Source organism: Chelon labrosus, assembly GCF_963514085.1.
Source record: "Chelon labrosus genome assembly, chromosome: 7".
In the NCBI taxonomy this organism is placed as follows: Eukaryota; Metazoa; Chordata; class Actinopteri; order Mugiliformes; family Mugilidae; genus Chelon; species Chelon labrosus.
In genome coordinates this window covers 19,617,904-19,762,082 of record NC_140343.1, presented here as the reverse complement: position 1 = coordinate 19,762,082, position 144,179 = coordinate 19,617,904, and the positions used below count along the sequence as shown (strand labels likewise).

General features: G+C 42.2%; 4 protein-coding genes across 7 annotated transcripts; 3 read left to right on the top strand and 1 right to left on the bottom strand.

Moving 5' to 3' along the window:
* The first annotated feature begins 39,066 nt into the window (after positions 1-39,066).
* Positions 39,067-40,410, top strand: gsx2 (GS homeobox 2). The gene is made up of 2 exons (XM_084548871.1): positions 39,067-39,443; positions 39,674-40,410. Exons 1-2 carry the CDS (start codon positions 39,071-39,073, stop codon positions 40,012-40,014), a joined length of 714 nt encoding a protein of 237 aa, XP_084404997.1. The 5' UTR covers positions 39,067-39,070; the 3' UTR covers positions 40,015-40,410.
* Positions 40,411-44,934: 4,524 nt separating this feature from the next.
* pdgfra (platelet-derived growth factor receptor, alpha polypeptide) lies at positions 44,935-61,915 on the top strand. Its single transcript, XM_084548685.1, has 29 exons — positions 44,935-45,084; positions 47,197-47,272; positions 47,350-47,640; positions 48,048-48,308; positions 48,668-48,807; positions 49,733-49,895; positions 50,326-50,518; positions 50,901-51,016; positions 51,104-51,397; positions 51,490-51,756; positions 51,883-52,013; positions 52,112-52,280; positions 52,368-52,557; positions 52,706-52,821; positions 53,104-53,230; positions 53,349-53,545; positions 54,099-54,193; positions 54,632-54,764; positions 55,062-55,166; positions 55,673-55,783; positions 56,172-56,325; positions 56,992-57,152; positions 57,465-57,580; positions 58,092-58,214; positions 58,311-58,422; positions 58,513-58,612; positions 58,837-58,942; positions 59,643-59,878; positions 59,966-61,915. Exons 2-29 carry the CDS (start codon positions 47,215-47,217, stop codon positions 60,111-60,113), a joined length of 4,413 nt encoding a protein of 1,470 aa, XP_084404811.1. The 5' UTR covers positions 44,935-45,084; positions 47,197-47,214; the 3' UTR covers positions 60,114-61,915.
* Positions 61,916-83,967: 22,052 nt separating this feature from the next.
* Positions 83,968-104,051, top strand: kita (KIT proto-oncogene, receptor tyrosine kinase a). Of its 2 annotated transcripts, none has more exons than XM_084548125.1 (21): positions 83,968-84,253; positions 86,858-87,112; positions 88,706-88,990; positions 89,103-89,242; positions 89,745-89,916; positions 90,725-90,911; positions 91,625-91,740; positions 92,001-92,115; positions 93,957-94,141; positions 95,226-95,332; positions 95,491-95,617; positions 96,209-96,313; positions 96,663-96,773; positions 96,941-97,082; positions 97,231-97,325; positions 97,428-97,558; positions 97,905-98,027; positions 99,346-99,457; positions 99,552-99,651; positions 99,966-100,071; positions 101,472-104,051. In XM_084548125.1, exons 1-21 carry the CDS (start codon positions 84,199-84,201, stop codon positions 101,652-101,654), a joined length of 2,952 nt encoding a protein of 983 aa, XP_084404251.1. In that variant the 5' UTR covers positions 83,968-84,198; the 3' UTR covers positions 101,655-104,051. The 2 variants fall into 2 exon arrangements, with proteins under 2 accessions (XP_084404251.1, XP_084404250.1); XM_084548124.1 differs by having other exon boundaries at positions 89,724-89,916.
* A 19,790-nt stretch (positions 104,052-123,841) lies between these two features.
* On the bottom strand, positions 123,842-140,226 carry kdr (kinase insert domain receptor (a type III receptor tyrosine kinase)). Of its 3 annotated transcripts, none has more exons than XM_084548278.1 (30): positions 139,679-140,226; positions 138,575-138,668; positions 138,281-138,483; positions 137,963-138,084; positions 137,345-137,513; positions 136,963-137,102; positions 136,417-136,600; positions 135,772-135,892; positions 135,462-135,628; positions 135,215-135,371; positions 134,263-134,383; positions 134,025-134,136; positions 133,589-133,933; positions 132,342-132,488; positions 132,131-132,262; positions 129,860-129,966; positions 129,306-129,441; positions 128,059-128,163; positions 127,857-127,970; positions 127,589-127,677; positions 127,132-127,324; positions 126,959-127,050; positions 126,740-126,862; positions 126,542-126,653; positions 126,357-126,456; positions 126,159-126,264; positions 125,549-125,691; positions 125,358-125,445; positions 124,753-124,838; positions 123,842-124,610 (listed from the first exon to the last, which is right to left on the bottom strand). In XM_084548278.1, the coding sequence occupies exons 1-30, from the start codon at positions 139,743-139,745 to the stop codon at positions 124,394-124,396; spliced, it is 4,092 nt and encodes a 1,363-aa protein (XP_084404404.1). In that variant the 5' UTR covers positions 139,746-140,226; the 3' UTR covers positions 123,842-124,393. The 3 variants fall into 3 exon arrangements, with proteins under 3 accessions (XP_084404404.1, XP_084404405.1, XP_084404406.1); XM_084548279.1 differs by having other exon boundaries at positions 127,162-127,324; XM_084548280.1 differs by lacking the exons at positions 123,842-124,610; positions 124,753-124,838; positions 125,358-125,445; ... (2 more) ...; positions 126,357-126,456; positions 126,542-126,653 and having other exon boundaries at positions 126,674-126,862.
* Between the last annotated feature and the right edge of the window lie 3,953 nt (positions 140,227-144,179).

The window sequence follows — 144,179 nt, the reverse complement described above, 5'->3', positions numbered from 1 at the left end:
GTGAATACATTGAAGCGATTAGTGATAATATGGGGTTGTGCTCCGCATCACTCGGCTGTCCGATAATGGGAGGCCTGCATTCAGAGCATCTCATCCCTAAAAGGATCAAGACCGCCTCTGATCTGTTGCCGCCTCAGGCAACGGTTGTTTAATGCCCGCTCATATGCTCATTACGCTGTGTAAGGTGATGCAGGTGGAGGCTATTTGTGCATGCAGGTGCACGAGCCTGTGAAAAAGTTATTAATAATAAACTTCCACAGCTAGTAGCCATCAAATTACTGCCACCCATAGACCTATATAAACAGTGACTAGATCCTTGAATAAAACTTCATACATGCCACATCAATTTGATACTGAAGTATGAAATGATTTCTCTTCTGACTTCACTGAAAGCCAAGAGTTTGTAAGTGTGACAACTTTCCCACGGCACAAACTTGTAGCAAACAAGTTATATAGAGAGAAAGGAGTGCTTGACATTTAAGTTGAAACTCTGTCCTAGTTTCTCACCTCTGTCCACTGGGCAGTGGTTTTGACAAATAGGAAAGAGAGTTGGATCAGTTATGGAAAGTTACAGATGTTGTTGGATTCAGCCACGCCAATTCACACTACCTAAAGTCGGCTGATTAAAAAGAAATTTCCTTAGAGCCCTCCTTAGTTGTGTCTGATAAAGACCCCATTGGTGAGTCTTCTCACCAATGGACACCTTCCATCTAAGTTTGGTCCTGTCTTTCAATAAAAACAGAAGTATAGATAATTCTTGAGATACAATTTAACTTTCTTTTCTGACACTGATACTGTGTTGTCCGTACACTTGTGTTTCTATTCATAGAATAATGATCCGAGGGAAAACCAGGGTGAGCCTTGATGAACCGACTGAGAGCTATGTCATAGAGGTGTGTCCTACTAAATAGACTACTAGTTATTAGTTAGAACCAAAGAAACATCTTCCAGTAATTGATTTTTTAACATGTGCATATCTAATTTTCACAATTTTCCAACCTAACAGCAGGAAACCCCTGAAATAGTGACAAGAAAAAATGTTAAATCTGTTCACTTAATTATAATACACCCACAGTGGAAGCAGACATGGCTGTTCTATGCATGTTCAGGGTGTTCACTGTACATGTTACAGGTTTATATTTATATGAGAGTCAACTCTTTTACCATCACTGCCTAATACCAAGGTTTAAAACTTTCTAAAAATAAGGTCAGAAAATGTGACTGTCCAATGACCCAACACACATGTGTACACTCGTGCACATTCTGTGTGCTCATGTTGATAACAGTGTGTGCAGCACACTCCTCTGTGTCAGGGTAAGCAGACTAGTCCTGCCTGTAGTGGTGGTGGGCTTTAGATAAGAATGTCTGTAATCTCAGCTCTTCTTATCATGCTGGTACAATAACATGACCCTAATCCTACACTGCAGTAAATACATTCTTTAAAAGCAATATATGTACTGCACGGAACCATGAAGTTCTCTTACGTCACATCTGCCCCATGAGGACCTCAGTTTCTTGTCTTTACTTTGACAAGAACTTGTAGAAACTGTAGTCACCATTTCACCCTCTGCCTCGAGGCGATGCTATAGGCACGGCAGACTTATTTAATGTTTCAGCTCGTCATCTTGTTCCTGCTACCTTTACCTGCTTTTTAAGAAAGGATGTTCAGTTCAGAACACTTGACATCAGAAAACAGTCGGAAAGCCGTGCACTGCAGGTCAGCCCCTCAGCTCCCTCCATTCAAAGTGTGTGTGTGTGTGTGTGTGTGTCTCTACACGTCTGCTGATGTGGGTAATGCTGGCAGCAAGTTGAATTCTCACAGCTGAGCTGCTCTGCATTTGAAAGGTGGCTTGCTGTCTGGTCAGTCTTAGATTCTGCTCTTTAAGGACTTAAAACTCCCTCCTACTCAGGCTGTGTCCCTCCACTTGCTCTTTCCCCCTCTGCTTCCTCTTTCGTCTCAGATGTGCGCTTCAAAGTGCGTCACAGATCCGGCTGTTTATTCCCAGCCTTCCTCCAGGCGTCTCTCCTCTTGAGCATCACTTTCATTTGCCACAGCGGCTCTGATGGCCTGTCAACTCTGCCACACATGTGCTGACACATACTGTAAGAGCACATACGCACATGAAAAAACAGGGAATAATTAAGGAGGTAGGAGTGAACAAGTGCATATACTCACCTTCTGCACTTAGCAATGCAAACACATGCGGAGTGGACAAAGCAGGGGAGGAGGGAGAGGTGTGACAGAGAAAAACTGCACACACAATAAAATGTGCTCACATCTGCAGCTGTACTTATCCCAGCTTTAAAGCAGCCTTTGCACTTTGCTTGTTCTGTTCGGCAGAGCGCCTTGGGCACAGCCGAATGCATTAATTACATATGCAGCTGTATAGATCCGCTGTCTAACGCTACTGATTGCCTTCACCCACCACGTGTCAAACCTAATTGCGATTGTTAACCTTAAAGTTGCTCTCATAAACGAAATTGACAATCCGTCAGCTTCGGTTAACGTAGGTAACAGAATGGATTGTGTAATTTCCTTTTAAACCTTAGCTCACCTTCCACATTTCACATGGCCAGCATGCTTCCACTGTACAGGCAATCCATTTAATGCTCAGTAATTTGGACTTTTTTCAAGTTGAGCCGGGGAAAGAAGCTGAGGCAGCAGAGTATAATAGTCCTCTACTTAAACATACTGTATGTCAAATATTCATGACTTTTCGTTCACTTTTTTTACCCCGTGGTGACCTGAATAAAGCACCAGTGATCTCAGGATACCGCGTTACATAATAAGGTCCAGAGAGTAATCGCTTTAATAATTTATGAACAACTGTTACACAACATGCAAAATGCCTTGTGATAAATATTCATAGTTATTTCATTCTACAGTGGCACACGTGTTGAGGTGCAATGGTTTGAATGGCGCACAAGGGTTCTCACGCATAGTCCTTCAGCTAATGAGGAGAAAGATATGTAATGAAATTCAGTATGAAATTCAGCTGGTACAGGAAACCGGCGCTGTTGCTCCCACAAGCGCAGTCAGCGTGTGAGAGAAAAGCTGAGTTGATGGAGATCCACGTTCGGACGTTTGCTCAGGGCAACATATGAATAATGTAAGAAACTGTTCAACAACACCGTTCAATATGCAGATCAATTGCAGCATAAAGGGCAAAGCATATAGGGAAAGTCTTTCAATCAATGGAGGAAAAAGAGGACATAACTAATAACTTGTCACAAAATATGGTCTCTCTCCTGCTCACTTTTTATCTGAGCCTCTATTTCACTCCGTCTGGGCGCGGATTAAAAAGGCTCAGATATGAAAAATCAAAAGGAACCAAAGGAACCCTTTAGGGTGCTGGATGTGGATACAGATTGCCATCTCACTCATGTAAGATGTCCAGAATTGACAGAATAGTGGGACACGTGATATGATGTACAGCACATGACAAAGAGACAAAAAGACTCGCTGGCGACATGAGATATGGGAGTCTGGATGGCGTGCCAAAAGTTACTGCTGCAGTTCCATATGGGCAAATGATGGTATGTGTTTGATGAAGTTCCTCACGAACAAAAGCTCTTGTTTTATAGTCGCAGTAAAGATATTAATAATGGAGCTCATCATCCTTCAAGATGGCAGCAGAGAATATCAGCACTGTTTGAAGTTGCTGTCCTCTGTCTACAGCTCAGCTCTGCAATTCTGCTCTGCTATTATAATGTGTTCCAAAAGTAATTAGATTTGTGGACATTAACTTATTTTTTTGTGATTTTAAAGCCACAAATATTCATGGTGGCAAACCAAGCTTGAAATTAACTACTGTTCTGCTTGCAGAAAGCTTCTAGATAAGAAGACATGATAGTGATAATAAAGTTTGCAAGGGGACATATTTTTCTTGGAGGGATTATTTCCTGGCAGAAATTTCATTTCTTCTTGTGGGTGTCAGAAAACTGACAGTAACCAGGATGTGATATAATGAGCAGATAGAGGTGAAAATGTTCAACCCAGAGAAAAATAACAATGGCCAAAGAGACAAGCTTTAACACAACAATTTACAACTACATACTCATTGATGGGTTGTCAAGCTCTGGCAATTTACAAAGCTGGGAATTTAGATTTTCATAATGTGTCGCGTGTAATGACAGAAGAGGCTTCTTCTTTGGGAAGGAAAAGGAATCTTCTGTATATTTGTGTCCTGCCTGCTTACAGACACAGTCAGGAATAACGGAGTGGAGTGTTTTTAAGTCTTAAGAAGGTCACTGAGTGCTAAACATTACACTGAAATGAAATGGCCTTTGAACATTTCCTTGAAACCAACTCTTCCATAGGTGCAGTAACTGAAATACAATGTGTGTCGCTCAGTTTTTGGCATATTACTTTACAACTGCAGTCAATTACTCATTACAGTTTAGTCACTGAGGTAAAGTTATGATATTACATTAAGTCCAAAATCCTCTACATCTGCATACATTATAGAAACAAAACCATGAATTAATTCCCAGTCCTCACAAACCCTCTGCATCAACATTAAGCTGAAATAAATTATATATATTAAAACCATATTGGGCTAGACATATGCAAATTAAAAGCATATTGATTACCAATTGCCTTGCACATAATAGGCGTACTTCTACTCTTGCATGCATGTTTAGAGGATAAAAAATAACTGTACTAAAACTGAACAAATTCTTGCAGATTATCAGGGCAACTGGGTCATCTTGTTACTCTCATATACTTCCGCTGTGCATTGTGTAACGCCCTCAGTGATGGTGCATCATTCATTGTAATGATCCCCTTAAAACTGGTGTAAATGCAGGCTCGTTTGCAAGATGGTGGACACAGTTCAGGAAGTAGAACCAGTTCGTTGGAAAATGTGGGCGTTTAGGGATTCGCACACTTTACACAGATGGCAAATGGTAGCAACCCAGCGAGGAACACACAGCGTATAAAAGCAAAAGCGTCTTTTCTTGGATGCTTAACACCTCCACACGTCTCCGGCACCTGTGCCTTGCAAAAACATCCCAGATCGGTTTGATCAGCTGAAGACAGAGACAAAAAAACTGTGGTTAACCCTCCATCACGCTCCTGCTAAGAGCCAACAGCCAAATTGCCAAAGTAATTGAGAACTGCTGACTCTAATAACGGCTGTGTAATCATTACAGAATTGCGACTGTAAAGTGTCACTTCCTGCCTTGATGAATCTGTGAGTGCTGCGTCTGCTGAAAAGGTAGGCTCCCCTCTAATCAGACCAGCGTCTGTTTTGGAGACAAAAAAGGAGCACGCTCACTACACTGTGGCCTGAAAACAGTCTCTGAGGTTGTGGCGATGCTGAGAGTATTACATTTTAATGACGAAGAAGCAACCCCTGAGGTTTCCTTCTGTCTCACTCTTTTCATCTGTGGAAGCAGGAACACACAGACAGCACAGATTTAACACACAAAAACAGAGACGAAAAAGAAAGATATCAGATTTAAGTTTAATGCTCACACAGGCTTACTGTATTAGTCAGATGAGTGCACAAATCCACTGAGATCGTGTTAACCACTGGATTAATGATTCGTCAGTTTTTCCTGTTATTGTGAGAACACTGATATTAATGAGCAGCCATCCCAGTTAGCTCCTAATGCATATCACATGGACCATACCGCAGCACACTTCCAGCGCTAATGGCTCACAGGGCTCTTTTATCTCAGCTGTGGCCCTGATCCAGATGATGTAACAGCTCAATTGAAATAGCATCACAGGAGAAAGCCAAGCATCCAAAAATAAAAAAGAAAGAAACAAGGAGCACCATCCCCAAAACAAACCTTAAATATTAATTCAGTGATGCCACTTACGTAAGCACTGGCACCAGTGGGAAGGAGGCAGACACGTGTGCGTGAGGACAGGGGGAGACATTTGATTTTACGGGTGCTGTTATATATTCTCCGCTGGCTTGAAAAGTCTGACTCATAATGACGTCTCCCACGCATCCTTCTGTCTTACTTTAATACTCTTTTTGACATGCTTATTATTTGTAATTTAAAGGCAACACTATTTAAGAGATTAATGCGTTTTTATTATGGTGCAAGCAGATACACAGCACAGATAGCAGACTGCTAACAAATGAGACTCTATTTATTGTAAAGGTAAGGCAGGGTACATATCTCAGGAAGCATTTAATCTCTCAAGACAGAAAAGGTTACCCAGAATCTGCAGATGTCCCAAATATTTACATAAGGTGTGCGCAGACATTCAATCTCCTTTTTCTCCTCGCTTCCTCTCTTTTTCGCGAGCTGTGAAATGGTTTACGTCCTTCCTCTGAGGTGAAACACTGGAGAAACCTTCTAAACAGTTTTATTACATGTATCAGGGGAACCCAAATATTAGTTTAAGGGGTTGGGCGAGAGGCTGATGTATCCTTCTAGGAGGAAGCCTGCAGAGGGCACAAAAATTAATCTGACTACACCAACATTTTGGCTTTTACGCTTTCCTTTCTGATGTCTCATGCTACATTTGAAACACTTGTAATAACAGTATTTTTAGCCCTGCTAGCAGCATGGGACCAGTGATGGCAGTGTCGGTCTTTTCGTCTGTCAGTTTGCCGCTTTGGTCCAGACTGAAATATCTCACCAGCTACTGGGCAGATTGACATGAAAATGTGTGAAAACATTAATTTTCATTTTCTATCAATCCGTTATTTAGACAGATCGCTATAAGATGTAACATCTCTTCTATTGAAAAGAAATAAAGAGTTTCATGGTCTCCAGAGGATGAATCCCAGTGACCTTGCTGATATTTGTAGAACTGAGTGAAATATGGATAAACTATCATTAGATCTGGTAGAGATACACCAATCAGGCATAACATTATGTCCTAATATTGTGTAGGTCTCCCATGTGCCTCCAAAACAGTTGCGTCTCATCAGAGAATGGACATGGGCCTTCTGAGGGTGTCCTGTGATGTCTGGGCCCTATGGGTTGAGGGGAGGAGCCTCTGTGGATCATCCCACAGATACTAAATCAGTTTGGGATCTAGTGATTTTGGAGGCCAGGTCAACACCTTGTGCGGTTTTTCATGTTATGAATGCTGCATCCTGCTGGGGATGGCTGCTGCCATCAAGGAGTGTCATTGCTATGGGGTGGGGGTGCCTGGTCTAGTCTAGGTGGGTGGTACATGTCTAAGTAACATCTACACTAATGCCAGGTCAAAAATGTTCCCAGCAGAACATTGTATTGTCACAAGATGGTCAATGTTATTTACTTCTCCTGTTAGTGGTCATAATGTTGTGACTGATCAGTATATTCTTGCTTTCCTGGAAAATAAATTGCAGTGACTTTGGTGACCATTTGATTTTCCAACCAGTGTCACCAGTATCATGTAAAAATATTTATTTGCCCAGTCTCAAACTTAACAGTTTTGTTCTTATTAGAAAATGTAAATTAGAATGATCATTAATAATAAACATCAATATAACATTGAAATAAGCATTTTAGCAGACATTATCACTTAGCTTAAAGCACCCCTGCAGCTAAGTATGGCCTTCCTGTCATGCCAGCTTAGATGGAGACTCTTTCGTTACTCTAATTTCTGACAACACAAAGCAGAAAATCTGTGACAGATATTGGACAACAGCTGTGTCTCAGGTGACAGAGAGGGTTGTCCACTGATTGCAGGATTGACAGTTCGATCCCCAGCCCTTTCCCTTCACGTGCCAAAGTGTTTCTAGCACGACACTGAGCCCGACGTTGCTCTAATGCCATCTGTCTGTGTGTGCATGGATGAGAAATAGTGCAAAATGAACACTAAGGTAGAAGAGCACAATATGAGTTCAGACCGTTCACAACTTCCCACCTTCCTTCCCTGTCTTAAATGCCTCTGTAGTAGCTAATCCTGTTTAATCAGTCAGTAATTATTTTGTCCTCATTGTGTAAAATGCTCCCTCTGCACAAAGCCACAACTGGATACACTGTCATTTAATTTGATACAGATGCTCCTGCTGTCTCTGGTTTCCCTCCAGTGTCAGTGTCATCCAGTGGTTTTTGATCAATACATAAAAAGCTCATGACATCTCTCTGACCTCATCTGAATCTTGTTCATAAGTTGGTGCACTAAAATAATGTTGTGAACATAATATCTGCTTAAAATGAACATGTTAGCTATGTCATTGGCGTGCAGTTAACATTAGCTTACCAACCACTTTGAGGTCTTGTTTCAGTTGTGCCTGTCCTCACCTTGTCTTGTGGACATGTCTGGCCAAATGACTCCAGTCTGTAACTTCCCGAAACATCTCCGCCTCCTGCGAACACAAAACAATGCATAAAACCTCTGGCATGCCTTCCTTCGGTGTCTTAAATACCTCGCTAGTAATCTTGTTTAATCAGCCAGTGATTATTTTATAATCACTACTTACCACACTCCCTCCTACACAAAGCAAAGAGAAGGAAATTGGGAGGCTAAAGATAACGGCAGTCTGCGTTTACCAGTTCAGCTGTGGTAATGGATACACTGCCATCTGCACCTCAGGGATAATTTGATTTGCCCTGACATGGTAAATTACCCTCCTACAAGCCTGTCCATTTTATTTGCTAATTAAATTCAATGTCACTTAACACCTAGAGCCCTGCCTTCGATGGGGCCCTAAAGGCACAGAGACGCTGGTTGGTTTTCTCCACTCTTGCTGTGTTGCTGAGCAGAGACGACTACATGTGTGTTGAGGCGGTCGCCCCCGGAACCTCACCAACAATTTCACCAGCATGACCTTGACATGGTGGAAAAATCTGACCATACAGCAGAAATTCATGCTGACTTTAGCTGTGGTGTCAAGGGCAGTTGAACTGGGCTGGCCGCACCTCTTAACCTTGTACATGACCACATAAATTCATGCAGATGAACGCAGATGCACATTCACAATTACTCCTATAATGCTGCTTGTGATGCTTACTGCGTTAAGAGATAAAGGCACTGCCCCAGCGTCCCTCCGAAACATTTGATGTATCCATGCACAAGAGTGCAAGGCCTCTATCTATCTATCTATATATACTGTATATACACCGTCAGATCTCAATAATTTTCCCTTGGGACACAGACATCCTCAGGGAAATGATCTAAGATAAATCTCCATTTATATTTTTCATATGCTTGATTAAAATAAAGCAGTCACAGGCTGCTGACCTTGTTTTCCCCATCGCAAATTACACTTTATGAACAGTCCATGCCATTTTATCCGCTTTGCATGAATACATTAAGAGGCAGCTTTGCTAAGAAACAAATTTCTCTCCATTTAAAGATCCGTGTTGTTTTTACAGCTTATATATTTGAACAAAGAATCTCTACGAGCTGACTAAGACGCTCCAGTGACCGTACAGCTTTCTCCTCAAGTGTTCGGTTTCACTGGCTTTTTGTGTTCTGTCTTTTATTGTTGATGTTTTTCAAACCCAAAGCCCTCTCCCTCTGAGCCTTCCAGCAGACTAATATTTGTCTTTCCACCTCCTCCCTCTCTGTGAACATCTGGACTGGAGCTCTGCAGCAACACAAACTTCCTTGGCGTGCCTGCGTATCTTTTGATGATTGCATACATAACCGTCGATAGTTTACGCTGACCATAAATATTCCCGTCCGACCAAGTCCAACACAGCACACAGCTGACTGGAGATTTTTGTCAGTAAGAATATTTGTCAAAGGGAGATGCAGCTCTCTGTAAGTCATCCTGAACACAAGAATTTATAGTGGAAATTTTACGGACAGAAAAAAAAAAAATACATAAACAATGTGTTGCAATCTGTGGGCAATTTTAACAACAGCATTGCGGGAGAGGTTTGATTGCAGACAAATGCACATTATCAGGTGAATCAATAAATCCTCTGAATACTTCAGGGGGAAAGCCAACTTTAAGATGTTTTTTTCTTTAGTGTTGGAAGCTTTATCCGCTGATTTTGATTGGATGGTCGGCAGGGGGTTGATGTAACTGTTACCCTCGGGGATAATTGTATTGGTCTAAGCAACGGAGGAAATAGAAAACAAACTCAAGCCTATAGTGCGTAGCATCTTTTTCTTCTCTATCTGGAATATTAGATAAGAGAAATGAGCAATCTGTATGTGTGGATGTATGTGTGAGTGCCTCTGCATACCTGGCTGACTGTGTGTTTCTACATGCCACAAAGTCAAACAGCCTGAAGTTTGGTCCAATTTCTTCGGTGTGATGGAAGTCATTACATCTCTGGCTCACTGCTCTGATTGAAGTCTCTTAGGCACAATGGATCAGAGTGACTTCGTCTGAGGCAGGTCAGTGGAAGCCAGCTCAGTAATCAGGTGGGATTGAGGTGGGAAGATGTGTTCAATCAAGCACCTTCCAGCTACACTCTGCAGGTCATAAGAATGTGAATTTTTCTGAGCGGCTCATGTATGAATGCTGTCAATCAAAGGCACACATGCAGCAGGTATTGTGTGCACGCACGAATGAGTGAGTGTGCATACACTAGAATACTTGAGACACAAATTTTGTGGAATCTGTTTTTGATAGCTAAACTTAAATATGGATTGAATTGAATTCGACTAAAAAAAAGAGCAGTTTTCCAAACTATTTTGTCTTGAAATGATGTACTGCTTCCTGGGGCTATTTTTTAAAATTTCCACTAGGAAAAAAAAAAGAATAATTCAATATGTAACAGCTGCAAAACTGCAAGGCCAAACTGAACAACTGTAGGCTCTGTATAAGAGACACTTGCAGCAATGAATCAAAATCATTAATCTGTCTAATCACAACTGAAAATTAGAGAGTAAATAACAGCCTTAAAACAGTGAGTCCATGAACACTTGTGTTATTGAACTTGTTCTAAAAGCTGCAACTCATGCAACATAACAAACATTACATGCATTTCAGTCACCATAGTGGTGACCTTTTATTTGAATGTACAACAGTTGCAGCCTTTACAAGAAAAAAAAAAAAAAAAACAAGGTGGAAAGCATTAAGGCATCAAATTAAGTTAAAGAATATATCGGCATATGGGTGGATTATTCTTACCAGTATATTAGCTGACTTCCTAGCATGCATTGTTTACATGTAAAAGAGCATTAACACATTGATATTATGTTTTGTTTTTTTTAGTTTTTTTTTATCACCATTAGGCAACAGCGGCTTTGATTTAGACTGATCATTGTACTTTTTCCTTCTGGGCAGTCTATTCTGGGCAGCCTGCAGCCTAATACACATGATATGTGTGAAAGTAGCATCTCCTGCATCTAAATTAAGAGTCCAGTGTGTCAGATCGAGAACACAAATAGAAAGCAAAACATACCGTACATCAATCCATTCAGCAACTGATTTGAAATCTCAAAATCATTGATCCTCTGGGAAGTTCTTTTACATTTTCTCATTACCTGCAAAACTAATTGGAATTAATTACCTACCTCTGGTAAGTCATCATTTAAATTCAGGAGGGAAACATATGTTTCTAAGCTGAATCAGTTTAAAATTTTTGCAGCATACACTGTCTGGAAAAATATTAATTCATAACAGAATATGAGACAGATGCTGTGCCTATGTGGCGCTGCAGGAAATAGCTCTGCCTCTGTAGATGGCAGTGCAGCACTGATTTCTGGCATTTCTCTCTCTATCTCTTTGTAAGTGTGTGTGCGTGTGTGTGTGTGCGACCCAATCCAAGCCCCTGATAACCAAGATAAATCCCTCTGACGGAAAAATTCCCTGTATTCCTGAAATAGCAGCACTCTATATTACGACGCATATTTAGCTCATGCACATAAATCACTTAACCTGATTTGATTTCTGTGCCTGCAAACAGAATTGCTCTATTACGTTAAGAGCTTTGATTTAAATGTAGTAGCAGTGCAGGAACATTTGTGCACGTGTGTGTTTTGGAGGACAACTAATGGAAACGGCAGATTCGTCCTCATCCGCTACATAGAGCTGTCAGGAAAACAAGCCAGCTCTTTGAGCAAGAATAAACCTAGTTCTGCATTCATTTGCATTCATGTTTCCAGTAAATAAATTCCTCTGTATTCCACAGACAGAGGGATCACTGTGAAGAAGCAGAGTATGCTCAAGACAGGCCACAGGCAGAGAGTAGGGTTCAGGAAAGGGATGAAACACAGAATAAAGGGGCAGATTAGAACAGAATTGGCAACGGAAATAGTAAATTTAGCAGATATGGTATTGATAAAGGGGAGGCTGGATGTGAGGAATGCTGCCAGGAAGGACTTTGACACATATCGTAGTGTTGTGAAAGGGAGAGGAGGAAAGAGAGGAATGACTCTATGTTGAAAGAGGGAGACGGATGTGACCCGGCAGTTAGTCACGTCCCCTGTGGGGTCCTGAGGGGCCAGCAGCGTCTCCTGCTTGCGTTCTCCCTCGCTTGTCGGGGCCTCTTGCACTGCTGTCCTCTGCTCTCCTTCAACATCTGGAGTCTGTTTAGCATCATGAACGCGCTGGAGCCCCTGCCATGACACCTCTGCTAAAAATGCCTGGTATCAGAACTTTTTTTTGGAGGATAAGAGGGGTAAACAACGTGGTTCTTCCACTTCCCTGTGGCTTCACACCACATACAGCTTCATTTGTCCTCACTGCATTTATTGTGATACTCACTAATGATCACATTCCTGTAAATTAGCAGACCCCTCCACTCTAACCTCAAGCCGTTAAATCACGTTTGACTAAATGCTTTGACATTTTCATAGGAAGAAATTATGTTGCTCTAATGGAAAACACTGCCATTAAGGTATTTATCATGTTGGATGCTTTGATGATCTCCGGTAAATTAACTACACAGTTCCAGTGTTTACAGATGCAGTGATACTGAAACTCAAACACTGTGTGCTGTTTCTGGTTGTTCCTGCTGGCTGACAACACAAATGAGTCATGTTTAATTTGTGCTTCTGAAATTCTAAATAAGCCTTAAACCGCAGCCTATTTGTAGGTATGCATGCGTATGTTTACACAGAGCTGTCACACTCTCCGCGTGGCCAAAGGATTAGAGGTTAGCAAACACCTCTGTGAAAGTGTTTAACATCGGGGCCGTGATGACAGATATTCACGCTGGTCAGTCAGCAGATGAGCACACCATTCGTTTTCTGCAGTCAGCGATGTGACCTCTGTGTCGGCGCCCGGGCCATCACCTCATGCCTGCTCATGGGAAACGTTCCTCCAACAGGCTGGACTGGGATGAGGGTCTAGGAGTCTGGTTGGGTCAAAGCAGAGATGCTGTAAAAACAGGGGCGTGGGGGTGGGGGAGGTGATACATGCTCAGATCACAGCTTCTAGGTTTTGGGGTGCTGACAACTGTAAAATGTGTTATTGACTTCATATGAGGCATACGTGTGCCATGTGTGTGTGCCAAAATGCCCGATGTGTTATGCTTCAGGTTGAGATGTGTTCTGTGTCAGCTTGTGCAGTGAAAAGAAAGGGTATGCAGCCCGCAAAATACCTCTTGGGTGTGCAATTTTTTTGCATGCAGCTGCACTTCGTGTACACGTATTCGTGTGTATGTGTGCGCTGGACGTGGGGGTCCCCACATGGGAGAGGGCGGGAGTTCCTGGGCACCGGGCCTTTAACAGTAAAACATTTTAGAGGCTGTCCGTCAACAAACTAATGACTTCAGCAGACATAGCCTGGATTTTGGCTTTTCCCCACCGCTGACACCGCCAGCCATAAAACACTGTGTGTTTGGAATGCAGAACATGGATCCTGTGGACGAGAGCAAAAACACAGAGTCACACACAAACCAGAAAACATTGTGGCTTACACAGAACGCCACTTAAAGCTATTTTAATACATGTGAGGGACTGTGAGTAGTGGAATGTGATATTTGTTTGCACACATTTAGAAGAAAGACATATTATCCGTGAAATCCCTTTACATTACTTTTGTCAGGATGCAGAGTGATGTGTGTGCAACGCCAGAAGGTCAGTATCCTGAATGATGAGTGGTGGAGGTGACAGTGTTTACAGGAGGTCATACCAACAGACCCGTCCTCCTGACCTTTAACCCCTAACCTGCAGAGGCTAAAGGAAGGCTTAGTTTACGAATTCAGGAGAGGACAAGTAACATCTCACCAAACTAAGACGGAAAGAGGTTGAGTGTTAAGAAATACAGACAGAAATACTGTAGTGAGGTGAATGGACAGAAGTCTGTAATGGACACAGTTATAAGACTTTGTAAAAACAGGAAGTTTCAAAAGGCTGAGTTTCTATGAATCAAGTCAACTTCAACAGAGGCAGAAAATGCAAAGTCCGGAAATCGCGTTAGGCCTCCAACAAACCATGTCAAATTGCCCAGCATGTTTCCTTACAGTCTCTTATCTTGGCCCACCTCCTTCACACAGGGCAGACGTGGAGTTAGGTTACTAAGCTGACCTCCCACATGGGAGACAGGGATGGCAGAGCTCTGACCAGCATGAAATGCCACATGCAAGCCTTACACAGCAACATAATTAACAGATGAATACTTGAAGGCTTTGAAACCTTTCTTTTATTTTTATCACCGTCATAAATAAACAATGCACATGCTCTCAGTCCCGTACATTAACAGATGAAAAGAAGCCGTTACCAGTTAAAGATGACTTTTTCTGTGAGCGAGGATGAGCAGAAATGAAAGAGATCACGGAGGTCATTGTCATTTGTAGCTGGTCCCTGTCCACCGCAATAGGTCGCCTCCTCAGGAGCCAACACAGGCACACAGCCACACCGTCACCATAGTAACCAGACGGCCACGGGGGGGATTAGTCATGATGACCTGTCAAGTTTAAAATGAATACAGTGGTTATAAGAAAGTGAACTGTCACTGATAGAATGGTTGTTTGGGGACCAGGTGAGAAGACAGGCTCATTAGAAATGAGTGTGCGTTTTGTTGTTTCGTTACAGCTCGGTGTGGGTCATATTATTAGAACTCAGGCCTTTGAGGCGCAGCACAAGTATAACTGTTTCAGTTTGCTCTGCCATAATTAAATGTTGATGTGTTATGGTTTAGAACGTAAAAAATGTCAGTCTTCTTAAGTTAGATTAAATTGGATAAAAATGTTGAACATGTTGTATAAAAGCAAACTTCTGTGTGTGTATATATATACACACACACACACATATATATATACATAATATATATATATATATATATATATATATATATATATATATATATATATATATATATAGTATTTAGATTGATTTGGGAACACGTAAAAGTGTCAGAATTCTACTAGAAGTTTAGTTTAAGTAAGTTAATATCTGAATATTATTATATCTTGCATATTTTACAGACAAGTCAGTGTTTAAGTTAAGTGGAACTAGGTTCAACTGCCTTATACACTAAAGTTCACTAGTTTAGACCAATGTTCATGGGCCCCTCCAGAGGCTCTCATGAGAAATCTCAGGGGTCATGCGATGATTAATGAGGTTGGAAAGAAGATAAAACAAAGTCCTGCTCAACGGTTCTAATCTTTGTTTTTTTGAAAGGGGTCACAGGCCAAATGCTTAATGCATTATATTTTATAACCTTGTCGTATATTTTAATCTGTAACGTAACTAATAATCATAGCTGATTGATAAATGTGTTGGAGTAAAACGCGTATAAATGTTCCTCTGATTCTCTCACGAAATATAGGCGCAAATGCTATGGTAAAGTAATAATGTTCAAGTAAAGGTGCTTTCCACTAACGTTAGAGACTATTCAGCAAACCTTTCATGCAAGTTACTGAGTGAGATTAGCTGCAACGGCACCCACACATTGTGTACTCACAGAAGGTCATTTCTGGATCACACCGCTTCCATTAAAAACAGTATCACCCTGAGAGCTACCAGATGCTCAGTGACACGGCGAAGCCTCTCAAGGCTTCTGCCTCAGTAACTCAGGGTATGTCTGTGGGGAACCATAAGGTGCTCTTTCATAAATCCCCCTTTTTGGACAGACGTCTTCACTTATTGGAAGGGTTGATATGTCGAAGTCCTAATCCACAGAACTAAATGTGGGCCAGTCCAATATGGATCAGTCATGAATGATCTGCCACTTGTCATTTGGTTCCATAGTCATTTATGCTGTCTGTGCTGTTTCTTATTCATTTTTAGGCTTCTTTTTTTTTTTCCGGAGTTTTAGAAACTAGACTAGACAATAACTGCTGTGGAACTAGTAATGAATAATGAATAAATCAAAATGTTTAGCTATGTTAAATGAGGATTTGGGCAGTTTTGTTTGGAGACGGAATGACTCCAAACAAAACAACTTGGCAAGTAAATACTGTTTCAGTGTCCATATGGGCTCCTGACTGTTGTTTTAGGATGGATAAGAGAGTGCATAGAGTTAATCTGAAGTTACTGCGAGGTCTCTGTGAGGTATTTTTGAATGGACTGATGTTTAGTCTGACACACAACTACACGAAGGTGATGAATAATCAATGCTGTTCAAGTTTACTGAAGCTTATCTGTAAATTACTGAAGCGACATTGCATGGTTATGCATAATTCATACTTCCATTCATCACTGCTTCTGGGACAAGAGGAAGGCTGTTATTTACTTCTACCTGTACCTGTCTACCTACTTTTTTTAACTTAAAACGACTTCCCCAGTTATATCCTGGATCTAATACCCTTCCCCTAGTTTGCCTTGTGGACCTTTCAAATGTTTTGTTTCCAAAGTACCCGACTGAAAAAGTTTGTTTCGCTTACAAAAACCACAATAATAAAATGGAGCATGTGAGAAAGCAAAACTGTGCTGACGTGCAGACTGGGCTGACAGGCTGACAATGGCTGTTTTTTTTTAGGGGGACTCGCTGAACGAAGGGCCTCCGAGGTACTCCCCCAGGTTTAAAAAGACATCACATTGTCAATGGGCTGGTAAATGAAACCCTTTTGGTTCCCTCTAAGAAACAATTTAACGTCTCACCGACCACACTCCTCACTGAGTCAACAAAAATCGCTGCAGCTCAAGTCTCTCCGCTATAAAGAAGTGAGGGAAAGGCCACGCAGAACTATTACAACCATAACGGAATATCATGCAAAGCCAAATACATTAAAGTAGTGGTCACTGCAGGCCTTGGGTCCACATAGCATTTCTAGATCCAACAAACCAGGGTGGCATGGTATTCTTGTGTTTCCACACAACAGAGGTAGAGGGCAGTGTTTGTCTTTTCCTGCAAAGCGCCTCTCATAAGAAGCACAGAAAAGAGGGAATCATCTAACAACACCAGCCTGGTAAAGTGCCATGCAGTTACAATAAACTCCATTACACCCTACGAGAACAAAACTGTACTATCAGCCTTTCCTTCCTCTTTTCTATCTTGTGCACACACAGCAGTTTCTAGCTCGTATCACGGTTTGCATCTCTGCGGTACTTTGTTGATCCTAAGAAGTATTACTTACCTTAATTGGTGCTCTTACACTTTTGTCTCCTTTGAAGAGACACACTGAGAGCGTCTTGAGAAAAGCCTCGAGTGCATCTGTCTGTTTTGAGGAGTTAGGAGTGGTGTGGTTTTTGTAAGCTGCCTCATTTACACGGAGAGACTAATGTCTGCGGCGGGCACTCTGCCTCGCACAGAGGACAGCGCTGGACTAACATGTAGAACTAACATGGAAATAACAGAGGTTTGTTTGACAAACGGAAACTGATTGTTCCACTTCAAATGTTGGCGAGGCAGTCGCAGCTGACGTGTCCTGCAGCGGAGCCGGATCAGATGTGGCTTTTTTTTGTAGATAAATCTGCTGTTTTATTTACTTACGCTGGCTCATTCTTCAAACATCGTCACTGATCAATGACATGATGTTTTGCTGAGGCGGGAACACTTTGAGATTTTTTTTTTTTGTGTGTGTGTCATTTAATCTTATTTACACAGATCGAATATAAGGGCTGTTTTTCGGTTTAAACCCAACTTCCATAAAGTGAAGGTAACTCAGTTCAGAACAGAGTCTGATGAATGACCTTAACTGACAACCAAATCCCCTTGCTGCATCCCAGGAAACAGATTAGCAACCAAATCCCCCTCTGTGTGCCACCTTGCCTCTTTCTCTGACAAGACAAACGGGTAACCGCGGCAGACGGTGACATAACGGGGTTTTGCAAGTGTGTAAAGTCACTGAGTGTGCGTGCCTGTTTTCCTGCTGCAAGACTGCTACTCACATCTAGATTGTCTTATAGTCTCATTGTGTCATTAGGACATCCAGAGGGACTCAAGTGAATGATTTATGAAGGTGCTGGAACACACACACACACACACACACACACACACACACACACACTGATGGCCTCCCCGCAGAGAGACTGAGAAGTAGACAGGACGCGGCCCAGCCCTGTGTTGTCGGATGGCGCAGACTAAACAGTAAACAGACACCTCACAGGGCAGAGTCACAGTTTACATGATAATCCAGCTGCCCAGGACTCGAAGGAAACAAACAAAATCTGAAATTTTCCACATGTGCCACAATCATAATCTGTTGTATTCAAAGAAAAACGTGCTCTTTGAAATGTATTCCCATTGTTATTTATAAACATGTGTATCTGGGCTGTGTCTGTAATTACTCCAAAATGTGTTACAAAATGGATACAAAATGAATGGCACACTGACAAGATCTATAAGATCCATGTGTAATTGTGTTCAGTGTATCAGTGTAATTCCTGTGTGTGAGATCTGTCAGTAGAGTCTTTGTGGTGGAGGATATAATAGGAGGATCTGGCTTTATAATGGGACTCCCTCTATGGGCCCTGGCCCTCTGCCAGAAACCCCAAATGCCTCTCACTGGCTGTTGGTTTAGCCGTTGATCCCTGGAAGTGGCGGTGGAGGATCATGGCCGCGTTGGTGCTCATTTAAATCACAGGATATGGCTGTTTTTACTGTGGTTGATTGTTTTCCATCGCTACAAACTCCTGACAAAGCTGAGATGCTTTTTACCCATGCTCAAAATAGGCCTCTGTCTTCAGATAAGTAAGCCAGAAGGCCACAACACAGATCCACATCGTCTGTGTTTCTTTACCCTCTTTAATGTGCCTTAGTCTCAGTCTCACAGTGCAGTAGCTATAAACAAAGTCCCCTCCAGTATCCCTCTTATCCATTCATGTTCTAACCTCCCACATACAGTCACAGACAGACAGGCGGCCACAGACGCAGAGGAGCTGTGATTAGCTGTTGCTCTCTAATCAGGAGCAGGAGAGAAGATATGAGTTGCATCCAAGGAAAGCTTATGTGACACCGGCTGATAAAGAGAACACGACAAAAGGGATTTTTGCTCACAGATTGCTGCATGGAGTAGACTGTGTGCTGTTTACGGGTTTGAGTTGTTTTCAAAGTTCAGACTACTTACTGCCACACGGAGGGGATAACACAGATTCCAAAGAGCTTGAGGTCATTTTGAAATGGTGCTGTCGTTGCACATTGTGTGCATGAACACTTGAAGAGACAATACAAGCATCAGGTTGGACCTCTTTTGAGTAATCAGATATCCTGCCAACACTACTGAGTTGTAATACGAAGACTAAAAAAACTCATGTGAAAAACTCAAATCTCCACGCAAGGCAAAGTGAATTGATATGTTTTTATGTGTGTATTTAGTCACGACTAAGAGACGGTAGCTATGACAACACCTCTGGGAGGTTGAACTTTGGCACACCAGTAATTAGAGCTAAATCCAACCATTAGCATGCCTACATTTTCACGGGCACAATGCATTTGCAGGTAACGTCTACCCTGTTCACCATCTTAAATTATTTACTAATTTGCACCAAATAAAAAGCCTAAGTTGATTTCTTTTGCACATATAATTTATCAAAGCATGAAACGTGTCATTCGTGGAGGCCATGGATGTCTGTGCACAGTCTGTCTGTGCACAGACTGTCTAATTGCTCTACATACAGTATATTTTAGTCTAGGTGAAAGTGGTGGGCATTGCTCTGCCTAACCGTATCGCAGACAAATAAAGAAAAAAACTGTGTCATCGCTTGCTCAATCAACTCAGACATGAACATGATTCATTGAGTTTGACCTCTGACCCCAGTGCCCCACTTCCAAATGTCTTTGCCAAAGTGAAGACTCACACACAAAATATTTTTTTCTTTATATTTTCCAAAAACTACCAAATCCACAGAGTACAGTCCAGAGCACATTTCTATTCATGGGAAGATGAAAAAACTCCAAACTTCAAAACTGAAAAGAAATCGAAGAAGAAAAAAGGGAGACATCATCCCATCTCCTCTCATCGGGCCCATGGGCTTATCCCTGTTGTAGAGCTGTTTTCGCTGTGTGAGGGCGGCAGATCCACCACCCACAGCCCCACCCTCGCTGTAATGAAAAGTGTTATGAATGTATGTGTCTTAATTCTCTCCTACTAATGTCTGTGGGTGGCAAAATTAGGGTGGGCTGTGCAGGGGCCACTTAAATAGAAAACCGTGTCCAGTTTAACCGAGCTGCTCTAAGCCGATTTTTTAAGGTCACATTGGCACCAATGGGGGATTAGTTTGGTTCAGATCAATGTCTGATTGGGATCTTTCTCTCTGCCATTGCCTCCCTCTGTCCGGGGAGAATGCAGCCAAAGTCTTGCGATTTGTACTTGGGGAGAAGAAAGGCTCTCCCCTCCCATGGAGGACAAAGACACACATTAGCTGAGTTTTGCTGTTTTTTCTCCTCCTGCAGTAAAGCCCCCAGTCAAAAGGATCAAACGTATGAAGACATGACCAGTGATGGCACCCCACCGCAGCTGCTGTAGCTACTGTTGCGCTGCACATCTCCGTGTGTCATACATGTGTGTGAATGCGAGTGCATGTTCTTGTGAGTGTGTGTTATGCAAAGAGGAAAAACAGGTGGCTTCACCGGCGAGTGCATACATAGTATGTCATGAATGTAAGACTGTAAACATTTTTGAGCCTGGGAATTTTGCCCGTGTGAGGAATCGCCTCTGTGGCAAACAAGTGGCGCCCACATTGGTGGAATGCTTGTCGGGTTTCCCACAGGACTTAACGATAACCTCGCCATTTAATTTAACCTCTACCAAAAATCAATACCGTCAACGTGAAAAGAAAACCTGAAAATCATTATAGATTTAAACCAATCCAGTGACCAGTATTTTGAGGTACTGTACTGTGCCCTCCTGTAAATTAAGTTTTTTGTTTTTTTTTAGAAAAGATTAGTACCTTATTTTAGTTTAATTAATTGCACATGACTCACTTTGAAATTTACAGCTTTTGCAGAGTATAATGAAGTTTTCATTTGAAACAAGCCTAATAAAAGGATTTTAGCTTGTGGTCCAACTACAGTCAAAACATTGAATTTTACATTTTAGAGAACCCATAATTGTTCCATACAGTTTTCAATTACAGTTCAGCATGCGTAAAGCACAGCAAGATGACTGTGTGCACGGAGTGAAACGTTTGTTTATTCATCTATATCTCTTTTTACAGCCTAGTGTATCATTATCCAATCAAAGAGAAGGCCAAGTGAACAACCAGAGCAGACCATAATTGACAATGAAGCTGCACAGCAATCTGTAATTCCATCTGTTCTCGCAACAAAACCAGCATCGTGACTGAAATAAAAGCACATCAGAAATATGTCAGGTCTTTTTCCTTCTTTCTCTGCACTCGTTATATGATTTATGGAGGCACAACAGGCCAGGGATAACTAAACTGGTTTCCATCAGGAGAAGTTCCCAGCGAAGACTAAAAAGGAAGCAAAAACGAACATCATAGCTGAATATATGATGGGAATGATTTGAAATGACTGAAATGTACTGTGCTGCTGCTGCTATTTAAACAGAAATAATTCAGATTTTAATGCATTTTTCATCATATTCTTTTGAAAGACACCGTTTAAGTGCGTTGTGCTTGCACTTTCAAATAATTGTATCTGCTGTCACAACAATCTCAAGTGACTTCCTACAAGTGTACTACAAGAGTCTTGAGCCTCCTTCTGCAGCTGCTACAGAATGGCCTCTCCTCCCCTTTCGTTAAAGGCTATTGAGATTCTCAGCAGCTGGGAGTGTTTGTCTCCTTGTAGTGCTCTGGTGATGGTTAGTTAAATTAGGGTCACAGGTCAGAGGTCAGCCCTGGCCCTGGTGTAGAATAGGTTTAATTGACTTAGAGCCAACAACCTCGGGCAGTCACCTGTAACATTAGTCTATCTAACGACAAGAATACAAGTCTGGCGACAAGACGGCCACTTTACATTTTCAAATGTTGACTGCTGCCAGATTTGAAGCCAACAGAGGATTTGGTGCACGCATAACAAAAGAAGTGGTTGGAAAATAAATGTTAAGAATCTAAATAATCATACCTCCCACCTAGTTTGGAGTCCGAGCATGTGTTAGTGGTAGAGATTTGTCAAGTTTTTATTTAGTGCAAAGCACTGGAAATGAATGTGTTTTGCACAGAACCAGGTCAGGAAACTCATTTTGTGTCATCTGTGTGTTTTTGGCTCTGATGAATGAACTGTGTGAAAGTTTGTCAGGTTTTATGATCAATCCTTGTTTGATTCAGTTTGACATGTGTGACTGGTGATAGAGGAGCAGACCGATGGCTCTGGGAGGAAAATGAATCACGTTGCCATGGTTGTGTTCATTATACAGGCTGTTAGCAGGCTGACAAATAATCAGTTTAAAATCATGTATTCAGTGTTTGATGCCATATTGAGTGACATGTTGTCTGTTTATAGTGGTATTGCACTAATGCAAAACAGCACCGTGGAGTAAGATCTCTTCACAACAAAATAACTCTGACTGGTTGTATGACTGTCAGCCAAATGCATGCAGAAGTAATTTTTTCTCAGTATCGGTTGAAACACAGTCCCTAATGAAATCCCAATGAATATTACCGGACGAGTCTAGCTACGTGAGGCTAGTAAGCTGCTTGATTTTTTAACAGCTAAAAATGTTAACTAGGCTGACACTGTGGCAATGTGTTTACCCTTTATGATACCATTTGTGATTCTAAATTGGCCGTAGGTGTGCATGTGAGTGTTGTCTGTCTCTCATCGAGTCATCATGACCACTTGGCTGAAAAGGTGGTGAAAAAACTGCGTTCATCATTGTGACGTTTTCATCACTTCACTTACAAGTCATATGAGTTATTTTATATATAGAGAAAGGCTGATTATTGTTGTTCCCACTTAGCTTATCACCTTCGGAAGACATCAGCCTGGTGTAAAGATTCTCTTTTTCATCAATCAACCTTGCATTTAATGTATTGTACATAAACTATACTGCAGGAAACTAGAGTTGAAAACTAGAAGTTTCAGCAACCTTTATGTTCGCATGTAATAGAGAAAGCCCTGGAGGACAGCTGGTATATGATTAGGGTTAAGTGTTTCAGTTTCCTCTGCTAACCCAGTGTTTGCTTCTGTAATGTTGCACTGAATCTCACCAGAGGCAAACCAAGTGATGCACGCACAGCAGCTGGATGTCAGAGCTCTCCTTGGAACAGCAGCCTCTGCTGGAGGCAAATCTCTGATTGTCCAATTATGGTAAGAACCGGTGTCGATGAAATGGTCTGAGGGGTCATTACGTGGGGATATTTCTCACAGAGCTTCTGGGCAAAAACAAATGTGCGTGTGGAAATTAGAGAGGAGGAGAGATGAGTATAAACACAAACAAATTATACAGGTTAGTGGACTGAAACAAAAGACGTTAAAATGAGATAAAATGACTGGAATTCATTCATCTTCTGTAACCGCTTATTCCTGTTAAGGGTCGCGGGGTCTGCTGGAGCCTGTCCCAGTTGTCATCGGGCAAGATGGTGGGGTACACCCTGGACAGGTTGCCAGTCTATCGCAGGGCTAACACAGAGAGACAGACAACCATTCACACACACGGCCAATTTAGAATAACCAGTTAACCTAATGAGCATGTCTTTGGACGGTGGGAGGAAACCGGAGTACCCGGAGAGAACCCACGCAGACACAGGGAGAACTTGCAAACTCCACACAGAAAGTCAGCCCATGGATTCGAACCCGGGACCTTCTCGCTGGGAGGCATCAGTGCTAACCACCTCTCCACTGTGCCACCCATGACTGGAATTACTTTTTGAAAAACCCAGAGACAAAAGACGATATATAATAATATATAGTAATTGCTGGTCCTGTGGTAATTATGTACAAAGCAGGATTCAGACAGAAGTATACTTATTTGTCTTTACTTGGAAAGGCATTTTATCATAGTAAGATATTGTAATACCTGTGATTGTATCAGCTTAAATTAATAAAAAATAATAATAATAATAATAATTTAAAAATAACATTCACAAAATGTTTAAGACATCCTGAGCCTGCTCACATAGAACCTTCAGCTCGGTGCACAAGTTGTTTCTGTCTGGTTCACCCGAATGAACGATTACAGTCTCATCAGACTCTTGGGTTCGACCAGAGCTGGGTACAAATGCAAAGACAGAGGTTGAAAGGAACAGCATTTTTAAATAAAGTAAAACATAACTTTATTACTGCTGCAGATGTGACCGCAATTCATCATAGAAAATATGATCCACAAAACAAGTCTTTTAAACAAGAACAAATCATTTGTTGCTGCCTCCAAAACAATCTGTATGAGTGTTTTTTGGCCTGAAAACTATTAGGTTAAGATCTGGTTATGACCGGTCTCAAAAACGACTTGGGAAGTGATTGTGGGTCATGGTTAAAAGAAACCAATATGCAGGAAACAGGATCCAAACAGTATTCTCTAATGGCAATGGCAGGACCTCTTTGTTTCCCAACCACCTGCCCTTCAGAGCTTTAACATTACTGGGTGCCAACCTGTCACTAGATGACAATGTCAATATTGGATAATGCTACAAAAAAGAGAAGGAAGGAATGTGGTTATGGTTAATAAAGAGGCAAAAGGCCTGCAGCGGGAGGCAAACTCTGGCTTACTGCGTGAAAGACTGGCTGCATGCCCATCCACCACCCCAACCTCCGCACCCTTGCTTTCTTCTTCATGAAGAACATGCTGAATGTTGACAGTGGACGTACATGATGAGCTGTTTAACCATCCACTAGAGACATTATTTCTGCAACTGGAATATGTTCCAGGAATACTTTTTTTTCTAATCTTCCGCTTGCTCACCGTCACAAAAATCTATTAAACCACATTCTGATTTATTGTGCACCTAACTGGTTGTGCAAGCTGGCCAACACATGTCTTCCTATTTTCTTACTCGGGGAAATAATACATTTGTTTTACTCATGGGCTAGTTTTTGGTTATGATAAGGAAAGACTGACAGTGCACCTGTGGGCTGCCAATGAAGGAGTGACCCTGAAAAAGAGAGGGGGGTAAAAGGAGGGGGAGCGGCTGCCGGAGACGTTCCTCAGCTCTGCAAACCACTTCAGTTCTCACTTGAGTGCCTCTCTTTGGGCCTTAACCCACACAGACCCCCACCTAACTGCTTCAGATTGAAATTCCTCCACTCCGCAAGACCCTGCGCTCCCCTCCTCCCCCCGCGCTCGGCACACACCAAGGGGCATTCAAAACGCATTAACACCAAATCAATGGGAAACAGTGAAAAAAAGCAAAAAAAAAAAAAAAGAAAGAGAAAAATCTCCTTAGCAACATAATCTAGATGGCCTGACGAGAGGAGGAGTGAAAAGAAAAGAAAAAGAGAGGGGTGGTGGTGCCGTTTAGGGAGGGAAGAAGAATCGGACACAAAGGCTGGGCACACAGACGGCAACAAAATTGAAAATTAACACAGAAGAAACTGTTCCTTTTTTCACGGGAGCACAATCAGCTACATTAAACCCGAGCCAGGCCCCTCCTCCTCGCCTGGCCTTCCAGCAGGATTTCGCCCTGCCTCAGAGATCTCAGGAAGGTAGTAACCCAAGAAGACTGTTCTCTGTAGTTTTAGATGCCAAATAAACACATTTTAATTCGCGCTGAATTTCTCATAAACAACCTACTTAACACGAGAGAACATTTTCATCGTGTTTGCGACCATCTGGTAATTCTGAGAAATCTATACCAATATAAGCAGCATTCATTTTGACATGTGGCTGTAGTTAAGCAGCTAAAACAGGAAAACGTTCTTATAAATGTTTGCAGACCTAATCTGCATGTCCACAAACACTTGTTGGGGATTTAAGTTGTCCCGTCTAGCCTTTAGACAAACACTTAGCCTGGCTTAATGAACTCAGGGTCCGAGTCTGTGGAAGGACAAAAGTCCCTGAGAGAGACCTCCAGTCTGTGTGCGCTCTGACAGCAGAAACAATGCGAGGTGGAGTCAATCTGACTGAACTGAAAAAAAAGAAAAAAAAAAGACAGCAAAAAATCACAGTAATATTAAACCTTCTCACCTGCTGATCCAGCAGAGCAGACATGCTGTTAATGGTTACCTGCCAGAACGATCATGTGTTAATTTGGGCATATTGGGGGCAATTAGCATGGAGCAGGAACCCTGGCCACCAGCAGCCCAGTAAATGACCCCTGACCTCCTCTACATGATCAGCCCATTGAGAGGAGGGCCTGCTTTAATTAGGAGGTCATTAAGAGCCAACCTTAACACACCACGGGACCACATAAAGCCAGCACCCACTCCCACCTGCAGTTGCAAAAATCTCCAGATCAGCTCTCATTATCCCTTAAAACTATACATTATATGACAAACTATAGCTTGTGTTTGAAATCAGGTGGTAGAACTGTGATCCTACTTCTTCTATTTCTTCATTAGTGAGAAAAAACTCGTTGCAGTAAAGGTAACGGGAAGGTTATAGTCCGAACATGATTCATAGTATGAAATATGGATGAAATGAGTTAAAAAAAAAAATTTGAAAGGCGGGTGAGCACGACTGAGCAGAGAGGAGTCTGAAGAGGTGAAACGACAAAGTCTGATAGAGTATAAGGTGGAGAAAATAGATGACAAGGGAAAGAGCGATTCCTGAGCCCTTTTATTCAGGCCTCTGATTTCACACTCACACAAAGAGCATTGGGGACGTTTCATCCTTTTCACATTTCTTCTGCGTTTATTCAGTGTTATTCTGCAGCGCGGTGTCTCCTATATGGGAGAGGGAGCGCTGCCCTGAGAGAAGTCAGCTCCATTCACAGCTTTATAAATCACCTCAGCATGCGCAGACCGTGGCCAATCGGCCAATTACGCCCCCCTGACACACCGGGGCTGATAAAGAAGGCCCGGGACAATGGGATCACAGGCCAGATAAACGACCCTTTAATGAAGTCGCCCACAAAACAGGCCAAAACCGCGCGCCCCACTTACGTATTCCATCATGCCGTTGCCCTCACATTTCCTCTTGCTCAGCCGCCACGGCAGGCACAGCTGGGGAGAGGGAGCCGCAGAGAAAGAGAGGCAGAGTGAGAGAAAAAGGAGAGAAAAATGACTCTGTGCTCTGACACTGCTAAGCCCCCCAACCCAAGGCCCCTTTCAGACTTTTGGCCGAACAAAAGCATCTGTTGCCATACTGTGCCGCTCAGACCCCCCTTCACACACGCATACTCCAGTCGGGTAAGGAGCCTCGCAGGAGCTAAAAAAGGCAGCACTGGGCCGTATGCAGCTGAGGCTGCTCACCTTGTGGCTCAACCTTTTGTGCGCCCCATTCCAGGAGCTTCTCCATCCATCTTTGTGTCTCAGGGACAAATAGAGAAAGAGAGAGAGAGAGAGAAACTTTGTATGACAGAGTGAGAGAGAGGGGCACAAGACTGCAGCTGCAGGATGAATAGAGAGGGAATGAAGGGATGAGGTGGGAGAGAGAGAGCTAGAGAGAGAGTGAGAGGGAGAGAGAGAGAGAGAGAGAAGGGGGCAGCTGCAGGGTGGTCCCACCCCTCCATCCCTCCACCTCCAGAGAGTTGTTTGGCCTCTCTTAGGATTCAGAACACAAACAACTTAGTCGTCATGCTACGTGCTTTAAGCTCAGACTGCTCCACCGAAAGGACTGAGAGAGAGGGTGGAGGGAAAGAGAAGAAGGGCCGAGGTGTATATGTTTACCTAGATGTTTCAGTCTCCCTCCCTTTTCCCTCTCGAGGACCGCAGTCTTTTTCTCCACTTTCTGGCAGAATCATAAACTGTTTACGAAGTCAACTTGTCGCACGTCTTCACTGAAGCTATATGATGTTTATAGTGAGTCAAATAGTGAAACCGTAGACTTCTGCTCCAGTGGAAATATTTTAGATCTCCTTCATCCTTTCACAAACACATATTTGTTATCTTTGGAAACGACACCAAAAGCTAAACGTCGTGTAGATGCACGGTGTGAATGTGTAACAAGGTATTATTGTGTAGACTTGTTTCAGTTGACCACTGAATAAAGGCAAGCTGTAGAAGTGAAAATGAACAAAAGCATTAAAAAAAGTTCCTTCTGGCTTCTAAAACTTAACAAGAAATTTGTGCTTGCATATTAATTGAGCTGAAGGTATGGCACCTGGAGAGTGGATGTTTATTTACAACTAAATATATAATTCATCAGTACTGTCCATTTACCCTTTACACCAGAGAGATTCCTGCACCAGGACCAGGTTATTTTTCTTATCAGCCTAACCCATGGCTATTTTTTTAAAATTTTTTATTTTTTTTTTACAAGGCTGTTACAGTGTATACTCTAATATACTGTTGTGATTATGTGGAAGAATTTTTATATTTCATTTTTTAATGTATTTTTTGCATCTGCTACAGACTACATTTGCATTTTTTTTTTTCTGGTGGGAAAAAAATAAATGCTGAGGGCTAGAGATTTATTAAATAAAACGATTGTAGCTGAATGTTGTGTTCTGAAGAAGAATCACAAGGACCAGACGTGCCTCATCAACATTTAGTAATATTTATTAATTAAATCCCTCACTGACAACTTTTTAGTGGGGAAGTTTTGTTCTGGAATCACTGGGTTTGGGATTTAATACATCTGGGCCACTCAGATTATTTAGGAGGTGCTTTATGCAGTGATGTGTAGAAACGTAACAGCGATGCAGTCGTTTAGCTTCTGCTATTGGGTCTGTTGGAAAGTATGTTGACAGAAAAAAAAAAATTAAATTCAAGGTTGAACAGTTAACAGAGATTAAGGCATTTGTCAAGAAGCATAAATCACACAATTAATTGCTCTGACAAGTTGTAGGAGTATCCAAGTGCATGCTGAGGTATTTATTTTCTCTACTTCCATTGAAATAAGCCCCATAATGAAAACTAAATGGCCATCTGATGCAGTAATACAACAGTCCCACAATAACTCCTCCATGAAGGCTGTCATGTTTTAAAGGCTGCCTTTGATCTCATTTTACTTGACCTTATTAATACAAATGGACTGAACAAAATAAAAGAAACAGTGTATTCACTGATATACCTGGACTTTACTGATATTCAGCTATCCAAATACTTGCCTGGCATCTTTTATCAGTTTAAATTTGACAAAACATTGCTTTCATTTATAATAACTCCAAATATGGTGATATAGATTTTTAGTGAAAATAAACAAGGGTTATGGAATTTTTCTTTTTAACTTCTTACACTAATAAAACATTTAAAACTGTTTGGAAACCACTGAATTATTTGTCACAGCACGGAAAAAGGGTTGTCTTTCTTACATCTAGAAAGGTGGACATTTTTAAAAAACAACAAACCTTGGGACAGCAATAAAAAGGGCCAAAAACCGAACATGCACTTCTGGTAAGCAGTAAACAGATCACTAAATATTTCAAATCAGGAACTTCAACAAATTAGTTCAGATGAACTGTTTGCTTAAGAAATACATAAGCCGACAAAATGAGAAAGTTATTGCATTTTTGTGGAAGAATAATCAGATGGTTTTCACAGCTGCAGGTGCAGAAAGGGTGTCACCAAGTTCAAAACCCTCCTCATCCACCTCCCCTCAACCTCTCCAGTCGCCTCCCTGGAGGGGAGCTGCGGTCGAGCGGGCACCTCGGCCCGACACCACCAGCCTTGTCACCTTAACCTACTTCTTTGTACTCTGTATTTGTAACCTCACTCCTGAAAAAAACCTATCACAGCCCATACAAAAAAACGCTTTGATTGAAAGGTAGCCCTTCCTGATAAAGTACCTTTGTGTAAAATCCTCTCCTTTGTCATCATGAGGCTTAAAGCCTTTTTAAGATCCTCCACTGTGGTCTGTGTGTTTTCCTGATTTTTATGTAGATCAGGTCTCTTCCAGAGATGCTCCTACAGTATTATCACTGTAGAGATATCTTTTCTCCATCCACACAAACATCTCTCACTCACACTTTAAACAAATTTACTCTCTTGGGTATTGTCATGCTTCAGAATGAGACTTTTAAGAGTGTGTTTAGCATTCAGGTTGAGTCATTCATTGCTCCTGTCTAAGCCAGGAAATCTTTGTTTGGTCGCTCCTCTTCAAACCTTGGAGTGTCAGGAGGGGCGGGGGGGATCGATTTGATTCTAATCGGACCATGAAAAGAACATGATCTAACTACTTTCAGACCGGAGTATATTTAGGCCCACTCCTCTTTACACTCTCCCTCTCTCCATTCCCCCCTACTTTAGTGCGGGCACAATGAAGCCGGCCAATTTAAAAAGCTTTGAATGTCTCGTCAATGACTTTGTGAATACGGGGGAGAGATTTGGGGAAGAGAAGAGGCAGAAAGAGAGTGGGGAAAATAGGGGTAAAAGGGAGAAATGGAGGAAAAAAAAGGCCAGAGAGCAGACATAAAAATTCCAAGAGTTGTTTAAGCGTGGGTGGGTTCATTTGCATGACAGCGCCATGTGAATAAGACTGACCTCTTGGACCGCCCCAGTGCTAGGCCGAGCTGCAGCCTGACGTGCAGGCTTTGACCCAGCTCATTGACTCTGAATGGATACTCTGTCAAAAGGAGGGACCTTGCAGCTCTCAGCCGGACAGGCATCTGCAGACCTCCTGTTTGACACCCAGCTACCTCTATTTCAATCCCTACTACTAACACAGAAAGCCATGCACATGCACATTTACCAAACCATTAGGCAGATATCCAAAACTCTCTTATCGCCAACCCTCAGGCCCGCAAGAAGAATCACAACCAAACAGAAGATGTGACTACAGAGAAGTAAACATCCATAGAAAAGCATAAAACATTTGAAAAGACCTTTCTTCACTTCTTTATTACACACATGCACGCACACGCGCAGACACGACAGGTGCAGCAAAGCTCTTGCACGTGCAGGCCCATCAACACGCTTCACTTGATGGCTCTATGATTTACTGCAGCAGGCAGGTGAGAGGACATAGAGTGGACCAGGGGGGTGGCTGAGCGATGTAGTCTGCATACAAATCTTAGTTAGCTGCCCTGAGCTCCCCCTCGACCCCATACAAAGTTGTGACTCTGTGCAAACACAAAAAGCTCAGACAGCTTAAAAACACTCTCTCCATTTATCTGGCTGGCACAGAGCTGGGACGATGCAGACAGGAGCTCTTGGCCCTGACCTCAGCCGTCTAGATGCGCTCAAAAGGAAGCCCACTGCAGTTGTTAATGCAAACAGAGTGGAGCAAACGCTTGTTAAAGTTCTATAAATGAATTGGCTTCCAGAGAAATGGATGGATGGGCCAGAGTGGTGCAATTTTCAAGTTATTTTAATCCAGGTTTCAACTGTTGGAGTGTCATTTTACAAAACTCTAAAAGGTTAGAATCTCCACCTCTGAACTACAGCCATCCCATTACCCCAGCAGCTTTTTTAACAAATCACAGTTTATTTCATGACAAGTAGAGGGGGAAAAAAGCAATTCACTGTGTATTTTCAATGCCAGTCATGATGCTGTAGATTCCCAGGTGATTAGCACAGCAACACAGCTGCTTGTTAACATGGACACATAAAAGGTAAAAAGCCTGCCTGCTGTTAAATGGAGACCAGGCCGTGTAAAACTGACCGTGTTTGTGTGTGCATTGTGGTTTTAAGTATTAATGCTTGAATAAAATACTCTCATGTAAACCTGAGGTTTTAGAGTGTGCACATGTGCTATTAAGGAAACGATTGTTGTATGCTGTTCAGTCATTTTCAGGAAATGTGCGTTTTTTCTTTTTTCAGGGAAGGAGGGGCTGGTCAACAGTTTAGTTAAATGAATGACAGAAAAAGGGTTCTGAACATTTTAACAAACACTGACCACAAAGTATTTCACACACTTCTGACACCAGACCTGAATTTTATTTTATCTGGGTTTCTCTCCCAAAAAGCCCATTGTGACATGAAGTAAATAAAGTGCAAACTAAGAAGAAAATCACTTTTAATTATCTTAGTCATGAACCCATTCACACAAGTATACACCAAATGCACGAATAGTTGGATACACTTGCTCAAAAAGAAATATTATTTTTCATTTTAAAAATGTAACTATGTGTTGCTCACATAAAACTTAACTGAAGCCATTTTCTCCAATGTTTTGGATGGAAACTGACCACCATATATACTGTACATAATTGTAATTATTGGGTTATTTACTATATTAGGGGTGGGACTTTAACACTTTAATTGCGATTAATTAATTACAAAAAAATTAACACGTTAAAAAATTAACGCATTTAAGCGGAACTTTTGTCAGTGCACGATTTCCTGGTATACCGATTACACTGATGCACACATCAGAGCTCAGCTAACGGTTACCAAAATGGAGGAATCGGATGAAAGCACGTTGCTAGGTCTGATGGAAGCCAAATTTTATTTAAAAAAAACTACCCGATGGAAGCCTTGATGAAAGCAGGGTTTTGTGCAAATTGTGCAAAAAAGAGTTTGCATACCACCGAAGCACTTCAACCCTACAGTGCCATCTAAATGCAAAGAATGTTGCAGTGAGCACAGAAACCAAAGTCAATACTGTGCTGAAAAAGTGCTTAAAGTACTTAAAATGGCACTTTTAATTTAGGTCTGTTCAGTTTTGATATTTATATTGAATTGAAATGCAATTAAATGCATTTTTCCAGACATTAAAAGAGCTTGAGTTTACAATATTCATGTCTGTGTCTATTATTTAATCCACTAAAATCCATTTAAATTAAAAAAATGTTTTGGGGGCAATATTGTTATGCAATTAAAATGTGATTAATCGAGATTAATTAATTACAAAGCCTCTAATTAAATGTCCTTGGCCTTGCTTTTTATATAGCGCTTTTCTACCTATTGGTACTCAAAGTGCTTTACTGTCACAGACACATCTACCCATTCGCTCACACAAGCACTCACACATTCACACACCAGTGCCACGCACTGGGAGCAACTGGGGGTTCTGTGTCTAATTAATTAAATTAAAAAAAATTAATCGAGTCCCACCCTTAATATATTGGCTTTTATTATTATTTATTTATTATTATTACTATTATTCTAATCTTTTTTTAAATCCAGGAAACTGCATCCAAGTGGCAAATAAAATATTTATATTTGCATATATTACAGTCAGACACTTACATTTGGACACGGCAGTTATTTATGGTTCTGTAAACTGAATCTGACCCACAAGCATACTAAAACTTAGACATACTGTCTCACATGTATGGGACAAACCAGATCTCTGGGGCTGTGCTCCTGTGGTGGGTGGCTCTGTGCAGCTACTGCTGCTGCTGCTGCTGCTGCTGCTAAGCTTGATGAGCGTCCACAGAGCTGGAGGCTAGATGCAGCTGGCCACCAAAATCCAGCCAGTTCATGTGAGGTTCCAAACTAGCTACCAAACAATTAGCTGCCTGTTGTATAATAAGCTTTGCTGAGCTTAAAACACTTTATTAGTTTCCCTGCTATTAAACCTTGTGATGGCCTCATTCTGGCTGATGTGATACAGCTATTATTGGGGTAATGAAACAACTAAAAACACTTTTATATTCTACGTGTGTGCATTCAGACCATGGGTTGTAACACATTTTTGTGCTGAATCTGTTTGCATTCATTTTCTGAGGAATACCCTCAACAAACCTGAGATTAGTTAGACAACACTGATGGATTTTACAGATGTTTATAGCAATTTCCTAGCCTGGAAGTCTGCCTGAAGTTCCCCCACCCACAAAACATTTATAGCGGAAAGCTGATTATTATAAGAATTGTAAGTTAATATTCTGAGAAGAATTGAATCTGGCTATGCTCGGTTTGCAGTTTCCTATTTGCTTGCAACATCAGACCTTTATAATTCTCAGTGAGTGAATGACTTTATTACAATCAGATCATTTAGTGTGAACCACTGTGCATTTGCTCTTTCAGAATTGTAGCTGTGAAATACTTGATCCGCAGTAAACGAAACAGAGTTGCCCTATGTCATACTAAGATTGAACAAGCTGTAGTTCTATATCTGAGAATTATGTACGAACAAGTAGAATTTCAAGTGCCATTTAACATATAAATCTGTTAAAGAATCACATGCTCTGATGGGAAGAGCAGAGGAGAGAATTTAAGTGAACAACAGCTGTAATGATGATGAAGACTAAAGCAGAGGACCGGATCGATGCGTTCTTCATTGTCTAAATGAGAAAAATCAGGCTCAGAACGCAACCGGGCAAACACTCGGCCTTCCTTTTAAACTTCTACAAATCCTCCAGTACGTTCAGAACAGATGGAAAAAACGTGGACATAGTCTCAATTAAGAAATAAGTTTGCGTATTTGTGGGAAAGCTTCTACTTGACCTCAAACGTGGGGAGGAGCTGGGAGCGACAAGCTGCCCGAGAGACGCTAACATGCAACAATGAAAATCAACATAATGACAGACTGTACTACGCATGACACATTTCCAAATCAATATTAAATCTGAACGGGCCGCATGAAGTCCTCAAGTCAGTCCATGAAAGTCTTGATGCGTCCTTCACGACTAGCATTAATCAAGTAGAGCAGCAGTACAGTGAACACAGAGGATACTAAATAAAACCAAAAAGCTGCAGGTTCTTTACTCCATGCCGACTGGGCTAAAGATGTGATCCAGAACATGATACAACTGGAAAAGTTCAAACATCTTATCCGACAGGCGTGAAAGTGACTGACAGGTATAAGGTGGAGATAACATGCAGATGAAACAGCGTGGTTTGTTTGCTTCTTCACAGTCTGATAAACACAGGACAGAGAGATTGCGGCCCACGTCTATTCATGGCCCTGGCTGGCAACAAAAGACACGTCCCGGACACACATTCCAGTCTGCTTCCGCTCCAGCACACAAGCTCAATCCCAGGGATTTCCCCCTTTCAAAGGGGAGAAAAAGAGGCTACAATATCACCTCCTTTAAATTGAGGGAGAAACCGGTCCGGGCAACCGGGTGGAGGGACTCCTGTCATTCACTCTTTGACACATTTCCTGAGTTAGGTTTCACTGGAAGTCAGGAGGTGCCTGTTGTGAAGAGAGGAGGAGTGAGAACATTTCAGGTTAGGTTAAAGCCGCCCAAACGAGAAGGGATGATTGGTTTTTAACGTGTAAATTTGACTGGGAATATGTCTGATCTGTGTAGATGAGCTTGCTTTCAGATACATAATAAAGGCATTGGCTCTGAACCCAAATAATTTTTCTAAGAGGCCAATCATTAACAAAGACAAAACAGCATCTTGATCGTCTTGAAAACCAGTGAGGAGCCCAGTACTGAGTCCTTACATGATTCCAGCCCCTGCAGTGTGGAGATGCACTACAAAGTGGCCAACAATGAAATAGCTTATTGCAATAAGGACTGAAATTCGGGGCTATTTGACAACTCAAGCAAGAAAAGATTGAAATAAGGGCTGTTCTGTTCCGTCTCTCTAATGGCATTTGCTTAGTCTTTTGGAAACAACAGAGGAGGCAGAGGGGCAAATCAGGGCTCCAACAATAAGCTTTCATAAAGACATTTCTCTGGGAACTTAAGCGTGATTGGCGTCACTATCAGTCGGTGTTTATCTCATTTTCGAGACTCCTTAATTGTGTGCGCCACGAAGCGCAGGCTCGTACACATGCCGCGTCGAGTGTGGACATCCAGACGCACTCGTTGGCGCAGGGGCACACTTCAGTCTGGAGTGTCTGGTCTGAGCGGCTCTGTGAGACCGAGAAGCGTCTCCCTAATTAGAGGGAGCCTGGTGCAGGACATCTCTATAGGCCATCAACAGGGCCCTCGCTGGCTTTGTTTAGCAGCCTCTTCTTACACTGAGCCTGTCACTTTACTTTTCTATAGGACTGAGGGCCGGGCTCCTTAATAGTGTTTTCTGTAGCCAATCACTGGAACAGTTTGTGGATATTTTCAAGTGTATAGCTGCAACACAACAATTCTCTGTTGAAAGAGAATCTGCTTCCTGATCCATTTTTCCTGCACTGAAATGGAAAAGTTGTTTATTGATCGTTACCAGCGAGCTGAAAACGCTCAAAACCTCCTAGAGAGAGATATTAAAAAGCACTGCTCTGCTTTGTTTATCTGGCTAAGTTGTCACGGCGTTTTAAGATGTAATTACTTCCAACTCATTTTTGCATAGAAACCTAATTATTCACTGAGATATAAATTAGATTCCACATTCATGGAGACCATGAAACCCCCCAACTCCTGCAGGATACTATTCACTGGCGAGCCTCTTTCTCTCCCCTGCTCTCCTTCCCTTTCTCAGCAAACCATGAGATGGAGAGTAGCCACTGCAGCTGCTATTCACATCAACCAGATAATTGTTAATGAAAAGTCATTGCGTGGCATTATGTTGTCCGCGGGATCATTGTTCATTTCCCCCCATCACCACTGAGATCTATATGGAGGAGCAGAGTGTTTCCTTTGAGTTTTGGTATTCAGGATCTGTTGCCTGGAAACTAATAAAGGGCCAAATCATCCACTGTATTGGCCAAGATGGGCCGCAGACTGGCCCTGCACAACAATGCAAGGTTTGTAAAAAGGCGTTGATACAAGTTAATGACGCTTGTTCAACAAAACATTAATGGACTTCTTCACGGTATAATATGGCATGGGATGCGAAGTGAATGAGAGGGGGGAACTTTAGCAGGGCACTTTAACAAGTTTGTGTGTTTTTACTACTAGGAGGAGCTGGATACACACACCGACACACATCCACACCTTTTCCGATCACTTTGATGCACTTGCACACGCGTGGTTATTCCACCAAAGAGAATACATCAACACTTTCTCTACTTTTTCCAAATATCCAGCATTTAAACTGAATTTTCACATTATTGAATAGGCCTGTGATTAATTGCCCATCAGCATGATTTGAAAGGGGCTTGAATAGTGGAGGGTAACTGCTGCACTATAAAGTAAAAGGCGCACAATGTTGGAGAGAAAGAAGAGGCAAGGTGGGGGGGCCCCAGGGGTTTTATACATTTCTGACTTCTCTCTCTCTCCTTTTTTTTTTTTTTAGATCTAACGTTTAAACAGTGACTAATATTGCTGCCGCCCCATTTGCTGCACCGGCTTCTTAACTGAGGCGGTGGAAGAAAAAAAAAAAAAAAAAGAAAGAAAGCTGCAGCCCTGTCACCCCGAGCAGAATAAAGGGAATCAAAGGATTTTTCCCTTAAATGGACTAATTTTCTCCTTGAATTATGAAAGTAATGGCTAGGTAACAGTCTGTGCTCAGTACCCGACGGCTTAATGCTTCCTAAATCCTTCCACGTGGCTCCACTAGTCCTAGCAATTAGGCCTCATTATAGCCTCATAAAGGATCTCATTTGTGGGATTACTTAATAGACAATGAAATTTTATCGTGCAGAATTATGGAAAAATAATATTAGACCTCGCATGGTGTGCAGAGGGCGCGCGCCACGCATCATTCCGCTTGGTTTCCTTGCTGCCCCCTCCCCTCCCTCTGGATTTAGACTGTTATCTGTATACCATAACAAGTATGCGTCTTCCTCGTTCAACACTGAATTCACTTTATTATAGCAATTACTGTCTGTATGACAGACATGCATTTAAAAAAAATCTTTACGGTTGGATTTTAAAGACTTTCTAATTCTTTTAAGGAGTGCGTTCATGTCACAGTTGCTGCTTCATTTGCCTGTTCTCCACTCTCCTGATTCATAATAGGGATTTTTTTATAGTAGAATTGGTAATAACCTCAACAATAACTTAAAACTTGGCATCTACAAAATGCATATTCCACTTGAATCCGTGGACTGTTTTTTTTGTTTTGTTTTGTTTTGTCTGAGGTCAGAAACTAACCTGACATGGGCCGTCTGCACCCCAAACCAACTGACGGCCGGACTCTGAAGGTCCGAGGCGTTACTTGGCAGATAACAGCAGAAGCTAAACCTACCGGTGACCCGCCTGGGGATCAAACTCGCTAATTATCGTCACAAGGTGGGGGATTAACGCATTTCTGAAATAGCTGCCTGTTTACCCCCGCACAGACCGACCATTATAAACACTTTCTAATTGAATCCTAATCGCCGTCAAATAACCGCAGCCCGGACTCACCATCACTTCATAATTCTTTAATTGCTGCGAGTGAAACCTGGACCAGCCGGATTCAAAGTATGATTAGGCTACAAGGCAATTAGTGCTTATGGTCGCGTGAACAATTTCTTAAATCGCATTTGAGGAAAACTAAATCGATTGTTGACTGAAAGTAAGTCTGGAGAAAGTCCATCATAAAACTTCCCTTTAGATTTTACGCAGTAACTAAAGAAAAAGGCAAAACCAGATGATCTCAAGTTGAATTTGGAACAAAGCAATGCTGATCCAATCACATTCATTTAAATGTTACTAGTGCATTGGACGTATTTAAAGGAAGCTTGATGTATATTTTGAAGTACTACCTGATGATTTAGGTTTACATAAAAGCACTATTTCCAAATTTCAATATAAAATTCCATATTTGAAATATGCAATTTAGAATGAGGCACTATAATAATTTCCAAATATAATTTTAACAGCAGTCTTTCATATTTGTGACATGTATTTCTGAATCATTATTTACAAATATTAATATCGTTTCAAAGTAATGTGTAAGTGTGTTGAAGAAAGCTAAAACTGTTAAGAACTTCCTACACAATGCTGAAAACATAATAAAAGTAACTGGCTCAGTTAATTGTATTCAAAACTAAATTCGGGATAAAAAGAGTAAATCTCCAAGTTGTGATTGGAGGCCCACAGAGACATCACGTGGTTTGGGTCAGTGACAGTATATACCCTTGGAGCCCGGTGCGCACGTGGGTGACGCTGCAGGGCCAACCCTCTTCGGGGTCCCTTTTGTTGAACCATCAAACATAAGCACCTTTGGAGATCCCGAGGGGTTCAGATGAGAAACGGCTATCTTTGGAGCGATCACTTATCAACGCCGCAGCCATGTCGAGGTCCTTTTACGTTGATTCCTTAATAATCAAAGATACGGTGCGACCTGGACCAGCGGAGCATCCAGGACAAGACTTCCTCATCCCCATCAGCATGCATTCGCCGGGCGTAATGACGGTCACCGCTCCGGTGTGCCCGTCCAGGAAGAATGGAACTTTCTGCGTTTGCCCGCTGTGCGTCACGTCCCACATCCACTCTTCCCGCAGCATTCCCATGCTGAAGAGTCAGTTTCCAGGAGCGGAAGCACAGTACTGTCAGAGAATAGCGCATCAGCAGTCTCCTGCACTCGCGCACCCTGGACATACACCTGTCTGCACGCCCACCTTCAGCGTCACAGATCCCAGGAGATACCACTGTCTTTCTATTGGTAAGCACCTGTTTGCAATCCATTCATCCTGAAGCACTGCTCGGCACCTGTTTGAGTACTCTCGCTACAGTTAATGCTGCACTTTCAGGCAGTAAGATAAATGTTTACACTCTTTACGCACGGTATTTTACGCGCGATATTTTGACTCGTTTGTCTATGATTGAACCTTAACTGATAGAGATAGCAAACAACTGAACGTCTAATATAAAAATGTTTATTTTGTCCTACAGGCGCCTCCGAGAACAACCACATACAGAATGGCAAAAGGATGCGCACGGCTTTCACAAGCACGCAGCTCCTGGAACTTGAAAGGGAGTTTTCCACGAACATGTATCTTTCTAGACTGAGGAGGATCGAAATCGCCACGTACTTGAACCTGTCGGAGAAACAGGTAAAAATCTGGTTTCAGAACCGCAGAGTGAAGCACAAGAAGGAGGGCAAAGCCACCCAAAGGAGCGCACACAGCGGTTGCAAGTGCACAAGCGGCCACACAGACTACTCAAGGTCAGAGGACGAGGAGTCTCTATCTCCGGCCTCTGCTTCGGAAGAGAAAGACGTGTCACCCATCTGAGAGAAAGTCCTCTCCTCAAGTCCCCGCCGCATCAGTTATGGGTCGTGCCATTACGCAAACTATGAGCCAAAAAAAATAAATCTCCTGCATGAAGAATCTCCTGAAAATAAGTGTTGAGAATATTAACTGCTCATCCTGCTGTTCAATTAAAAAATGTGAATAGATGTTTGTGAAATATTTGGAAACATGACCTACTCTTTGTAATAGACCGAAGATATTTAGATCACCCTCGGGGCTCTGACCTACAGACCCAGGTCTTGTTAATTATCCCCGATAAATGTTTTCAATTATTGCCGGAGATCCCATTTCTGTCAGTGAGGTTCGCTTGGTAAACACAGCCTTTAAGGAATAGCATAGGTCTAACCTGTGAATCTGTACGCAACAATTTGTAAACTATGTATATGTGTATTTATTGTAATAAAAATGTTGAGTTGACCTAAGAATCTGTGACTGTTCTGACTTATTATAATCGATTAAAGGTTCAGTTAGAAACATGAGGAACCTAATATTGCTTAATATTTCTGGCTTTGATCATTTATTTAATTAAATATAAAAGAAAAATATTTATTTGTTGTTTAAATTCCATCAAATTTGGCCATAGAATGCATTTTATTTTCATTGATTTAAACCATAAATTATTTATATTGTCAGTGATTTTGATATTGTGGAAACAAACTGTGCCCCCTAATGCAAGTACACAACTCTTACTCTTAATTTTTTATTTTATTTATTTATTTATTTTTAAAACCAATGTTGGATGCTTTCAGTTCCTATTTTTCTGGCCACTTTATAAAAGCAGAGCAGTTTAGGATGTGGGCACATTAATGTGTGTGGGGCCATCTTCCAGCGTTTTCCAGCTGAAACGTTGAAAGTGTTTTCCACCGTGACAGCTATTATTATTATTAAGCTGTCATTATGGCGCTGTTGGCGTTGTGTTGTTGCACCTCAACGTTCCCTGTGCGTATTTTATTTAGAAACACTGCGTGGAAGAGCACAATTTACATGATCTGAGCTATTTAATTCAAAATGGATGGACAGAGCTTTATGAAAGTGTAGCTGCAATTTCTCCTTAGATCTGACCACAAAAGGGTACCCGATAACGCCCCCGGGGAGCAGCCAATAGTCCATTAATGTTCGCTTTTGAAAAGATTTTTGGTTGTCCAAAGCGAGTTTAATTGCGTTTTCGGTCCCACGTTGGTTGATTGCTATCGCCTGAAACCACAGAACAAGGATATATAGAAGTGGGCAAAGGCTTTGACAGGTTAGATTGTCCTGCTTTGGGACTCGCATTTAGCCTGGGACCCCCGACGGCTGTGTGCTTAGAGAGCTTTGAGAGACAGCTACAGGGTTCCTCCGAGCGACAGAGAACGATTTAGTCACTGTTTCATTAGGCACTATTTGAACCTTTCAACTTATGGTGAATTAAAGGGGGCAAGCTCAAATGGAAGGACTCTGAGGAGGGATTACGTGGGAGGGGCCACTGGAAATTAGCTGACGCCTAATTTAACTCGTTTCTGTCAGAGTTTGGGATACATTCCTAATTGAGAGGGGAAGCAGGTGAAGTTTTGGTCCCACGCAGGCCCATTCAGAGCACGAATAAATGGTCCCCTTTCACATCCCGCTGGTGATCATATATTATTGGGGAAAAGCCATCTAATGAATATATATTGAAGTTCCTATTAATCGAATTAGAGCTCCCTTGCAGGTGTGAGAGACCAGTGCAGAATTTAAAGAGATGTACAATAGAATAAACAGCAGTTTTAAAAAAAAAAACACGGACTCACCCTTTTCAGCACTCAAGGACGTGAACTCGGACTCTAAGGCCACTATGGACTAAAGCTCATTTTGTAGTTATAGTAGTGTGCACATCCCCACCGGTGAGGTGCAGGGCAAATGTAACTAGAACTCAAAAAAGGAACGAAGCTAAAGCCAAAGCTCATTTTGACCATAGATCTATTGATTCTCGTCGAATGTCTCCCTCCTCCAAAACAAAGTATCTGCAATAATTCAAGGCAGAGGCTGTTGAATGTAAGAGACTATACCTACTAACGCACAGAAAGAAAAAAAAACGAGACCACTCCAGAGACGTAAGGCCTCTGCCACTATTGAAAATGTGGCAATTACGCATGACAAAAGACAATTAATAAGAGCGCTTTTCAGCCGGTTGCAGCTGCTGTCTCATGCGGAGAGATAGAGGCTCGAAGAAGCTGAAGTACCCTAGAGGAAGAGGGGGGAACACCGTTGTCTTTTTTTCCCCCTGCTTCATTTATGAATCAGCATAGCAGTATTCACCCTCCTATATGTGTAGCCTATACCTCTGATCTAAATACCATATCGGAAAGCGTGTCCTGGAAGAGCAAGGCATTTTCTCTAAATGGAGGAAACTTTTTTTCCCCCCTGCTGCTGCAAGTGTGGAAAGTGTGTAACGTTTAGGACAGAAGGATCTGGTACTTTGCTCTTAATTGGCTAATTTCCGAAGACGATGTCAGCACGTTGAGAAGGTAATCTGTCTATGTGGGTGTGAGAGAGATAATTAATCATAATGATGACCTTTCAAGGGTTAAAGTCAAGTGAGTACATCTACATTTGCACAAACAAGGTCACACAAAGGGAGAGGCAGAGCCAACTGAACAATCAAGGAAGCCATTCATTTGTTAGACTGAAAATGTCATTTTGATTCTGCTTACACTGATAGTCATGAAATGTGCACCATGGCAGTAGAAAGACTTCCACTGCTCTTTAAGTTATAGTGTTTAGGTGGTTTGGGGGACGTTCAGAATATGTGCAGACATGTAATGGTTTTGCATTCATTCATTGTTCAGCACAAAAACTCATCTAACGTGTGCGACAGAGTCATTAAGTTTATGTTGAACTGAAGCTGAAAAGTAAAAGAGGAGGGGGCGGAGAGATATGACCGACAGATATGGCTAAAACGCAACACTCCCCTCATTTCAGCACGCTGGACAGCTCCTAATAGGACCGCCGCCCGAGGGCCACCGTCAGTCTGCAGAGTCATGGCTCACTAATCCCTCCTACATCACTGCAGGGTCAGTTGTCTTGTATCGAGGGATGTGCTACGGGTTGCGACTTGCGCAGAGTGACACGAAAGATCGAACTGATGGCTATATTTTAAATTACTATTTAGAATAACTTTTGGATAATGCATGATTAATGATTGTGGATAACGAGCTCCAAGTGTTCAGAGGCTAGATGTACACACTTTGTTGTTAGTGCCAGCCTTGAAACTGAAAAGTTTTAAAGGTCTCATATGTAACTGTGTGTCTCGGTTTGTTATCTTAAAGAGGCCTTAACATACTGTAACTCGTTTTCTGTGCAAGAATTGACCGTACGCTACATTACAGACTATCAAGTATAGTATTTTACAAGCATTTTGGGAGTATTTCCATTTTTCCCCAAAGCCCCCTGGTGGACAGTTGGAGGCAGGACATGTCAGTTAGGAAGAAGGTGAGTAAAGTTGGTACAAGGGTCTCTTCTATGCGATGATGTGCAAGAACCTTTTTAAGATCCCGTGCATGCACTCACCAGACCAAGACATTATACTGGACGTAAACATGTCCCATCGCGTTTTGAAATGACCAATCATCATGATCAATACAATTGGAGATGACAGTATGACTTGGGCTATTCTGTAAAAAATAATAATAATAATAATAATAATTTAAAAAAAAAGTATTAGTAAAAGCTGAGGTTTCCCCTATGTTGAATTTAAACTTTTAAAATTTAAACAACAAAGTTTCAGCTGTTTTGAAAACTGCCTCTAAAATCACTTTACCTGAATGTAACTTGCACGATTTTTTTTCCCCTTCTAAAAAATAAAATAATAAAAAAAGGAGGTTAAAAAGACTCCTGAAAACGTAAAGCCTCAACCCGGTCTGAGGTAAGCTTGCCCTTCCGAAGTTGAGATCCTTTGTTTGGAGAACAAGGACACTGTTCTTTTCGCTAACATGTGGAAGTAATTGCGCCAAGCGGCTGCGCGCAGTTAGGATAAGGGGGGGGGCTTGCAGCATTGGCCCCGGGCCCCTGCTCCATGCAGAGACACCGGTCTGATGCTCCCATTCAGTGCACAGAGATAGGTGATTCACAGCGGCCCATTACTCATCTGTTGGCCGTCAGGAGAGCCCTGAGGTAAAGGGAAGTAGGGTTAAAAAATAAATAATGGTGGTGCTTAAAGACACGATAAACAGCTGACGCATGAGTGCCTGTAAACAGGGGTCTCGTTAGTTTTCGGAAAATACGAAAACGATGATGGGATCATTTCTTTTGATGAAATTTAAGGGAGACGCGTGTGAGTGTGAAAGAGAGAGAGGCGAGACAGACAGAGGAGTGGGCGGTGATATGATGGTGTTGGAGCGCCCTCTATGAGATCAGAGCGACACTGATCCCAGTTCGACTGATGAGGCACAACTGTGTCGACTTACTACTAAACTGTGATGCTTCATGCAAGGAAAAAGTACTCTAAAAAGTGTATGACTTTACTGTAAACAGGAAGAAGACCTTGGGAGTCGAATCGGTAACAGTTACAGACACCAGATGTAACATTTGTGAAGATATGCAACGGTGAAAAATCATCAGTCGCGATAAAAGTTCCCAGAAAAACACACCATACCGACTTTGAAGCTCCCAAAATTCTGTTACTCTACTCAAACCCCGCGAATGTGTCCTAATTTCATGCGAATATACGCGTCTGAATTTACCCCCAAAACGACTCTTACTTTGAAAAAGGGGTCCAGCGCTCGAAGGGAGGAGAGAGAAGAGGGGGGTGTCATTTCCTGAGAGTTATTTACTTTGAGCCAGATGATTACTTTTTTTCGGAGGAGGAGGGGGGTTGAGGGTGGACTGTAACATTGAATCAGTTACAGGTCGCTGTAGCTGGAGCGCAGTTGTGAGGGCGGTCGTGGATGCGGACAGAGGGTCGCGCATATGCTCTCACAGCGCAGGATCTCTGAGGATTATAACCGCTGGAAAGGACCCGTACTGCGCCTTTTGGAGCGACCAATTCACTGTGGATATACTTACACGAACGGAATATAAAGAGGGGATTAGTAAAAGGTAATTGAAAGGTCAATTTAAACTAGTTTTCTCAGTCTTTGAAAAAGAAGTTGTTCGTTTTTTTTTTTTTGTTTTTTTTTTCTCATTCGAATAAAGCGCTGGGCATCTAAGGTGGAATCATTTGGGTAGTTTAATTGCAGGCTTAATTAGTTTATCCAATTATTGGATTAGCTACCCTTTGGATTTTAGACTAGAGTTGTGGAAAAGTTAAGTTCCCTCACCAATTTCCCTTGCCTGTCCTCTAAGCTGTATGCAACGTCTGCATTAGGATGCATCATACATGTATTTTTTTTTAGATAAGATTGCGTCTCTCCCGTGCACCATATGGTCTCACCCCTGGACGCCAAGCGGGGGAGATGTGACCGACTCTGCTGGATAAAAGCGCTCGGCTTCGGCCTCACAGCTGGAGGTGTCACCTCGCAGACTTAAGGCACCATTGTGGGAAGCTGCTTGGCAGTTAATGAAGAACACATTGGAAATTATACATCGCATTGTTTTCTCGTCTCTCCGTGGAATGCGAGGAATTAAGATGGAAAGTCTGCACTGGGAGCACTGGAAAAAGGGGGCTCAGAACTGCAGCTGAGTCAAAAGGGGGGGAAAGGAAGACTGACCGTGCTTTGGAGCCACGGCGCATTCTTCATTAACCACCTACCCTGCTGTGTCACCGAGGAGCGGAATACTGCTTGTGGTCAAACTTTCTGCACAGGCTCTATAAAGAAAAACTTTTGTGTGCGCACTGATGCTTGCACGATTGTCTAGAGTCGCAATAATTTCAATGGAAATCAACCGTTCGACGCGGAGCCGAGGCACTGAAAGTTGAGACAAGCCATTATCAGCTGTTGCTCAGATGTATTCCGGCCCAGCAGAGGATGCATTTGGTATCTGGCACATTTGTCACGTCGCTTGGTGGGAGAGCGGTGGAAATAAAAGGAGAGCAGACAAGGCTTGCAAACAGTTTTGACTGCCACTCCGGACTCAGATAGATTTACGCGCAGTGGCTGGGGGATCCTCGCCAAGCCATAGAGCAAAAGAAAAAAGCAAGAATCCCTTATTGAGATTGTTCGAGATGAGGCGTGTGCACAAACACGTCAAAACGGATTAGACATTTTGTCAACCGATTCCCACGCGAATATGTACTTTTGTGCAGAGCGGGTGCGCTAATTATAGAGTTAAACAAACCCAGGTTATCCATGGATAATTAAGGCCGATTTTGGCTGAGCCAGAGCGGCCAGCCACAGGAAAACCGAGAGGGCCAGCAGTTTTATTGTTCGGGGACACTGAAGATACAGAATATTCATAATGGGCCCCGAAGACAGAAAAGAAGTCCCCATTTTAAAGATCCTGATTTGGATAAGAGATTTTATGAGCTGTGGCTTAAGAATGAAAATGTTTTCTTTAAGTGGGAGCCTCTCAAACTACGCGGGACCTAATGAAAACCTTGATCAAGCGACCAGGGGAAGGATCGCTCTCTCCTTGACAAAATAAACCACGATCTCCGATGAACTGTCAGGACTCTGGGACAAACCTCAGAACACCTTAATTACTCATCTAGTGGATGTTTATTTAAGAAATAAATTTTGAGACTAAAAGTAGAACTAAAACAAAAACACAATTGTCACAAAAAAACTATATATATTAAACGAAAACCTAAACTTTATAAGAGCGAGTATGAGTAAACTGAAGATGAGAAGATCGAGCAGGTTCGATGCCCTTAAAAGATGGACTGTGTCGCCCTCTACCGACACTTGGAGCAGTGTGCAGCGTCTGTCGTCTCCGTCCTGTCCAACACACTATAAATTCTAGTTACACTTTTATAATATCAACCCCGGTCTTTCTATAAATAATTCATATAACCCTGTAACAAGACTTCAGCTTAAGCACTAAAGCGATGTGGGAGTCTCATAAATGTTGCCTTTAAATTCTCTAGATCCATTTAATAGCAGGAGCATGCCGTGTAAAAGGCTGACAGGGCACTCAGAAATCAATAATCCATTGATTTATTGATTAAATAGTGACACTATCAAACAGGATAAAATGAAGAGACAATGGTATCTTATCGGCGGACAACTGTTTAACTTTCTTGTTTACTAAGTAACAGTTTTGTCTTTACAGGCTACAGCATCCATAGTCATGGATGGGCTGAGGAAGTGCGTCGTCTTTGGGGGGATCTTGTTGGCGCTGGTTTCAGGTAAGTTAAAGGTTCTGCAGGTAGCCCTTTAATATTGTCTGTTGTTTGTCACCTACTAAACCGCCCCCCTCCTCCAGTTACCTGTGGACTGCCGCCACCAACCATCGTGTCCAATCAGAGAGAGTTCGTCCTGCAGCCCGACTCCGTCTTTAACATCAGCTGCACCGGTAAAAGAAACGTGGTCTGGGAGGAGCCCCTGCCGAAAAACACATTCGTCATTCCAGGATACTACACCTCGACGCTGTTCATCTACAACGCCACAGTAGAAAACACCGGCTACTACATGTGCACGTATGAAACCCAGCAGGACGAGCCGGAAGGTGACCCGGAAGAAGACAATGAGGCGGGAATATACGTGTTCGTCCCAGGTGAGTAAATTTAGGATACAGGAAGAGGAGGAGCCATAATGTCACTTGGCAGAATAGGTGGAAATCCATTTTGCTACACCATTAGCTCGTTTAAAGATAGCTGACACTAGCTCTACGAGCAAAACCTCCAGTGTTTCTTTTTCACAGGTGTGTTAACGGTGGCTCAGTTCGTTAAACCATAACGAACCCTAAATAAAACACCGGTGCCTTCTCTGCTGTGACAAGTTAAAATGTCTGCCTTCAAAATAAAAGTATACCCAACAGAATAAACTTTGCTTTAGTATGTTGTGCTGTTTGTTCCAGCTAACTTACTTTAAACGAGAGTAAATGTAAACAAGCTGGACTGAGAATCAAGTATATAGTGGTCATTGAGAGATGTATAAAAGTTGCTTTCTTTGCACACCCAGATCCCAACGCTCTGTTTGTCCCTGAGACCCCTGATAACCTGGTCGTTACCATCGGGACCTTTGGAGTTTCCATCTCCTGCCTTGTGTCTCACCCTGACTCTCACGTTATACTGAGGAGCATCCCCAGCGGGGAGGAGATGCCTGCCTTCTACGACAACAAGATGGGCTTCTTTGGGAACCTCCCTCCGGGCCAGTATCAGTGTGAAACAACAGTGAATGACCGGACATTCACAAGTGACATTTATACTGTGAAAACTGAGGGTAAGTCATGACAGATCTAAAAGATCTCTCCTTATCCAATGAACAAGTCATTAAGAGCCAGGTTGTTGTGACACAAAAGTGACAGGATTAAAAAGAATAACTGCAATAACGGCTGGAAACTCCCTTCACAATAAGGAGGCTGCAGGGTGATATCACTCCCGAGAACCATGAGATTATGTCATATTTTTGGGGGGTTGGGGGTTGGGGGTGACTAACATGCCTGTTTTCACTCTGAGTGTGAGTGAGTAATGACGACCTAGTGAGCCACCACTCTGTGATAAATGAGGTCATGGTGATCGAGTTGTTGCTCTCTTGGGACCTGTGGGATGGCGGTGCTGATATGTGCTCTCCCTCTTTAGTCCCTGGGGTAGAGGTTGACTTTGACGTGGAAGTGAAAGCCAGCGAGGAGACAGTGAAAGCGGGGCAGCCTTTCAGCATCATCTGCATCGCTCCTTCTGGCTCGGGCTTCGAGCAGCAGTGGCTCCATCCTAAAAAACAGGCAAGATGCAAGATTTTTCCCTTCTGTGCTTTCTTTTTTTTTATATGTTAATTTAGTCTTCCTCTATGGCTTCATCCGCCTGTCCTGTCCGTCTATCCCTGTTTCCTTCAACCCCTTGTCATTTTTCCATGTCGTTTCCTACCCAGCTGCACTGAGCCTTAAATAAATGAATAGTGGTTTTGGACCGAAACCTTACCGTGGCAAGTGGAATATAGCTCAGAGGACGGCCTTTAGTGGTTACAAAATATGTGTTAGGAAAGCAAGGGCTGACTGTTGTGTCTTCATTGTGAGCACTCGGCAGTAAACCCCATCCAAGACTCTGAAGGAGAAGTTAAAGTTTAGGACAAATGGCTCGAGGGAAGGAGGTAGTTCAAAAGAAGGGGAAAAAAAGGATAGTAAATTCTTTGACCCTGGTGACCTTGAGACTGTAGGACAGATGCTGTCTGCACATGACAGCCAACTAAACGTTTAATGCTTTTGAAGTGTTCAATTACAGGCCTGGCCGTTGCGCGGGGATCTGAAAGCAATCTGAAAGCAATGTGCAAGCATGTGCAATTTATGTTTGTTTATATTTGTATTCAGATTCCTAATCTGTGCAACACATTGGCGGTTTTTCTGCATGGGATTCCTTTAAGCCCTTTTCCAGAGATGTTGAGAGTAGGAACGCTGGACTCCTGGTTTTGGTCTCAGTTGCAATTACAGGCCTTTAAAAGGCTCTGTGATCCTGATTTATCTCCTGTGGCCTAGCAAGTGTTTTTACCATTAGCCTGCAGCAGCACGGCCTACAGATTCTGCTGTTGACATTGTACCTGTAAAACGGAAAATAACCGAGAGTTACAATATTCAAATATCTTATTACCAAGATTTTTTGTTTGTTATTCCAGTGAGTAGATTCCTAATCTCATGCTGTTTCTTCTGATTATAGGCTGTGGATGCAGTTCAGATGAAACAGGCTGCTTCTGACCACGTCATCTACACGCTCGATATCCTTCAAGCCACCGCCCAGGACAGCGGCACCTATGAGTGCTCCATCACCCACACAATGAGTGGGGAGGTCAAAGTCAGCAGTGTGGCTGTTACCGTCTTTGGTAAGCTTCCAGAAAGATTTCCTGGATACCTATAATGAGTTTTCAGTAGAACTGTAATAATGAGAAGAATCACTCCAACAGCTGACCTGCAGTCACTTAGATTATATATATTTAATATTCTCATCATCATTCAGGTAGATCAGTCATGGTTCCACATATGTGCACAAGGTGCTTTTAGTGATGTGTTTAAGTCATTTTCTACTGTCCAACCCTACAGCTTCACCTCTGCTTTCAACATCAGCTACTGTTTTTTATGGGATGGCTTCAACAGATGTGTGTCGAGCCTTCATTTCACCTCAGCCCTCTCTGTCACTCTGCCTACATCCCAACCCCGCCACTGTCACTCAGTCTTTACTCACTGAATCTGTTTCTTCACCCATTTATATCCACAATCACCCAATTGTTCTTCTCCTATTCTCTTTTTTCTTAGAGGAGAGTTCTTTTGTGGCTCTGGACCACAGAGGGATTATGTCAACAGAGTTTGTCAGCATTTTAGAGGAAACAGAGTTCACCATCTTCATTGATGCGTACCCGGCCCCCAAAGTGATGTGGCAGAAAGACGGCAAAGCCATACCAGGGAACTACTACATCCTCACCAAAACCAGTCATCTTGAAGGGAATCGGTGAGAGTAAAGATTGTGATTCATTGTTAGCCTCAAAGTTCTTTCAGTTTGAGGTACAGCAGCACTAACTTTAAATGCGTTTATAAGATGTATGCATGTTTTCTTACCAAGATAAGAGGATTGATTCCACTGTCACATATATACCCTACACATGAAACTAGACCTGTGAGGAGTTTAGGTTAGCTGAGCACGAAGACTGGAAAAAAGCAAACAGCTAGCCTGACTCTGATCTGTGGTAGAACAGGTTTTTTTTTTCAAATTTAAGGCATATCCCTTTGTGGGCTTTAAAGAGGCTTAGAGCAAAAAGGTTCAGATTCAGACCTGTTGTTTCCCCCCAAGTTTGGCTGCTAACTGTTGCATAACGTGCACACTTGTCTTCCAGGTATGAAAGCATTCTGATATTACGGCAGCCTATGGAAAAAGACAATGGAAATTATACCATCACAGCCATAAGTGGCTCCCGCACTGCTCAGTTCTCCTTTATCCTCGAAGTGAAAGGTAATATAGATAGATAGACAGAGAAAGAGACAGACAGACAGAAATTTCTGATTTCCGATCAAACTCTGTTCGTCTCATTTTTTTCAGCCTCCTCTGGAGTGATGAACCCACCGTTCACAGCACCTATGCTGCTGCCAGAAAAAGACGAGATGGTGGTTCCTCTCCACACTCCTTTTACCTTGACATGTCGCGGAGAGGGTAAACTGGCATGGGAAACGCCGCTCGAAGTGCCTGAGCAAGCGCAGGAGGACAACAGCGGCCTGTTTGTCACCACTGCCGTTGTGGACAATGCCACAGCATTGCACACTGGCTACTATAGATGCTTTTACAACAGAAATACCACTGATGTCGAAGAAAGCAGCATCTACATCTATGTGCCAGGTATGGAGAACACAGCGACGCTGAGCTTGTGTGACTTTTGACTTTATGTGACTTTATTTTCAGGTCTGACAGACTCATTTTACTCATTACAGATCCAGATGTTCCCTTTGTGCCATCACCTGTGCCTTTTAGCAACCACGTCCTGTCTGACAGCGAGGAGATGGAGATCCAGTGTCGAGTGTCTGATCCGAGTGCTAACGTGACCCTTATTAACGTTGACACCTTTCAGCCTGTGCCCAGTGTTTATGACAGTAAGAGGGGCGCTTTGGGGGTGTTCACTGCTGGAACCTATGTCTGCAAGGCCCTCATAAACGGAGAGGAACACCAAAGCGGGGAATACATTGTCCATGGCTGGGCAGGTGTGTATGTTGCCCTTTGACATCCTTCAAAAAACAGCCTTCTACATTGCAGTTCTGATTTGTGCGTTTCCTGTTTTCTTTGGTGGAATTGTGCCCTGACACAGACATTTTAACCTTGTGTTTCAGGTGGTGCTGCGCTGCACGTTGAGCTGACAGCTAAAAGGACTGCTCTGCTGGTGGGAGAGACGATCACTGTCACCTGTGTGGCTGAGGGATCCGAGATTCTGGAAGACCACTGGAAATATCCCGGCCGACTGGTGAGGATACAACAAGATGATTCAGACGTAACTTAGTGTAAGCGCTGGTCAATAAGGGTTTGTAATTACAGTTCCCTGTGTTCCTCTTTGTTTAACAGGCTAATCGGGCTGTCAAAACGGTACATGAGAATAAGAGGGATCAGAAGATCTTCTACACACTCACAATCCCACACGCCTCAACCAAAGACAGCGGTATCTACTCTTGCTCCATCACGGACATAATGACTAATGAGAGCCAGACGAAACAACTGGCTGTTGAGGTTTTTGGTAAGAAAAATCTCTTCTTTATGTACATTACACTTATAGTGATGAGTTTTTGCTGAATACCGGTTGGCCTCTTTTCTTCACTAACAGCAAGTGAGTTTCTGTCAGTCCATCCGGAGTTCAAGGAATATGAATCTGCGGACCTGGATGAGGTCCGTGAGTTCAGGTCTCAGATCACCTCCTTCCCTAGTGCTCAAGTCACCTGGCTCAAAGACGGCAAACCACTCAGCGATGTGACAGCGGAGATCTCCATCAGCCTCCGGCAGATCAGTGAGACCAGGTGAGTCTCCCCCACTGACAGCACAGCTAATGACAACCTTAAAGTAACATTCCCACACATTAGCTGGGCCTCTAATTAGGGTGTAGCACAATTGTGAACTTCTTGAGTGTGGAGTTATTACAGCTTCTGGTGTTGTTGTGTTGTACAGCTACATGAGTGTTCTCACCCTGATCCGAGCCAAGGAGAAGGACAGCGGGAATTACACTATGCGAGTCGAGAATGGAAACCAAAGCCGTGACGTTAGCTTAATCCTGGAGGTCAAAGGTAAGAAAGAAGAATGCACCAAGCAATCCATTACCTTTATTTCCTTGGATATTGCTGTGGAAACTTCTTAGTGTCACTTAGTCTATCTTTTTCTCACGTTTGCATACACTACTACTGGTGGTTTTATTATGATTGTTGCTAGGCATCTGACCTGTTTTATTTCTGTTGTTGTTGTACAGCACCTTGTAACTTGTTTTGGAAAGGTGCTATATAAATAAAGTTATTATTATTATTATTATTATTATTACTATGCTTAACCCGGTCTGTCGGACTGTGTTACAGTGCCGGCAGTCATTGTGGATCTGATGGACATCCACCATGGCTCAGCCTCAGGCCAGTCTGTGGTGTGCCTTACTAGAGGACAGCCCACTCCTGTGGTGGAGTGGTTCATCTGCAAGAACATCAAACAGTAAGTTCAATAGTCCTTTTGCTCAGCGAACCAACAAAAATGCTTCTGGACTTGCCGCTCTACATACATGCACTCTCTACACACTTTGATTGATTGGGTTGTGTATCTCTTGTCCCAGTTGCGCCAATGATTCGTCTTCTTGGGTGCCCCTACCTGCCAACTCCACAGAGGTCACAATGGAGTCGCACTATGATGAAGACAGTAACCTGGAGAGCCAGGTTATGTTTGGTCATCTGGAAAGCACCCTGGCTGTGCGCTGCCTGGCCAGGAATGAAATGGCTGTCGTCAGCAGGGAGGTCAAACTTGTTTCTAATGGTAAGAACACACAATACATTTCTTCACATCCTGTGAAGTAACTTTCTTTCTTTTTCCCAGCTTTGAATTGACAGTTGATGTTGTTGTTTCCACCTTGTTTCCTTCCATTTCTGGCACTCAGGGTGCGACAGGCCTTACAAAGGTCTGTGTTCAGGGCTTGGTTAGTGCTGTCAGTGTTACATCAGCTGTCAGCTAATGGGTTTTGATGAGACAGCTGATAGTGGGCTATGAGGAAGGGACTATTGTGACAGCCAATTCAGGGAGGCCAGAGATCGTTAGGCCATTTGGTCCTTCCAGATGAGCTTTACGCCTCTGCCCTCTGCCCCTCTCCCTGGTCTCCTCCCCCATCCCCCACATCCACGCTATCTCCCCAGCATACCTTTTGGGCCTTGTAATCTGGACACCCTATGGATTAAATTGTCTCCTAAACCTGACAGGGGACTTCTCTTACGCAACACATGTGTCTTTCATTGCGAGCATTTCTGCACACGTTGCATCCATGTGATTAATGTGTTCTCCATCTAACATGGCCGCTGGCTCTCCCTCTGAACAGGCCCTCATCCCGAGCTGACTGTAGCTGCTGCTGTGCTGGTGCTCCTGGTCATTGTCATCATCTCACTCATTGTCTTGGTTGTTATATGGAAACAGGTATTGTTGTGATCATGTATTCACACTTCTCACCTGCTCGCTCATTAACTCACCCATTTTCTCCCTCTTCAGCGTTCATATTAACCATAAAAGTGTTAGGACATTTTTCAGGAGAAGACAAGGCATGAAAGATCAAATTTTCTAAATTTCATGATGTGTGACATTAGTCTTAACATGATATATGAGCAGCTTTGTAGTTCAGCATTTCTACTGAGCACTTTGTTTGGTTGACTGTTCTGCAGGGTTAAAAACTGTGCCATTGGTGTGCAAAATAAATGCAATATCATTATTAATGCTCCTAAAGAGGAAGACCAGGGACTAAATATTGTTTATACAAAAGATTTTTAGTGCAAATGAGGGACCCCATAGCTGATCTTAGCCTTGTCTTGACTTTACAAACGTAAATTAATCACGTTTCATGTGTTTTCTGTCTTTCAGAAACCACGGTATGAGATTCGCTGGAGGGTCATTGAGTCTGTTAGCCCAGACGGCCATGAATATATCTACGTGGATCCCATGCAGCTTCCCTATGACTCCAGATGGGAGTTCCCCCGTGACAGACTTGTGCTCGGTGAGCTGAATGTTATTTTCAATGTGCCAACACTCTAGTCTTGTGCCGGTGACTCTGCAGCCTCCCTGCAGGGCTGTTCCAGCCAGGATGTCTAACTCTGTCTTTGAAGCGAGGCTGTGATAAGATAATCTGTCTTGGGCAGTGAGGTTTTGCTGGCTGGAATTTGGATTGATCAAGGGGACATTCAGCTACTGAAAGAGTCACGGATGAGCAATCAGAAGGAAGCAGAAGTGCGTGAATTTGTTTGTGTGCCTGTCTTTCTACATAACTGACCTTATTCTCTCTTGCTTTCCCCAGGCCGCATCCTGGGCTCTGGAGCCTTTGGGAAAGTTGTGGAGGGCACTGCCTATGGGCTCAGCCGCTCCCAACCTGTCATGAACGTGGCAGTGAAAATGTTAAAATGTGAGTTAAACACATTACACGTGACACAGCATTTAACCCATGCTGCTACCACTCACTGATATTTAACCAGAGACACACACCAGTTATAAGATTAAAGGTGACACTTAAAAATCAGAGGAGTTCAAACTGTGAAGAGAAGCATATGAACACAATCAAAAGACGAAGCAGCAGATTTATATATTTCAGTGTAACTGTAAATTCTTTCTGTTTTCTTTAGTATCAAAGTGATCTTGTGGAAGGAATTGGTCTAGTGACAGCAGACGGTTTATTTGGCCAGTTCATCAAATTCCAACTTGATATATGTGCCGCTTGTGCTCATTGGGGTAACAATAGCAAACAGTACAATACGAAAGGATATGAAAGAAAGAGAATTTACTACAAGTGTTAAAGTGTTAAAACTATAGAATTCATATGAAGGTGGTGGATCTGGTTTAATACATGAGGGGTTGGCTTGTTGTGAATTGATTGAATGCAGCGATAGTCATGGCTGCTGTTCTTTCTTTCAGCCACAGCACGCTCCAGTGAGAAACAGGCACTGATGTCTGAACTGAAGATCATGACTCATCTCGGGCCCCACCTTAACATTGTGAACCTGTTGGGAGCGTGCACCAAGTCAGGTGAATATTCCACACACAAACTGGAGGTATTAAGACACACACACACACCTTCATGAGCAAACACACTGTGTAATAATACTTTAATATAACCATTGTTGCCTCTCCTGTGTAATTTAGTCAGCACTTCAGAGAAAGACACACTCAGTAAACGCCCACATTCACAAACACTCATACGGATTTGGCAGTTTTCAACGTTTACAACTCTTAACAGCCAAAAAAGATTGACAGCGTTGCCTTGGGTCTTGGTGGGTGTGGTATTTTAATGGGCTTTTTATGGGAAAGTGGAGGCTTGCCCTCTTGACTGTGCTTTTAGCCTTTACGAGCCTCTGATAAGATTAGCCTGCAGCCTGACGCCGATCCACGACTTTATCTGTGCTGTCGTTCCCAGGGCCTATCTACATTATCACTGAATACTGCTTCTACGGGGACCTGGTCAACTATCTGCACAAGAACAGGGAGAACTTCCTCAGCCTGAACCCAGAAAAAAATAAAAAAGAGCTGGATATCTTTGGAATCAACCCTGCAGATGAGAGCAGCAGGAGGTACAACATACATGATTTTAAGTATGACCACGTGTACCTGTATATTAAATTGTTTAATCAGTGCACTGAATTTCAAGGTAATGGTTAAAAACACAAACAAAAGAAAACACAGAAAACATAAATACTAAATATGTTTTTTACTATGATCCCAAATACCCATTTACAACAATTGTCTCACACATGCACATTCTCCCTCTTCCCCTAATCGGTAACTCTATCGCCGTGGTTTTCTCCGTGGTTGAGGAGATTGTCTGGCGTCTTCCCCTAATCAGATCGCAGTATAAAGCGGTCTCAGCTTTCAACGTAATATCATTACTATGGAGGTACCTGTTAATTGTGTCCATTCAAATGTTCATGGTGAAACAGCCCCCCCCCCCCCACTCTCCCTCTCTCTCTTTGAGGCTCATCTGTGTTGACGGATGACTCACAGTGACCACACCTCGAAATGACCATAACACAATTTAATCCTGGCTACCATGTTAGCCTCAACCACATCTTCCTCTAAGCTCAGCCGCAGAGTCAGAGGATTTAAGGGCACACATACCCACATGGAAATAGTTTCCATTTCCATAAGGAGATGTGTGCGATGTATTCTCACCATAGTTTACATATCACAAAAGTCTATTGACCTAACATCTCAAACTCTTCTCTTGTCATTGCTCACAGTTATGTGATCCTGTCCTTTGAGAGTAAAGGAGACTACATGGATATGAAGCAGGCTGACAACACTCAGTATGTGCCCATGCTGGAGATGAGCAATGCCTCCAAGTACTCTGACATCCAGAGGTCTAACTACGACCATCCACCCTCGCAGAAAGGCTCAAGCGGTATGTAGTGCAGCTCTTCCTCTTCTCCCTGTCGTCCTCCTCGCTCTCTCCTCAGGATTATTGGAGTGTACTTACTTGGCCTTGCTGCTGTGTTTGAGTCAGTGTTAGTTGAGGGGTACACCCTTGTCAGAATTTAGGACCGGTACAGCCCTGTAATTACATGGAGAGTATAATTGTAGCACAGGCATAATAATGCCAGGTTTCTCCCTGCCATTAGTAAAAGCCAGGTTTGAGCAGGCAGTACTATTTATATAATACACAATGAATATGTACTCATGGAGCGTCTCGTGGTGTCTGTGTTTTCCAAACCAGAATGTGAGATGGACAGCTTGCTGTCAGATGACATGAATGAAGGCCTCAGCACCACCGACCTGCTCAGCTTTACCTACCAGGTGGCCAAAGGCATGGAGTTTCTAGCTTCCAAAAATGTAAGTTTGAAATGAAAATCTCTTCTTTTCCCCCACAGATCTACAACCTCGCATTTTCCTTCTTCTCGCTGCTGTAATGGCAGGTTGCGGATATAGTGCTGTGTCCTAAATGGTGACAGCCATGCCGGCCAAGGGTTAGGGTGTGATAAGCAGTCCTGTGAAGGCTGCTGAGCCCACTCAGGAGAGAGGCCAGGGGCTGAATATAGTCGCAGCACAGCCAGGGCTAGAATTACCAGGCAGGGACACACTGCAGCCAGAAGCTTTTCATTCAGCTTCATAGTTATTATCCCTAAATATCCAGTGGTCACCGACATCCCTCCAACTGGCATGTTTACATAAAGACTATGCTTTATAATGGAATATGAAACAGCATTAAAAATGAACTCGGCTGAAATTAAATACTCACAGAAATAGATGTCAGTAGCTGCGGGTGCAAAATTTGTTGGTTTGAGAACAGATGGAAGTGAGAGTTGAAAACAACTGCATCATATGCTTGCTCGTTCTTTTGCAGTGTGTGCATCGAGACCTTGCAGCCAGGAATGTCCTCCTCTCTCAGGGCAAGATTGTCAAGATCTGTGACTTCGGACTGGCCAGAGACATAATGCATGATAACAACTATGTCTCCAAAGGGAGCGTAAGTCTGATAATACATCTCCTTATCCTTCAAGTTACAGGGCTGTAGGGCTTTTTTGAGCATTTGGTTGATCGTTTCTTCTCTGTCATCACACAGACTTTTCTGCCAGTGAAGTGGATGGCACCAGAGAGTATTTTTGACAACCTCTACACCACTCTCAGTGATGTTTGGTCGTACGGCATCCTCCTCTGGGAGATATTCTCCTTAGGTAAGCCTGTTCGAATTTCTATTAGACAAAGAGAAATCCCTGAGACCAGAGTTGGTGGATAGACTCACCAGGATATTTCTTTGTCTGAAGGTGGCACCCCGTACCCAGGGATGGTGGTGGACTCCAGTTTCTACAACAAGCTCAAGAGTGGATACAGGATGACAAAACCTGAGCACGCACCTCCTGACGTGTACGTGGTCACTCACATGATAGTTAAACGTTTGCTGTGTATTACATAAAGCTTCCCTCACATCATGTCAAAGAAGGAATGCAGTTAAACTTTTAACTCGGCACAGTTAAAACTTTCTGAGCAGTGGCTGACATCAGTCATGGCGAAATTACAAGTCGTGCAACAGGTCGCACTGTTTTCAGCAGTAATTTAATCTGTGTTTGCTTTTTTCTCTGCTTTTTCAGTTATGAGATGATGATGAAGTGCTGGAACAGTGAGCCTGAAAAGAGGCCTTCTTTCATGGGTCTGAGTGAAACTGTGGCTTCTTTGCTGCCCTCCAGCTACAAGAGGGTGAGTCTCCTTGTGATCGTCAGACTTTCTGAACACCTGTTTTTTTAATTTACCATCGCTCATTCTTGACCCCACAGTTGGACTTCTATACACTCTGTCCCCCTCTTTATTATGTTTTTAATTTTCAAGCACAAAAAAAAATTTGCCATGCAAAGTACAGATTGAAAGCAATTTAAATACACTCTAAATTTATTCATTTAAACCCCCTTCCACTTCCTCTGAGAGTGCATTTTGAGTGTTTCTGCAGGCTCTGTGTTTTCTGTAAAACTCAAACCTACGAGTGATTAGAGTGCAGCGCAGCAGCTGTGTGTCAGAGTGGCTGGCCTCAGTCGAGGTAATGACGCAGCCCCAGTTCTCGCCTCCACCACCCACCCTTAATTACCCCATTAAACTCCACACCACACATGGCACATCAAAACAGCTTTACCTCTGCCTTCCTCACAGTTTTAATGGTTGGTGGCAGAGGAGGAACCAGCTCTTGTTTTAGCACCTCGAGTTTGGATGTGATGTGTGATTTTCAGTTTGGATCACACCATCCAGCTGGCGACACAGCTAGTGATCACATACTCTCCCTCTCTACTGTGGCTCTGTAGTATTTTTACACCCTGTATTCAGTCGTCATTGCTTCTGTTCAGAAAGACAAATATTTTTCCTCTACCCGACAGAATCTAATTCCAATGTTTCCATCTTTCTTGTGCAGCATTATGAGAGGGTGAACCACGAGTTCCTGAAGAGCGACCACCCAGCTGTGACTCGAGTGTGTGTGGAAAATGACGAGGACTACATCGGCATCACCTACAAGAACCAGGGCAAGCTGAAGGACAGAGAAAGCGGCTTTGACGAGCAGCGGCTAAGCTCTGACAGCGGTTACATCATTCCTCTACCCGACCTGGACCCTATATCTGATGAAGAATATGGAAAGAGGAACAGACACAGGTAAATGGACCAGCCATTTATGTCTACTACATTACACTGTATTGAACCTCAGATGGTATTAACTTGTGTCTTTCCTGACCCGTGCAGCTCTCAAACTTCTGATGAGAGTGCCATCGAGACAGGCTCCAGCAGCTCCACCTATGCTAAGCGTGAGGGTGAAACTCTGGAGGACATCACGCTGCTGGACGAGATGTGTCTGGACTGTAGTGACCTAGTGGAGGACAGCTTTCTGTGACAACTGCCCAGCCTGTAGAGCAGGAGCTGCAAGGAAAAGGGGTGTAAGGACACGGGGTACTAGAGAAAGAACTGTAAATCAACCAAAGACTTCACTGTCAACCCTCTAGCCCCGCCATTCTTCCTCTGAGTCGCCCTTTCAGAGGACAGAACTTGAACCACTTCCCTGTCTCAATGAGGTGTGTTGACGTACGGTACGCCCCGTCACTTCTCCCTGGACAATGCCCCATGTTGGGTTGGAGGAGTGAGTGAAAGAAAGAAAGGAAGAAAGAAAGGACTCAAAGAACCACAGCGCCTGTGTGTTGGACCCGTCTAGATATAACAGTTAAAAAAAACAAATTTCAGAGCTTTACTCTACCGGGCATTTTTATCACAGCAATATAAGCAAGAAGGGACGAATCAACTCTAAATGAAATAAAACTCATATGACGTGTATTTAACCACTACAGATGCACTATTTAAACTAGGTAATTACGATATTAGCAACCACATTGGCAGGTACACTCACTCCATACTCACCTGCTGCAAGAGAAGCACCTGATGCTGGTACAATCAGTAGCAATACTTGGATTTAAAAGCACAAAAACATTTTGACTATGTGCATTTTTTTTTTGTATATGACCCTATGTCTACAATAGTTAAGTACATGTAGTAATTCAAATTTATTTTTTTACTTTACTGTTACGTTAACCTGTATTATTTGTGAATACCGAGTAGATATTGACAAAAGCTGTTTGAATGGTTGTGAGAAATGAGCTTCTGAGTCGCATTGGATCTTTGCATTGTCTCACTTTTTTACCCAGAAGCATAGATTTCACCCCCGATTAAGACCTCAGCCATGTTTGTCACGTGGGCTTTCATCAAAAAAAAAAAGAAATGTGATTGTAATGTAAATAGCTCCAGAGTTGTTTTATTAGAGAGAATTATTTGGCTCAAGTATTAAGCTCATATTAAGCTTCTGCACCCTCCTCTGCCCTACTGAGGCCAGTTATTTTACAAAACAAACAAAAACAAAATGCAAGAAAACATAGTAGTGGACAAGATTTGATAGTATTTGTGAATTAGAACATTTACATTATCACAGGTTTTGTAACGTATAATATTAATCACCTAAAAATATGGGGACTTCAAAATAAAAGGCATGAAATAGAAGTTTATCATGTCTGAACAAATGGCAGTGTGGTAAAAAAAAAAAAAAAAAAGAAATGTTCTTTACTAGCAGATTGTACACTCATATGTTATCTATTGTCCTGAAGTCTATTAGCAGGTTCTAGTTATACTAAGACACTAGATGAACTAGAGATTATTCATGTTGATCTGATGTCATACATCAGTTATCTGTAGGCTCTTTGTAACCCTCTGTATCTTCCTGCTGCTGTACCAGCTGTGCCACTGCCTCTGCCTCTTCCCGTTGACTGTGATATAAACTACAATCAGTTGTTGCACTTTCCTTGTTTTTCCCTTTTTTGTGTCGGATGTTGCAGACAAATAAGCCAGTCTGAAGTTTTTTTTAAAAAAAAGGAAAAAAATAGTTGTGCTTTGTCCTTGGATGTTTAAAGCAGCGTGGATGTGAATGTTTGTGCCGCAGATGAGTGACGTGTTGTTGACGGTACCCTATCTGTAATTGTAGGTAAACACACCCAATATGATGATTTAATACCATGTTCCATTATTTTACATCATGTACATTCAGAAGATTTATATTGCAATAAATGATTTATAATGTACAAATGTCTTATTGCTCTCTGTGGTTTTAAAGTGCGACACTCCAAAACCGAAATGGTTTGTGAGATGACTGTCTATACGGAGAAGGTGCAAATCAGCTAATTAAACTTTGTAAGATTCATTTCTGTCCACAAAGATATTAGATATGGGGCAGCAGAGTACACTGATTAATGGTACACATATACGATGCGTGACAGTCTAATATATTGGTGTAAGACAAATATAAATCACAGAAGAGTAGAAACATAAATGCCCTCTCTCTATACAGTTATACACACAAACACTGACATGCACAAATGACCAGTAGAGGAACACATGCACAGGTCCTGTACTTGAGTAAAAATTGTACTATGTCGATAATGCAGTAAAGCTACAAATATATCATCAAGTAAATGCAGATGGAAAGGACATTTTAGGCATGGAATGACATTGGCTCTAAACACTAATACATTATAATGGTACACATTATGTGGCAGTATTAGATTTATTAGTACTGATGTATAAACAGGATGTAGCCAGTATTTTTCCAACACAAGGGTCCTGTCTGCTCCAAAGTATGGCAGTATTCATCTGAGCCTGAGATCTGCGTCTAATTTTGTATTTTGTTACCTCAAATAGTTAAGAATAAATGTTTAAATAGGACTATAAGAATCTGTATACATTACCTTTGTAAACCTATGTATTGACAGTTTATTTATACGTAAAAAACAAAAACAAACACACACAGAAAAATACTGTATTTCAGCAAATGCATTTAGCTTCCATTGCTGCAAAGGACCAGCATTTTATGTGCAAAATCATTGGCAAAAATAAGCAGCACTTACGAGACAATGAAATTCAGCAGTGCAGTAAAATATCGCACAAACATCACTGTATTTTGAACATGTGCAGTGCGCGGAGCAAGCTGTTCTAACATTACAAATGCAATCTGACAGACTGTCACTGGGGGGCAATCAACTCGCCGTGGCGCTGCCAAATAGTTTGCCAACAAAAAATAAATTAAAATAAAGCACTGCTTAAACCTGTAATGTCTTTCACAGATTTGTGATTTTCTGGTTGAATGCTGAAACGATGTTTAACCGTCTGAAAATCTGCCAGAAACGAGTAAAAGACTGTGCTTGCTGACAGAGTAAGCTGTCGTTGTCTTACAAGTCCACTAGAGGGAGGTAGTGTCTAGGTAATGCTCAGGGCCTTTGGTGAAAGTGGGAGAAGTAGGAGATCAACAGATGCAGAGCTGTAGAGGATTGTCTGAGCCTGCAGGTGGACCTCCACAATGTCCTCCTCAGCTTTACCTCGAGTTCCTTGAAAGGGAGGTGGAGTGAGGGAGATGCAGATACACCTGCAGCTCATTTGAAATCAATTTCCAAACCAGATGGTTTTAATGCTATTTGATGGCGTGTTGAATAACTGGAGCTTTAACTAGATTAATAAAGCAATATATTACATCATGTTAAGTTTTAGTCCTTTTTTTGTTTGTTTATTTACTGTAACGTCAATAACAGTCTTAATATAACAGACAGCCTGAAACCGCCCAAAGCTAGAACTAAGGTGGTGGTGATGGTAGCAAGGAAAACTCTCTTTTAACAGGAGGAAGCCTTGAGCTGCTTGAACCCGGCCTGATAGTTACACAGAAAAAAAGGGAGAGGTGGGACAGAAGAGAGGGGAGGAGAAGAAGCTAGCAGGAGGAACGAGATAAATGCATGGAAACATGATACATCTGCATAGAACACAAGATATGGGGACGCACGTTACACGAGAGACTGATAATGACAACAAAAACGGATAGCAATCGAAGTGTGCTCATAAAGTTACTTTTACAGCCTATAAAGAAACTCGATTCATCCCTATAAATTATAGGAATAAATCAAGAACATGGGGTATAAAATTGTCAGGGACACTAACTATAAGTGAGTGAGTAAGTCAGTAAGTAAATATATCCTGTCCTCGTCACGGGCGGCAAATATTTGTTGACATTAATGATTTATTAATTTATTATCTGTAACTGCTAATCCTCTAGAGGCTTCACAGGGGGGTTGGAGCCTATCCCACCTATCACTGGGCGAGGGGCAGGATAGGTTGCAAGTTTATCACAGGACCAACACAGAAAGGCAAACAACCATTCACACTCACATCCACACCTACGGCCACTTTAAAATCATCATCAGCTCCAACAAGCATGTCTTTCGGCTGCGGGAGGAGGCCAGAGCACCTGCAGATGACCCACGGACGCACAGAGAGAACATGCAACGTCTCACAGAAAGGCCCCAGACAACCCCTGGTTCCACTGCACCACTGTGCCACCCGCACCTGTAGTGTTATTTTATACCTTTATCCACATCTGCACAATTATACAGCCTTGACAACAGCCTTTTCCTTATTTATTTATTTATTTATTTATTTATTTACTTATTTTTACTGATGCAGTCTTGTTTTTCTGGTTCTGCTTTGTTTCTTGTGTTTGCTCGAACAGTTAAACCCTCAAGGCAGACTGGTGCACAACAGGGTCAATAACTGCTCCAAACCACAGCTGCAGCTCGGGGGGGAGGGGGGGGTGGGTTGCAAAAGAGCCTCCACTGGATGGATGAGCAGAGATACTTCGCAGAGCGGTGCGATGTGCTAATCACAAACACATCCATTTGTTTAAAATCAACGTTTAGTGATTTGACTGCAGACTCAATGGACTGCTCTTACAGGGAACAAGATTTTATTTTTTAATGTTTTTATGACAAGCATTTGTGCCTGGCCCTAAAAATGGAGAGGAGCTTCAAATATGGCATTCAGAGAAGTAACTGAGACTGTCAATATCGGATGTGATCTACACACGCTCTGAGGAGGGGCTAACAAATCATATATTTTCACTATAGCCGACATTACTTCTAAAAATGTCATGGGAGAATATTCTTCAAGCTTTATTTCTATTTGTAAAAACACAACTGTGCCCAGAACGGCTACATACAGTGGGAGGCTTTGTTCCAGTGAAACATGAAGTCCCTGTGGCGTGCAAAGCAGTGGAAAGATACCCCCCACCACATAATGATAACAAATGTACCATTCACTGGACTTTGTCTAATTTGAGACATGCATGCAAACTGTTGTGGTTTACATACACCAATAAAATGATGAAGGGGTTTTTCAGCATGGCACCATTCATGCAAATGTATCCCAGAAACATGTATCTGGCCAGAATCTATTTCCGTGTTTTGCGTTCGCGAACTCAAAGGCCAGTTTCAAACTTATCTGGTTCTTCAGAAAAACACGGACGTAGACATTTTGAAAAACAAATGTCTGAATTTTCATTTGATAATGACGAGGCTATGCTAAACAGCTCTGTCAAGTATGGGCATTGAGCTAATGTCAACATGCTAACATGCTTCTAAAGATGTTTGCTTCTTTTACACCAGCTTCTGTAATTCATTCAGCATTTCTTGTTATCGGCCTGTCTGAAAACATATATATATGTTTTTCAGTTCAACACAGAAAGAGTTCCCATGAATTTAACTTGCATAGGACTGTGGTTCCGTGTGATTCATCATGAATTGCTCCGAGGAATTCCTTCTAAAGTCTTTTTTAGTCTTCAAAAAAACTTGATTAGTTTTTCATTTTAATATCTTCTGTCTAAAAACTGCCCTGGATCCTGCTGGCTGTCAACATTTGCCTTTTATAATTCAGAACTTTAGCACAGCTCGAGGGAAATGGTATTTAAAAAACTGCTAATAATAGAAATATTTAGCAAAATTGTTACCCGTCATGTGTTATTTTTTATGTTTTTGTCTTTAGTTACTTGTTTTGATGTCACTGGGATTTTCCGTTAGTTTAACAAGCTAACATTTTAGAGCTCTGCCTCACATCGTGTATTTCCGTTTGTCAAACCTCCTAATATTCGCTAATCTGCAGCAACATTAAAGTACAACTAAAGCAGATGGGAAAGTCTTTTGTTTTTCAGATATTTGGTCATAAACCACGGCATTGACCAGTCTGACATTTTAAATCACAAGTTACTCTAAAACTCAAAGCTTAGATGCATGTAGAAAATTTCCTTTCAAGCCATTTATTGAGAAATTTCCATAAAACCATAAACCTCGTGATGAAGCCAAAAAAAAAAAAAAAAAAAAAAAGATCAGGAAAGACACTGGTATTTCTCTGCAAACCACAAATCTCTGTAGTTCTTTTAGCTGTTTCAATCTAGACCAAAGTGGTGGGCCAATAAACTTCAAAATGCTGATTTTAGTCATTAAATTCATTCCCTTAAAACCATTCAAGTCTCACCAGTCAAGTCTTTGCTGTAAAATGTAATGATTTAACCGATACCAATACCCGTCTACCAGTAACTACAACTTGCATAACCTTAACCCAGACTTAGGCTAAAACTAAAAGTAAAGCATATCTTCATGTAAACAGTTTTGTATTTGATATACAGCACTAAAATGTCTGGAGGATTTAGACTGGACAATGTTGTTGTTTTTTTGACTGCTAAATTTGTTCTTTTATATTTATTAAAGTCACTGGGATTTTCAATTACTTTAGCAAGCTAGATTATCTCAAATCATACTGTATATTCCCATTAGTCTAAACCAGCTAATACCTAATCTGCAGCAAAATCTAAGTACAGTTAAAGATGAAGGGAATTTTAGAGATAAATACAGATAAATTTCAACCATTGCAAGCAGTTTTTGCATTATTTCAGTGGACATTGTATTATTTTAATTGCATTACCTGGACAATAATTACTGCTAGCCTGATAATAATAATACCATAACAAAGTTTAAACCAGGTCTTTGTTGTAAAATGTTACACACCAAAACAAATAACTCAGTTTCTGACCTTTGCCTGTCCACCTGCAGGTCTTATTTAGATGTGCAAACAGTCCCCTGAGCAAATCTAATCTTGAATTCAACCTACACTTAAAGCCATTCACCTTAAATTTGAATGATTTGAATTATCTGAACTTGTTTTTTCTTCCCCATAATGTGACTGTGTAAGCGTTAACACAAATGCACATAGATATACTGTCAGTTGATGTTAAACAAATCCTTCTGGAAACCTAACCTAACAATTGTGATAACGTGAAACGATAAGCATCTTGCTGAAGGGAGGGGAAGGAAGGATGAGGCCGACGTTGTTGACTCTGTCAACACTTGTGTGTGTATATATTAAGTGATTTTACCTTTACCATACCTGACTTCACACTATTTGCCTCATTTCTCGGGCTAATTTAAGGAGCCACTCAGAACAGTTAGTGCCCTGCAGCGCTGCAGGTTTCTGTCAAAATGTGTCAAAGAGGGTAAACACAAACGTACCTTCAGCGCAAGCACAAGCAGTGGGTGAGTTGGTGCGCAGCAATATGCAACAAATCATAAGACTCTGAGGGTACTCGCTGACCCTACATTTCCTCAAGAACAATTCACTTCTTTGAGTCGCTGAAGAAGGGCTGAAGAAGGGCTGAATAGCACGTATGTTGTAAACAAGGCACGAGCCAATAACATGTGGTGCATCGACCAAATGCCTTGAGAACCAAACAGGCACTGGATATGATTTAGAATGACAAATAAAGATCTCTTTTAACAATAGGGAAAGACTCAGTGATACCTTACCAGCTCATAAGTCATCAAAGAGATTGAGGGAAATTTAATTGTATAATGTTTTACTTTGCGAGAGTGAGAGGGAATCTGATTTTGATATATTTGGCTGCGCGAGTGAGTGTGGGACAATTAGATTAGCAATCTCTTTGGTTTGTTTGATATGTAACATCAGTCTCCTTTTTGAAACTTGACGCCTTGTTGCCGTCAGTGCGGCCTCCATCCTCCGCTCCTCAGGGAAACCAGGTCTAGGAGCAGCTGAAGGTTTGGACAGATCTGCTGTAAAACAGATTTGTCTCTTGACTGCCTTGCGTCCTCGCAGCTGGTGTCTAATTTCAAGCTTTTTCTCTGAGGGGCTGGCCCCTGCATGTGGTCCCCAGGTTTTTTGTTCTACAGGGGAGCATCATACCCAGATTAAAACACCATCACTGTAAGAGATACTGTCATAGCTTTGTCACACTAGGACTGGAAGATTAACATCAGTCATATTACAGAAACAATACTTCAAGCCTAACCTCCCAAGAGGCTCACACAAATACACAACACATATACGGTGAAGAGACCAAAAGCACATTATTCTAATTTATAGCTGCCATCACATAGGCCCTGTTGTTGGGATCTTGCTACAAGCCAGGAAAACACACTAACTCATGACTGTGAAGAGAATTTGCTTTCAGGAATCATATGAGACCGCTCCAGGCTGAAACAGTACAGGACTCCAAACAGCACTTTCAAAATTTCCTTTTATATTTATTCTTTTAAATTACCAAGCCAACTTTTGCTGGGACATGTCTTGCTCCTTATCTGCTTTGTAAGTGCAAGACATTTAATTCAAATAAATCCCTTTTTTTCCCCTTCAGTAATTATCCATTGAACAGCATCTCTTATCTTGAGTTCAAGAAAGGTCAAAATAATAAACCCAATTTGTTCTCATACAGATTTGTATTTTTACTTTAAATTAAAGGGTTCTCACATAATGAATTGTTTTTCTTAGTTGTTTCAAGGTTTTTCAGGTTGTATGTCTCAATACAGACCCTCTCTCTGTCTCCGATTAGTCCCGTGTCTATTGAAGGGTAAAGTTCACCAAGCAGTGACGCCAGACTATAATTTATTGTTTGTCTGTTGTCTGAAAATATGTTTGTTTTTGTTCGTTTCATGAAATTACGCAGGATGAGTCACGGTTGGACTTGTTTTTCATGTTATTTTCCACAGCTGAAATTGAATAAGTGTTGACTCAAGAGGGTTTCTTGGATTAACTGAACCACAGAGAGCTTAGAAACTGCACAAATAAATTTAGCCAATGCTAATATGGCTCAGTCCGCTGCAACTGCTGTATTGATGACCGTAGATTTCAAAATAACGTTCATCTTCCCTATGACAGGAGTTAACTTGTGGTGTAGCACTTAGACTTAGACTTAGATAAACTTTATTCATCCACAAGGGAAATTGCTTGGTCACAGTAGCAGTAACACTCCTAAGAACCACAGATAAAAGAAAGATAAAATAAAATAAAATAAAAATAAGTAAATTAAATCTATTAAAATAAAATAAAATAGTATAAGCAAAATATACAAATTAGCATATTAGCATATGGACAAATGTACAAGATATAGTTTCAGGCAAGCGCCACTTGGTCTTTGACTGTAAGGGTGACTACTGAGGACACAAGACGCACAACTCTTCAGTTCCACAGCTTCCATTTTAACTACATTGCTTGCATACTAGTTCAACATTGGTGTAGCCAGGCTGCCTCACATTACAGCATTTGCTGACAGATCGTTCTGAATGAGTCTGCTCCATTGGTATAAAACATGAAAAGGTTTTCATCCGAAACACTTCTTCACAGAAAAATAATCTCCCAGCGGTTGCTGTGGCCAACTCTTGGCCTTGTCTGCCCCTAAGCCACATATGCTGAAAAAGCAGACTGGAGATGACTGTTGCTTCCCAACTTCTAAAAAGCAACGAGGCCCATGGCGTCTGCACCACCCGCAACCCCTCCCCCTCCTCTCTAAACACACACAGGCATCTTGTAAATTCTGGACACAGTGATGATTGTTTTCAGTTGATTTCATTTTTTTATTTGATTTTTTTTTCTCTCTTAACCCCCTCCCCATCTCTATTTTATAGCATTGGGTCTGGAACACTGTGCCTCTTGTTGCTTCCTGGGCCATTGACCTGGATACAACAATGGTTTCCCAAAGCAATTGAGCGTGGGGCTTGTTTTTATCTTGGGAGACCTTGCTTTGCATACACCCTTTTTGTATCTTACAGTATCTTATGTGAATGTCTGTGGGCATTAATGTGCATTTGCATGCTACCAAGTCAATCTAGTAGTCATGTGCTTATTGACTTAGTCCCTTGGCCTGGGGATGACACCCTTCCATTCATGTGATCTGTGACAGTGGGTAGTCTTCAGAAGCCTCAGGCTTAAGTTGGGTAGACATGCTCTTTTCATATGGGAGACGGAAATAAAACCTCTGAAGTCACCAGAGTGCATTTGTTTTCCAAACTCATGCAAACAGTGACCATGAGACATACTAACTACACACTTTGGCCATTCATCCTGTGACTGTGAATGGATCTCAGGGAAGGTGGTTTTATTCCTGCAGTCACCTGACAGAGCCTTATGGGCAGCTTCTGTGATTCGGCACAAACAATACGATTATGACTCTCTTGTCACATAAAGTAGCTTTTACAGACACAAAATAATGCCATGGAAAACTTTCCTCTCAACTTCAGGTGGCAGGAGAATGACACCAATTGCATTTGATCCCAGTCCTTCAGTATTTTAAGTTTAGGTTAAAAAGAAAAAAGAAGGTCTTGCTGTCTGAGTTAAGCTAAATATTTCCACATTTATTTCAGACATATTGCTGGCATAGGCTACTCCTCTCTCTGTTCCCAAGACAGAGAATACTTTAGACGTTAAATACGGTGTCCCTGAGAGATCAATACAAGACAACACATGTGAATAGGCACACAAAGACAACATCATTTTACAACACGCTGAGTAATAAATTCCATGTGTTCTTTATTGGGTTGTATCATATCACTTCCGTTATTGTTTTTTTAATTTGCTATTGTCTTGTAGTGCCGTGTGATATCTAAGTTGTCACAACTGACTACATCGCAGTGTTCAGCAGTTCACCTCCATGAGTGCAGCAGAGCCATTACATCAGCAGGGTGGTGATTCCCCTGTTCCAGCTGCTGAACTGTTGATTGATTTGACACGTGAAGCTCTTTTCGCACCAAAAGTGTCTTCTTGTCTCACATCAACAGTAGTATTCCACAGTGGAAGAAAATCCAAGGAACCACAGTCACCCAAAGCGATCATAATGGTTCAGCTACAGTGGAGAAGTCCATGAAATTGTTCAGACCTTCATGTTATGATAACGATTTAGCCTCAGTCAATGCTTGTCAGGAGGCTAATGGATAATCCTTTATTCATGTGTTCACGCTTTCTAGCAATCTTTTCATTTTTGATTGATTGTATTACACTTTTGAACGGCTGAAATACAACTGCAGGCGTTCAGAATAATGAAAGATCAGAAAAAAAAAAGCGTCTGACTTTACTTCTCCTTTGACTAAACAAATTTACAGTTCACATTCCGACTAAAGAGAAATTTAAAGGGGCTCCAGCGAATGTTGATGTGCTGCAGGCTAGTTGCATTGCAGATCTACACCAAGATCATACATGCTCTGCAGGTATAAAGGAAGACGTACAGAGGATACGGTTGTGAATAATTACACCAAACTAAGCCAAACTCTAAGAACATTTTTAAATGATCCGGTACATATTTGAGCATTACAGGATGCAGACGAAGCACCGGGAGGCTTTTAGTCCTTTCAAAATATCTTCCTCATGAAAGCTATGTGTGTAACATACGTTCTCAAAATAACAGCTTTATACCGTGTTACTGTAATTACAGTGAAAAGTGGTGAAAAGGGGCCACTTCATTTTACAGCAGACATACCTTGACGTACCCTGTATTCAGGGGCATTTCTTATTCATTTTTGTCATCATTTTCCAAAGTATTTTTTTAAAATAAATCCTATAAATATATGTATGATAAATACCCACACAGCCTTACCCATGTGTTTTTAACTAAGTTCTATCTGTGTAAGGATTACTTCATTGATATTCAACTAAAATCTGATGAAATGCATTACACGGACAGCAAGGACAATTTTTTCTTTTTACCAGGCATGAAGTTGCAGAGAACAACCAAGCTTGTAATAGTTGGTCACAGATAAAAACCTTGACCAGAAAGCACTGTGGATAACAACTACAGCTCAGATGTTCCGGTGCAGGGAAAAATATTTACATCTGCAATCATCTTGTAGGGGATGAGGGTGAACTTCAAACCATATCAGAATCTGCACACAAAGGTTTTTGTGTAGAGAAATAAGTGGGAATAGTTACTGATAAGATTTGAAAATGGAATAACATGAGTTCAAGTAATATTCATTTCATTCAACTCGGTGACATGTTTTGTTGGACCTGTCATCTTGGTGTTATGGAAAGGATCTGACTAACCAGCTGAGCAATCAATTACACACCCATGAAGTTTGACTCATATGAAAACCAGACTCTATTACTTGATATGTTCCAGCAGGGATTCCTCTGTGTTCAGGTTACACTGACACACTGAGACACACCGCAATTAAAAGGACCCCGGTGAACGCGTGCTTCAAAATCTTGATTTAGCGGTATGAGGCAATGAAGCCTTTATGCTACATTTCTGATTATTAAGTGTAACAGGCAGGGAAGTATCACAGTCTCTACTGCCTTTAATGCAACTCTGCTCTACATGGAGGATATATGACAGACTATTGTCTTCCATGTCTGTAGGCAAAATGACAAATGTTCTTTCCTGTCTTTGACTGTAATTTGCATCAGCTATGGCTGAACACACAGAATAATTTTTTACTATCTTCCAGAAAAGTTATTATACTGTATTTATATACCTGGGCTGTTAACACTGCACATTCCTTGGCTATGTTAATATTGGTATAAGCCAGTGACAGCTCTAGGGAATGCTGCAGGAGCCCTGCTGAACCTTTTCTGATCCCCTTTCCTTTTTATCTGTCCGTACCTGAGAAATTTGAAACCAAAACAAAAAGCTATGGAGGAAACGTCAGAGTTGCCCGATCGTGATTCATGTCCAAAACAACTTTCTTGAGTAAAATATCAAACCAGCCACGGTAGAGTAAATAATTGAGCCGACATAAAGCTGTCACTTCTCTCAAAGCTGCATACTGTTCCTCCGTCGTAAATATGTCAGGAGTCGTGCAGCAAACTGCCGTCCCTCGCTGGGAAACAAGAGTTTTAACATGGCAATGCAGAAGTGACAGCTGTGCCTCCCTGCTTTACAAATGTGGTGGAGACAATATTAAAGCATGGCAGACCTGCTACTTCCTCTCTTGTGACTCTCTGGGGTTCATAGCAGTCTGTTAGTATCATGTTGATGGCTTTATGGTGCCTAACAAACAAAGCATTATATTTGGACAAGATTGCAACAAGTTCATGTGACAGATATAAAATTGAAGGAAGGGCAAAGCTGACAATTCACACCATAACATAAGTGATAAGTGCTCATTTTTCAGTCTGGCCTTTTTTTTTATAATAACAACAATCGTTCTGTTCTGGGAAGCATGGTGTGTGTGTGTGTATGTGTTTGGGGGGGGGGGGGGGGGGGGGGGGTTAGAAGATCACCAGCAAAATCAAAATAAGAACTCATTTCAATTGCATTAGGAAGGTGTGTGTGTGTGTATGAATAGTGGCTGTGGTAAAATATTTCACTGACCTTCATCTATACGTACTCAAAAGTATTGCAGTAATTATATTACAATAACAAATCCATCATCCAGCACAGTAGAGCATGGTAGTAAAAAGCTGCCCTGCACAATTTAGCAGGGTCACTGTTTTGACTGCTGCTTGCCAGTGACCTCTGTGTGCATATGCAATAACACTGCCATGAATCATTACTCTTATTCCTGGCCATAAAAACAGAACACAGCGACTGTTAGAATGTATGTGTAGTGTGATATGGGGATTTTTCTGCCACAGAGGTATGCTATTTCCATCAGCGTGTTTATTTTTTTACATACATAACCTTTCCCTGCAAAATATGTTCACAAGGAAAAATGTGTTACCAGTTTTTTTTTCTATAGAAACGATCCATCTACAACTGAAATAAAAGTTGAGCCTGTCTGATAGCTGTTAATAACTGTTTGTTCTGCTTCCTGATTGCCTATTGTGTGAAAGAGGGCCTGTGACAGGGGCACTGTGGTTGGCGTCAAGACAGGCTGTTGAATGTGAAAGAAATGCTATAAGCAATGAAGGTGTTGGCATAAACAACTCCACTGGCCTTGCAGTTGTAGTGTACGTGTCTTTGGGTGGTGCATGGGCTTGATTGCCTTAACCTGGGAGAGACCGAGTTGGCCAAAGCAGGAGAATACTCAGGTGGTTTAAGGAAAAAGAAGGTTTTATTTAACAAAAATGCAAAAAAAAGTAATGTACAAGAAATTATTTAAACTCTTGGGCCAATAAAAGGGGTCAAATTACTAGAACTCAGCTTGTAACTGAGAAAAAAAACTAAAACAACAGACTGCAACAAACTCAACAAACAGACCTAATAAATTAACACAATGAGGCACATATATAGTGGCTGATCAGACCACAATGACACACTAGGGGGAACTGAGAAACACTACACTAACATCACTGAGACATGCTACATTAACAATTAACATCTAACAAAAAAACAGAGAATTCTCTAAACAAAGCCATTAACAAAGAAATACCAAAATTCTATATACACTAAGAAGCAAATAGCAAAACTAAGCTAAATCCACCTCCCCAGAGGTGTTGGGGAGTTGGTGCAGCCCAATTGGCCCAGGAGTCTATTTAGCAGACCCGACCCTTTTGCTCAGCCTTTGCTCCCGGCCTCCCGAAGCAGCACCATGAGCGGAGCCCACCAGCACTGGTAATAGAAATTAACAAAATGAAAACTGGTTACTATAACTGATGTGTAAAACAAACCTGTGTAAAACAAACCTGTGCCATGTCTTTTATCTATAAGCTATGTGTAAAAATAAACCGTCTAAAGCAAACTAATTAACACAAATGAACTACAAACTAAAGGTGTCAGTGCCAGGGGGTTACCGACTTTTCTTTCTTGTTGTGTGGCTGTGGGTGCAGCCATCACACTGCCACACCTTGGAAGGTGGTGTAGATAAAAGGTGTGGGAGGGAGGGCCCACCTTCTTTTCACGAAGCTTGTCTTTTGATGTGATTCATTCTGGTCTAATGAGGATTTGTCTTTGTTCTTTTGGGCCTTACTTTTTAGTGGAGACTGAGGCCCCGTCCACACGTACCAAAATGATCTTTTCCCCCTCCCTTTTCCCTGGCATCGTTTCAAGAATATCTGCGTCCACACGGATCCGTTTCAACACGACTGAAAACGCTACTTCATATTCCAGGCCTATAGGTGGCGCTGTTTCAGTTTCAGAAATTCACCAAAAACGGAGAGGAAGAGGCGGAGCATGCGCATAAAGCTTGAGCGCTGTTTAAAAAAATCGGCTTTAGAAGAAACCAAACTCAAGGAGAAATGATATTTTGTCCTGGTAACCCTAATAGGCTCAATATCATCTCCAGCAGGAACACGAGCATGTAGTCCGCCATTGTTGTTGATGTTGTTATGAGACGTCTCGCGGGATATAAGAGGTGGAAGGCTGCTCGAGGGGTGTGGCGATGACATCATCGAAACGCACTTTTCGCCGTCCACACGAAAACGCAAGAGCTGCGTTTGCGAATTTTTCCACCCTGGGACCAGGTTTCAGAAAAGTGCGTTTTAGGGCAATGCGTTTACAGGATTCGTGTGGATGATCGGCCAAAACAATGCAAAACATCTGCGTTTAGACCAAAAAACGTCTCCGTGTGGACGGGCCCCGAACGTCAATGTTTTTTCTTAGGGTGAGGGTGACTTGAAGTGTTCACTGTGGTGTCTCTTGGTGAGCTCCCCTGTTAGGTAGGGAGTTAACCATCTGGACTAAGTACCTTGTTCTTCTATTGGTCTACTCATGTGTATTTCCTGGCTACTTGGCCAGAATGTTTTTAAAGCTGAGGACACACTACAAGATCTTTTGCCAGATTTTACCCACGATTCCCAGTCAGGCAAAGTCTGCACCAGTCTGCACTAGTTGAGACAGTAAGCATGGGTAGTCAGCACAAAAATGTGTTTGTGCTGACTACCCAGCACACACTGTTAGTGTGTGAGGGGGTGAAGACATGAATCTGCAAATGTGTGAGGGGAACAGACCAGACCCGACCTCAGTCACAGTCAGTCAATCATGTTTGAATTTTTTGAGCCGAATTTGGATGCAGTCGGGAAGTGTGAACTGATTACTGACCCAACTAAAAAAGAGACAGTGGGGCACAGGAAACAACAACTATGTCGAACAGTGAGAGCTGGAGAGTGGCAACAAAACGAATCTGGACTACAGAAATGGAGGAGAGATTAATCGAGTTGTGGCAGGAGCACGAGTGCCTATATAATGTTGGTTGCAGAGCATAACGACTGTCGGCCTCATGAGTTTGATTCGTTCATTTTGCTTTAGTTGGTTTGACTAATCATGTAGTATGTGATCCCTCATTAGGTGCAGTAGTTAAGTGTGTGATCCCCAGTCTTTCAGTCATCATACAAAAAGCTATGTTAGTGTGTACTCCTTGCCTCTTTAAAATCTGTAAAGACTGTGAAAGTTATATAGTGTGTCCCGAGCTTAAGCGTGGTGGTGTTATGCCTGTCTGCAACTGCCTTGTGGAGGCAGCTCTAGTGTCTTTGAGTGGGGTGGATGCGTCTTTGTCTCTAATAACTACACCTGACAAGGTGTGGATAAAAGGTCTTCCCTTTTTTTTTTTTTTTTGTTATGAATTTAAAACTTTATATCTTTAATGTATTTTTGAATAGTTTCCACTTTATGTCGTGGCCTTCGCTCCAGGTGGCTCACACTATTATAACCACATGATTGTTGTCAAAGATGTGTGTGTTGACAGTTTTATGAAAGAGCAAGTTAACTGTAGGTAGTCACTGAGTCTTTTCACTGTCATTATAACTCCACTTAGGTTTCTGCTACTGCCAGTTTGAGCAATTTCAAGCATCTCATAATTGTTACAACCACTGTGACGGTTCGACAAAAGCTGCATAGGCTTCCTTTAATGACCACATTGGTTTATTACTCTCGCAATTATTCTCTTTGGTTTTGTATTTGTTTTAATTTTACTTCCACTTATGGAAGAGATACTTGAATGCTTCTGAAAACATAGCGGCGGCTGGCTCACATGTCGGCCAAGATTCCTTCACGTTGAGGAAAAGTCATCCATAGTTTATGATAACCAATAATGTCTCTGGTTTGTACTCCCAAGAACATCCATAGTTATTATGATAACCAATAATGTCTCCGGTTTGTACTCCCAAGAACACCCCCACCATCCTCTATTGCCTCTCTGTCACTTTTTTTTAACAAGTGTTTAACTTTCATTTCTTTGTTTTTCAACTTTGAGTGTGCATTTTTCTGCGCCCTTCTGTTAACCAGGATGTGCCTATGCCCTAACAAAGTCAAATCGTGGACACTACGGCGGCTGGAGTGTCCTCAGTATGACCCTCTGGTCAGCCCAAATGAACCGTTGTTTTGGCCGATGTGGTACTCTGTGGGAACCTGTAAACAGAACTCTGCACACAATGGTTTTCCTTTTTCGTTTCTTTTTTTCTTCTGCGGCCCCTAAAGAATATTTCACACAGCCCGTTTATTCACGGACTGTTATGAGGATGGATGTTTCAAGTTGTGATGCTAGTTTGTGTTGGAGCTGTGTTTGAAGGCCTGCGTTTTCAGCTTGGAGCCCATAAATTGCACATAATGAGTTGAGGGTATTGTTTGTTACGTTCAGGAATCACACCCTTGCTCCTCATTGTGGAGGCTAGCTTACCAAAAACTCCCTTCAACAGATACAGACAGCCTGGCCATCTAGCTACCGCCAAGTAAAACTGGTGTTCATGATTATTAGTAATATTTTAGGACAAAGAAAGTGGTTATAGCAGTAGCCCATGTTAATGCTAATTGTACGCTATTGTATGTGAAGGGTTATATGCGAGTCAATTTTGAAGTTTCTTTTGAGTCTGTTGTATTTTTAACCCAAACCATGATCATTTTTTGTTTCCTAACCCGCCTAAGTAGTGACTGAAAGTGACACTAAACTTAACAAAAAGCATGAACTCTGCTTTAAGATGAAAATGAGGAGCAATGCTTCCAAACAGCACAAATGAAAAACTGCACAAATCAACAGACGAACGTTTGTGACTGTTTTACGAACTGTCATGAGACTCCACTGCTGTAAAAAGGATACATTATTTTTAACATTGTGAAGGGTCCTGTGAAGGGCTGCGGGGGGCTGGAGCCTATCCCATCTGTCATCGGGCGAGAGGCGGGGTACACCCTGGACAGGCGGCCAGTCTGTCGCAGGGCTGACACAGAGAGACAGACAAACCAGTTTTTTAAAAAATTGTGCTTCTTCATATAATAATAATAAAAATATCTGTTGATTACATTTCTTGACTATTATAAACTGTAAGACTGTGTTGCATATACTCACAAATACTGCTACAGGCTTGTGGCGTGATCTCTGCTTTCCCCATATCACAGCAGCATTCTTGCCTGTTGGAAAGGTAGAAAATGCCAGCAACCGTGTTTTTGATATTCCAACGAGAGAGAAAGAAGAAAAAAAGTCACACAAAACAACATTTCACAGGAGAGAAGTAGTTTTACAATATTTTACTCTTTATAACTTGCTGAATTTGACTTCTCTGTCCTTTGAGTGTTCATTCTCCCACAGACACCTGTGACAGTATATCTATGGTCAATACTGGCTAATTCAAAAGCTAAGCTAACTAACAGGTGAAGTAAACATGTTTTTCATTCCTTTATTTATTTTGTATCTATTGGATGATTTGCAGCATAGAGTAATGCTACACTCAGTGAGGTAATGGAAAGTACATTATCATACTAGGAACCAATCAGCTACAGTATCTCTAAAGTAATCCCTAAAGTATATAAAGTGTAGAAAACTTTTCTGAAATATTATACTGCAGAAATATTACAGTTAACTGCTGCAAAAGCCAACACCGTGGTATTGTGGCATTAAAATCTGCATGCTTTTTTTTTATTTTTGTATTAGCAACCATCCTGTGTAAGTAATATATTTCTGATATTTCTGATTTATTTCTTGGACAAATTCAGCTAGCAACAGGAGGTACGGATACGCTACAGTAGTATAGAAGGCACGCTGATGCATCGCTGCAAGGAATGGATGAATGCCAGAATGTGTGGAACATTAACCGTCTATGCTGTTTCTAAATATGTAAAGTAAGCCACACACTGTTGAGGAAGGCTCACTTCTGTAGTTATGTATCCGAGTTACCCAATAAAGTTTCCCAGGAAATTGTTCCCAGGAAAGCTTCTCGGTTTTCAATAATATTCCAGGAGAGCTTCTTGGTTCTTGGAAAGTGCGGCTATTTTCTGGTGTGTTTTTGATTGTTAAAAATATCGACAGGACTGTGTTATGAACCACAGATCTGTGAAAAGAGTAGCAGCAGTGCGTTCCTGCTCCCTTTAAATTTTGATTTTGATTTTTAACAGGAACATCGAGAACTGCTTTGTGTCCTCAGAGCTTGTACCCTTACACATTTATACAACATTAGGCCGGAAATTAGATGATAAAGTCAGAGGAAAGGCATGAATCAAGGGTGCAATGAAAAGGGACTTTTCATTGTGAAGATGCTACAAGCATGTGATGTACATGGAAGTGTGTACTTAGCCGGAGGTCTAATTCAAAGCTCGACAAAAGCTGACCTATTTATTTTTTTCTTCTTCCGAGTATCGATTTGAAGAATTGCAGAGGAAGCATAGGCCTTTTCAAAACAGGCAGATATTCTATGTGGTGTACATCTGCTGTTCCCTTAGCAGGAAATAAAACTTGTTTTCACCTTCACGTGCAACGCTAAAAAGACGGCTTTCTGTTGCGTCACAGTTTTGAGTGCTTACTCTGTGCTTGAACATGGAAATGTTATATGAAAGAAAGGCGATGTTTACTCCGTCACAGCAGAAACTTTGTTTTCACGCCATTATAACCACAAGAGTTAGAGAATGGAATGTAAATTATACCACAGACGCCAACCGTCCAGTCACGTAATGTCAACACCTCTACTGAATTGGACATTGTGCTCGAAGCTGATCACAGAGTGAGTGGTTACAGATCCGCAAGTGGCAGAGAGCTAGTACTTATCTGCACTGGTTGTGGTGGAAACAGATACACCTGGCTGTGAGGATAAACGGCATGCAGTTTGACAGCCATGGCTGTGATAGAGCTTTATGGACTTCATAGACTCAGTGCTTTGCTGACAAAGGGCCGACTGATGAGAGATTTATTAAAGATAAATTACAACAACAGGAACTTATTACTCGAGAGAACTTTACCTTGGCTATGCTCACTATTTGTCTACCCCTGATGCCTCTGTGAGCCCCTCAGCCATTTGATCTCTTAGAGGTCTGAAGTGCAACATGCTTTTACATACACACAGTGTGGGGTAAATATTTCAATGGAAAGTAGCCGATCCAACGTGCAAATGGAAAACATTTGCATGTGAGGTAGCGTGATGGTGTGGGTAGAACAATACACAGTAAGTTTTTTGAATTATTATTTTCATCTGGTCCATTTTAGCGGCCATTCATTTCATTTTTCCATGCATTTATTCATCCACGCTCTCTATATGTTTTCTTTTATCCTCCAAACAAAAAAAACAAAGAGCATCTGTCCTGATATCACGTCCTAAGGGGGTGTTGACTAAATCACATGCACAAGTTCTAACAAGCCCAAGTTTCCTGCCTGGGCCCTTCTCCCATGCATCATCCTTTCATCTGTGTATTTGCACAAGCTTATTTAGATTTGCCTGCATGCACTTTTATGTCACAGTCACCAATCAACTGAAGCAACTGTTTGGTTTTATCAGAATCAGAGTTACTGGCACGTTACTTACAGTTGGACGAGTAAATGCTCACGCAGAGATTATAGAGCATGAAAACAAACATCATGTACCTGCTTCCCTCTCCCAGTTTCCCCCTGCCTCCCCCTGCTCTTTAAAACCAGCGCTGGAAATGTTGATTGGAAATTGTGATTTTGCTAGAGGAAACAAATATATAGGAGCCTTGTTATTTGCATTCAGTGCGTGCTATTTTTCATGTTTAAGAGACGGCAGACTAACCGTACCTTCTGTATTTATTATTAATGATACATTCTTACAATATATTAAAAACTCAGAGAGTTATGTTAAATAAATAAATCTCCTGCATCAGTAATATTTCTGCTACACCACGCCAAACAAGGTGAAAATCTTTATTTTATACTTTATTTTATCCATTCAAATTCCCTAAACATGCGTTTGTAATCTCGCTCATTATATCTGAATTACAGAAGGAGATTCTGACTAAGAATTCACAAATAAATAAAGAAAATGGTAAGCTGTTGTGTTTTCGCATGTTGATCAGACAAAAATCATTTTCAGTTACCCAAACAGACAGTTACGCAAATGGAAAAATCAATGTGTGATAATTGATGGGTCTTTTACAGGAGTTAATGCTTCGAGGAAGTTAAATTAGGAGATTTGGTTTCAGCGTGTACGCCATTTGAGCCTTTAAGAGTGGTCTGTGATGCTCACGTTTGAGAAATGGTTTTGGAAGACACCGAAGGAGAGAAAGAATCTATCCGGATACAGCTTACAGTACCAACACTGAGAACAGCAAAGCACTCGGGCTGATAACAGGTGCACACAGGCAGTTTAGCTCGTCCACATCAGTAAAACGACGTGCTGCTGTTGCAGTTCAGTTGTTGTATAATTTCATTTGGCAGATGGCAGGGATATTGTGTCGTTGAAGCAATGATTTTCAGCAGTGATGTTGCGGTCCAGGCTCGTACAGCATGACTAAACCCACAAGTGGACCGATTTTACTGAGCAGGCGCTGCACCACTATGAACACATGGCGGTTAAGCTATGAATACAAGAGGAGCCTCATTAAGTTACATACTGCACATACATCGATCATATTCAAACACACTTCTGTGTGTTGAGTATTTATTTGCTCAGTGAGCATGCATATCAAATGTCAAATAGTTCAGAATGACATTTATGACCGTAGCTTTCTTGAACGAGATCCAACATATAGAAAATAAATGTACAAATAAAGAGATAAAAACTAATGTAAGAATGACATCTAGCATTAAAATCAGACTGAATGTAGAGCTTTTTCAGTGTTCTTTTAAAAGTCACATGTGGCAATTTGATATTTCACTTTAAAGCATGTCCTGGTTCAGTGACTTTCAGTTTTGACTGGATCCGTCAAAAGTGGTGTCATTTAACAAATGTAGTGCAATAACGAGCTGGAAGTTTATTTTCTTTCTTTCGAAAAAAGATGAAGGTACTCCAAATTGAATATTAATATAAGAAAAGAAGGGAGCTGGGTTTTTATATAAAAATCAGGGACTGTTTAGGATAAACCCTCTGTGACGTCGCGCACAGGATCCCTTAAGAGCAGGTTTGAAGCTTAGTATGGAAGGTCTAGTTCCCAAGAAGAGGTAAAGAGTTGGAGCGTGAGTGGAGCAGACTGCCAGCAACCTGTGAGGGGATCCATACCTTTTCTCAAAGCAACCACTCCCTTATAGAAAAACGGGTTTCTTGAAGACGCTATGCCACTCACGTTACACTTGTTCAGTTCTAAGGGACTGGTGGGGGGAGATCTCTTAGTTCCCTCAGAACTGAAGAACTTACTCATATGACTGACGAAATGTCTTCAAGAAACTCTACAAGTCCAGTTGTCCTTCTTTAATGTTTTTGGATATACCATGACCTGGATGATTGAGAACTTTCACAGACATATGACCACTCCCTTAGTTAAATATAACAAAAGACTCTGTAGTTTTTAAACTTGAAAAGGTGTCATGAATGGGTACATCAGCTGTAGAAACCAAAACAGTTTTTGTCACAAAAGTGTTCATATTTGCTATACGGCTGGGCATTTTAACATGAAGGTCTTATGTAGATAGATCTGCTTTTTGGGCCAGCCTCAAGTATCTTTTGAGCATCTGTTCTTCTGTGTTGCCTAAAAAAATATTTTTTTTCCCCCGACAGTTAATTTAGTGAGTGTAATGATAAGTGGGTTTGTCTTTTCTTATCTTTCTGAATCTTTAAAGTGGCACTCCACCAATTCTACACATACTTTACATGACAGTTCACTCGTGGTGGAGAGAACTCAATACCTTCATTGGCTCCAGGCTGGAGGAAGCTTGCAGTTTAACCCTGACCATGTCAACGCGGCTAACCTGAGTTATGACTGAGACTTTATTTGACAGAGACCCCGGAGCAAACACTGATAATAAACTAGGGCATGTTGGATGGGAAGCAGCACTGAAATATACTGTAGAGGTGCTTTGAGGAAAATGTAGAGTGCAGTACGTTACATTTTCCCACCAACAACGGCCTTATAGGGGCGTGAGTGTTTGAGTGATGCACAGACTTGATTTCTCTTACACTGAGCAGGTGTGGTCTGCAGAAATCTGCCACTCCACCACTGCTGCTTGTGTTTTTGCTTATTCTTTGATTTATAGAAATAAAGCCTTCTGGTCTCTACACTCCGGCCTACAGTAAGACCCAAGTCCCCTAACTTTGTAAGAGAGCAAAACTGATAAAACTCAGTTTTTTTCTGCTTTTCTCATGCATTGTGATTGTGATCTAACTGGTTGGAAGATTGAGCCAACATCTATGTGTTTGTTGCCAACATAACGCGAGGCGAGGCCTTGTTACAGAGAAAGAATGAGCTTTCAGGGTAAACTTGATGTGGATAAATGGCGGATTTCACCGAACAGCTGCTTTCAATCCAAATTTCGTTGGGACTTGTTTTCAAATGCTCACTATCAGAACAGTCACCATGCATGTGTGCCTGTTTCACAGCCAATGGAAAACCAGGCTCTTCTGGGAGTGTGTGAGTGTGTGTGTGTGTGTGTGTGTGTGTGCAAGTGTTCAAAAAATGTATTGTGTGGTCCTGAGAAGGAGCTGAAAAGACAGAGAATGCTATGTGGGCTGCTTTTGGGCTATTCTTTAATCTTATGTTTATTGTTATTGGGAGGAGGGCGGGGTGCTTTAACTGATATGTACCGACTTCTTTTTAGATAACGTGTACAACAGGTTTAATCATATAGTATTTGTCCAGGGAAAGTAATCCAAAGCAGGATCTCGACAATACAAAAATACGAGTAAAAACTGTGTGCATTGCATCTATCTGTGTCTCGATCTGTTGTCGCTCTTTCTCGGAGTTGGATTTTCTTGTGGGGAGGCAGACAACAAGTCACACAAACACCTCCCTCTGTCAGTTACGGTGACTAATAGGCTCCGCCACTGGCTCCTATAACATGTTGTTGACGCCACAGCCAGTCAGAGATACCTGGTCGGCGAGCACCGTCCCCTCTGGCGCGCTCCAGGAGAACAGCATGTTTGCAGATAGGCGACGGCCGCTGCTGTTCCGAGCTGAACTGAGCATCTGTGCCTTTAAAGACTTGTAAGTGCGCCTCCACCAGAGCCCACAGTCAACTTCCCACAACTCCGACGCGCTCGGCGAGTAGAGTAGAGCTACCTTAACCACAAAGGCACTGGCTCACCTTCACATCTAGACCCATGGAATAATAACTATGGAATACCACTGGATACTGCTGTCTGTCTTTTTACAGCTAACCTTCCATCCAGGTAAGACTGGGTTTTTGCACATCACGCTCCGCTTTTACGCAGGCAACTTGTTTCTGGTCACTTTGCAACAACGAAACGGTCGATTGTATTTAAATGACTTGATGATTATTTCCCCCACAGTGGATGCGTTTAGCCCAGTATAGGAAGGATAATTCACGTTTAATGGAGTGAATTTCGACATTTTTCTGTAGTTTTTCTTTGTTCTGGGAACTGGAGCCGTCAGATCTGAAGGCTGCTGATTAAGACAACCTGAAGTCACAGAACCCTAATGAGGAAAGTGGATACTCTGGCTCACGACCTGCCTGCCAGAGCCACTTTAATAATTTAGGTTCCGCACAAAATACAGGGCGCCATTAACGAAAAGTAATCAAACAGTGGAGGTAAAGTAGGATGTCGACTTATATGTTTTGCGATGCAAAAAGGCTTCTTGTTGTTTTATGCTCGACAGGTTCAAGCGGTTTCCCCTTTCACGAGCCGCACTAACCGTCATTATGGAAAAGTTGGCAACTCCTGATTCTTGGGAAGTATGCAAACGAGCAGTTACTCTGTCCAGGACTGTTTGGCATGGCTGCGTATATTCTCACCTTTTGGATAAATATTGTCACATGTGCGACTTTAACCCTGGGTACTTAAAAGCATTTCCCTCTTTGCCTTACTGGGCTCTGGTCTGGGGATTCATTTCACATATATATTGTATTTATAGCATCATCCTCGGTGCCTAGCTGCTGCGGTCAAGGTTCATAAACACCTCACTGCATGTAATTATTTTACTGCCCTTTAACACAGTTATTCTTCTCGGGCTGTGGATTTTATGTGCGGATTCAGACTTAAAGATGTTGGAAGTCTGTGCATATGCAAGGTTTTTTTTCTTTCTTTCTTTTTCCCAGAGTCAGCTGCAATTTTTTATTCAGGCCTGAATTCACTGAGGATTTCCACAGAGATAGTTCGCAAATTTATGGAAAGCTGTCATAAATAAATAAATAAAGACGCGATGAAGCGCGAGTGTTGCTGTTTAACTTTGAGCTCCTTTGCGCCCTCGGGCCGCCAGCACGCGGAACCTCATGCGGCTCTGGGCGACATCAGGTGGACTTCTGTTTTTTTTTTTGTTGTTCTGCCCTCGTTTCTACCTTATTGGCGGCAACCGACCTAGACGATACACCCATGGGAAGCCGTTGAAGTTCACGCCATAAGCTACTGATATCATCGGAGAATTTGAATTATATTTCCAGGCGGTGCGCACAGGCTTACCTGTCCTGTGATGCAAAGCTGCACGCCACGAAGTTTGCCTTAAGCCCGTTTGCGCATGGTGCTGACCTAATAATCATTTGCCATGTTTTCTTGCGCTCTTGGGTGACTGAATAAGAAGACAAAAACATTGAAAAATGAATTAAATGATACGTTACACGCACACGTAGAGGTCCAGCTTTTTTATCGCCAGACTGATGACCAACGGTTTGCGCTCAGTGCTACAGTTGTTTGTCAAATATTTACACACAGACACGCGGACTCTGCAAACACAGCGCAGTTGGCATCATAACAGTCACTTAGCTGAGTGGTCCCTCCGTGATGATACATTGCTGTTTGCTGTTCTGTGATTTGACGAATTTAAACATTTAAGACAATCCTACCATGCCACCACACCCAGCGGTGTCATCATTCCTGGCAGATCTTCTATCCGGCAGGCTGACTTTATAAGTTTATTTATTCATGTGCCGTATCAAAGCACGGAGCGGTAGATGGTTTCACGCTCCCAGTGCTGCCACAGTCCTGTGATGTTTATCAAAGGTTGCTTCAATTGAGAAAACGATGGTTTCTCGGGAACAAAAGAAAACATCAGTCCCTGACTTTCCCCACCTGTTTTCAGTTGCTGCAGCTGATTAGATCTTTGGGTCCCCCTATAAGGAAGCAGCTCAAGCTACATGCGTTTGTTTTCATTCATACCAAGAATGATGCAATAGAGAAAGCATTTCATGTTTGCATGTATCTATGTATGTTAACACTATGTTTCACTGGTTTTGTATTTACAAACATAGTAGAACTGAACTGAATTAAAGTGGTTCCTAACCTGGGTTTTTAAAAAATCGAACTCTTTGCATTAAGCATTGAAGTGCTTGTATCTTGATATATTGTCAGCCACGTGATGTGCTGAGTCACATGAAGTCTGTGCTTTTTCCTTCAATGTTTTGAAATGCTTCTTCAGTGGAAGAGCTTTTACACATAAAGTTGTTGCCAGGTGTTAATCTGTTCATCAAACTGGGAGTGATAGCACGTACAAATCCTGTGTTTCCAAGTTTGCAGAGGCTGATCTTGTTTACCTTTGCATCAGCGATTTTTTATGGCTAAGCTGTTGTAATGCACAGGGATCTGAGGCTGCAGATGTTGACACATCTTGACTTTATGGTGTTCTTTCTCTCCTGTAACTCACTAATAGGTTTTGCCAGTAATTTTCTTTTATTTAAAGCAAAAACTTTGATAAATCTAACAGCCTTTAAATTTCCTTTCATGCAAAGTATGTTAAAAAACAAACATAAGCATCGCCACTTGGATTATTGGAATATTAATGTGTTTAATATGCAGCTGAATTGCTTCTCCATCTCATTAAAGGCAACACCAAGATCACTATCATCCCCGCTGAGCCTCACCTTGTCGTCCGGTTGAACGAACCTTTCAACCTGCACTGCCAGGGTGAGAACAAGGTGGTGTGGACGCGGGAGGAACGGCCAAAGCCGCTGGGGGCTAAACAGATAAATGGGATGTGGACGGTGCATTTCCCCAGGGCTCAGCTGTTGCACCTGGGCCGCTACATCTGCCAGGAGGAGGGCTCCAATGACCGAGCCTCAATCTACGTCTATGTGAAAGGTAGCTGGACGCATTTCAGTGATCAAATGTGGACGAGGCTGTGTGGTGTTTGTGTGCGGGAGGAAGAGAAGTGAAATTTAGAGAGAGCGTAAACAGACACAATCTTTTGCCATTTCTCACTTCGCTGACAGGGAGCAGAGTGTGTGGGTGTGTTTGCGGAAGAAAGGTGTTTGTAACTTTGCCTCAGACAGGTACAGTAGATAGTGGAGCTATTTACTGAGAGCATGACAGACTTTTACTGTATTTCCGCCTCTATGTGACCCAACATCCCCTTGGCCTGGTGCCATTCCTGCAGGCTTATATCATGTGCTGATCATTCACTCTACAATCCCTGTATCTACCTTTGAGCCAACAAGCAGTAACTACTTTTTAGATCAGAGCCCCATATGTAGAAGCACTGAAAACTGCTTAGATTGCTGACGATCCTTAAAGACGTACTTTAAAGTACAATTTAATCATTCCGGTTGAGTTTCAAGCTATTACAGTTGGTCTCTCTGTTGTGATCTCTGTCGAGCCTACGTTGTAGTGGATAACAGAGCCAGGATCCAAATCTCCATGCTGGCAGATCAGGCTGTGTTCTTGGGAACAAATATCAAAACAATTTTTTTTTTACTGGTATAACTAGATTTGCAATCTCCCTTGTCTTGGTTGATTGGGCATGGTTACCACGGTAACATCAAATGTGGTTTGATATTGCAGCTCCCAGAATTCACAAGATCGCAAGCACTCACTGAGCCTCCTGTTTGCCGGTTAAACACTTTAATGTTTATGTTAGCATTAGCAAGAACTGTTCTGACGCAGTGCACTCTCAGGGAGTGAACACGGAGGCCAGTTCAGGTAAGTGCCTTTCCATCCAGAAAAAAAAGAGGAAATGCTCAAAATGTGTGTAAAAAAAGTTTTGGGTTCAAGTGTGAATGTTAGAAAGAGTGGGACTTTGCGAGGTTATCGCGGGGGAATATTCCACTGATGAGACTAATGGCTGCGGGAGATGAAAACTTCCAGCGGTATGTGGAGTTCCTCAAATTAGCGTATGACCTATATAGAAATGTCATATTTCCATCACGTTGTTTTCAGCATCGTTCGCCCTGCTGCCCTTTTAATTACACCTTCTCTTTGCACCCTCTTCTTCTGCAGTGGTTTAAAAGCAGAATCTAGAACCGGCAGCTGTTCACCATTATTTGCATAACATTAGTGGGTGGAAAGGCACATTAATTAACTGATTTTCTGAAAATGCTATTTATCCAGAAACCTGATTAGTAAGATAAATTTAAGCGTCATTAAGTGTGTCCGTGTGAAATCAGTTTCTATCCAGAAAAAGAATGGGTGTCCAAAAACTAAAAATGATAACCACTCCATAGGAATATACTGACTCACGATTTAATGAAACTCTTAAAGAATACTATTAAACTACACTTATATGTAACGGGACAGAAAGTTCAAAATATGTGTGTAAACATAAGGTCATTAACTTCCATTTTATTGGGTCCGTCACATTGGCAAAAAGTCCAAATAACGAAGTGTTTCTACAAAGCTTCGTCTCAGTGTGCAGCCCTGCTTACAGCCCTGACACTGTGCAATTGCATTTTTTGGCAGATCCAGAAAATCCATTCAGAAGACCAATGGTGTCCAAGATTCTCACTCGTGAAGGAGATGACGCTTCCATCCCCTGCCTGGCAACTGATCCAAGTCTGCACAATCTGAGCCTGGAGATATGCACTGGTAGAGCTCTGGCCTCTGGTCTCCAGTATTCTCCAAGCCTGCAGAAAGGCATCGTCATCCACAACACACAAAAGACCTACGAAGGTTGCTATGTGTGCACAGGAACGCTCATGGATAAGCACGTCAGATCGACTGACTACATCCTGACAGTGAAACCAGGTGAAAAAATGTGCATGTGCATTATTATGTTTGGGGTAGCTGAAGTCAAATCTTTTGTTTTTTTGGGAATATGAAATATGACACACAAAAACTTTGATTCATTTCCATTCAGTGCCTGTTGCTCCTCCTATAATCGAGATGCAGCCATCCAGAAGAGTGATTCTTACACGGGATGAAAGTCTGTCCCTCAACTGCAACACCACTAATGTCAATAGTGAAATCAACGTGAGGTGGATCACCCCACCTGGCTCGGTGAGACACTTTTGTCATGTCTTTGTTTCGTGCTGTGCTGTTTTGGGAAGATTCAGCTAGATTGGAGCAGTTTTTGTACACTGGGTTGTACAAAAATACTCGTTGTGCTTCCAAATGAGCTGCTACAGCTCTAAGTGTACTAAACACAAAAGCAAATATGAGTCAAAGTAAATTCAGTATTCAGATTCAGCCATTCATAGAATTTATTTTCTTTATATTGAGAGCAGAGTTTTCTTCCTGAGTCTCCCTGTTGTCTGGTCCTAAGAGCGAGAGTGAAAAGGGTCAAAGTTCTTGCTGTCTAAGCTTCAGGATCTTGGCTGTGTGTGTGCACCTTGCGGCCTACCGTAAGAGTGTGATCAACAGTGCGTGTGTGTATGCTTGTGTGTGTTCGAATACCGGCAGTGTGTGTGTGTCAGTATTTGCTTGGCCAGGATAGTCATGCATACGGGGTTAATCTCTAGAGATCTCTGGGCGTTGACAGGGTGCCGTCTGGTATCCACAGCAACCAGCAAAGGTTGACGGTGCTTCGCGCATCCTGACGGAGCACTTCACCCACATGCGCAGTATCACATTGCAAATCGCAGCGGTGCGGCCACAAGATTCTGGGAGCTACAAGTGTGTAGCGAGGAATGAAAAAGGGAGCAGCGTGAAGTCAGTGTGGCTAGATGTTTACGGTGAGTAAATGATGGGATGTAGTTGTAGTTAAAGCTGCGAAGGCAAAATGAATTGTGATTAAATTCCCTCTTAAGGGGCAGTGAATTGATTTTATAAATTAAATAATTATGTTAAAGGAAATGTCTTACATTTTAGGATTCTCATTCTTGTTGACAGTTAATGGAGAAGACTGATTTCACTCTCATGTCTGAACCTCAAACATGATGAGCTAGCCGGAGTTAGCTTAGCCTTGCATACCACACTGAACCTGGAAATTACACAAACACATGCAATAAGTATTGTCACTTCAACTTTCTTTTACCACATTACCAAGACAACCCCTTGTACAGAGCAACTTCCTAGCAACGGCACCACCTATAGCCACAGAATAAACTGATCCTTCCTGAAATCCTGCTTACCAGTCACGAGCAATGCTGATTTACTTAGATGAAACTGACAGTTGTCATTTTAATGCTTAGATTTACATATGAGATACTTGGCTAGTGGAGGTAGTTTCATATTAAACACACAGACATGAGAGAGGTATTGATTAGCTCATCTGACGCTCCACCGGAAAGTTAATACGCATGTTTCCCAGAATGTCAAATTTGTGTTTTAAATGTACTAATGTGAAGGGATTTAGTATGTTTCATTATGCCATATCTCTTTTAACTGTGAGGTCTTCATATCCATGTCCTATAGGTAACCACCAAGTCCACTGCTAAGTCTCTAGCCTGGCACCAGTTTAATCTTTCTGACACCAATGAATCTAGACCTAATTTTCCTTCTGTCAGGTCAGCAACAATATCCAGTCTCCTTATTTTTCAGAAAAAGGATTCATTGACTTAACGTCCACGGACAACAGGACCATCCATGTCCGCTCAGGTGAGAGCTTGTCTCTGAAAGTTAACATGGAGGCTTATCCGAAGCCGCACAGCCTCTCCTGGAGCTTCATGGGCAAGAAGCTGAGCAACACAAGCGATCATGTCATCACCACACACAGTAATGAATACAGGTACGACAACGCAAGCACACACATGAATGAATTCTTTACATTGCCGCAGTCTTGCCACGTAGATGAAACATTTAATTACATTCGTTTAGTGGAATTTTGAACCTGTGCTTCAACTGCAGATCACAGCTCCCTGAGAAAAACATCTGCAACCCTGCACCCCGCCCTAGGGTTTTCTAGTGAAACAGGAACTGTCATATTATAAACGGCTTTCTCAGGAAATCAAACATTGCATATGTGCTGAATAACCTCTGTGCTGCACATAGGAATATTATCTAACAGCCTGAACCTCTCCCACCCTCAACATTTCTGTTAATAGATTAGGATTAGGATACAACCTTCACCTGGTTTACCTTCACCCTTTTCATTATAGCACATCCATTGAAATCTATATCAGTGACAAGGAAATAATTAATTTCTCACGTAATCTTGGATGGATCTGGATCCTGGATCTAAAACAAATGAAATAGTGTAAATACTAATACCATTACATGTTCAAGAGCAGAATTATATAAAGGAGCAGATGACAAAAATAGGCTGGTTCTAATCTAAAATGCAAATAGTTGAACATTTTTCTCAGGCCGTGCGGTGTCTGACTAATGAGAGCCACATCTTTTCTATTTAGGCTCGTTTGGAGCATTAGCAAAAATGTTTTCATTTTTTAATTTTCAATCAATGAATGCTTTATGCTTAAAATGTAATTATTTCATGTTTAGCTACACCAGTGAGCTGAGGCTGGTGCGGCTGAAAATGTCAGAGGGTGGCGTTTATACCTTCAATGCCTCCAACGGTGACGCGTCAGTGAACCAGACATTCACCATCTTCGTGATCAGTAAGTTGGGCCATGCATTCTGTGAAAGGTTTTCTGTTCCCTTAAGCCATATAATGAATTTCATTACACCACATTGCATTAACCTTCAGTAGCTGGGGGTATTGACCTTTTCTTTGTATGAAATGAGATCTGGATCTCACCCTCACCACACCTTGCATCTAAACCCCACCAAGGTTTATTGCAATGGGATCAAATGTTAGAATTAACTTTCTTGTTTCTTGTTATTTATTTCTCACCCGACATTAACTTTTGTTTGTCAGGCAAACCTGAGATCGTATCTCATGAGGGACCAGTGGATGGACAGGTACGCTGTGTGGCTGAGGGGTTCCCTGCCCCCCAGATCACCTGGTACTACTGTGAGCAGCCATATGTCAGGTGAGAATTTTAAATCACCCAAAAACTTTTATTCTCCATGAGCTCTTGACTATCACTTATTGTTACCCGCATGAAAACAACATCCCTTGCCAAAGTTGAAACTGTTTTGTTTGTTTCTCATTAGAGATTTTTGCATTCCTGTTTTTGTTTGGGTTTTTCACGCAGGTTTAGGTGGGAGGGGCTAAATGTGGGAATCTAATATAATTGCTGCCCTCAGACGGACCATGTGAGCTTGTGATTAGGATGTTGTGTACACCTCTTGAAGCAATGGAGGCTGTCAATAATTTAACGAATGGAGCAGCTGGGAATATCAATATTTTCCTCAGACGTATTGTGAAATCTAAACTAAATTCCAATACACTAACTTACTGTCCACGTCTACCATTTCTGAAAACGTCAACAAACACACCATAACTCGTGAACTCTGACCTTCCCAAAAATGTCCACTCTCGAGGTTGTAAATACCACGACAGGGGCTGTTCTTCTGGAGAACATGGCAAACACGGCCCCTAATCAGAGATCAGTAATGACAGTCGCCAGGGCAAACCCCATCCTGAAAGTCCCTTTAAGTATTTTGGAACTTGATATGATTTGATAAGACTTATTTGAATCTGAATGACTTGAATTACTGTGCTTAAAAAGAACATGAAGTGAGAAATGCGGCGGATTAAGGTCCCACCAGAGACATCCTTTGGTCCTGGTTATCAATATGATAAATATGTGAAATGTTTTCTTAATTTCTGCCGCAGTTGAGAACAATATGCTATATTGTGTAATAACTTCATTGATCTTTAGAACTACAGCCTAAAGCAATTATAGTGTTTACAATCCGATATTAGCCAGATGAGTCATCTGCCAAGCAAAAATCAAAAGCAGTGCAGTTGTGTTATCTAATAAACAAAATCCTCCAAGGCAATCAAATTAGATTTGTTTCTGCAAACAAATGTCATGGCTTGTAATGCTCTGTAAATTAACTGTATTAATGCGTCAAGTTTTTTGGTGCTATTCTGCTCTACGTTTGCACGCTGCACTATCCATTTAGTGTCCACTTTAATATCCGTTTAGTGTCCAGTTTTACATTTGAAATTCATCAAAGGGCATCCTGGGGGTCCTAAAGGTCACAATAAAGACACATAGGATTGAGTCAGGAATGATGATGGCGGTGGAATGTGGGATTGCGGGATTTGTTGGGGCTGACTTGTGATTGGTTGACAGTGGTGAGGTGACCCCATGTGACAGGGGATTGGAAGAATTGACTTGTGATTGGTAGGGGACCAGTACGTCTGCCTGGAAACAACTGGACACGGGTTAAACGTAAAGTGTGCTGAAGGAGGAGCACCTGGTTGCCGTAGCAACACCAATCCCAAACAGCACAGCCAGTGAATCATAAGTGATAATCCAGACTTTATCCATTAAATTTTTTAATATACTCAAATCCACTTAATACTCATTACATGTACACTCCTAACAGGCACGTGAATGTTTGAGCCTAAACAGGAAGTGGTGTGTCCTGAGTGAGCCTATGACCAGCTGCTCTTAATGGTGCGGTGCTTTGGGCTAATTTTTCCTCATTTCGCCTTTGTTTCATGACCACAGAAGGAATTCCCCGCTGTTAGAATGACTTCTGGCAATACCAGCAGCTGACAATACACTGAAATATGAGGACGTGTTTGTGTAGTTCCGCATATTGTGTAAAAGTATGTTATTCACCCAAGCGCTTTCATGGCTAATTAAAAGAATGTGTGTATTCGTGGAGACAGGAGATACCCTGGTGGTCTGATAGGAGACGGTCGTCGAATAGCCCAGTGATCCTTTGTCAACGTTGTATAATCTGCCTTCAGGTGCTCCCAGCAGGTGAATGGCACCCAGGAGGAGCGCAACGTCATCACCATCACCTTGCTCAGCCCAATGTTCGGAAAGACAGAGGTGGAGAGTCGGGTGAACATCAGCAGGGGACGGTTCAGTACTCTGGAATGCGTGGCTACTGTGGAGGGAGAGCAGGCTTACACCCTCTTCTCTATTAGCGGTGAGTTGATCTTACATTTTGGCAAGGATTAACGTTAATGTGGTCTTACTCCTAGATGTTGGCCTATGATCTGTTGGGTAAACAGTATACTGAGATATGTCAGTCATGATTGACTGCAAAAAGATGTTATCGCTAACAGATAGGAATTAGCTCCAGTCCATTGTTTACTTTATGACTCCAAATCCTCTGTCTTATAACGGCCTCCCCATCTGCTGCACAATGCCTGCAAAGTGGTGTGAGGGCAGGAGCTGAAAATACAGCAGAGCTGTCCCTGCCTGCGCACGGAGACCCGGGTTTATGCAGGGCACGGGGGGTTAACTGTGGCTCCAGCGGTCATGTGGGCGAGCCTTATGAGGAAGGAGAGTGTTTGCAGCCAGGCAGGACAGGCCTTTGGGAGCGTGTGCCTAGGTTTTTTTTTTTTTTTTTTTTTTTTTTTTTTGCTTCACAGAGCAGCAGACAGCAGACCAGGCGGAGGCGCTGAGAGTGTGGTGCACAGTAGGAGTCCTGGCGGTGCAGGGCATTCTGGGGCTGTGGGAGGCTTGGAGGTGTCAGTGAGCTGCAGAGAATACACAGAGCTTTAGAAACCACTGACAGGTTTACAGGGGATTAGTTCCTGCAGACTCTGCATTCTCAGATTTGAAGTGGAGAGAAAGCTCCTTATCTCTAAAGAGCTTATTACACCCCACTGTACAGAGGAGCAAAACAATAAGGCATCACAACCAGCCAGACACAAAGGAACAGAACAGTGATTACATATAATTACTCAGCCGCGCAGCTGTAAAAGCAACAGCACACAATAAAGAAATATTGCATAATCAAAAGGGATTTAAGCGTTAAGTGCAACATGTGCAAACAGACAATAAAAGCAGAGAGTCCTACAGTACATCTACATGTATAATTGGATTAGTTTGCTGTTATTTGATCAAAGTGGGCTTCACTGTGACTTAGCCTTCCCTGGCTTACCTTAATGCCCCTTTGCAATGTCATTTAGAGTGTAAACATGACAAACCACTGAAAGAGTCCCTGATTGGTTCTGTCACCACTACCACCATTATCAAACATTACCATTTCTGTCCCCCTGCAGAGAGAAGAGTTGCCCATGATCTGTTCTCCCCTCTGCTCATTGGCTCTGTGTCAGCGGCATGCATCCTCTGCCTTGTCCTCATCATGCTGTTCTACAAGTACATGCAGGTAAGACAACGCTGCGCTTTTCCTACACGGCACACCCTCTTTGATCACATTTTGAGACAAGTCAAGAGAAAGAGAGGAGCTTGTTGAAACCCGATGAGTTTATTTGTAGCTTGTATCATTCATATTTTGGTGTCTTTTTTTTTTCGTTTCCCTCTCAGAAACCCAAATACCAGATCCAGTGGAAGGTTATTGAGGGAATTCATGGAAACAACTATGTGTACATTGACCCCACCCAGTTGCCGTACGATCACCAGTGGGAGTTTCCGCGAAACAACTTGCGTTTCGGTGAGCACGCCGCCCCTTCCTTATCAAAATCATCTGTGGCGTGTGCCCCGTCAAGGCCTTCATAATTGCATTAATCAGTCATTTCTAACGCACTGCAGCACTAAAAATTTACGTCCCGGCTGTCATGTCTTAGGTGTAAATCACTGTAGGAACAGTGTGGTGTGGAGATAAACGGGGTGTGTCTCAGTGACAGTCCCAGTAATGAAGCCTAACAGTGCAGTCGGTATGACATCATCGCTGCCACCCTCGGGCTACTTCACGCTGCCTGACAGCCACTCTGTTTTCTGTGTATATGGACACTGCATTAAGTCTTCACCATGTCTGTGGTCATTACTGACGAACCTGTTCCGCAGCTCATTAATGATGTAACCCCACTCCCTCACTGCAAACATAATATTGTTGACATATTCTGGGTGTTGTTTTTAGCAAACCTCCTTAAACAGGATTCTGCGAGTCCTGTTGCCTATGTACACACCCTGGGGGCTAAAACTGGTGTTGTCCTAGGAACAGTGGCATGGGGCCAGTTTGTGGGAGGGGAAACAGGATGGGCAGTAACAGTCTTTTTTTTCTCTTCTATCTTCATGTCTTCAGGCAAGACGCTGGGATCTGGGGCATTTGGGAAAGTGGTGGAAGCCACCGCATATGGACTCTCCAAAGCAGATTCAGTCATGACGGTGGCTGTGAAAATGCTCAAATGTAAGCTCTGTCAGCACAAATGCAAATAAGTGGGATGAGTGCGGGCAAAGCCATTTTGACTTCGTGACAAATGTGCCCTGTGGCAGTCTGCTTTCAAGAAGTTTTAATGAATAAATAATTTGCCTGCAGGTGTTCAGAGACGAGGAGCTATTATGTGTATATTTTTTTATCTGTTGGTGTGCGCACTGCTGCCAAACTACACAGATTCAACAAACACCTTTTGTTTTAACAAGCTACCAGCAACAACATGTTTTTAATCCTGCTAATACCATATCATATACGTAATCATGGCTCAACTTGAGCTCAGTTTACTCCTGGCTCATGGTGCTCTATATTTTCTCTGCCACAGCGAGCGCCCATGCCACAGAGAAAGAGGCGCTGATGTCAGAGCTGAAAGTCCTCAGTTACTTGGGAAATCACATGAACATTGTCAACCTGTTGGGAGCCTGCACTGTTGGAGGTACGGCCACCATGCTGCCCTGCATTATCACTTGAGACTGTGGAATGAGAGTGGAAACTTCAGAGACTGTTCACTGAAAGTTGTGATTCTGGCTCTGAAGATTTTACTAAAGTTATGTGTTATGTACTTGGAAGAATCATTCATTGGGCATGTTTTACTGTCTGCAGGCCCTACGCTGGTGATCACAGAGTACTGCTGCTTTGGAGACCTTCTTAACTTTCTCCGCAGAAAGCGAGAATCCTTCATCTGCTTCAAGCTCGAGGAAGACTACTACTACCGCAACGTCATGCAGCAGAGAGTCACAGATGGGTCAGGTTCTTTTATGTGTATGAAGAGTGGTTTATTGTGTGTGGAAGGGACAGTAGAGTACTAGTATTTACTATCCAGAACGTGCGTAGGCGGAGAGTATGTGTGGCTGTGCTCAGCTGAGACCAGACTGCTCCTTTCCTCTTCACAGTGACAGCTTGAATGGCTACATGACCATGAGGCCTTCTGCTGCTGGCAAACCGCCGCTCAACTCATCCTCCGAGAAGAGACGCTCGCTACGCAAAGGCAAGCCAGCCATTCATCTAATTTGTTCTTTCCTGAAACACCGGAAAAACCAGTAAGAAATGAGGCATCGGAAAATAACCCTCATCCCATTTGTGTTCACAGGAAGTTCCTATGTTGAAGCAGACGCGGAGTGCGAGATGTTTGAAGAGGATGGTCTGTCTGTAGACACCGAAGACCTTCTCAGCTTCTCATACCAAGTGGCCAAAGGCATGGAATTCTTAGCCTCCAAAAATGTGAGTTCCTGATGTTACATTAACAGTTTTTCAACTGATTTTTTTAGTTTTATTTGATATAATTCTGCTGATCTGACCTCTTTTAACATGGATCATGTTTCCACAGCTAGTAAATGGATCTAAAACGCATGTTGGAGCATGTTGCTGAAATATTTATTAGTTACTGGGAAGATACTGGGGCCAGGTGGCTCATGTGTCAGTGTCAGAGGTTGTGTGTCACAGACTCAAGCATGGAAATGTGTTACCAAAGTGCAAGAGAAAAGGCCCTTTTAGTTTCCGAATTGTTTATGTGCAGGAGAAACACGTATGGTCAGACTTCATAACTAATGGTACGTTTGTTTTTCAGTGTATTCACAGAGACTTGGCAGCAAGAAATATCCTACTGACACAAGGAAGATTGGCTAAAATCTGTGATTTTGGACTCGCACGGGACATCACCACAGACTCCAACTACGTAGTCAAAGGCAATGTAAGTCTGCACTAAAAGTGAATTAAATTCTGCAAATTGAATTAAATTAAAGTGATAAATGAGTTTACTGGAGGGGTCCTGCTTAGTCCATGTTCTCGTCCTCATAGCGATCGTATGAGTAAGAACAGTTCCAGTTCGCTAGACGGCGAATTTTTGCTGCATGCAAATCAAAATAAAATAAACAGCAATGTCTGGGAATATTCATCGAAGGCACGTGGTTTAGTCCCAATGGCATTTCACGCAGCACCAAACTGCAAGTCCAGCTTTAACCACTTCACCACTCCCAGAAAATATCCAGCTAACATTACCTCTGTTAGAGTCCAGTTGCATTAACAACAAGTTAAACAGGCTCCCAAGTGAAGAGTCACACAGTTCAAAATGGGCAGCAGAACACAAACTAGTCTGTATGTAGAGTTAAGTTGTTATTCCAAATGATAGACTACATTATCTGTCATGACTGTCATGTGACACAGAATTTGTCAAAACAGTGTAGAGAGTTAAGGTCACTCAAGGAAAACACATTATTATACCAACTTAAAAGTCCCCATGAAATATAATTCAAAGTGCTGCTGACTCATTCTGTTGGACGTATGCTATTTTTGCATCCACTGAAATGCTTATGCCAATTTTTATGTCCCTGCCTCCAACTGCTGGCGAAGCTGATTCTGAATGCTGTACAGTGCCTTCTCAGGCCATTGAAGCTGACCAATCAAAGCAGACTGGCCTGTTTTTAGAGAAGACATAAACTGGAAATAAACAGAAACAAAATGGTTGCATTTTCATGAGGTCCTCAGTTTTCTTGCATATTCCTAAATACTGAATAAATACTACAGACACCATTTCATGTTATCTGGCTTTTTCAAATTGTTATTGCTGACAATTATGTTGTAGCTTGCAAAGCCAACTGAAATTTTGTAAATCACTAGTTTGCTTGTTTTAAACGACCTCCCCCACGTCCAATTTTCATTTAATGTGCTTAACGTACTTTATATAAATGATTAGCCTCAAGTTATGTGTGTGTGTGTCTGTGTATGTGTCTGACAGCTGAGGTGCTTACTGTGGGCTGTCAAATTTGTAAGATGTGTGTCTATGGAATTTTTTTTTTCCAAATGTCAGGTATGGGCTTCACAGATGTGCTGAGCTCTTTCTTTTTAGAGACCTCAGGCAAATACTTTGAGGACACATGAAGTTTAGTACAGTCTGCTCACTTAACCGTCCTCAGTCACAGATTTTTATTTTTTTTTAAAGCCCAGCCAACATGACCAAATTATGATTTATTGCAGTTTTTCAATCTATTCACTGATTGTTTTTCTTCCAGGCTCGTCTGCCAGTGAAATGGATGTCTCCAGAAAGCATCTTTGAGTGTGTATATACATTCGAGAGTGACGTGTGGTCCTATGGCATCTTGCTTTGGGAAATCTTCTCCTTGGGTAAGTCTCTTCTGTCTACCGTATATGTATTTATCTGTCTATCTGTGTGTTTTCTGAAGTGCATAGTGTAACACAATATCTCCGCTGAATGCAGGAAACAGTCCTTATCCCGGTATGCCTGTGGATGCCAAGTTCTACAAACTGATAAAAGAAGGATACAGAATGGATGCTCCAGACTTTGCACCCGGTGAAATGTGAGTTTTTGTTGAAGTGAAATACGGGTTTGTGTAAAAGATGCTGAAGTGAAATGCCAGCGTGTGGAAAAGGATCATCAAAAGGAGAGAGGGTTTGGATAGATGGAGGTGGTGAGACTACAAAAGAATGCAATGTGGGGGATTTGAAAAGCTGCCCGCTTTCATCCTGTTGCATTTGGCTTTTCACGAGAATAACTAAAAAGGAGGAAAACTCTTAGGTGGGACTTAGAACAGAAAACAGCACGCACACAAGAAGAAAACAGGATGTAGTGACTGTAGATAAACTGTTGGTGTTTTTGTATGCTGATGTGCAGGTATCAGATCATGAGGTCCTGCTGGGATGCCGACCCCTTCAACAGACCCCCCTTCAGGAAGATTGTGGAAAAAATTGAGCAGCAGCTGTCAGATGCCACTAAGCATGTAGGTTGCACCACTTCAGAATTATATTTCTACAAATGTGTACCAGAAAAATTTCAAAGGTCGTTTATTAGAGTTATGAGAAAGTGCAATCTTAGTGGTAAAACTGGCGTGATAATTCTACACCTGGTTTAGACTGACTATAATCGTTGTCCATGCTGACTCTGATGAAGGCAAAGTAAGGCTGAAACATTAGTCTGTGGCGTACAGTTAAAGGCTGAGAATTTATCAGTGTGCTCCAGCCTTCTTCTGTCCTCTTCTGTGATTGTGGGACTCTTGAAATTACTTCTTTCTAAAGATACACATAATTCAGTTAAAGGTCCGGGGCCTCTCACAGCATGAGCAGATGTGTGTGCGCTCCCAGCTTGTCTGATTTACTCAGACTACAAACGAGGGCCTCCATTTTTCTCATGCCTGTCCTCTTACGCACCACCAACTTTGACTGTTCTTCAGGGCATGAGCTTCATTGGAGCAGGAGTCCGTTTGAGAAATGGACTCTTGTGGAGAGTTGGATGAGAAAGCTGATACCACTCCTGTGTTCAACCCGGAGCCAAGAGATAGTTGGACAGCTTAGGTTCACATAAAGACTGGTAACAGGGAGAAACAACTATTTTGGCTCTGACCAAAGTCAAAAACCTGCTGTGCAGCACATCTAAAGCTCACCAGTTGACACCTTAAATATTGCTTCTTTAATACGTACAAATATCCAACTGGAAAATATGCTGGACGCTATAAAACCAGAAATTCTTGTTTGAAGTAATCATGGGTTGCCGTGAAACTTTGATGGAGATTTTGAGCCACTTCTGTTTTGTGCTAATTAGCTCATTTTAAGCTAAACTAACATGTGTAACGTGGTGAGCATTTTAACTGCTAAACATCAGCTTGTTAGCATCGTTGTCTCATGACTTTAGAACAAAGTCATTTCAAGTGTCTCACAATCACAGAAGAGGACGGAGGCTGGAGCACACAGATCACATCTTAGTCTTAGTGTGCAGCACAGACTAAAGTTTCAATCTTGCCTTTTCTTCATCAGTTGTGTGGACGAAGAACAATTACATTATAAACCAGGTGTACAATTATAGTGCCAGAGTCTCGATCTGATTATGTTTTATTGTTGTTACTAATCTCAGTATCTCTAAATGTTTTCTAACTTTACAATACATGGATAGATGCTGTCAATAATATGATTGTAACATGTCAGCAAAACATATATAAAGTCTCAAACTGTCTAACTCTTTGTTTGTCTTCATAATGGCATACAGAGATAATAAAGCAACAGTGCTACAAAAGACACAGATTGTGCAGATGAGATTTATTGACATGAAAATGCAAGACTGAAAGAGCACACAATATCAATGCTCATGATGTTTGTTCTGTCTCTCTCTCTTCATCCTTATGTTCAGATTTATCTGAACTTCAGCTCCAGGCTTGCCGGGACGCCCAGAGCGAGGGAGGAGCCCAATTCTCAGAGCTCAGCGTTTTACAGTTTGAACTCTGCCGGCAGTAGCAGCACTCCGACCCAGCCCTTACTGGTCCAACACGAGGTCTTCCTGGAGGGGACAACCCTCAGAGCCCAACGGGTGTAAGGACCCACCCGACCTGTCTGGCTGCCTCTTAAAGTGCCTGTAATGTTCCGCCACAAACCACCCAACCACTACGCCCGTCCACCGTCCCGGTGCCAGGAGCATTTGCTGTCGTGTGTTGCAGACGGAATAGTAACTGCCATTTATGAAGAGAAAGAACAACAAAGGACTGACACTAATGGCTTTTATCTTTACAATCGCTGTCACTGCCTACTGATCACAGGGAGGACACATGGACTTATGCTCCCCCTGCTCAAGGCAGAGAACTTTTAAGGCACCAGGGACGATAGGGGGACATCAACCATTACTCTAAAACTGTCATTAAGTACATTGTTAAACTGTTATCTGTTTTGTTATTTTCCTTTTTTTTTCCAGTTACATTTTTTCCTACGCATTTCATAAAGGTTGTTTTGTTGTTGTTTTTCTCTTTGGCAATCCATATATTACTGTTTCTTTCTATCTATTGGAGTTCATTTTCTTTTTACATTTTGTGTTTTGTTACTTTTCTGTTGTTTTTCTCTTTTGAAAATTTATGTAGCATTTTACTTTGGGTTGGCTGTTGCAGTTGTCAGAGAAACAAAAAGCCCCTTGAGGCACTTGAACTTCATATCATTCCACACACCACGTAATGCAGCATTTATTTCTGTTTTTATTCTTTCCTTTTTTTTTTTACTCTTTTACTATCAGTATTATTTACAGCTGTTCAGATGTATGTCATGTGAAGGAGATACCTTTTTTGGGGGCCAATTATAATTGAGATGTTGAGATACTGGTATATAAGCTATTAGACAGCATGTCCGGTCATGCTCAGAGTCCATAAGTGCTTCAAGTTGATTAGGAGATAGAGTTCTGCTCTTTTGTCTGCCGGATGTCTCTACCTAGAGAGAGAATAACTGTCTTTACTGGACCTTACTAACACATACCATGATAACACAGTTGTCTTCAGAGATATGGTATAGATACGGTACGTTAGCTTTTCATTTATGTGCTTGTTGACTGTATATGTGTAGATATTTGTAGGTAATGATGGTTGTCATTGCTCTATGATGAGGTGCACTATCAGAGTCTCGACAGTCTGTGAAGCCTGTAAGTCTTAGTATTCATCTTAGCTTTGTTACATAGGCAAGTCATTTTTTGACAGCTGGACTGCTGGAGAGAAATCTCTTGTACAGGTGTAAATAGCTGTTCAGGTCCTTACGGTTCCTCTCCTGCTGCATATCCGATGTTTGATATTTGTTTACAAGCATGAGACAGGTACTGCCATTTCTGAGATGTGTTTTCTGTGCTATTCACCTTCCACCCCTTCATGAAGGACCAGGAAACGGGAATCTTTCTGTTTTGGCTGACAAGCAGTTGGTGTGTTATCACCCCATGTTAGCGCTGTAGTTCTCTGTTGTATAAAATATGTATCATGGATAAAGTCAAGGTGATGCTCATGTGAAATGCCATTAAGTGGACTGCAGTATTCCCTGAGGTGACACGCCAGAGGAAAACAGAGGATCTTCCAGGCTCTCTGTTCAGATGTTGACACTGGGCACAGGACTCAAGTGTGTTGGTCATCTCATTGTTCTCCGGCCAGTAGCTGGTTTCCCAGCAGTCCCTCTCTTCTTTGTATCCAGCTGTTTCCTCCATCAGAAATGGGACTTTTAGCACCTCTCAGCCAGTAGTCTGTATCAGTCCAGACCTTTATGAACCCCCTCCTCCCGCTGGTGGATGTTGTTCTGAAGAGCACCAGGAAAGTGTCCTGTTTGTGTGTGTGTGAGCACGTGTGCTTGGTTGCTTGTGTGTGTGTGTGTGTGTGTGTGTGTGGGTGTGCGAGCGTCCGCTTTCATGTGCTTGTGTGTGTATGATTGCATACTGTCAAGAGGTGCCACTACTAAAGATTCATCAAGTCGTTTGGTCTACTAAAACCCCACCGTCTTACTGCTCTGTCTTTTTGTAAATATATATGTACGTATATTGTAAAGTTACGTCGATGCTTTTGAAGGTGTTTATCATGGTACGCCGATGCAGAATTTTATTATGCTGTATTTTCTTATGTGTGCACACATTTCCTACTGTAGATTCAACTGGAGAAGCTGCTTGTCTCGGTCACCATAGTAACAGATGAGATTCGCTTTGGCTAACGTTTTCATTTTGGCTAATTCATCATTTCAGATAGTTTGGCCCAGACTAAACTGCTCCCACAACTTGTATGTGATCATCGGTATTCAAGGCAATACTTCTAAATTCTACCATTTTGTCTCACAATAACAGAGATTATTTTTCCATTTCATGGCTCCCCTCACATTTCCTGCATTTTGCTGCATATTTATTAAAAGCATTAGAGTTATTGTGTAAATTTAATGTGTTGTTATTACACGTGTAAATGTAAATAAAATTGTGTTTATTGAATTCCCAGTTAAACCTTTTGGTTTTGGTTTTTTTTTTACACATGATTAACACGACCATCTATATATTTAGGCATCTTATTTTAGCAATCCTTGCCGGGGTATGAATGTACAGGAGGTTGTTCCACAGAGGCGGCTGTCAAAACTGATGCAAATCAACTCTATTTTGCTGTGAAATAAAAAGTTAACTTCATCTCAGTTTTGCCAAATGCTAATGTAAAATTCAGTAATGGATGACACACTGATTTTCTTTTTTTATAACCTTTCTTCCTGCCTTACTCTAAATCTTTTGGCTCTGGCTCAGAAAAGGACACCTGGTCATAAGGGGAAAGCCGCGCGGAGGACACCAGTACTCCAAACAGCCCCTCAGAAAAGGCTGGTGCAGAAATTTGCGGGGGCAGTCCATTGTTTCAGGATCTAACTGATAAGACACAAGCAGGAAATCCCACCATTGAAGCACAGAAGTTTGTTAGTCAGACTTACGGAAGTTTTAGAAGAAAAGGAGGGAATGGCAGATATGAATCTGTGAGGTATCGCAGTGATATCAGGCATGAATAAGTGAGGTGTCACAGTCTAGTAGTAAAATGCATACTGGTGCCCAGTATTAAACCTTTGGGCTGTGACACACTAAAGCCAACGGTCAGCCGTTTGGTTTCGGCCCAGTGCTAAGCATCTGTGACCCTAGATTTTACAGTGTCCTCCATAGTGTTGCCACTAGTCAGCGAGAAGAGAAATCCCTCTGATTTGTTGATCAGCTTAGCGAACTAGTGCATGAGAAAACATGTCAAGATTGCACACACAGACTGGTCTTCATCTGGAATGAATAAACTATAGATCAGCTGATCAATATGATTTGGGAGAGGCTGCTCTGTATAGCGGGTTGCAGCTAATCCTAGTTTAAGGCAAGCCATAGTTACATATTAATTTCAGTGAATCAAACACACATGGGCGTCAACTTGGAGTTGTAAATTGGATTATTACATTCAGGGTACTACACTGACAATAAGTTTCCCCGAGGGCTAACAGGTGCTCACTGCACTGAAAGTTATTTTCAGTTATGTCAGTGAATATCTTCTTGCTGACACAAGCATACTTTTACCGTCGAATATTGCCACACTTCATGTCTTGAGAATATTTTTTGTATGCAAAACTAGAACGTCTGGCTCAAAAAGAATAAACTGGATGGCATCCAGTTTAATCAGAAAATAACAAAGAGGAACATGGGCATGTAACCACTGTGTTTTGTGCAACAAGTCCCCTGTCAATATATGGTGCCTGCAAATTGCCCAACACCCTGCGGTTCCTTGCTGTGGTTGTAAATTTGATAAGCATGTCACTCTCCTTTAAATACTGTTTGCGGTAAATCTGGCAGTTTAAAATGAAAAAGTTCCTGTGTGTTTCTAGGCTTATGGTAAGAAGCAGAAAGACAAAAAGGCTGGTACATTGTGGCCAGTACCGAGATTCTTGGTCATTTCTCTGACAGGGAACATAATTTGTACAACAGTCCTTCCTTTCAAGATTTCCCAAAACCTAAAAGCTTGCTGCAAATACCCATTAAAGCTGCCTTCAGCTGATGCCTAATCACAAATGAATTTTGAGAAAAAAATGCATTTAACAACATTTCTCCAGGGCTTCTGTTAAATGACCTTCCATGACCACATCACAATGTCTTTTCTCAGCATCATGTGATGCTTCATGCTTTACCATGTGATGCTCGAGCTCCGACTTTCTTTCAGTAAGCGGCTGTGAAACAGAGATAGCATCAAGTCCTCACAAAAAATGATATATATATATAATGATGTATACCCAAACACATTCCCGTACCCACTAGACTCCCGCAACTTTGGGTGAGCTGAATACTCCCATTGTCGGAGTGTGTCCTTCTTTAGCTAATTTGATGTGACATTAGATCACGTCTTGATTTTCTTAAAGAGTAATTCATCCCAGAACAAGACAATATATTTCAAAACAAACTGCATAAATCAATGGACACCAAGTCTTTCTATTACTTGTAAAGTGGATGTTTAGCAGTTAACGGATGTGTTGGGGTGAAGAAGGAAAGCAACATGGGTGCAGCATATGGGTTATTTTTTCGGGTCACCACCACTTCCCATATTTGCTCAAGCTGCTCAGGAAACATGCACCCCTGTGAACACCCTGAGAGGTTTGAGGAGGGGTGCTGCTGTGGCCTGCCAGCTAGAAGCTCTGAGATACACAGACCGCAGAGGGAGCTGGCAGAGATGGTTGAGTGGGGATAAGTGCATGTGTGTCTGTTTGTGTGCATGTGCAGAAGGCTATTGATGGTTCGTGTGTGTTTGTGGGTATGGGTGTTGGGGGAGGTAAATTTTATCTAAGGTACACTGCACTTCCTCATGTGTTAAGGGTGAACCTTCTGTTCCCAGCACTGTGTGTCAGGTCATTAACAGGCTAGACTGAGTCCCAGGCAGGCAGGACTCGGGACTCCAGCAGATGGCTTCTATACATCGTTGTAAAAATAACAACTCTGAACAAACTTCACAGACAACTTTGTTTGATTTGTAACCTTTTATTGAGATTCCTCATCACATTTAAAGACATCAGAGATATGCAGAAAGAGTCAGATAAGAAGATAAATGCCACACATCACATCTACCCTTGAAATGCAGGCCAGGCACAACATTAAAACAACTGATGGGAGAAGTAAATAACATTGACCATCTTGTGACAATTCAGTGTTCTGCTGGTAGTTACTTAGACATGTACCACTCACATAGACCAGACCAGGCACCCATACCAAAAGCAGTCTGAAGAGGCACACACACAAAAACGCTTTAGGAACAACTCAGAAAACATGAAAAACAGCACAAGGTGTTGACTTGGCCTCCAAATTCACTAGATCCCAAACTGATCAAGTTTCTATAGGATGCACTGGAACAAGCCTGATCCACAGAGGCCCCTCCCCTCAACCCGTAGGTGAGTGTCCTGTGCCAGACACCATAGGACACCCTCAGAAGACCCATGTCCATTCTCTGATGAGTCACAACTCTCTTGGAGGCACAAGGGAGACCTAAACAATATTAGGCAGGTGGTCATCATGCTATGCCTATTAAGGATGCCCCAGGCCTTAGTCCAGGGTGGGGTGTCCTGGTAACACTCTGGGCTGTGTTAGGGTTAGGGGCAGAGTTACATGGACATGGACTCCTGTTGTTGTTCTGCATTAAGAGTCTTCTGAACTGTTCTTTGTCTGGGCCTTCACCTAGGACCAATCTGCCTTGCTAGACCCCACTAGGGGCATAAAGCCCCAGACAGCATAGCCCCTAGAATCCTTAAGGCCCTCGAACTCCTCCACCACGGCAAGGCGACGGTTCAAGGAGGAGTCATTCTAAAATGCTACTCAGAAATGTTTAATCAAAGTTTCAAGACCTTTGTATGTTTCAATCAGTCAATCAATCAATTAATCTTCATTTATAAAGCACTTTAAAAATAACAAGGTTGGCCAAAGCTCTGTACAGAGACATGAGAACATAAAAACACATAGAAAAATTACAAACAAGATGAAAATCATAAAACCAATCAAACAATATAAACAATAAGAACCAACATATCATGCTGAGTTAAAAGCCAAAGAGAAAAAATGTGTTTTAAGAGAGGATTTAAAATGAGGAAGACAGTCAACCTGTCTGATGTGCAAAGGCAAGTTGTTCCAATGTTTGGGGCCAGCAACTGCAAAGGAGTGGCCACCTCTCATCTTCCTCTTTGTCTTTGGGACAACCAACAATGACTGATCTGCCAACCTAAGAGAGCGTGAGGGAGTGCACGGCTGGAGCAATTCGGACAGATACTGAGGAGCAATGCCATGGATACATTTAAATACAAATAAAATAATTTTAAAATCAGTCCGGAAACGGACAGGGACCCAATGAATTTCCGCTAAAATTGGGGTAATGTGATCGTGCTTTTTGGTACCAATTAAAAGTCGAACAGCAGCATTTGGAAGAGTGCGTGAGACTTGTCTGACTTGTCATTGTTCACCTTTAGCTTGATGCCACATTGTTTGTGTCAGTTCTCAGCAGGGCACCATGGCAACCTTGTTTTAACAGGCCCATATATCTGAATGTGAAACATTATTTCTGACAGTATTCGCTCCCCAAAGGTGCGTGAAATAAACAACTGGTTTTCTAAATTCGGCCAGCAAAATACCAACAGACTAATCAACAGGCTGATGCTGAGTGTTAAAACATGATTAAAAAAACTACCTAGCTACAATGCATTTTAGATGTCCAGTGGGACCAGTTTCTTCCCTGAAGCATTTTCAAAGTCTTTCCGCTTTCGGAACATTCCATTGGGCAAGAGGGTATCACCTGTCGACTGATCAAATATTTAGCTGGTGCTGCAAGGCTGACAAAAGCAAGGTATTGAGTTCATTTTAATCTCCAATTTCCTTGGATCTGGCACGTAGATTGTGACGTTTACGCAGAGGAAACTGCGCCAAAGATGCCAATCATTCCATTTTAAACAATTGTTCGCTCCACTGTTACGGTTTACATGGACTTTTGAGACAAAGCACCTTCTCCCCGTAATTAAACCCAGTTGGTCACAGTACACTGTGCTTTTTCACAAACACTAAATTTTATATACTGAATTGCTCTCTGTATCCTAAGGTTGAATGGCTTTCCTGATTAAAAGATGGATAAGGTGGTTGACTGTTATTTCTTTCAGACCAGCTCACATCTTATCTTTCTGACTTTTTCTATGGAAGGTAATGAAAGACTCTGCACACGTTGGTCGTACTGAGACTACAGTAAATAAAGCGTGTATTCACTGACCTTTTTTAATTGATCTATATTTGAGTAAAACATGCTTATAATATGTACATACACAATATTGCCATATGTTTCAGCAGCTCATGTGATGTGTGCACTGGACTGTGCAACTGTTTTTCGTAGTCGGAGGAAACAGCTTGTACAATCCCTCAATCCCTTCACATATGGTATAAATAAAAAAAGGAAAGCATACATAACTAGCACTAAGAACCCGGAATGTGAATGCACACAGTCAGACACGCGAGCACCCTTGTGCGTCAAAGCTGAAATCATTTTATGAAATCAATCCTGCATGCAGGACGTACTGAGTATCTCTAAACTTAACCTTGCAGCCGAAGATAAGATAACCAGCGCCGTGGAAACTTCTCAGAGGCGGCCTGTGTTGTGTGAGAATGTCACAAATGACAGAGGAGTAGTTGGCGTGTCTGGTTGACTGTCACGTCAACAACTCTTTGAGGCTACACTGATGCACAGCAAAGCTTTTATCTCAAAGCTACATTCAAACTGATAACAGAGAGGCTAAGATTCTGGCACAGTTTACATCTCATATTAAAATGCATTCTGTTTCTGGGCACAATGTCGGAATAGGGATATTCAGTTCATAGGTTTTGTGTTTACACTTGGTGTATTAAAAAACCACATGTACTTGTTATCACGATTGTGCCCGTAGTTTTTATCCAACTTCAATATGCCATTTACTTAGGCTGGCCTGTATAATATGTAAACAAAACTGGTCCTGGGAAGCATTGGACCTTTTTCACACAAAGTATTTTGACTTGTAGAGAAAGCAAAGGTGAAATCTATGATGACCTAATTCACTTAAGTCTCCCACTAAACCATAACAGAAAACCAGAATGCGCAGATTAAGGTGAATTCCAAAGTGGACATTTTAATCCGGCTTTCCTCGTTTTGACAAGTCAGAATGTCTGCCGTGGAAAAGGTTTACTCTTCTGTTTGGTCAATGTTTCTATTTCCATTCCTGAGCTACAGTTACCTCTGCTGCCTGTTGCTTTTGTATTCTTGTGTGAGTTAGGAGGAAGAGGTGGAGTTTAGATAACCTTTCAAGCTTGTGGGACTCTTCAGAATGTGCTGAAATCTTAACTCAACATAAATATACCTACCTCCAAATGTTATCTGGCATTTACACCTTGCTTTATCGTGCACTTCCATATATCCAGTGAGTTATCCGGATACAGATGAAATGACTCCTCCTCCTCTCCTCACCTCTTTTCTGTCCCCATTCCTTCTTTTTTCTGCATCTCGACCTGGCCGGCCTCAAGTAGATGTAGGCCTCTGCACATGAGCTGGGTTCTGCTCAAGGTTTCTCCTGTCAAAAGGGAGTTTTTCCTTTCCACCATCACCTTCGGGCTTGCTATTGAGGTTTCAAGTTCTGGGTTCTGTAAAGGGTCTTGAGACATTTTTTATAAATAAAACTGAACAGAATTAAATTGAATTTGCTACACTTACGTTGATGTTACCACATTGTACATAAAGCACAAGACGTGATTATGTTTTAAGTAAAGAAAAGTGTTTGGTTACAATAGAGCACATTTGCTGTCTTGGTTACAATAACAAACAGATGATTAAAATCATGGAACATATAACTGCTGGTTAAAACATCACACAGCACTGACCATCAGTTTGAAACAGGAAACAAACAGTCTTCAACCCTCTTATAGTGCAGCGTTTACCCATCCATCCTTTTTCAAACCTTTGCAGCTTTATAACACAGGCTGTAGGCTACATAAAGATGGACAACATGCAGGTCCCCAGAAGTTGCAGCGGTGCTGCAATTTTCAATGAAAGTCTGCATAATGGTGAACAGCAGTTGTGGAATTATGAGGACCGAGGCTTTAAGCTCCTCCTTGTGCATGGCCTTAATAAAACGTGAAGCACACAACCAAACCATTGGAAAAACTTAGTTGATATGCTGATAGCTACCCAGACAAGTAGCATGTCTTAATCTATTTTCATCTAGAAAATGAAAAACATACAGTGACCATTTGAAACAGGCTTAGACCGTTGGCTGAGCTGTGTAAAGATCAGTGGGTTTGTGGTCACATTTGAGTTATGCAGGAGGCAGGACCTTTACACCTAATCTCCACCCACAGCCACTACTTTATGTTGCAAAAGAAATCCCAGTGCAATACGGCAGCACCCGTTTCTGCAATATTTAAGCCTCCCTTTGGAAAGAAGGTGTGACACCTCATTTATTTTTTATATGGTCTGTGCTCAAAGACAGCATCAGCTGACGTAGTCTGTAGGTTAATAGTTCAGCATGATATGTGAACAGCAATATTGTGCGATGTAGTAAATAGGGAGATATTTCATGCACAAATAAGGCAGTTTGCGGACTATAACAGAACATTTTAGCAACACGTTAGGATGCTTTGTCCTGATAGCAGGGTACCTTTAGTGGCTTACGTCAGGCAAAAACCACAGAGTAAAATAGGAGGCTGCCTCTGTAGTCCTCCCAGAATTGGAGAACGACAGTTAATAGCTCCAAACTGAAATTTATTGCATACCAGCAATATGAGTCAAAAAGATCAGAAAACCCTGTGGTTAAAAGCGAAAAAGCGAAACGATTGGACTGAGCGAAAATCAAAAATGCTTGTGTGTGCAGTGACAACAAATGGAGTCTTTTATAGATTTGGTTAATCCTCTAAAGACTGGTCATGGCCAGCTAATTTCAAATTAGCGCATTAGATAAACTAATTTCTAATTGTATGTCTGTGCACAGCAAAAAACATTTTGCTATTTCATTAGCCTGTAAGCCTATATAACTATTGCATATATAACAGTACATACAATAACAGTAGTTAACTTCATGGTTGACAAATTTGAGATGTGGGTTACTTACCCAGCCATGGTAGAGCAGTTCACTGTCAAGACCATAGACTGTTTATAAATATGAACAATGCATCCCCACTAGTTTTGCATTGGCCAAACTGACACTATTTTCCAGGGGAGTGGAACCATGCGGAGCTGCGTTATTGATGTCCCTCCCGCACTTCTGCCAAACTCACTAGCGTTTTCATTTGATTATCACTCTGCTCTACCTCCACCAGTTTCAAAGGTCACTGTTCGCAGGTGATGGTAAAATAGAGTGAAAGAATGGCGTCATGGTTAACAAGCGGCTGAAATGAGGTTCCTCTGAAGGGTGGCTGGGCTCAGCCTTAGAGATAGGGTGAGGAGCTCGGACATTCAGAGGAAGCTCGGAGTAGAACCGCTGCTCCTTTGCATCGAAAGGTCTGGTTTCCCTGGAAAGAGCTGGAATGTGTTGCAGGGGAGGGGGACATCTAGAGTTCCTTACTTAGCCTATTGCCATCACGATCCAACCTCGGTCCCATCCACTAACATGGAGGAGGTGACCTGTACTACAGCCAGATACCAGGGGGAGTTAGGGTTAAGGTTAGCTTCACCTATGAGGAGCTGTTCCGCCGTCCATCTTTATTCACAGTCCGTGGTCAAGACGCGGCCGTTGGTTTTTTCACAATAACCCAAGCCCGATGCAGGTTTGATTGGCCTTGGAGCTAGCTAGGCAGAACTCTGGCTCGTACAACACAAAACTCCTCTGTTAAATCACTTCAAGCTAAGTCTTGTTAATGACCATTCAGGACATAGTTACTGGCATCATCTTGTACTATGTCCGCTTGGTATACGCTTATATATATGTATATATATATATATATATATATGTATATATATATATATATATATATGCTTGGTTTCTCAAGTGTAAATGTACCAACCGGTAATCCTGGCGTTTCTTCCACCATTGTCAAAAACAAGCCAACACAAGCTGCCAGTCAGAGTTAACTAAAGTATTTCTGTGGATTGTTTTGCCTCCAGCTAAGCCCCACCCACTGAAAACGTCATTATGTTTACTAACACATAAGGGGTCTATACAATAGCACAAGTGTGAGAAATAATGATTGCAGCTATGCCCTGCTGCACAGCACCACTCAGGTAAACTGCACATTGTGTTTTTATGATTCTCGATATTCCACAGACAAGTGGTTGATTGACATTTTACTTGGCTCAGACCCGCTATGGCAGCTGGGCTGTATCATGGCACTGGGGACACAGGATGGTTCAGCTAAGTGATGATAGTGATGTTACATACCAGACATACCAGTATTTGTCTTGGGGCAGTTTTGCGTTGTTCTGCTTTTTTTTGGTCCAGAGGTGATGACTGCATTTGTCTTTAGTGGGGCACTTGCAGGGGATGCAGATGCAGCCAGCTGCTCAGGTTAACCTGAGGCTGTTTGCCTTGTCCCACTGTCATTTCATAATTGGTTGTTGACAGTTATACGTCTGTCCTCTCTGCACTTAACCCCAGAAAAGTCTTGCTGTCAACGTTGAGCTGTGAATAACAACATCATTTACATTTTTGGCAATTCATCTCTATTGCTGCAGTTTCAATTTATGTGTGTGAAGTGAGTTTTGTCAAAACACAGAATTGAAACGTCATTATGTTGAATTCTTATGCACACGTGTCTGGCGAAGAATACTGAGCCTTGAGCTATCTGCTCTACTTCTATGTGTCCTTTAAAGAGGAGAACGAAGTCAAGCTACTTTGGTGTGTAGCAAGCTTTTTGATAAATACACCATGACCTGGGTTAACCTCTTGATCAAGAACAGAACTATTCGGAGATATCTTTACCGAATGAAAAGTAATTACGTTTTCAAAGTCTGCCTTAAGTAGCCTATATCCGCATAAACTCTGTTTTCGAGGGTTAGTGCTCCAATCATTAAAACAGGATTTACTGTGGAGTCACGGAGTCTCATGCCTCAAAGTCAACGCCTAGTTTTGAAGAGTTATGTGTCAGTGTCTGACTGATTAACACACAGATGTGGATGAGGACTTTAGTTTGAGGCTATTTTGTGTTATTCCTGTCATATTGCATTGCTCACCTGCAGATCATTTTGAGGCTATAAGTGAATGTTTTTGAAACCTTTTGTGTTGTTATAAGTGGATTTGACATACATGGAGGCAGGCTGACCTCTTGGTACCTATTGTTATTTTAGGGATCAATGATTGAAGCTGTTTTAAAATGCAGCTTTATATAAAATCAGGCACTGTTTACATGTCTTTTGTTTTACTGTTTCCTTAGTTTTTTTTAATTTATTTTACCTTATTCATTAAATAATTCAAGTTAAACTAATTCTATTTATACTATTTATTTAGAAATCTATGATTTTTGTCAGTATAAGTTTGAGTGGAGGGACTGTACGTAAATGCCTTGAAAGGAGGGAAGTCTTTCAGCGCTCTCTACAAAGCATACCGTGTACATTGTCTTTATCTCTTTGCCTTGTGTAGTGCGCAACAAACATCCTGTTTCTGCTTTCATTATTTTGAGAATAAGGACATCAGTCTTCCTTCCCCTCCAATCTGAGCTGGTTACAGCTAAATAAACATCCATACGCACACATACACACATTCCCCAGTCTTGTGTGGCTGATCTTTCGGATGTCAGTGTAACAGACATCTATTCCAATGTTCATTTAGACCATAGCAAATCCTCTCCCTTGAATGAAAATAGTTTCATGTAAACGCCAACAGAAAGCACTGTTTCTGTCTATCTGTCCATAACATTTTTTCCAGGCTTTTTCCAGACATATATTTGAACATACCAGGAAAGCATATCTGTTACGAATAGTATTAAAGATGGCTTTACTTTATTAAATGCTTTACCAATCTGTGCCAGTTAGCTAGCAGACATAATATGAGGGGCACATAAATGGAATCGTTAGGTTAAATCTTTACAAAACATGACTGGGCTCAGTCATTTTATTGAAACGTTTGCCTTTCTTAACACACAAGTATTATTTTTAATACATAAAGCGCAAAACCTGAGCAACCTGGAGATGGGCTGTCAAACTGAATCAGCAGAATCTACCCAGAAATGCTTGCAAACCTCAGCCCTCACCTCTCTCCTGTAGTATTGTGCAACAGGCCAGTGTGTTACAACATTTCAAAAATGCGTTAAAGTTACTGTTCCGTAGGCATTTGTTAAGCTCATATTTCTTACAAGCTATGGCACATGGCACTTGGCACTGACGGGTGGAAGCGATGGCAAAAGCAAAGCAAGGATGGGTGGCAGTTAAACGCTAGAATTAAGTAGCATACCAGCATCTCGAAAATCAGAAATTTCCCACTTCCTCCTTGAAAACATGCAGCAGCTCTGAAAGTTGAAACTCCAGTGTCACTCAATGCCAACCTTTCTGAGAAGCAGATGCTCTGATGTCACTATGGCAGTGTCCGAGTAAGTACCTATTAATGAAAAGAACAGGTTATCGGAAACATGTGACGTTTGCCTTATGTTACTTGGCAGGCTATTGTGTGTTACAGCCTGACTAACTGATCCAGAATACAGTATTAAGTGTGACCAGCTCTCATGTCCACTGTATATGTTATTCTTTGATTTAACCATTTGAGTTCTTCAGTTATTCAAATACTGCTCTTGCCAGCCACCGTGTTTAACTTGGAAATTCTGGAAGTCTATATTCTAAACCATCACGTGTCCAACTTTTCAGTCAGTGCTCTTCAAAGAAACGTACCTAATGTTTGTGTCTATTTTGTTTTTGATTGTCCTTATTGATAAGGACAGCTGCGATCTCCTGTAGCAAGAGAGAAGCACATGAAGAGTGTGAGCTGCCGTTTTGAGTTGTTAGTTACATGAACATGGCGGCAGTGACCAGAAGAATAAGTCCCACACAGGTCACTACATTTTCCACAAGAAGAAAGTGATATTTAAGCCAAGTGATCCTTCCAGAGAAAACAAAAACAAGAGAGAAGAGGGACATTCCTACGATTGGGGAATGAAGCCTTGGCCAATTGTAGTCTGAGAATATGAGAATATGCCATTTGGATTTCATCATAGGGCATGTTTCAACCAATACAGAGAAGAAATACCTCTGCAGGCATTTGAATAGTCCTCCAACAATTCAGAGCATGTATTTTGTAAACACATTCAACTCTAAGCTGCTCAGATGATGCCGCTGTAACTTTTCTGTCCATCACAGCATAATACCCAAACTATTTGATTGGCAGAGCAATGCCACGTTCCTAATGCCACGACTACAGACGGACTTTGTATCAGAAAAAAATGTGTTGGAGTGGGGATTTTGGTCAGGCCAACTTCCAGGTTAATAAAGCCTACGCCATCTTTAATTTTCTATGGTTTTAACTAACTGCCCTAAGTCTGATGAACTAGGAAGACGTCGATTAAGCTGAGTCTAAACACATCTACACACTCTTGGAAAGTGTCAAAATAAGCACACGCTTCCACACTGGTGTGTCAGATCACTAAAAGGCCAGGAATAATGAGAATTTTAATCAATGTTAATGAACCAAAATTTTATTGGGCTTCCTATGTTGCTCACCTAGTTCAACAGATGCCCCATAAACAAATAATTTAGCGTTGACTCCGCTAGAGTTGCCTGAAGTCAAGTTACAATATCTCACAGAGACACCACAAACCTCACTACTGGAAAGAGTAAATCTTCTCTATTGTCAGAGCTTGCAACCACTTATCCATTAGACTCCACATTTAGACACATTTCAGCAGTTGTAACCAGCAGAACCATTGTTTAATTTCACAAAACACTTCGAAATACCGAATCCATGGGCCGGCTGGGCCTTTCTGTGTGGAGTTTGCATGTTCTCCCTGTGTCTGTGTGGGTTCTCTCCGGGTACTCCGGCTTCCTCCCACCATCCAAAGACATGCTCATTAGGTTAATTGATGATTCTAAATTGGCCGTAGGTGTGAGTGTGAATGGTTGTCTGTCTCTCTGTGTTAGCCCTGCGATGGACTGGCGACCTCTCCAGGATGTACCCTTGCCGCTCGCCCGATGACAGCTGGGATAGGCTCCAGCAGACCCCCGCGACCCTTAACAGGAATAAGCGGGTATAGAAGATGAATGAATGAATGAATGAACTTCGAAATACCAATGCATTGGCGTTGTGGTGATAAGACTTCCTACCTAAGTACCTCCTCCCTCCTGACATTTTGACCTGACCCCCTGCCTAAAAAAAAAAAAAAACATTCAAATGTCTTTTTTAACTGGCGGCATTTTGGAAGTTCAAAGCGGGAGGAAATCACAGGCGTGTGTGATTAAGGAGTGATGGTGAATTCCTAAAGGTGCACTGGGGTTTGAACAGAACCCCCTTTTTTCTTTTTTGGTAGATCAAAATAACTGCTGTGTCAAAGGTTTCTGTTAGGATATCTATTGTTTAAAACCACCAGTACTTCTGCTTCCCTTCTGTCATAGTGCTCTTGACTTCCAGAGAAGTTCCTACCACACTTCTACTTACAGTCTATACCTGATACTGAGCCTGGTGCTGTGGCTAATTCAGATCTTCCATTTCCTTCTAAACACCTGGAAAGAATAACAGCTGGACCATTAAAGCAGTTTAAATCCGCCTCCAGGTTGTTGTTTGTGTTTGTACCATCATTAGTTCATCTTGATTCACTTTTCACTTTATTAAAATACCCCTTTAAATTGCTACAAGTGTTTCAAAGGATGTTTAAATGTGGAGGTGTTTAGGTAACAAAGTCACGTCATTTAGGATTCGTGGCCTTCTGACATACTCCCAAAAATTATACGTAATAATGTAATTTTGAACTTAGGCATAATGGAAGATTCAGGCAACAATTTAATTATAACTCTGTATGTTTGCTTTTGTGACTTTCTCACGGATAAGGTTTCAGATTGTTTCCAGGAACTGTGCAACGGCATCGCACAGGGCTTTTACCCCCTGTGTTATGTCGCTGTCACTGCCGTAGTTTCCCTACTGTGTTTTCCCTCCGAGGGCAGTGAAAACACACATCTGCGGTGGAGCTGGAGAATGACGCTAGTGTCCGGTGAGAGCAGTGATAACCTGAGAGGGTCTCCTTCCTGTACAGCTGCGCTTGACCGGCACAACAACACTTGTGAGTGAATTATTCACCGAAGGCACGTGTGCACACACGCACACACTCAGACACAAAGAGGTAACTGGGACATAGATAGTTCTCTTTTCCTTGACATGAAGTGTAGTTGTGGTGGCTGGACGTTCCCTTTTCAGAGGAAGGAATTAACTGTGTTATTGTGACAGAGAGAAAAACATCCTTAAAACTTTCTTGCCCCCCAACTCCCCCTAGCACCGACACAACCGCCGCCACCCCTCTGGCTTTTAATATCCAACAGCTGAGTGACCTCATGAGAAATTTGTGAATGGACAGTCTTATCTGGCTCTGCAGATTTCAGCGCCGTGAAGGAGCACAAGACACAATGAGAGTGAGGCAGCACTTCCTGCCCTGCTCCATACATAATGGATAATTGTGCAATCAATTGTTGTGACTATACAGTGCACTTGCGTAGGAATCATTCAGTTCATGCCCCGATACAAGCTGCAGATAGATGAGTTACACATTAAAGGAATTGTTAGGTCGGAGCCAGGTCATTTTTGTTCCCTTTCTTACCCCGCTGCGAACAAAAAGACATGGTTAAAAAGTACCTGGGGAAATGTGGGGCTTTGTGTGATCAAACAAACTTAAATTAAGATATTCTGCTGGCTCTGGAGTCTGCAAAACTCCCTGTGATGCATCTCCAAAATATTATAAAATCAAATAATCATTATCAAAAAAAAAGATTTTTCAGAAGATGAATGTGAAATAGCTCCGCTCACACAGCAGCTACATCATTCCTCAAACCTCAAACATCTAAGTGAGATTTGGGGGGGATCAGAATTACACTTCCAGAGCACCCCACAGATATCTGATCAGTTTGGGATCTAGGGAATTTGGAGGCCAGGTCAACATTTTCAAAAAGAGAAGAAAATTAGGACGCGTTGATAAACCACCTCCTGTTGCTGATGTCCAGTAAATAACAAAGTCGGACTGAGCTGCAGAGTGGTTTAGTAAATGGCTACCACAAAGCAATATCTGCACGTTTCTGTTTTTTTAATCCCCCGTCGACATTAATCAGTTTACTCAGCTGTTTACACGAATAAAGTCTGCGTATATAACTGTGTCTGAACCCGCACCTTGTTTGCTCTTAATGGGCTTGGACAACTGTCAGTTGCGGGCTGAGTTATGACTTCTGCTCTGCCATGTGTTGGCAGATCTGTGAAAAAATATAGTCAGGTGTTATTGCACACCTGCCCTAAAATGTGGAAACCGATTATTACTGTCCTTCATTTCCAGAGAGGAATCTTCAGTTAGGAATTTCAAGCATGTCCCTTGCTGTTTCTTCAACCCTTCTCTTCACCCCTTTAGAAAGCAAGTTCCTCAAAGCGGGCCGTGGCTTCATTAACCCTGAGGGTTCTTCCGCATACTTCATAAACAAGACACTGACTAACGTATGGCCCGTGCTGCACACATAGCACTCAGCAAGATAACTACAGCGACAATGGAATATGCGAACATGGTGCCTGATAGCACATCAATTTTTTTCTAGGTGAGTAGAAAACACACAGCGACAGATCTGCTTGTGCATCGTCCGCTGAGGTGTGCAAAGCCCCCTGTGGGCGAATGTGAGCTCCAGTACAGTGGGGTCAGGATTCATGGCTAAACCAATACTTTGACGTCACATCCTGTGGAGACTGAGTAAAATAAACAGCAAAAAGTAATCACACAACCAAAATAGATAATCAAACTTAAAGCAATGCAAAGCTGTTCCTCAGCTGCAGGGGGGAGCATTACCAGGCTGCTGAGAGCTCTCCAATCATCTCTCTCTCTATGTCAAATGCAGCAGAGTGCCAGGACCCAAGGGAGGTTTTCCAGACAAGGCACCACTCCAGCGCAGCACAGTCACGCCCGTCGGTGGGGCATAAAAGAAGAAGAAGAAGAGACTTTTTTTGTTCTGGGGGGCCACATGCTCTCCATTGAGTCTGGCAGGAGCGCACACTGTTTGTGTTTGAGATTGGGGAAATTAAAAAGCTGTGTGTGGTCCTCAAACCTGTGCACAGCGAATCTGCGGCGAGGAGAAGGCAGAGATAACAGCTGCTTCCGTTACAAATGGAATCAAAAATCAAAATGTCATGGATAAATGTTTGGTATTTCATTCAAAGGTGATGGCGCAACAGCCTAGTAATAAAGAGAACTGTTAAAGTAGACAAATTAAACTGCTAAAAATAAAGTTTCTGACTTGTACAACTCATAATTTATTGGTCCCACCCTTAGATTTCTGGATGTCTGTCCAATTTTAAGTGTAATCTGCATGCAATACTGTCATGCACATTAAGTTAAGTTGCGACACTGAATCAACAAAAAACAAACTGCATACCAAGCATGCCTATGCAGTTTCAGACTTACTCCTCTGTTAATTAAATAGTTGTTGTCATTATCATCAGCCAACACATTATAGCATTATGACAAGCTCTCATACAGGTAAAACTGAAATGGAAATGACTTAGCATTCATGTATGAACAACAGCGTCAACAGCTTCATTACCATTCTTCACTGAGTTACATGGACCATGTGAGTTGTTTTGCAGGTTTTTTTCCCCTTCCAGACATTACCCGCAGTGAAGGTGAAATGCACAGCCAGCCTCCACCCTATAGGGAACTGATCCAAAATTGCCCCGTTTTCTCCGCTCACCCCATGCACGCATTATTTTTTATTGATGATTCAGTTATGGTAATAGTGGTCATGTTTCAGTTCACTGAAATAGCTTTGGCTTTATCGTGACCTGTATTTGTCTGGAAATATTTAGAAAAACATTTCACTGTGAGGCTAAACCTTCTGTTCGAAATGCCACAGGAGCTGATTTGATGCTAAGCTGCAGTGTATCGCAGAAGTCAATCTTGACTGCCACCGAGTGAGTGACAATCTAGTAAAGGCTGCCTTTGAAAGCTCAGGACATATGACGGCGAAATGAGATAGAGCTGCTACGGACCTGTCAGTGGAACAAGCGTATCTGATCAATCTGTATGTGTTTGTCTGTGTGTTGTGTGCAAGCGCAGCAGTGTATCAATAAATGCTCCTAAGCCGCCGTGTTGATCTGCAGTCTTCTCTGTTTTTCTGTCCAGGTTGAGTAGTTAATTGGAAACTGACAGTGTAATGACAGATCCTGGGTTGTGGGAACTCACAATTCGTTATCTGAATGATGCACTGATATAAGTCTGACAGTTTAACAAGCCAATCTATCAGCTCCAGACTCGTGTCTTGGATTTCAGCTAATCTTTTCTGATGTGATTAGACAGATGAGCAGAAAGAGTAAGGTACATTTCATGTACACATGATCCTACAAGGCTGTTTCATATCCATGAACATACCGTACCCAATGTCACATGTCAGGACATATAGGATATTAAGGTGTGCACTAAAAGGTGTGCCATCAGCTGTCAAGAAACCCTACTGGCTGCTCTGCCTCTCTGTGCTCTGTTAGCTGTGAGTTGGGAGAGCTGAAGTTTGAGCATTACTACCACTCAGTGGCAGAAATTAAAACTGAAACGATATCTGTGCCTCATCCTTGTATGAGATCAGTGCGGAGTTTGTACGCTGTGAGCACTTATATTAGTTTGAAGGTTTATTTGATCACATCTGTATACTGACAGTTTGTCTATGGCAGACATACCGCACATGCTACGTCAGAAGAACTCAAGTATACTTACACTGACGCAGCTCAGTCAAGTTAACACCACTGAGTCTTTAAAATCAACAGACTGTGGTCAGTCTAGTCAAGCTTACATTTGCACGTTTACTAATTCATATCAGTATTATTCATTCTAAACATTATCTTGATATCCAAGTCAGATATGTTCCTTATTGCTATTTTTTGCATTTATCCGACCATCCATTGCTTTTAACTATTTCAAATGTCATCTACTGCTTTTATTAATTTTAGCAACTTCAACTGTTATCTATTACCTTTAGCTAACTCTAATTTTAATTGTTACTTTTAGCTAATTGATATTTTGTCCAGACCTGTCCAGGGTGTACCCCTGCCTCTCGCCCGATGACAGCTGGGATAGGCTCCAGCAGACCCCCCCGACCCTTAACAGGAACAAGTGGGTATAGAAGATGAATGAATGAGTGAATTAATATTTTGTCCATTGCTTTAAGCTAATTCAGATGTTGTTAATTCTCTTGGCCCTTTCAAAATTGTATTAATTACTTTCAGCTAACTCCTTCAACTGTTTGCTAAAACAGCTGGTTTTTTTTGGGGGGGGGGGGGGGCGTATCAGTAATTTGAAACACTTGTGTTATAAAGTCAAATGTTGCTTTGCGTTCAACCTGTTTAAGGTCTTCCCCCTCGGCCACAGTATGTGGTTTTTGAATTGTTGGAACTAACTTGCTGTCGTTTGTGGAAACATGCTTTTTTTTATATAAAATTTCTGTTTTTTTTGTTTTTTTTAAACCGCTCTCCAGAATTTGTCCATTTTGCATCACTGTTTGCACTGTCCCTTTAACTTCACTCGCGTCAGCAGCTGTTACAGATCACTCAGGTGTATTTGTGTGGACGGCTGGTCTATCTCTCTGTCCGCCTGTTTATGTGCCATGTCTCCATTTGGTGAGCAGGCAGCCTTGCTGGCTCGGCCTCTGCTGTATAGCTGTGAGACTGGGGATGATCATAGTCTCTTTGCGAATGCCAAAGTATTTCCTCCCTGTGCAGACTGCTGTCAGCCTGTTGGTCAATTCCTGAGGAAATTACTCAGAATTCCTGCATTGGAAGATGTGTCGTTCAAGATACAAGTCCTTTGTGGTGTCTGTCTCCTCAGCACACCAGCAAGAGTCTATGACATTCACCTTTTTAGCAAATAAGGTGCACTGGTCACTAGTCTAATCAGCTGTAATTACGAGGAAAAATCTTACATGTATCCGGGTTCTAATCCATGGGCCAACTGGGCCTTTCTGTGTGGAGTTTACATGTTCTCCCTGTTTCTGCGTGGGTTCTCTCTGGGTACTCCGGCTTCCTCCTACCATCCAAAGACATGATCATTAGGTTAATTGGTGATTCTAAATTGGTCGTAGGTGTGCATGTGAGTACACCCTGCCTCTCGCCCGATGAGATAAGCTCCAGTCTCCCATGACCCTTCACAGGATAAGCGTTAACAGAAAATGAATGAATGAATGAATCTTACATGTAATAACACATTTGGCTCAACAGAGGGCACTCTTGCCAACTGATCCCAACATCAATTAGGTTAAAACAAAGCTGACAATAGTGAGGGAGGGTTTACTTTCATTTATATAAATAATGGAATGTTTCCCTTATATCTGCCATGTCTCAAACTTCAGTACATCTTCACAGACAGTGAGCCGTCCTTCTGTCCATCTCCAGTGGTAATGGCGAGGACTTTCTAAATTTAACCCCAAGTATTACGTGTGAAAGTTTGCAAACAGCCCCTCTGAGGCTGCAAGTTGCTTCCCCCGGTGTGCTATAATTAGCCTGGTCTGGTGTGCTTGATTGCAGACAAAATACGTTTTGTTCTCATGCATCCCATTCATCACCGCCTCAGAGCAGCCACGCACCTTTAAGCTTCAAGGCCGCAGTAACGACATACACATTTATATAACAAGGCAGGTGGCGGTGAGACTAGCATGGAGAGGAGCTTTCAGGATCTGATTTCTCAAAGCCTGCAAGCCTGCTTTTTAAACGTGCCCTTTAACTTGTTTGTTGCCATTCTAGCCCACGCTGACCTTGGCAGTGGCGATTCGGGCCTTGTGAGCTGAATACACATACAAAAATACCCAAGGCTGGAAGGGCATTGTTTCTATAGGACACACACACACACACACACACACATTGAATGACCAAGGCTGAGAAAGTATTGTTTGCTTTGCGTAAAACACACAGAAAGGAAACAAGACACATATGTTACAAAGAAACAGACTATTGCTCACTACAGACTATGGATTGTCAAGGCAAGGATGAACAAACAGTGATGGAATTTTCCATAAAATTAAAAAATGAAAAGGTGTTAAAAGTTCAAAAGTAACACATGGGAGCTGCTTTAATATGTGAATATATTTATTTTATAAAACTAGTTACATTTATAGCAGGTTTAGTAATACACTTTCAATAAAATACTGTAAGTAAGATGAATAAAGGAACTGTACAAATGTGATGCTAGAAACAATGATTTGAGAGAACTGCCTCCTTAACAGCCATTCAGGGAGCTGGAAAAAAAGAAAGAAAGAAAAAACAAAAAACAAAAGAAAGAATAGTAAAATAAAGAAAACGTTTGCTGATTCAATTATCTAAAAATTCCAGAAGCCATTTCCTGCAGTAGAGGAAGTGGGGTGGATTGCGCCTCAGGAAGTAGGCGTGCCCTCTTGTTTAGGCTCCTCAGACATTTTACTCGCTGTGTAAACATGATAGCGTTCCTCCGGCCGTCCAAAGAGAGCTGCTCCACAAACTTATCATACAACCTTCATTTCTCCCATCTGACTTTTTGAGTTATCGCTTGTGAAAATATCTCAACGCGGCAGTCGACCCAGTTCCACTGCATGTGTTGCCATTGTTTCTGGAGCATAACACCTGCGGAAAATTAACAAATACTGTACAGTGAAGAGAGCCGCAGTTAAGCTGCTGGGGAACATGGGGGGGGGGGGGTCAGACAGGCGGTGTGCTATAGCGGATCTCTGTGTTGAACTTCTCAGGCGTCTTGGGCAGCGGAGGCTTCTTCAGCATGTTGTGCTTCATGATCGCCTCCTCGTTGGCATAGATCGGGGTGTCTGTGTCGTCGGAGTGGTACCCCGACTGATATCCGCTCGTCTGATTGGACGACTCCGAAGCCAGTGACTCTTTACTCTTGCAGCGCAACAGCTGACTGAGGAGGCAAATCAAGATGAAGACAGATTTAAACTTTGATTCAAAACTTAAAAACAAAAAAAAAATATATAGAGTTTTTGTATGGGTGAAAGTGAATATAATGTGGGCTAAATGCTCATGTGCAAACGCTTACTGCTCACCTGAAGTTGGGCGTGGTTGGTAGCTGTTGATTCAAACCTTTTACCTCCTCAGGTGAGAAGCCCATCCCACTGTCTGTATGACCCTCCTGTAGAAGTGCCAGAAGTTTGAATAAACACGCGTGGCTTATGGAGTACTGCTGCAGTAATTACTTTTATTATCACTTTGCTGTTTCAGTTAATTAATTCATTTGTCACATATAAACAACACAATTTTATATAGACCAAACTATTTTAGCCTATAAAGTCAATTTTTTTGCAAATTCATTTTCTGTCTTGACTAATTGTTTCTAACCTGTTGCATTACTGTCTTAAAATGTATTCCTTAAATTGTCTGAATATCTGCATCAGCTCCTTTCAGATCTATTGCAATACAGTAGTTGCAGGTAATACGGCATGTTGCCACTTTATTAGGTACACTGGGTCAATTTATAAAAGTAAGTATAAGTCTGTCGCCGTGTTTCTCAGCACTGCATGCAAAGTCTAATATTTTGTAATGTTTCACGAGAAATGACAAGTATTTAGGTATTCATTAAAAATTGTATTGCTCATTCTCACAATAGTAAACTGATAATATATGTCTTTCATGAATGTTAACTGACGCTCACCACAACACTGCTGCTGTGTGCCACAGGGATGTCTTCAAACGTCTTCACACTGAGGGGCCGACTGCACCTCTCACTCTGCTGAGACAGTCTGCAGGCACAAGACAAACCAATGAATCGCAACAGAGAGCTTTAAAACTGAGCACATATTGAAATCTCGAGCGGACAGAGGCAGGTGAGTGCATCATGCTGACCCAAGTGATGACGGGTGGTCGTAGTGGAGCTGAGCTTCCAGGATTTCCCCACTCTGCGGCCTGCCGTAAGGGATCCTGGGGTCAGGGGCCAATGGGCATCCCTCTGCCTCACCTGCTGTCAGCGGAATGTAATCCTTCCCATCCTGGAGAACAATAGTACTTTAATGATTTACCTCAAACAAAATTAAACCACACATCATTAAATACTGTCAACTGTTATACTAAGTAATGTGCATGTTGTGGCCAGAGTTTTTTAATGCCCCAGTTTCTGATAATGACTTCCTAAATTTCCCAGAAGGTCTTGGCAGCACTCATGAAATGGGTGTGAAAATTGCTGCATCAGCTGTGGCTTATTCAGGTATTTGGAGCACAATAACAGCTATAACAATAGCATGGTGCGAAATGCTGCCAAGGAAATTACATACTGTGCTATGAGTGTAGAAACTAATACAACTGCCAATGAACGTGGTTGACGGTAATTTAGAAAGATTTGAAATATTTGAAATGTTTTTTTGTTTTTTTTGGTTTTTTTCAGTTTAAGTGCAGCTGAGATGAAAGTATGCGTGGATACTTATGGACGCATTTGGGTTTCGTTCTGACCCATGCTGACCTGTTGTGCACTGGCCTGGAGCAAGTTTCCCAGATGTTCAACCAGTTCTGCAAACGTCGGCCTGTCTGTGGGACGATCCAGCCAGCAGTCCAACATGGTCTGGTATCTGTGGACACATGTGATTTGTTAATAACACGGCTCAGAGCGACGCACATCACTGTGAAGTAGTCATCTGCATCGTATCGACTTTCCACTCACATCTCGGTGGTGGCGTACTCTGGAGGTCTCATCCTGGTGCCTTCCTTGAGCCGCCTGCAGAAGGACTCATCAATGCAAACACCGGGGTAAGGAGAAGCCCCTGCAGGAGGTGATAACAGAGCAGATGCTGCAGGTATACAGTAGACACTGTGTATCTAGCGTTTTGCGATTAGTACCAGGCTTACCCAATGAAAAGATCTCCCAAAGAAGGACGCCAAAGGACCAAACATCACTTTGTGTGGTGTAAACCCGGTCAAAGATGGTCTCAGGAGCCATCCACTTCAGGGGGAGACGTGCCTGTAGCAATTATGATGTAAATGTGATTGCTTCGCTGACCTTAATCATGTGATTTATTTATCTCTACATCGGTTCGGAGGACTCACATCTCCCTTGCGGACATAGTCAGGGTCTTTGTAGACATCTCTAGCGAGGCCAAAGTCACAAATCTTCACCACGTTGTTCTCCGAAAGCAGGATGTTTCTGGCTGCAAGATCTCTGTGGATGCACTACAAAAACAAACAGAGGCATTTGCATTCACATCATCAAAGAGTGAATAATTATCTGCAATGCGTGCACAGAGAATCAAACATTTGAGATTTCACCTTGCGAGAAGAAAGAAACTCCATTCCTTTAGCCACCTGGAAGCTGTAGCTTATCAGGTCTTCCATGGTCAGATGGTCATCATCTGAACTCTCTGCAACCACAACATGCATTTCACAGTCAGCAGTGTGAGGCCTGAACAGAATCACAAGCATTCACATAACTGGGTACATACTGTAAGTGAAATATGAGTTGTCTTCAGCACCTTCCTGATCGTCCATGTTGCAACCCGGAGCCTTGTCACCAGCACTGGAGCAGACAGCTGTCCCTGTGCAAATGTCCAACTGAGCAATCTTCCCCAGACCCAGGTCGCCTTCAGCCACATCCTCCTCTGCAGACACCCACCTCTGGCTATCCAACCGCTTTCTCTGTTGACCCCAGTGGAGTAGAAGCATCAGTCAAAGATGAGGAATAAGTTATCATGCTAAACATGTTTGTTTAGGATGCAGGTATTGTTTTCATGAGTTGCCACATAGTTCGCGTTAGATACGATCTGAGGGCGGGTACTGGAGTGCCCTGCGGAGTAATGGTCTGTGCTCAGTGCTGTGACTGTGTGCAGCCGTCTGGACTGAGTGGAACCACATCAAATGGCTGCCGAATTTTTGGCTGCATGTGGGTTCTGCATCATTTACCTTGTAGGGGCTGTACTCTCCGCGCTTGCTCTTCAGGTAGCTCGAGAGGTTTCCATGTTTACAGTACTCAACAATGACCATCAGCGGCCCTGCAAAGAGAAGGAAGATCAAGGGACTTAATGCGTTTGAAAGAAATATGTACCTGGGTCAACGAAGTTAAGTTCCAACGTTTACTGTCACAAAGAAATTATTAAGGAGTGCTTCCCGCTCAGGACACAAGAGGGGCTGAAGTAAATAAGCCCGTCTCAGGCTCTGTGCGATGACCCACCTCCAGGTTTTGTGCAGGCTCCCAGCAGGTTGACAACATTGAGGTGATGTCCAATGTGGATGAGAATTTTCAGCTCCGACATCAAAGCACGGTACTCGCTAGACGTTGCTCCCTCTGTAACACCGAGAGATAAATGTAACTTTGTGTGCTTGCAGTATGTGTGTACTGTCTGCACGGAAGAAACAAAGGAGAAAACACTGACCCTTAAGCATCTTGACTGCAACCGTGGTGCACGTGGTGGCTTTCTCAATCCCAAAGGCGGCTGCTTCTACCACCTGGCCAAATGCTCCTCGTCCCAGTGGTTCACCTATAAGGTAAAATAGTTGTCATGAACACACACTTTCAAAGAAAACAGTAATGACACTGATTTTTTTTAGATGAGGGACCAGTTCATCAACACCACCCCTTATGTCTGAGATGTGCTCACTTGAACTGTTCCAGATACTGGAGGGGTTTGATAACTGTACAAAAGTCATCATTGGCATCTTTATGGGGAAATGTTGGAAAGTCTGTCTATTTCGGGGTCAATTTTTTCAAGAAATATTGGTATGTGAATGACTTTGGTGATCCCCAGACACCAAGTGTGTGTTTTTTAGTGAAATTGCTCAACAACTGCAGCCAGATATTACATCCGCTTCGGGGTGATTTCTGCTAACTTTGTTCATCCAGCAACTTGTTATTCCATGCCATTATGAAATCAACATATCAGTTTGTCTAGTACTTTGATTTAAGGCCAAATACCTGCAAAACATAAAATTGGTGTTTACTGAAAACTGGCAAATTTGTGCATTTCAAAATGTGAATGAAGGTGGTGAACACTGTGAAACATTATGCTGTCATAGTCACTGTTAACATGCTAATGTTAGCATTTTGCATTGCATTGGTAAAAGTTTAACATGTGCACTGTTACCGCTAGCGGCAAAGAAATTGCTCATGGCAGATTTGCATTTCAACTGGCACCAAATCACACTTTATTACAAATTTCAAAAGTCTTTTCAGATCCCCAATTAATGCATAAGTGCCAAACTGGGATTATAATTTGTGTCCATTTTATATGTTGCTAAACAAGAAAGTTGTTTAGTTGAAACTTTAGTCACGCTGTTAGCTCTCTGTGAGGCTGAATATTGGCACAGCTGTGCATGGTGTGCTAAATATTAGCATGAAAATGCTAACATGGTCACAATACCAATGGCAAATTGCACATATCTGGCAGATAATATTAACCATATTATATCATATTTTAGGCTGTTGTTGGGGGTTGTTGACATATCTGTTGACATTTCTACTTAATGTAATGTGATCTTTTTTAACTCTTTGGTGGAAACAGTCTTCTCTCTTTCCACAAGGAGAAAACACTGTGATGGAACCAGTACGCAGCCGATGCTTGCTGTACTCACTCACACCCTGTTGCAAATCTAATCTCTAGACCCGGTCACAATTGTGTCTCACCTAGCTTCAGCCTGTCCCGGGGAAACTCCCATTTGTTAGCATCGTAGGTGAGCCTCTCACACTGCTCGTCCATGGGCATGTCCTCCGAGTCAAGGATCATGGACAGGTAGCCCGTCTTCAGTTCCCCTCCGCTTGGCTGAAACAGTGGTAGAGGGAGAAATATCAAAACAAGCAGAGATGCAGTGTGTGAAATAAGAAAACGCTGAGTTTTCCCCTTTCACTACAACAAAACTGTACACCAGTTTCCCAGTGACTCTGATGTCCCTCCAGTAAAAGGGGCACCAATCAGTGTTGCAGGCGTACGTGACTTATTGGAGCAAAGAGTGGCCTCGTTGTTCGTGGATACAAAAGAGAGCAGCCACTCAGAGCCAGACAAGTCGCTTCACATCAATCACATGCTCCAGCAGTGTGTGTCCGCTTGTGATTGCCTGTTTAGGCATTTTATTATTATTTCATTATCACTCATTAACAGCTACCCTCTGTGTAACTGCAAAGAAAAACTCCAAAGAAGAAAAAGTGTGGCAAAAGGAGGATGATGGCGAGGAAGTTCTTACTCTCTTTCTTCCGCGGATGACAAAGACAATCAGTAACCAGAAAAACATGGCGATGACGACCGACCCAATAGGGACGATCAGCTCCACATTAGTCTTCTCCTCTGCGCCTAGAACACACACGAACAATAAGATTTAAACGTGACTTTATGAAATGGCATCAAAGAGCCGATCGCACAGTTAACTCAACAATTCTGGCGCCAATTTGTCAGGGAAAAAGGTTTCAGCATCGCAGCGGAAAGCCGATAATTTAAGTGACGTGCTTCGCAGCGCTGCGTAAAGTTCAGACAGGTTAGTCATTGTCTTTGGCCTGTACTCATGTGCATGTCTGTGTTTGAGTTGGAGGAAGGAGACTGTTGGAATCTGGACTGTAAGCAAACTGATATTTTATCTAGTCATAACAAATGGTCAGGAGTCAGTTGGTGCCAAAGACAACTTGGAAGAGGCCTATCGGAGCCATAGTAGTGTGTTACTACATGCTGTAATGGGTTTGGCGTTTCTCTCCACTACAGTCCAGCTTAGGGACCATACAAAAGTTATTTGGGAGGTCAGACAGGGCCAGACAAGGCCAGAGAAGCCGTATATTTAATTCGTTTTTTTTAATGGGAGGATCGTCTTATGCTGTAGTTCTCCTCATCTCAGATACCTCCTTCTAAAATGCAATGCGAATTTTGAGTTATGGTTTATAAATATGAGGCTACAGCGTCGTCATATTTTTCTAAAGTGGAATCCATCTGAAGACGCAGAGCAGCCACGTGCAAGTTTGACTCATTCTGAAGCAGTTCATTTATAGAGTGTCCCATGAGTGTCCCATATTGTGGCTAAAGATGAGCTGTCTTGTCACATTGTGGGGACGTTAATAGGTTACTTAGGTCAGGAGGCTGGTAGAGTGAAAATAGGGTGTTGCTTTTTACAACATGAAATACTGATTCCCTGTCGAAAACATGTTAATACAGTCAAATCCTTTCAAAATGCCTGCTCTCCCTCTCTGTCACTCTCATATAAAGGGATTTTCTTGTTACCCTCCCTTGTTAGTGGAGCTGGCGCCAGAGCAGAGCTGTGAGCTACTGTAACTGGGTCTACATTGTGCTGGCGGGAGAGAGGTCACGTAGACCCTGCTTCTAGTTAGCACGTTTGTTTGTTTTCCACTGTGTCTCTATGTTCGGGAGTCGGGACAGAGAAGTGTGGACAGGGGAGCAAAGGCTGGAGCTGGGGCAGGGCTGGCCTCTCCCTTTGTCCTGAAGTCTCCTCATTGTTTTGGATTTAGAAACTCGGAGGAGGATGTGCGTGAACTGGGGGAGCTTCCTGTCATGCGGAAGCAAAGTTATTCTTACCCTATATCTTTGATATCAGAAATGTCGTAAGTGTGATGTAGATCGGTGAAACCTTGGGGCCAGATATAAATATATTGTTTTTGTGCCTATTGTTGCAGTTGCCAGGAGGTTAAGGCTAAACTCATCCGCATGAACTAGGATAAATATATTCTTTACTATCAGATATGGATGCATTGCTGAATGAGTCAACTGGGGAAATGTCAGGGGCCCAAGGGGGCAGGCAGCCCAAAAGCCAAAGCTTTTTTACGGAGATACACAAAACAACTGCAAAAAAAAAAAATTGAAACTATAAAATTGAGAACAACACCAAAAAGAATAGCAATCTGGGTGTTGAGTTCCCATACGGATGGATGAGAGGGAGCTTCTCATGTCTGCAGCCAGAGGCCCAATGTCTCTTAAAGGGGATCTACTGTTTTTTTACAACCTGGACCTTATTTCTGGCATAAAATACGATCGTTTACTCACCCATATAACTTTTGTGTAATTTGTAGTCACTCGGGAGACAATTAGATCAGCGTATATCCATATAGTGGGATATACGTAGGAGATTGACCTACAGACCCTGGATGATGATAACAGGTAACTCCGGACTCAACGGGGAATAGCACTAGCGCACGATAACAAAATATTGGTGAAATTAACGAGTTTCGCGCAGATAATGCGTTATTTAGAGGCTGCGTTTCGGTGCCCCAGTCACTCCCACTATATGGATATACACTGATCTAAATATCTCCTAACTGACTACAAATTACACAAAAGTTATATGGGTGAATAAACGATCACATTTTATGCAAGAAATAAGGTCCAGGTTGTAAAAAACAGTAGTTCCCTTTTAAGGCAGCCATGTTAAAAGCAATGGCTACAGCAGGAAATGCTGTAGTATTTCTTAATAATAATTAGCAGTATTTGACATCTGGTACCAGATCAGACAGAGACTGACCTTCGGTAGCCAGATAGGCCTGTGAGGTGTCACAGCCACGGTTGTTACACGCAGTGCAGGTGTACAGACCGCCGTCCTCCTTCTTCACGCGCTGGATGGTCAGACTGTGGTTACGGTGGCTCAGAATCACACCTGGAAGTAATCCAAAGGTTTGGTTTCAACAGAAATGGTGGCTTATGGTGGGAATCAGAAAAGCTGTCCATCAAATCACCTGAGCCCTCCACCACGGTCTGATTGTTCTTTGTCCACATCACAGTTGGGTTTGGAGTCCCGGCAGCATCACAGTGGAGGGTGATCGTCGCACTCACGTTAACCTTTTGGTCGGTGAAATTGTTAAGGATCCTCGCCGCCTCCAGATCTGAAATCGAAAGTAAACAGATTAATGTAAAACATTTGCTAACTAACTGGTGGCTCTTTTAAGACGGGACTCAAAACACGTGTAACAGCTGAAGCAGCAAAACACAGTGAAATTGTCTTGGACTCTTATTAGCTGCAGAGTAACACATTTCTCATATGTGTTATTCTACTTTAAACTCTTCACAAGTTCATTTCTAGATAATGAAAATTGTCTTTTGACAACCAGGACATGTTAAAATAGTGTATCTCCTAGTGTAACTGAACTGAAAACAAACCTGTGTGATTTACTTTGTGGAGTCTATCTAAGTCATTTCACTCAAGTACTGTATTGTAGCCTGGAAGCCAACTTGAATTTACCCCACCCGCAAATGTTTATTTGGGAGAAAGTTGGTCTGGAGTCGCACCGTCTAGGATTCATTACGCCTGGATCTGCCAATCAAATCATTTGGGCCAGATTTACACGGCGATGGACAGAAGGGTAACAGCCATTTGAGCGTTGCTGAGTTGAATTAGTTCACAACAAAATGGCTCTGGTTAGTTGCAGGACTATCCAAATGCGTGCAGAAATGTTTCTCTGCATCGGTTGAAACATGCCCAATGATGAAATGAAAATTCATATTCTGATAATAACTAACTGTCGTGCTATTTCAGGCTGGTACAGTTCTTAGTTATTTTCACATAGTGTTGTAATGTAGATTTTGCACTTTTTCCTCCACTACATGTATCAGACTGTTACTTTACAGCAGATCAGACAGGATTAGTCGGGATATACTGAATAATATGAGGAACGATGATGTCAATCCACCTAATTAAAGTGAGTAACATCAGCTCCACCCGAGTCATATTTGAAATGCTGCTTACAAGTTTCATGCATCAGTAATAATAATCTTAAAGTATAACAAAAAACACTGAGTCAGTTTTGGTGTGTAATGAATACTTACTTAACTTACTTACTTAAGTACGTTTTTGAATGTAGGGCAATGACTTGTAATGAGGTATTTTAAAATGGTGGTATCACTTCCGCCACAGGTAATTTAACTCCTAGATAATGAAATTAATAACTGTCGAATATGAATAAAACAGCACTTAAATTTGTGTTACCTTTCAGAGAAAGACGCCGCAGCAGGCAGGTTCTCTCGCCATTCTTGATGTTTACCACCTGACAGGCATAAAGACCCTCATCGCGTCGGGAGGCTCTGGGCAGCGACAGCTCCAGGGTCACGTTGGCGCCCTGCTGGGTGGACGACACAGTCTGCGACAGAGGCCTCCGTAGTAGAGCGAGGGAGCGGCAAGGCTGCACTGGCGCAACCTGCTCCGACTCGGACGCGTTGGTCACGCGGAACCAGGCCAGGTTTTTGTAGATGAGCCTGTCTGCTTTACACCGCAGAACCACGTGGTCCTCCACCAAAGGCTCGCCGGACGGAGAGATGCTCACCTCAAGGCCGCCTAACAGGGTAGACCGACATAAAGACTATAACAAAGGTCTTGATAACAGAAACAGGCGAAAGGGGACAAAAAAAAAAAAGAAGAAGCTCACGTGTCACATGGAAAAAGATGATGCGTGAATCTTCTCCCACTTTGTTGGCAGCTGTGCATTTGTAGAGGGCGTGGTGCTCTGCTTTCTGAATCTTCAGAGAGCTCATGATTTTCTAGAGAAATGCATTTAATCTGTTAGGGATTCTTAGTGAACAGTCTGTGTTCCCTATTAAATACATAAAAACATGGATTCTTGGCAGAGAGCTGTAGAAATGGAGAATAATCTATAAATGATTTACCTTTTGGGAATGATCTGTCTCAGTCGCAATTGGTTCTACATGGTTGTGCCCAGTGTTGTTGCCGATATCTCTCCACCCTGTGCAGTCCTCAAGCTTTATGTCAGACATGTCCAGCCCTGACCTGGAGCACAAAAATCAACAGAAGCCAGCTAAAACCAAAAACATCGTTCCATGATGCACCAAATGCTACTGTGCTATTAACGCTGACAAATGACACACAAATCCAAAACCACGTCTTTCAGAATGATGACCCAGTACTTTTCATTTGTTTCCATTCATAAAAACAATTCAAATATGAATCACATGAATCCCAAAGTCTTTCAAACATACGTAAAAAAATTAGTTAACAAGGGGAAAAATAAGTCTAAAAGAAAAGACGGAGCTCGAGCAGGATGGAGCTCTTTTTTGAAAAAGAGCTTGACGGGAACAACAGGAAACGTAACGCAGGACTGAGGAAGTGCTCGGATGTGTAGGCAGAAGATAAGGAACCTGCTGCTGGTCTTCTCTTGTCAAAGCAGCCACTCGCACACATACCTCCTCCTCCTCCTTTCTATCAACACTCCTGCAGGAGCCACTCATGAGGACTGACCACAGGTCCTGGCTGAATAGTGGGTCTACAGAGCTGCTATCTTAAACAGTCTGATCCAGAGAGCACAAAGACCAAGTTTCTGATTGTACAAAATTAGTAAACACATTCCGAGTCTGAGTAACTGGTGTCCCTCTAAAGAAATGGACATTGTGAGGAGCATGAATCACATCCGCGGATGTGCATCGGCTCAGAGTGCGCTCTCATTGTCTCTTCTCGTGTTTTTGTCAACATCACGAAAGCAGCTATTCCTCTTCTAAATCAACAACCTGTTGACAATGAGTGACTGAGAGGCCACTGCATGCATACACAATACGACTGCCCCTCCCTCCTTCTCTCTTTACACACTGAGTAAAGGTGACTTACTGGAAGGCCTCTGGACAGTCCTCTTTGGGCATCCACTGCCACTGGATGTGTGCAGGTGTGGGAAATCCACGGGCGGTGCACCTCAGGACGGGGCTGCTGCCGTACGGATACACATCGGTGTCCACTGCCACCTCCTTCTCAATGATATGAGGAGGCACTGTAGAAGAAGACGTAGATTGAATCCAGCCAGCATAAAGCATAAGAAGCATAAGACTTCTCAGGTACATAAAGAGCAGAGAATAAATACCATTGACGAGCAGCTGAAAAGAGCGTTTCTGTTCCTCTTTGGTAATCTTATTGGACAGGACCACTGTGTAATTCCCAGCATCCATCTCTGTGACTCCACGTATGATGAGGGCATCACTTTTCTGTTTTATTCTGTAGTCCTCCCTCAGCACATGGTCATTTTTTAACCTGGGCAGACAGAGGAGTTCCACCATCATCTACAACATTTTCACTTGTCATCAAAGCATTGTAAGATTCACACAGGAGATCAGATGCATGGTAAACTGCTGCCGGTGCCACTTATTGTAAAGCTTCTACTACAGTGAGCGTACCATTTAAAGCTGGGCTCAGGGTACGCTGAGTACTTGACGGGAATCTGCGCAGACGTCTGATCGCCCACGTTTACCTCCCATACCTTCGTCCAGGGTTCTTTCATTTCGATAAAAGGTTTTTCTGGAGAGACAAAAAGAAAAAAAAATCATAAAATGCTGTTAGCAGCACAATGCAGCCATATTTTATTGCCATTTCAACCTCGCTAATAGGGCTTTGGTGAGCTCACATAAAGAAAAAAGTCACTCGAATGAGTGTTGGGATTTTCTGTTTCTGTTCAATTTACATTAAAATCAATTCTTGACTAACTTCCCAGCACATTAACCACTATTGTTTTCAACACAAACATGATCACGCAGAAAACAGGAAATTGCTTGGCACAAATAGCAAATAAACAGCTAATTTGTGCAACGTACTGATAAGAAAATTAAAGACTTTAAAAATAAAATGAGCCAAATAAAGAAAATCTAAAGTGAGTAAATGAATATCTTAAGAGTTTCCATGAATGTAAAATGGTTGCTTTTATAGTATAGTATGAAAGTGTTTTTGGGTGCAACAAATCACTTCTTTGAATGTTTAAGAACATAATACAACTCTAATTTCTTAATCAACACGGCTGTCTGCCATAACGTTTTCATTGCACCCACCATAAACTTTAAGAAATGCTGAGGCAGTCTTCTCCATCTGCCCGCTGGAGGCAGTGCAGATGAACTCCCCAGTGTGATCAACCGTCACATTCTCCACGGTGAGTGTGTTGGAAAGCTCCAGGGAGTTCCACAGCTTCTTCTTGTGGGACACCGCGTGGGACGCCCTCAAACCGTCAGCCGAGGTCTGACATAGGGAGGCACAAAGGACATGCAACTTCTCTCTTAAAACAGACACGCTGAAATAGACTATGACACCTGCGGAAGTTATTTTTAAAGAGAGAAATGTTGAAATATTGGCCTTAGTCAGAACATCAAAAACACATCTGGTCACCTTTGCTCTTGACCTAGTGGTACAGAGATAAGTTGAAGGATTCCTGAAAGCAGGAAGTGATGAATACGTGCAAGGACGACAGGAAGTGAGATGCAACACTTCTGGTATCTCTGTCTGTCCTCACCAGTGAGTCAAACACGTTGACTAGCGGCTGTCACGCGAGTTCACTGACTGTATAGAAGGGCTTTAAGATTAGAAAAGGCTTGGGTACTGACCAGGGCTCCACCGGAGTGCGTCCAGTTGAACTCGATGCCCACATTGAGTTCGGTGTGTGCCGTGCAGCTGAGCATCAGTCGCTCGCCAACAGACAGCCTGACTTGAGACGGGGTCAGGGTGAGGTCATAAATCTTGTATCCTGCGGAAAAGGGAGGGAAGACACAGCAGTCAGTTGAAAGCCTATTGTTTTCCCGAAACTACAGACTCACTCACTTGAGCTTCATCTGGCCCCTCTTCCACTCACAACCAAGCTCACTCTCTCTCACACGAACAAAATCTGAATTTGGGTCGTCATTCCAGAAGGTTCTAGTTTAGTTTAAACAAAGTTCACTTTTATAATCAGGCCTCTGTATCTGATGTATTGTGTCTGTTCCATCTTACCAACAACGGCCACAATGTAGAGAGGGGACTTAAAGGTTTCATTTCCAATTTGAGTCTGGCAAGACACAACACCGGCATAGCTGATCAGATGAGTGGGAACGGTGAAGCCTGTCCTGGCGTCCCACACAGAATCCTTGCCATCAGGATGAATCTCCTTAACTGGGTATTTCTGGCACACACAGAAATGTACTGATTATGAACAGAATCTAAATATACATCAAGAAAAAACATCAAGACAAGCAAATTGTACACAGGGACAGGCTCATCTGGTTGTGCAAATACTATTAAGGTAGCGTTACATCAGGTAAAAGAGCTCCGGGAACTTATATCAAATTATCTGCTATAGGAGTTGCAGATCATTGAAGGCCTGTGGATGTGCTTTGCACCACGTTAGCTTGAAACCCCACTGAGCCACATTGCTTGCCGCTGATTTTAAAGGGGCACTCCACCAGTTTTACACATACACACTATGACAGGAAACAGTTGTGTAATGTGTTCTGTGACTCTGGAGGAGCTTTCTAAATCCTGACATGTTCTCAAAATGCAAAAGATGCACCATCCAGTAAAATCCTGAATTTCACTAAGTAAGACTAAGGGATAGAAACTACTCTTCCTTACAGTGTTGAGAGTAACATTAAGATCCTCCACGGAGCCTCGGCACGGTATCACCACCCGCTCTCCTTCACGTATGAACACCACCTCATATTCTTTCTCAGATGGCACAAACGGCACCTTGTAATCTGAAATAAAAACACACGTACACATGTTAGCCGTGTTTTAACGTAAGTTAGAGAAGTAAAAGTGTGAAATTACCTCTAACAAGACCACTGGAACGAGGTGGTCAGGGTGAATTACAATTGGTCATCGGACATTTTACTATCTGGGTATTTAAATGAACACACTGGATTATATGTATATTGTATCTATAGATCGTACCATGGACAAACACATAAGCCGCCGCTGATGTCTTGCCGTCTTGAACTTTCAGGTCTTTGTAGAAGCACTGATACTGTCCGGTTTCATTGACAGTTGCGTTGGTGATGGTCAGTGTTGTGCAAAAAAGTCCTGATCCACTGCAGTCACTGGTGGAGAAGCGAGTGCTTGTGGCAGGGGTTATCCACTTCAGGTACTGGCGCCCTCTGCCAGAGGAAGGCACAGAGCGTTATAGTGTGTAGGCACTAGAGGTTCAGGTCGGCAAATGAATGGAACGCAGCATGGTGCCATACATACCTGCATGTTAGTTCAAGGTTGTCGGATTTGTTCATCCGATGGATGCCATGGATGTTAAGAATTGGTGGATCGGGCATGAACCTCAGTTCTATGGCTGAAGGAATCAACAGCACAAGTCAGCCACATCAAAGACAGACAGCAAACACAATCAGTGATCAGTGATGACACTAGTTTGTGGGGCACTAACAAACAATAGAATGGAATGAAAGGGTCAGAGGTCATATCACTGATGTTTTCAGTATAAAACCTAAATCAAGCCAAAAGCTCAAGGAGGCTGACGTTACAATACAAAACCCTATCTTGAGTATAGGATGTGTCTTAGTCTCTGGCTACCCATTGCCGTTTTTTCCACTGCTGCAGCAAATGGCGGAGCTGTATCAAAACAGGAAGCAGGGGAAGATGGGCCGGGTCAGTCCACTCAATAGCCCAGCACAGTGTGGCCTAGGTGGGGTTCCTGTTTGTGAGGAACAGCCTGCCTACCACCTCCCCATGAGGCCATAAAGCACATAAAGTATTGAGTGGAAACGCAACTAAACCTTAAGATTTAGGTATTATACATAATCCCCATAATATAAATGAATAGTCCTATATCAAACATATCCAAACTTTATCAACAAGTGAAAAACACCTATTTTTAGTCATACAGTCCCAGACTTCCCTCCTTTTCTCAACACAAATTAACTATATATGTTTTCAATTTGCGTTTACAAGTTGCAATATGAAGAAAACGGTTTAATCCACCTCTAATTATTCGATTTTTATCTCTCATAATGACATCCAGGAAACGTCTGATCACATCCATTCTATAGGACACAATAGGTCTAAACAATCATTACTAAAGATATATCTTCAGGTACAAAAAGAACAAGGAGTCTTCATACAGATTGTTTGACCACAAAGTCTTGATCTCAAACTCCTTCTGGGATTTCATGACAATGAGAAGGATTTGAAAAAAATCAAAGTGCATGGAAAAACTGTGCGCAAGTGCACCTACACCCAGGAGATCTGAAACCAATAAACTATCAACTTCTGTGTAGCTCATCTTACTCGACCCAGTAGACTGTAAAAGTAGACGCCTCAGTGAATAATATAATATTATCTTACCAGCAACAAAAGTGATTTTCAGTACGACGCCGAGTATTGGAATGACGGAGACTGCCCGCGCCATCATCCGACAGAAGACAAGGACTGAGTCCACATCAAAGTCCAATTAAAAACTTCACTGCAGCAATAATAATAATCCCACTGCCTCGTCACCAATCCATTGGCCGCCAGTGTTTTATATTCCACTCCAGAGAAAGTTTGGAAGTCATGAGTACAGCCAGTGGATGGTGATCAGCCGTGCGTAAAGTGCGGCTGTGCGTGTCTCCGTGTAGTTGCTGCTGCTGCTGCTGCTGAGGATGGAGAGACGCGCCTCAGCTGAGCAGCCTGCGGGGGAGGAGCGTCTCCCTCTCACTAAGGACTACAGACATAGTTCTGGACTTGTAGCTGGTTGTGTGGAGGACAAACACTGAACTTTGACCAGCTTTTGAGGGAAAAAAATGTTTAATTTGAGTGAGCAGCACAGATGTTAATGCCCCTAACCAGTCGTAAAGATGCTAGCCTGGCATACATTGACTGTTATTTGAGAGTAATTAGGCAAGGCTTAAAATCAATCAGTAAATAAATAATGTCATTTCTAAAGCCCTAAGCATGCAGACATGGAGACATTAACATTCCTGTGGAGGCCTTTTAGTGTCCAACTTATCAGTCTTCAATATGGAGTCCACTACTCACTGAACCAAATCAATAGCAGAAAAGGTTCAGGTCAGAAAATAAATAAATAAATAAAGTAATAATATTTTTTAAATATAACAATGGGCAGTTGCAAAATCAGCTGATAATTCTTTGGGTTCAAGATTAAGATTAAGTGTCTATCGGCCAAGTATACTTGTGTATACAAGGAATTTGGTCTCTGCATTTATCCCATCCGTGAATTAGTGAACACAAAGCACACAGTGAGGTGAAGCACACACTAACCCGGAGCAGTGAGCTGCCATGCTACAGCGGCGCTCGGGGAGCAGTGAGGGGTTAGGTGCCTTGCTCAAGGGCACTTCAGCCGCTTTCTACCGGTCGGGGGTTCGAACCGGCAACCCTCCGGTCACAAGCCCAAAGCGCTAACCAGTAGGCCACGGCTGCCAAGTAATCATGTGACCCACTGTCAAGACATATATTGATTACAGCTCATTTGCTCAAGAGAATCTTTTATTATTATCTTAAAGATAGATTTTTGTATTATAAAAAAATCATAATTGTTTTACATATTTTTTTGAAAAACAAAAATAAAAATCTGTAGAAGGACCAGTGTGTAAAATTCATGGCCTTCTGCTTCTAAGTGTGCAGCGAGACCTATGGTGGCCACGAAATACATAAAATGTCCATTCTGGGCTTCCTCAAAAAATCTCACTGTGAAACATCCAATCCAATCCAATTTTATTTGTTAAGCACTTTAAAAACAACCACAGCTGACCAAAGTGCTGTACAAAGAAATAAGACATAAAACAAGAGTAAAAACATAAAACATGAGTAAAAATAACAGTCATACAATCCAAACAATAAGTAAAATAGAGTCCAATGTCTTGCTATGTGTCAAAAGCCAAGGAGAAAAGGTGGGTTTTAACAAGGGATTTAAAAACAGACAGAGAGGAGGCCTGTCTGATGTGCTGGGGCAGATCATTCCATAGATTTGGAGCTGCAACAGCAAAAGCACGGTCACCTCTGAGCTTCCGCTTAGTTTTAGGCTGTCTCAGGAGCAGCTGATCAGCTGACCTGAGACAGCGAGTAGGTGTGTAAGGGTGCAGAAGCTCAGAGAGGTACGGTGGGGCAAGACCATTCAGGGACTTAAAAGCGAATAAAAGAATTTTGAAATGAATCCTAAAATGTATGGGCAGCCAGTGGAGTGAGGCTAAAATGGGGGTAATGTGCTCGTGCTTGCGTGTGCCGGTTAAAAGACGTGTAGCAGCATTTTGGACCATCTGGAGACGGGCGATGGAGGAAGCATTTACCCCCACATAAAGGGCGTTGCAGTAATCCAGCCGAGTGGTGACAAAGGCGTGGATTACAACTTCAAACTGTTGCCTTGAGAGAATCGGCTTTATTTTAGCAAGCTGCCTCAAATGATAAAAACTAGATTTGACGACTGCCCTGATCTGGCTGTCAAACTTGAGCTCTGCATCCACTTTAACCCCTAGGTTAGTGATGACTGGTTTGGTATACTGGACCAAAGAGCCAAGATCAGGGGGGGGGGGTGTTCCAGTGGTGCCGCCAAAAAGCATCACTTCAGTCTTCTTTTCATTAAAATTTAAAAAGTTTAAAGCCATCCAGGCCTTAATGTCGTCAAGACACTTAACTAGAGTGGCGATTGAGTACGCATCCTTCTTTTTAAGGGGGACATAGATTTGACTGTCATCTGCGTAGCAATGGTAGTGGATCCCATGCTTCCTAAGTATGGAACCAAGTGGGAGCAAATACAAGGAGAACAAAAGTGGGCCTAGGACCGAGCCCTGCGGAACCCCACATGAGAGAGGAGCAGAGGAGGACACAGAGTTGCCAAGGCTGACACAAAAAGTTCGGTCCGTCAAGTACGACCTAATCCATTCCAATGCCACGCCCCTGATGCCCACCCACTGCTCCAAGCGAGAGGGTGGATTCTGGGAAAGAGGACCTGCTCTTTATGTAGATGTGAGGGGATTATTCCAAGGCAACAAAAACACAACAATTCTTATTACAACAAACACTGAAGAAAAATACAATTATATTTAGTTTGTTCTAATAGATGATCCTGTTGTCGATGTAACAGAGATGCACTGGGAGAATCTCAAAACATGGGCACCATACGGGCCAGTCCAGGCTGATCACTCCAGTGTGTAGTGGCAATATCACCGATCGTTGTCTCTGTAAATAGATATAAATGCAGAATGCTAAATTGTCATCAGATAATCAGGTCAGTGAGTGTGATAAAATGGACAATGATCATCAGACATCTTTATTAAAGCAACAGTTTATTTTGCTGCCCTCACAATTCTGTGACCTCTACTATTAAACCTCATTTCAACTACATGTTAATGGTGATCAGACATTAGAGACTGCCAGTTTAGTTAACCCCCAGGCTGGTGGTTCAGTTAAGATAAATAAATACATTTAAGGATTTTGTTTGCATAACTGTTCACTAATACAACTTAAGTTTTATTGTGTGATAGATAGATAGATAGATAGATAGATAGATAGATAGATAGATAGATAGATAGATAGATAGATAGATAGATAGATAGATAGATGGATAGATAGATAGATAGATCAGTGAAATCACTGAAACTATAACATTACTTCAACTGCATTTGACTCTGCCTGGTCTGGTGACTGCATTTTCCACTGAAGTTCAGTTTCCCCTTAACACAATGAACGTAGCATTTCACCTGATGAGGAGGGAGGAGACTTCTGTGTTGTTGTTTTTTTTTCTTTTCTTTTTTTTTTCTATTGCTGGCATGGATTCAGGAGAGTTAAGGGAGATGATGGTAGCAGGTTACGCGCTGCATCCACATGTTTCCTGGCCTGGTCACTTCTACAGGGACTCTCTGCCTACTGAGCCGCCTACCCTCCCTCCTCCTATCCATCACTTCCTGGAGGACACTCCACACCAAATACCCCTGTGGAAAGGCTGGAAACAGAAACATTTTCCATTTTTCTATCTGCTTGTGTTTTCCACATTCAAAATTCAGTGATTGCTTTGAACTCTGGCCCACTCAGAGACAAAGAGAAACATAAAAGATGATTTTTAAAGCTTTGGAGTGAATCACAGGAGGTGGAAAGAATGTGAAAGCAAGCTTTGTTGTGTAGAACAAAACACTTTATAAGACATATCATATGTGTATGATAATCGTTCGAGCTATAAAGAATTTCAGCAAGAAGGGTGCCCATAAGAGTGATGTTAAAACCACATCTCAGAACAATTCCTATTGAAAAGCCCTGGCAAGCAAAAATCTGTCAATTGTCTTGGCAAAGTTTTATGGTTTATGTTTATGTTCTGAGATCATAAGAGGAACTTCAAAGGTCAATGTCCCACAATTCAATACAGAAAGAATGGCCACAAAGCATTTGTACACTGAGAGGGAGAGGAAAAGAAAGAGAGCAAGGGGCGAGAGAGGGAACAGTAGAATGCCGTGAGTTTCACTGTCGTGACTGACGCAGAAAAGAGGACACACTATAAACGGCATCTCGGAGAAAACTACTCAGCTGAAACAAGACTCTAAGCCTGTAGCCAGGGCCGTTTCTAGCTTCGTGGGGGCCCTAAGCAAGATGCTGTTTGGGGGCCCCTAGTTTGTCAAACTACGATGAAGAGATTCCTAATCCTTAGATGGATTCAAGGAGTTTTATTGTCATTACACACATGTTGGTACATGAGTTGGAATGAAATTAGTTATCCTGGTCTCGGTGCAAGCCAAAGCAGAAACAGTAAAAGTAAGAGTATAAAAATAGAATAAAAGATGCCACAATCTATTACACTTCATGAGCATCTTAAGTTGAGTCACACAGGCAAGTTAAACTGATAAAAAACTATAAGGAAAAC

Excerpts from the sequence above, each read along its gene's own strand:
- gsx2 (XM_084548871.1), top strand. The coding sequence starts at position 39,071 with ATGTCGAGGTCCTTTTACGTTGATTCCTTAATAATCAAAGATACGGTG. Across the intron at positions 39,444-39,673 it reads ATACCACTGTCTTTCTATTG|GCGCCTCCGAGAACAACCAC; the intron begins GTAAGCACCTGT and ends TTTGTCCTACAG.
- pdgfra (XM_084548685.1), top strand. The coding sequence starts at position 47,215 with ATGGATGGGCTGAGGAAGTGCGTCGTCTTTGGGGGGATCTTGTTGGCG. Across the intron at positions 51,398-51,489 it reads CATCTACATCTATGTGCCAG|ATCCAGATGTTCCCTTTGTG; the intron begins GTATGGAGAACA and ends TACTCATTACAG. Across the intron at positions 58,943-59,642 it reads TGCCCTCCAGCTACAAGAGG|CATTATGAGAGGGTGAACCA; the intron begins GTGAGTCTCCTT and ends TTTCTTGTGCAG.
- kita (XM_084548124.1), top strand. The coding sequence starts at position 84,199 with ATGGAATACCACTGGATACTGCTGTCTGTCTTTTTACAGCTAACCTTC. Across the intron at positions 87,113-88,705 it reads AATCTACGTCTATGTGAAAG|ATCCAGAAAATCCATTCAGA; the intron begins GTAGCTGGACGC and ends ATTTTTTGGCAG. Across the intron at positions 89,917-90,724 it reads AGTGTGGCTAGATGTTTACG|AAAAAGGATTCATTGACTTA; the intron begins GTGAGTAAATGA and ends CTTATTTTTCAG.
- kdr (XM_084548278.1), bottom strand. The coding sequence starts at position 139,745 with ATGATGGCGCGGGCAGTCTCCGTCATTCCAATACTCGGCGTCGTACTG. Across the intron at positions 126,654-126,739 it reads ACTATGTCCGCAAGGGAGAT|GCACGTCTCCCCCTGAAGTG; the intron begins GTGAGTCCTCCG and ends TAATTGCTACAG. Across the intron at positions 125,446-125,548 it reads GACCACCCGTCATCACTTGG|ACTGTCTCAGCAGAGTGAGA; the intron begins GTCAGCATGATG and ends TTGTGCCTGCAG.